This window comes from Crassostrea angulata, chromosome 1, assembly GCF_025612915.1.
Source record: "Crassostrea angulata isolate pt1a10 chromosome 1, ASM2561291v2, whole genome shotgun sequence".
Taxonomy (NCBI): Eukaryota; Metazoa; Mollusca; class Bivalvia; order Ostreida; family Ostreidae; genus Magallana; species Magallana angulata.
In genome coordinates this window covers 44,745,424-44,889,602 of record NC_069111.1, presented here as the reverse complement: position 1 = coordinate 44,889,602, position 144,179 = coordinate 44,745,424, and the positions used below count along the sequence as shown (strand labels likewise).

Here is a 144,179-nt window from a genome sequence, read left to right as displayed (position 1 = left end):
TCTATAGGTTCAGGGAATTTCAAGATTGTTCTTCTTAGATTGGTTTGAGGCCTTCATCATTTTAGGCTTGCGTCCATATTTTCTTGTTTCTTATTATTTAACTTTCGACAATTTAGTTCCGAAAATTAAACGCATTGGTTTCAATTAAGAAGCTATTTTATACGTTAAAGGTAAATTTTACAAGCCAAACCAATCAAGATTTTTATCCAATCAAATACGTAAATTAATGAATTCTATAATGCTGTCAAATAATATGTGGGTTTATACACAGGGATTCTAAGGAATTAAAAAATGATAAACAACATAACAAAGTTTATATTTACAGCCTGGAAGACTCCTATTATTCTAATGACAACCACTGGAATTGGATTTGGAATACTGGGAGAGGGACTAATGATTCTGGCGGCGTTACTGATAAAATGTACAACTAGAGTCGGTGTTCATATATGTGTAAAAATGTTAGCTACAACGTCCATTTTATGTTCATGTGAGTCAATTTTTTAAGAAAAATATATTATCACTTATTACTATAGTTTGAAAACATTTTGCATACAGTTTCCTTTTATATAACTTTTTTAAATTAGAGAATCGGTTATTATTGATTGTCTGTCTTGCTACACCTGTCTTGCTTGATTTTTGGCTTACATATGTTAAATTGTTAGTAAGTGTGACATTTGCAAATGTTGTGGTAACTTTATAGTCAACGACGCTTTATTCTGGTCGACAATGTACGTGTTTAAATGTTAAAAATCTTTCAAACAGCCGTGTCACTGTAGCAGTGTTTATATCTGTATATTATATTTTATTTATATTATACTTGACTTTGACCCGTGCGTGCACGGGTAGACATTGCATATGGGGCATTACCGAAATTGATACATCGACACAGCGTATTGTTGACACTTACATTACAAAGCAATGCTATTAATTTCACTATACTTTCGTTAGTTAGAATAGATCTAATCTAACTGTGTCTTAGGAAAGGCCCTCACCATGGACAGTTAGAATGCCTCCCATATACCCGTAATGTAACAGAAAATTGCAGAATCGCCCCGAAACAATTTTGGAGAAAATTGATGAAGTTGCATTGAAAAAATTAAGTCAAATAATCATAATAAACCATTCTGAGACCGACTGTAAATACCTTTCATCTATGTAAAAATTAAACACTTTTTCAACAACGTAAACGTATTTTCTTTGTTACAGAGACAATACACGGAACGCATTCTATCGTAAAACCGGGTCCGTAAGATATAAATATATTTTTGATCATTTTAACGATGAAACATTTTATATATTATATCTTTACTCTCCTAAGAAATAAATTGTAAATTTAATGCATGAAATCAAATATTTTTTTTTGCCATCAAAAAGACGAAAGGAAGCGCTAAGTAGATATGTATATTTGTTATTTTATAATTTCTCTCATAAGAAATCAAAAATAAATATGAACAGAATATAAAGCAATTCAATTTCCAATGAAAATTTACACGTATTTGTATTATTGTTTCTGAATTTATTAATGCAAATATAATATTGTGGAAACATAAACTAGAGATCCCGCCAGCGTGAATGTATTGCGCACGCGCTAGATTGTAAAATCCAAAAAATCCAGATGATTTCCGTGCCTTTTTAAGGAATTTCACTGATTATTAATAAGCGAAACTTAATTGAGAAAAAATAAATAAAAAATTGATATTTATGATATTTTGTTGGATGTAAACCCTGTAAAGGTAAGAAGCAAACGTTTTTGAGATATGGGGAGATGAAAGGATGTCCAAAGTAAAAAACAGAAGCAAACAGGAGATTAAGTTCACCCTTATTTAATCAAAACAAGCAGCCGTCTGAGCACAATTTCGGGCTATATTTAACGAATTATACCTAGAGAAGAACGCGTTCATAATTCAGAGGAAACTTTGACAAATATCCTCAACATGATTAACCAGGAATCCATTTCATGTTAATCGCTGAAGATACGCTACTACTCTTTTTTAAAATATTGGGGTTAAAATTAGATGTTAACTAGAATTTTCTCTAGAGCAGACTATAAATCGCCAGATCTTAGCAACGTTTCTTTCTCGAAATGAAACTTAAATTTGCCTACAATTATTCTCTAAATGTGTAATTTATGCCACTGGATAAAGAGAATTTATTAAACTACATGTACATGTATATTACTTAATTTTAACACGTTTGTGGTGTGTTTTCCCAAGTAATGGGATATGGAGGGTAATCGTGTTCAAAAATCCAGACATGTAAACTTGTAAACCCGAATACGTAATCGTGTTGGTGTGTGAGCCTGAGTATGAATATGTGTAATTCTGATCGTGTTACCTATAAACCCATGTAAATTGTGACTCAGTTCCTTCGCATGATGCACAATTTGCAGCTTTAATGCTTTCATCAGTTAATTTAACCTTCAACTTTGCACACTTTCAATCCGTAGTTTCTGCATTTGTATCATCAGGCTCGGCAATAGCACATCTGACATAATACAAATTGACAAATGTAAAGTCAAATTTTGTCATGACCTTATATGGCAACTGCCTTGCTGCGGGGAAACGGCTTGCCGTAATCGCCGGAATGGATGAAAAATAAACATAATATTCAGCTTAACTGTAGCATTAAGCTTTTAATGAACGACACTTTTTCTATCGAAAATACCGGTATTATCTTTTAAATTTTTTTTGAAGTATGATTGAAACTGGACCAAACAGGAAGGGGGTCATGCATATAAAAATCGTCGCCTATGTGACGAATGTGCTAATTTCTGTAATATAATTCTCATGGCATTATACGATAAGGGTTAAAAAGAAATACCTAATATCTTATTTCTCTAAAATAATTTGACATGTAATTTAAAATGGAATATATTGATAAGTTAATGCGTACTCTTTTCTACAAATGAGACGGATCAAGAAATTTCCTAAGGGGTTATTTAAGCATTGAATCATTATTTTTTGAAAGATGTGGTCTCATAACTGCAACGGTGTGTGCATACAAATTGAATAAAGCGCGCTAGCGCGTTATGATAATTTGTTTGCACACACCGTTGCAGTTATGAGACCACATCTTTCAAAAAATAATGATTCAATGCTTATATTTACGTTTTTAAACATTTATTTCCTTCCCGAAAATATGCTTTGTTTTTAAAAAGCTCTGACTTATTCAACGAGTAATGCGAAATTAATGGAAGAGCCATTGGAGCAGCCGAATTATGTTGACAAAAATAGTGCGCAGCGTTTTAAATTCTAATAACACAATTTTATTTTTCTTTCTGTGATTTAATGAATTTACTTTTGGTACACTAAGAAACTAATCAATTGAATTCATTTAACCGTCAAAATATATTTACATCAATTAAATATTATATCAGGTCGTGATCCGGTTTGAAGTCGATAGAAGAATCAGTTCATGTTCTTCGAGAAATACTGAAGGAATACTGAATGTATTCCTACGCACCAGATTTGGTGATTGGGTCTTCTGTGTTATGCGTAAATATCACTCAAATCAACCAATGCAATTTAATAGAGGGGAAGAAAGTAAATGTAAATATATATATTTTGAGCGGCATGAGGTTCGGAGACCGCTGCGAGGTCCCATGTAGCTCCATTGCTTCTGAATTCTAAGAGCTTTTCGTGAGAATTTTTAACCGGGTTTTTCGATTATTGAAATAGTGAAATTCGCGGGCGGGCGAATGGCTGCCAAAAAGGTACGTGGGTCATTATCAAAATATGCAGCCTTTTGCGTCAGTGTCAATTTCAAGGGGGAAAATAATGTTCTGGGGAATATATACAGTACCATTGAATTTTAGAAACTTAAACCTATATTGTTGAACAAATAAATTGACAATTTTACTGCTTAAAGTATAAAAAAAAATATTATTTGTTATGAGATTTCAGTGAATTTATGTTGTCATTAAATTTTTCCAACGTCTTTAACCTACAATATCTTCAATAATATTCAATTTGATGTTTTATTCCAAAAATCAACGTTAATTTTCAAAACAACATTCATATATTAATTTCTGCTATGCTCCTTAACAATTTCTCTTTTAAAAACAATGAATTTGATGAGATATATGCTTGTACAAAATTTTTTTGTCATTGGTGTTACAAGGCAAATTAAATAAAAATATCTTAAAATACATCAAGTAAATAATATTGTACTACAATTGGAATCCCTCAGATCATAGTGACATCATTCCCTGCTACTAAAAAGATAAATGTATCAGTGATTAAATCATTGTAATAAAAAATATGGCAGAAAATGTTAGTATGCTCAAAAAAATACAATGTAAACTGTGTCAGTGGGATAACGAGCTTTTTAAGGTTTTCTATTATGAAAGATCAAAAAAGTGTTTCACATAAATGATGAATGTTTATCACATTATAACATAGGCTATGTAGCTTTGTGTAGTATTTGTTCTCTTGGGTCATACTGCTACATTTACTATGGATACATCAGTGGTATAACGGTCAGTGGTGTAACCAAAAATTGTTGTTACACCACTAACAAAACTGTTACACCACATGACATTATTTAATTATTTTACGTTTTCTTCCATTTCATTTATATTTTGAGCATTTTGAACAATTGCTATTTATCAATTTTGCAAGTTAGACACTGCCACAATAAAGAAAGCTTGACTATTTAATTGCAATTGTGTTTTCTTAATCTGGAAAATGAGACCTGTTACACCATTGACATTATTTGAAAAACCATTGACATTTTGTATGCTCTAATTATGTTTTACCCATTTAAATACTTGATTAAAAAATAGAAGTAAAAACAAATTTATTCTAATAAAGAAATGAAATAATCCACATTTTATTTTTTATTAAAAAATCAAATTTTTTATTGACTTATAGTGCATTATAAGATATGTTATTCCACTGACATTTCACGTTCCCTATTATGTTATACTAAAATCTTTCAAATGCTAAAAGGTAACAAATGCTAGCTGAGCTTCAAAAAACACATATAAACAAAGAGGAAGAGTATATGAGTTGTATGCATAGATTTTGGAGAAAATTGGAGAAATTTCAATTTTATAATCCAAAATGTATAATTGATATGAGCTGGTATAGTATTGACGATGTTGATGAGCCAAAGAAAGTTCGAACTCGGTACAAGGTGGATAAAAGTGTGTGGATGCCAATAGTATGAAATATAACATCAAAGAATGAGTGAATTCATTAAAAAAAACATCTACATGCCATTTTTGTGTCAGTGGTGTAACACTGATTATAAGTGGTGTAACAGTGTGTCTATCTTCAGATTATGAAAAAATGAGGTACGAAAACTTTATTTAAGATCAAATTTATCATGTTTTAAATGCAATCAAAAATAGAGGTTAGTTTTTTTTTTACAAAATATAATACACTTATTTCTTATTTATTTTCGCAAGGTCAGTGGTGTAACTTTAAGTCAGTGGTAAAACATAATAATCAGTGGTGTAACATGTACATTTTTCTCCAAATAAAGTTAACTGGCAATGATACATGTATATTTGAAAACACCAGTGCATTTATAGTAATGTCTTTTTTATGCTCCATTAAAAGAAAAATCCAGTTTTGGTTTTTTTTAATGCTCAAATTAAACATTTGTTGACTAACATCAAGACTTTGTCTCAAATGTTATGTTGGTCACTATGTAAATGTGTCAAATATTTTCTGTTATCTAATTCTGATAACTTTAAATGAAGTTTGTTGATATAAACTTTATGTCCATCATTTTAAAAGAATTATTTCATTTTATTTAAGATTTTTTTCCTATACTATATGCCTTTTACACCACTGACAAAATTTTCACAGTTCATTATATTTTAGTCTAATTATCAACTAAATGGTTTTCCATGTTTGCAAATTTTTAGATGTTATACTTTATTGTTCGTTAAATGTGTTTTTTGCAATCAAGGTAATTTTTTCAGCAATAATTTTCTCATGTTTTACATTTTTCAAAAGTCTGCATATTTGGATAATGACCCACCCGTATTGTACCGATAACTCCTCGTACAGTTTTCGAGATAGGAAATTGTTCTTTTGCATATCAATTATAAATATATCAGAGGTATGCAAATTGCTATGATTTTCATTTCTGATAATTAATAAAAAATATATAAGCTGTTGAATTTAGTCATTTTTTGGCCAAAAAAAATGCATATGGAGTACCCCATTTCTTTGGATATGTAGTATTTATCAATTTGATCGTATATGAACTGGTAGAGTTTAAATCATAAACTATTTTAAAATATATACTGTATAGACGATAATTTTACAAAATTAAGTAGCTGCTTTATGGTAAAAAGTACATGTTCACAAGTGGCTGTAAAGCTGTACTTTAATACTTTCCGGACATTTTTTATCAACCAATTTCACATAGTGAGTCTGTATTGAACCGACATTCAGGACGTCATGCTAATACTCCGTAATACTTGCTTGAAATTTTAAAAAAATGTCAATTTTCACAAGCTTGATAAGCTTTTTTCCCTATACATTGCCGACAATGAAAAATGAAACATTTTTAAAAAATAATTTATACACATTTTAATTTCACGACAGTTAACCTTATCTTTGGAATTTTTATTTAGGTGTCGTTTCTCTTGTCTCATATTAATCAAAATCTCAAAACCAATGTCTTATAATTCTTTGTTCTTCTCACGATAACTTTCCAAAAAATAATACTTTCTAAGAAAAGTTGTTATCCAGAGATAATATTATTATAGACCTACCTAATATATTTTTTTATTTATTCCGTCTCTATTCCGGCGATTACGGCATGCCTTTACCTGCAGCTAGCCTTTTTCTATCGATGACGTCACTGTTTCCATATATGGTCATGTCAAAATTCGACAAACTTGTAGACTTTACATTTGTTGATTTGCAACATGTTAGCCGTAATATTTCAGAAAACGGAAGTACAAATGCAGAGACTACAGATGGAAAGTTTGCATTATAGTGGCAGGTTACATGTAAATAACGAACAGCATTCTATAGCTGCAATTGGCATCCGTAGGAAATTTGCGGGGTCAACTCTAAAGTGTTCATCCCTTAGTTTTATAGGTTACACGATCAGAATTACACATATTCATACTCAGACTCACACACCAACACGATTACATGTTCGGATTTACACGTTTACATGTCTGGATTTTTGAACACGATTACCCTCTGCAATGGGAGGAATTGTACAACAACGTAAATTTACCCATCCCACATGAATATACACAGAGCGTACATGGGGATAGAATAAACGAAATATTTTAATTCCCAATGGTTTTTAAAAGTTCAATATTTGGTCTCTTCAATTACATGTTTATTTCTGAATAATGCATTTCCCCGCACAATATTTTCATTTCGCAAGGGAATGCTCCGTTTGGCGGTGCCCTTGTTTTATTTAACTCTTATGCCTGAATGTAAATGGATATTAGGTTAGTCCTATTTTACTCAAAATAACCAGCAGCCGTCTGAGTCGAATTTCAGGCTGTATTTTCCGATCTACTAAGATGATTCTTAAGAACATGACTAGCCTTAATTCAGTTCCGATTTTCCGTACTTATCGTCAACGTTATTTACTGGGGATTATTTTCATGGAAATTATGTGGATTTGTAATAAAAAAAATTGGCTTAAAATTACACGTTCACTCCATTTTTTTTTTTAGAGAGCAACGCTTTCCAACCGCTAAATCTTTTATGTTCATCCTCATGATACAAGTAAAATTGCTTAGTATACTAATTATCTTTTTTTTTCACAGCGTTCGAATGTCTTATGGGGGCCATTTTGTACAGGCATAACTATACTAAACACGAAGCTCCGAAAGATCTGAACTACAATCGGCATCTTCCATACGACGAACATGTTCTTCGAGCAGGGTTTTATCTGGAATGTGCTGCAGGCGGAATATTCCTATTCAACGCATTACTCTTCATTTTGGATGCAATGATGTCGAATAGACAGGAAACGTCGTCAATCAATCCGACTTTAAATGGGGAAAGTGTGTCGTCAACACAAAACAAGTAGTTGAAAAGTAACACTCAAGTACAGTGTTAGCGAGTTGGTATAAGAAAATTACATAATATACACAAACACGTTTCATTCCATCAAGTGTAATTAAATTTTTATCTTTATTTTACATATGATATTGAAATTGTATCAATCCAACTTGTAAACATATTTATTTCTAGTTTTTTCTTCAATACGTAATACATGTACGACATTTCGACGACTTCTTTACTACACTGGAAAATAAAAGATACTAATGTCTCCTAGTTACATGTACACTGTATATCAGTTTAACAATTTACAGTGTAAAGTAAGCAGGTGCCTAATGATGAACATCACAACCAAAAAGTTTTAAGGATGTAATTCTTTTTAGCATTTTTAAACAATGTTATACAATTCATTTATAAAACAATAAAATGCTCGCCTAATTAATCCATCGAGATATTAAAGTGTCAACATTGCAAAAATAACAAGAGGCCCTTGGGTCACATCCCTCACCTGAGCTACATTGGCTTTATTTTGGCGTTCAAAGGATATTGTGCCATACGGCCCGTCGGTAGATTAACAAAAAATGAATATCCGAATTTTACACTTTTTTTGCATATAATCAATCGTTGACATACTTATCTTTATGAAATACCATTTTACCGAAAATAAGATCATATGCAAAGTATATAACTACAAATTTCAATAGGTGTTCACGATAAACTTCCAGTTTTTAACCGGGTTTTCCAACGGAAAAATCCGGTTATTAAAATGGTGAAAATGGCGGGCAGGCGGCTGCCAAAAGGGTACCCTCATTGTACGGATAACTCCTCCTACAGTTTTCAAGATAGGAAGTTGTTCTTTTGCAGAACAATTGTACATATATCAGAGGTGTGCATATTGCTAGGATTTTGATTTCCGATAATTTATGAAAAAAATACCAGCTTTTGAACTTAATCATTTTTTGGCAAAATATTGCATATAGGGTACCCTCATTGTACGGATATATCCTCCTACAGTTTTCAAGATAGGAAGTTGTTCTTTTGCAGATCAATTGAACTTATATCAGAGGTGTGCATATTGCTAGGATTTTGATTTCCGATAATTTATTTTAAAAAAATACCAGCTTTTGAACTTAGTCATTTTTTGGCAAAATATTGCATATAGGGTACCCTCATTGTACGGATAACTCCTCATACAGTTTTCAAGATAGAAAGTTGGTCTTTTGCAGATCAATGGTACATATATCAGAGGTGTGCATATTACTAGGATTTTGAATTCCGATAATTTATGAAAAAAATACCAGCTTTTGAACTTAGTCATTTTTTGGCAAAATATTGCATATAGGGTACTTCATTTCACTGGATTAGGTTGACATGGATTATGGATACAATTCACATAAAAGAAAACCCGGTTTGCTGTCACATTGACAGCTTTTCACTTGTCTTAATTTAACATTGCGATAAACTCTCACTATACTCTGTCCCAAGATATCCTGGATTAACATTTTACTTAATTGCTTGATATTTATAAATGCCTCATGCATCAAACGATGTTCATTCAAAATTATGAACAATTTCCAATACTTCTCAGTCCCTGTTAACTTATCAGGTTCCAATACAATGCTAAAAAATATGATGTCTACTTGGATTCTGTATAGCAGCAAGACCGGATGATAACGTTGAAAAATTGCGAGATGTATTCCGAGTATAATCCGAATGGAGAAATGATGTAAACATTCCCCATTATAAATCCCCATAAGGAATCTGTTTTCGTTCCTGTGAATTTCTCTGAGTGAAAGATGATGATGTGTCAATGAAATTATCTTGGAAATTATCCCTTTCAACTATTTCAATTGCACTTCTTTCACAGGTTTGTGTATTTTTATTAAAGATCGTCCAAATGTGCTGCATAAATATCCTGGGACAGACTAAAGATTCCGTCAGAAACTTGTTGAAACAAACGAAATATTTTGGCCATGTCTCACACGGTTATTTCATGCTTTTATATTCATCTCAACGATCGACAATTTGCTTGTACAAGTACGAATTTACAGTATTTTTCTAGATCATCGAAAAAACTATGTTGAGAGTGTTTTAACACCCTGTGTATATAGACATGTATACACAAGCGAGTGTGTTTCCCTCGGGCTTCACACTTTTATCGATATAGGCTCCACCCCCACCTGAACTTGCCTGAGGTAAACCACCCGGTTAAAAACCTCGGCCTTTAACTGAAAAATGTTGTCAGATGATATGTTAAAGAGCTATAATTCAAATCAATGTATTGGCAGACATGTCGCTCTATTGTGCTAAGACCCACCCATTATTTTTCCTTGGAAGAATTGAGGGCATATTGCTTTGTTGCTTTCCGTCTGGCTGTCGGTAGATCGGTCCACCAACAGTTTCCGTTCATTTTTTTTTCACAGAAATTACACATACGGATAGGAAATTTGTTATACAGATTTATCATACATATCGGTAATATTAAAGTCATTTTAGGTTTTGGGTACGATCGGGCAATTTTTGATAGAGTAATACCTATTGGACTTTTTATCTATCAATAACCTTCTTCATTGCATTTATAAACTGCTCGATTATTTTTTTTATACCCCCGCTCCGAAGGAGAGGGGGTATACTGTTTTACCCTTGTGTGTCCGTCTGTCCGTCCGTCTGTCTGTCCGTCCGTAACAAAAATTTCTGTCGCATTTATCTCAGCAACCATTTGTCGCAAATGAAATTTTAACACAGTGTTTGTTAAGGCATGCCATATCGTGGGATATATTTTTTACCAATCGGACGCCAACTTCCTGGTAAATGACGACTTTGCTTATTTTTTAACCAAAATTTTCAAACAAATTTTCGTCCAAGATTTCTCAGCAGCTATTTATCGCAGATGCTTGAAATTTTTACACAGTGTTTGTTAAGGCATGCCATATTGTGGGATATATTTCTGTACCAATCGGATGCCAGCTTTCTGTTAAATGTTGACTTTGCTTTTTTTGCATATTCACATCAGTGCGGGGGTATCACTAGTGAGCATTGGCTCACAGATATCTTGTTTCACTTGTTCAACTATCATAAATAACTTTGCAACCTTTGTTTGCTTTCTTGAAAATTGCAATAATTATTGTGTGCTTGTATTTTAATTCTTGCATCTTTAATATTAAAAGGACCAAATCTATCTAACCCTGGCTTTTTAAACTTTTCTCAAAGATTTGTTAACATGTAAATTTTAATGGGATTCAAGACTTACGAAATTGCCTTTCAATAGAAAATCTGTTCCTCTAAGCTTTAAATTTTTCACTGTTATATTTAAACTAGTCTTTATCAAATTAACCCATATCATATTTGAATGAGTTAGTTGTCTTATCCAGCTTGACTTCAAATCCAAAATAAAGTCATTATAATCTACCATCTTAAGACTACCAGATCTATATTCTTGTATAATAATAGTTTAGTTTTGAACTTTGTATATTTTGCTTCTCCAAAGATAAAGGTATAATCTTCTCTCAAACGTTTCTAATATATATTTACTTGGATTTGGTAATGTAAGTATTTAATGATTTATTTTTGGAATAATAAGTGATTTTTAAGACTGCTAACCTTGCTATTAAGAAGGTGTACGTAGTTATTAGTTTTTTATATCCTCTAGTTTTGCATTGTAATTGAAATTTATCATACCATCTAAATTTACCTAAAATTTTATCCTTAGCAAGTTAAATTTTTAAAATTGTTTTACTCCCTATCCACATCATCTTGGTTTTAGACAAATTTGAATTATATTTAGTCCTAATACATCAGGAAAAATCTTGTTCTCTAAGAATACTGTCCAATGTACCTGGTGATTCATTAGTAAATAAAGTTGTGTCATCTGCATATTGTGGAATTTTGTATTTAGTATCTCCAATTCTTATGCCTTTAGTATCTTTAATATTTCTAATTATTGTTCCTAATATTTCTGCACAGAGCAAGAATAAATAGACTCATAGTGGATCACCCTGTCTGTACCCTCTTTGTGGATAAAAAAAAAATCCGATATTATTCCATTTTGAATGATTCATGTTTTTATGCCTTAATAAAAGATTTGTATCCAATTTTTTATTATATTTCCAAAATAAAATAGGCCGAGTGTATGACAGACAAATTCGCATGATATAGAATCAAAGGCTATTTCAAAGTCAATTAACATAAATAAACGTGGAATATTATTTCTTTCGGTATAGTTCATTAGATCATATTATATTAATCTGATATTATCACCTATGAATCCACCTTTAATGAATTCAGTTTAATCTCTGCTAATTAATTTATCCATGTAGAACTTGAACATATAAGCAATACAGCGTGAAGCAATTTTGTAATAACATTTAAAATGCATATTTGTCTTCAATTTTTTAGATGATGTTTTACTTTACCACATTTCAGAATGCAGGCTATTATACCTAATTTGTTGGGTTCTGAAAAATGCTTGACTCGTTTTGAAAAGTTATTGGCTCGTGCAAAAAATGAACCCAGTGTAAGAATTCTACCGCAGAAAATCTTCCCGTCTGTACTTGTTATTGACAACGTCAAAAGTCCGGTCAAAAGCTTCACAAGTTTATTTGGATCGTATAGTGGTATCAAAGCTGGTCTAATTCCGTTCTCATCTAATTCAGTTCTGTTCTGAATTGCTAACAATGTACATGCATATATATATACCCTTTCGGCTGGGACAGACAGTTTCGGTAACTCATGACCACCTGCGCTGGTCATGAGTGTAGATTTAGTGAGCAAATTCCTAAACAATATTTTAATCCTAAATTCAGTATCAAAACTGTCAAACTGTCCATCACAGCGTCGGGGGATGCGGGCTTACAATCTCCCGCATCAGTACAAAACATGAGTATAGGTTAAAAGGTTAACAGAAAACATGTACTTCGTGACAATTATACAAAATCAGATCTCCACAGAGTCTGCAAATATGACAAACATAGCATTACTGTCCGACACCTGGACATATGATATCATGCTGCTGCGCAAACAATTTCCAAAATATAATTTCCCAAGGACTTTCTAACATAATTATTGACATTTTAATAATTGCGCAGTTTGCATAAACAGCTTACATGTTTATTTCATAGTACTAAACAAGGTCATCTGTTTACACCAGATCATCCCAGAAAAAGAATTCGCAAGTTAAACCCCATCAGGACCTGTGCTTTTATCATTTTTCAGAAAGGATAAATCTTTTTTTTTTAGTTAGGGGCCCTTCAAGACTATTTGACTCATTTCGCTTAATTTTTGCAAGTTACAAGTATTCAGTTTCTCATGAATGTCACTTTAATCTAATATTGCATTTTGTTTCATTTAATATACTAGTATCAAATTGATCATATAGTATAGATCTGTCATTTTGACAAATTTTGGTTCTTGTTTATCGATATTGTTTATAGATTCTAAGGTAAGGAAATATTTACTGGGTAATTTCCTTTATCACTCCACTTTAAGTTTGAACGAACACATTGACCTTTAAACATTTTTCATTATATTCTCTCTTTCTTTTTAATACTGTAAATTCCTTATTTTACGCGATTACTTAAATCCGCGATTCCGCTTATTTGTATCAAATCGCGAGAATATAAAATCGCGATCACCAATTTTTTGTTATAATTTCCTATATTTCAAAAGTGTATGAAAAATAAAGACGAGAATTTAAAATGTGCGAGTGTTGCCTCTCGCGCTTTTACGCGGATATTAATTCCTTGCGGTTTATTAGGAATCTACAGCACTACAGTCATCCATAATCTGATCTGTTAAATTTAGCTTCAAGTTAAGTACACTCTTTGTCTATTGTTTTTTTCTTTATTTATTTGTAATTTCTTAAATGCGAAAGATATTGATTTAGTTTTTTTTTTCTGTGAACAGAATATCAAGAACGGTTGATCAGTAATTGTAAATTAAAGAAGCTCGTTGTCTGTATTTTCTCTCTTATATATTGGGCATGCATACTAAAGCTTCACGTTGTTCATTTCTTCCTTGATTAAAGTAACATATTCTTTATCTGTGAATTGAGAATTATTTAATTTACAAAATCCTTTGCCTTTTTTAAAATCACTAGGTTTACAAGATATATGACTGGTGAATGATCCGAACGGTAGCTGTTTTCAGGCTTGACTGATGTTATCTTGGGTAGCAAATCTAGCTTATTTAAAAGGGTTTCTTCTTCTTCAAGTAAACTTTCTAGAATCTGGGTTATTCTCTCTCAAACCATTTTTTGAGTTTAATGTATTCATTAGATTATTAACTTTTTGTCTAGATTAAGGGTTATTATGATGTTGGTACTGAATCTAATTCTTTGTTTAAAACCAAATTAAAATCACAACATAATGTGTTGAGAAGATTAAATGTCTTGTAGGGTTTTCAGTAGTTGAGAATAAATTTCTGGTTTGTCAGAATTTGGACCATATATATTTTTAAGCTCATCAGGGTCGACAGGGTCAACAGGTTGAAGTGGTCGGAGGGCCTTGGTGGCCCTTTTTGTATTCTCTCTGGGAGAATCTTCCATGGTGGGGATTCTTTTTGGGACCTTCTTCTTCTTTGGAGGCATTATGTAGCAAGTACTCTGTTGTTTCAAGGTGTCAGCAGGTAGTTGTGTTTTCTGTTGTGTTCGAGTGCTGTATGATCATTTGACGAGCTTTGTACAGACGTAGAGACCGTGTTTGGTCGTACTTGACCATGTATAATTCGTATTTGAACCGTATTGGTCGTATGACGATCGTATGAAACCGTATTGGTCGTATAAAACCGTGTGTACACTCGTGTGAATCGCACGGTGATCGTGTGGCATTCGAGTGTTAATCCGGGTGTTGGATGTAGGACTTGGGAACGGTTTTACACGATTCCATACGATTTATATACGATATTGACACGGTTGAGCTCACTCGTGGAATGGACTTCATGTGCGGTTGTATATACGGTCTCACACGGTCTTGTACGATCGCTAATATGATCATACACGGACATGGCACCCGTGCCAGTTTTTTAAAAGTTTAAAAAATCATACACGGCTTTCACGGATACACTCGAATGGCCCGAGTGTAAGTCGGATAAGGCCACGGTTGGTTCGGTTGTATGTACGGTTTACACGGGTGGCTAACCGTATAAGCCGTGTGTTCTGTGTGAGACAGGCATAAGGGACTATTTTTGGTCGAGTCGTACCTTACGTTAGGGTGTATGGAAGCCTGTAAGTGCTATACTAACTTTATTAAATTTTCTGAGATTTTTATTCCAACTTACTATTATTTTTTCTTCATAATTTTCATATTTCGGGTGGTCTAAATTAAATATTATTTACATTCCCAGCCTGTTATATTATTGGGAATCATATTTGTTATCAATTATTCTAAGGTCATATTTATTTGTTATAATTTTTTTTGCTCAAATAGAATAATTAAATTGAATTAAACTAGAACGAATAAGCTTGCATTATTCTGTTACGAAGCTGTAACATATTGACACTGTGCAATGAGATTCCCTTGTGTGTATTAGACTGGATAGTATGTTTCTAGTTCCAAACGCTGTCGGTAACTGGTTAGATTTGTATGTACAAAGTCACTTGGGTAGGCGATGAAGCTAATGGGCCTCTCGTTAATCATTCAAGGGACAGGGTCACACAGGGAACGAAACGATCCGTTAAAGGGATAATGCATTAGACTTTACAATAAAAATAGATCCAAACTCTCGAGTGTCGTGTCCTTATACATGTAATACAGAGCTTAGTAATATATCCGCATGTGATTTAATAACAATGTGTAGCAAAGCAACCCATTGACACGAAGGATCATTTCAAAAATTCGTAAAAAAAAAATGAAATTATTAAGATTAATATTTTAAAAAGTACATTTAGGTTGTCCGAAACGCACCACATTATGCAATGCTCCAAAGGTATTTACTTGTTATAATATGCCATTACAGTAACTAAACTATCCGAAAATTATGATTACCATTATGACTACAATAATTTGATGAGCAATTAGAGTAATCCATCAATGCACACTAATTAGCGTTAGAGATAACATTATATTTATATTCTTTTTATCCCATGGAATTAAGCTGTTTTTAATAAATACAAATGTTATTGATTGCAGGCCTATGGAGAGTTTTGAGCATGACTCTTATTAAGTTAGATACATTCAAGCACCAAATTCGTGAAAATTTGGAAGTCCTAAAGATAAGACACTCTTTTAACCACTTTTTATATATTGGACTTTAAAGATGAAAATAATGAATATTTTAATGTTTCAAATCAGGACGAAATGTGCATGCCATATTTGACATTCAGCATTGTTCTATACAAGGGACTTAAATTGATTTTTTTTTCGTTCATAATTAGAGGATGGCAATTAATGTATTGTTAGATATAAAAAAAAAATATTAAGCAGAAAATTAAAGACATTTAATTTACAGTAGCAGGTAAGCTCTTAAGATTACTATACACTAAGTCTATTCATGCTCCATGAGAAAAATATAGCAGTTAATAAAGAGTTAGTATTAGACGACAAGTTTAAAGAAATATGATTAAAAGTTTTTTATTTTATAATCACATGTCAAATTAGTTATGTAAGTTAGAACGTTTTATTTAATCCTACAATAAATGCACTCAAAATGCGTGATGACTTCTATAAGGGCAACTGATTTGCTGAAAGTATGAACTTCAATTAAACACAAGACCAGTTCTGGGAGTCGGCGGCTGAACAACCGAGAGTTCATGTAAATTTTTTATAAAGAACTCTAATAGTTCAACCTACCCCAAAACCACTGACCAAGTGGTCATGTATTTAACAGTTCTCTAACTTATTGTAACCATGTACTCTGTTTCCCTTCGAATTAGAATGCAAATTATTACGCAAGCCGGAAGATTTAATACAAATAAATGCATTTTCCCTAAACAGTGGTCACTAAATTCATCCTCAACACAGAAAATCTTAACCAGAGGGTCAATACGTTTAAACTTATAGTTATCCGCCAAAATAATTATTCTTGCTATGTACTCTGTTTGCATCGGCAGATGGCCAGTAGTATATTTTATCCCTTCATACACATTTACAAACCCAAAAGTTTTAAATAATTTCTCAAAAAGACATGTTGAAATCTCGAGTGAAGATAATACATCAGTTTTAAATTTCAAATAGGTCTGTTGATTTCCATAAATAATAATCAAAGACAATGTGCTTTGGTTCATTTGTTTTAAATATGAGATCTTGTTCGCATGGGAGTTAAAGCTTATTGTAGAAGAACAAGCACTCTAAATATTATTAATATGGTCATTTTAGTACGCTTCTGGGCTGTATAAATTATTCAATTAAAATAAAATCTAAAATTCAAGGAAACTTAAAGGGCTATTCAGTTAATAACTCCTTTGAAACTTGGTGAAAGACACATTAATATCAGTTGGGTTGGTTAAGATAGACTTGAAAGGAACATAATTGCTATATTAATTTTAAACCGGAAAATTTCGTTCATTTAAATTCTTAAATTTCTATAGGCAGCTGGCTGTAAAGTTGTATAAAGACTACTATTGAAGATAAGACAGATTCGTTTTATTTAATCTCACGTTATTATATTAATTTCATTTCAATAAGGCATTAAATTGAGGCAGAACGACATGACCTATACATGTATTTCATAAATTTAATTTTGTCACTTTACAAAAGATTGTAATTCCTGATTATCTGTCCACTATAGTAGTTGGTGTTGAACGCATAGGTATTTGGTATTAGAAATTCAAAGCATGAATGTAAACAAAATTATACGTCAACTCCTTTATTGGTTGTAAGAAGGGAAAGGAGGTTAAGAGACATTAGAGATAGTCGGTCATAATTAAATGGCTAATAAATCAATAAGACTTACGAAAGCTATCTAAACATTCCCTAGCCTATTAATATTATTGGTTAAAAAGATCATCATGAGGCGTTTTTTGCATGCAATTTTCTTTTTAACATCCTCTTTTGACGAATATAGTTATGAAAAAAAATGAAGTCATCGACGCTACATATTATTCCGGATCAAAAGACAAGCGTAGAATTTGATATCAAGATGGTAATACAAGTTAATTAAATAATACTTAATTACCACAAATTTTGAAATGAAAGAAAAAATGAAGAAGCTCACATGCCCCACGCTCTCCCATTACTTGACAGTGCTATATGGAATGGCAAGGTCTGCATTAATAACACATATTAAATTATTTGATAAGAGGCATATAACTCGCAAAAAATCATCAGCTCAAAAGTTTCTGCAAATGTGCACATCTATTCCTTTGTCTTTAACAAACAAACATTCTTAATTCAAAAGGGACAAAACTCCCAGAAAAATAATGGAATAGGAATTTCATGGCATAAGTTAATTACATATTGTGTCCTAATACCTCTAACGTTGCAACGGTTTAAGAAGAGTTGCGCCTAAAACTATATATCACTATATATTCAATATAGGGCCAACATTCTCAGTTTAAAAAAGGCGAAAATTCTTACTAAAGTTATTCGAATCGGAATGTCATGGTAAAATGTACATGTACACAGTGTGTGATTTACAATTGCGCTTACAATTTATAAAAAAATAATAAAAAAGGACTTACTGACAGACGGATCAAAAACATTATACCCCTCGCAACTTCGTTGCGAGAGGTAAAATAAGACAGCCTCAGCTTTTACTGTAAATTCTACAATTGTGTTTGTTTTAGATCGCTTGAGCATAAAGCATAATAAATCCTCACTATTCACTTTATTTTCCATTGCACGTTTAACTGTCTGTGCATCTGTAAACATTGCACCTCTTCATCACAATTGTAAGAAGTTTTACTAAACTTCGTTGCTTATAAATGAATAAATTTTGCCAAAAACCCCAAAATGCCTGCATCAGAATTGCTTCCAATATTTAAACAGATATGATATAATTTCCGTAAATTACAATAACGGAAGTTCACATCATTAGCAATTATTCTGACTTTAAAGTAAAACCAACTTAAATATCCGATACACTACTGTGAGAGTAAAACTATTGGCGAGCACGCTTTTTCGAATTTAAGTCTCCGGGAGTTTGAATCAAAATGACAGCTCGATGTAAGATATTAACAAGAGGCGCATGGGCCTTCTCGATTACCTGAGTAACTGCAGTGTGGCTTTTGAAATGTATATTCATGTCCATTATAATTATAGGGCTAATGAAATCATTTTTCATATTCCGGGATTGTGTAATCCAATACACTTTACGAATTCTAGAAAAATTATTTTTAAAAATTGTAGCATCACATACAGTGATTTAATTTAATAAATCTTAAGTACCAAAAATAATCGATTGAATTACACCACTCTACCCAATATAATCATTAAAGCCATGTCCTAACACCAGAAACCCTGACCCAGGGGCCATGAAGTTAATATTTTGGAAGCGGCATTCTTCCTCATCATAACTTTGTACTTAATTTATCGGATTAATACCCAGGAGCACAGGAGAAGATATTCAAAGAATTATTGCATTCTTTTAAAGTCCCACTTTAACACCAGAACCCCTGACCCAGGGGCCATGAAATTCTCAATTTTGGAAGAGGTATTCTTTCTCATCATAACTATGTACTTAGTTCATCTGCGTAATGTCCTGTGGCCCGTTTCTCTGAAAGGCTTACATCCAGGCGTAAGCTAAGTCCGGACTAAATCAAGGACTAAACCGCAAAACCAGACTAAGTTGCGTTCCACAAAAAGGCGGAAAATCTACGCCTGCTATTGGGTAGGGGTTATTCCCTTGTCTGTACGCAAAAATAACGAGTGTTTTGTTTCTCAGGCAACGTAAGCAAAGACTTTAAATATTGGGTTTGTTTAACGTGATATTCAATCGAACATTTACATTTACCGAAATATTTATACATGTACGAATAATTTTTTATTTTAAATACATACTGTTTTTTAAATAAATTAAATCGATTTGATAAATAATCGACTTTACTCATTAAACGTATGATCTTGAAGTCTTAAAACACCGAAAAGGAAAATTAAAGGCGGCGACTGTATCAACAAATCGAACAGCAACTGAAAAGGGGACAGTTGGTGTGATGTGTAAAAAGACACACGACTTAATCAATCAAAACTTCTAAAAACTACAAGGATGGGCTAAAACTGATTTCGTGTAGAAAGGGCAATACAATGCTGAGGTTTCATCAATATCCGTCGAATACCAATTTTCGTGGATTTCATTGTTAAGTTGATCCACGAAATAAAATGTTCATCGAAGTGCAATTTCTGAAATTTTTGAAATCTAACAAGTGTTTCAAATGTAAAATAAAATGCAAAACAAAATAACTTACTATCCTGAATGTTTGTGTCAAATAAAAAGATTTATTTTATCCTCAGTTTTATTGCACTTTCATGTGTCTACTAAGATTTGGACCATAGCGAGCTTTCTCCTACGGGTACTGCAGATGTCTTTTATCTCCGGTGTGAAACCCTTTATGGTCTTGCAGATCAATGTATGCAGCATCTTTAAATTTTGCGCCGCAGGCTTTACACCGAAAATGAAGGCCTCCAGCTTCTCTCTTTTGGTGGTGATCGAGATCTGTTTCAGAAAGAAACGTCTCCTGACACTTGTAACATTAAAGGAAGTGAACATAAAAAAATTATCAAGGGCTCAAATTTGTCTGTTTGATGTGTATAATGATATCTGAAAACCGTTTAGACAGAACTTTCCTCAGTAAGAAGATATGCCACTTAGAATAACTAATTCTTGCAATCCATGAGCGCTGCCATATTGTTAAAATCATTACCTCCCTGCTGGGTTATCTCTAAGCATCTAAGAGAGGGCAGCACTGATGCTGACGCCAGTGAGACACATTGCATTTTTACACACGTTTAGTAATAGAGATAAAATGCCATCATCAAAATGTGAATTGAAACTTGCAATGGATGTAAAGAGTTGTCATTTTTAAACAGTGTTTATGGAGGAAGATTTTGGATCTCAGAATGATGCATTCCCACCAGCAGTTAATGTGACATGTAACTAGAATGGAATGTCCGTGGATCAGTGTTATTGTGACCTAGTTTTTCTTGCACTCGGGAATTTCTTGTTTATGAGTTTGAACATTATGTGTGCTACATAAATGAGCACACAAGGTGCATTGCTCAGCATCCTGACTTTTAAAAAGTGTCTCAGTCCTGTTATTCTTCTGACAGCAAAAACAGAACCGGTGTACATATATCATCAAGATCTAAGATGAAAACAAATCAGAAAAATTTCCAGGGCATTTAGGTCTAAATAAAAAGTAACGGTAAGAGACCATGGCCACAAAGAAAATGAAATTACATTTTTATATTAATTTAAATTGAAATCTACAAACAGCATGGAATGCCATGGTCTCATATTTCACAAATTAATTTATCTATTCATTTTTTGCACAAATCATATATATTTATCTGAGGTTCATTTATAGAAATGTACTATATCCTTGTCTTCTCATGACAGTACACAAAATTTTTCTTCACATCAAGGCATATTTTTTCTTGTAACTTTTATCAACTCTGTACATAAACACTGGCCTAGTTCCAACATTGACCCAGTCACCAGCAGCAATGTGGCTTATCTACGTCAGAGAACAGATGCATGCTGGGGAATAATGGATTACCTCCATAAACCTTTCACTGAGTGTGTTAAATTGATAAAATCTCTTGATAGAAATAAACAAAAAGGTAACTGACCTCATTTTTAAGCTTCAAAAGGCTTTTAAAATTAATTAAGCAACAATTAATTTTTTCATGTTCACTTCCTTTAAAAAAGGTCTGGCGGAATCTCTGTGTAAACCACCGTTATCATAAAAATAAGAATGTGTGTCTGATATCTAAATGATACGTATATAAGCTTTACAAGAGAGGTTCTGATATGTAAAAATTGTATGTATAATGCATATATGACATACTACTGCAATTATCATGAATAGTAATTACATAAAAAGAGTTATTTTATAATCAAACAACACAGAAAAATAGCCGCCGAACATTCGAGGCATGTACTGTGTGATTGATTTCATCAGTATTGTCAAAGTTTGTGTTGAAGTGTTTACAATAATGACAGCGTTTTTCACGAATATAAAAACACATACAATTGCAGAATTAAGGCATTTATTTGACAAAGTGTATCTTTCAATAAACAGCATCACGAAAATTAATTAAGGAATACACAACTGTTGCCCACGTTTTCGCAATTCGTAAAGTGTGTGTGCGTTACTACTTCAGGTGACGTAGGTTGAAAGCATAGTTATTGGCGTACAATTATTTTTTTCTGAATGAATGTTATTAAAAATACACTTTTTACCATTAATAAAATTATTAGTTTTACATATATAATATTAATGTTATCAAGGGTTTTGTGGGGGACATTGTCCCAATGTCTGTGGCGGGACTGGGGAGTCCGCAGTGGTATGTGTTGACACTTTCTGCTCCAAAACCTGGGTGTCTCCCCCCACTTGCTTTCAAAGCTAGGGGATAGTATATAAATTAAATCATTCAATATGGTTTATAAAAGGCAAAGTTATTACAGTTAACTGTGCCATGTGGTTACAATGTAAAATTGGGATTTTTTGTATAGTGGGGCCTACACTGGGTATAGGTGGGGCCACATCCACCTCACTCCAGTGAGGGGATGCTACAGGCTGGTGCATGTAATAATTGGTTGATAAAGTAGCCTTTGTCATGCAAAGTTCTAAACCAGGTAGCACTGCAGGAGACAGGGTGAGAAGGGCAGGTCTCACTACCCTCCTTAGAACGCTGGGGATCGTTCAGGTTCGGGCACTGATGTTTCATACTCGGGCCCTCAGTGTGTCCCTACATGGGTAGTTAAACTGGCACACTGGTCGGCTCCCCAGTTACCCCACAAAAATCATTATGCGGCCAACATCCACCAATTGTTTGTTATAGCGGAGTAATAAATATTTCTCATACTATTTATTGTTAAGTTCTATTTCATAATTCCTGAATGTTGCCAGGCTCTGTATCTTTCAAGCAATATAATGTATAGTGCTGGGTTAGCTTGGTGAATTCAATAATTAATCAGGATTATTTGTTTTTATATCAAATAGTCTGTATTAATTTTGAGACACTCTGTATATTCCGAAAAAACTCTGTACGAGCTAACCATTGGCCTATCCGGAAGCCCCTGCAAAAAACCCCACAGTTTTCATCGAATTTTAGCACCCACCCACCCAGCCCCCATTTTTATTAATTACTTTATACTTAGATATTTATTAACATATATTTGTGCTTTTGGTTTCTTTCTCGTTTTTCTTTTCTTTATTTTGACAGGTCATTGAATAGCAAAGTAGGATGCAGACTGAAAATCTGCTAGAAAACCAGAAAAAACAGCCAGACAGGATGACAAGCAGCTCGGTGTCATCTGGACTTGTGTTCAACAGTTATCTTTTTTCAATAGACTTTCATATTTTGGACTTGTACATGTAACTTTTTCTTGTCGCATCACATTTTTAGGGGGGATGGGGACTGGGGAGTCCGCAGTGGTATGTGTTGACACTTTCTGCTCCAAAACCTGGGTGTCTCCCCCCACTTGCTTTCAAAGCTAGGGGATAGTATATAAATTAAATCATTCAATATGGTTTATAAAAGGCAAAGTTATTACAGTTAACTGTGCCATGTGGTTACAATGTAAAATTGGGATTTTTTGTATAGTGGGGCCTACACTGGGTATAGGTGGGGCCACATCCACCTCACTCCAGTGAGGGGATGCTACAGGCTGGTGCATGTAATAATTGGTTGATAAAGTAGCCTTTGTCATGCAAAGTTCTAAACCAGGTAGCACTGCAGGAGACAGGGTGAGAAGGGCAGGTCTCACTACCCTCCTTAGAACGCTGGGGATCGTTCAGGTTCGGGCACTGATGTTTCATACTCGGGCCCTCAGTGTGTCCCTACATGGGTAGTTAAACTGGCACACTGGTCGGCTCCCCAGTTACCCCACAAAAATCATTATGCGGCCAACATCCACCAATTGTTTGTTATAGCGGAGTAATAAATATTTCTCATACTATTTATTGTTAAGTTCTATTTCATAATTCCTGAATGTTGCCAGGCTCTGTATCTTTCAAGCAATATAATGTATAGTGCTGGGTTAGCTTGGTGAATTCAATAATTAATCAAACAACACAGAAAAATAGCCGCCGAACATTCGAGGCATGTACTGTGTGATTGATTTCATCAGTATTGTCAAAGTTTGTGTTGAAGTGTTTACAATAATGACAGCGTTTTTCACGAATATAAAAACACATACAATTGCAGAATTAAGGCATTTATTTGACAAAGTGTATCTTTCAATAAACAGCATCACGAAAATTAATTAAGGAATACACAACTGTTGCCCACGTTTTCGCAATTCGTAAAGTGTGTGTGCGTTACTACTTCAGGTGACGTAGGTTGAAAGCATAGTTATTGGCGTACAATTATTTTTTTCTGAATGAATGTTATTAAAAATACACTTTTTACCATTAATAAAATTATTGAATTGTGTGTTCTCTATGTATCCGTCTTTTGATTGGCTCAGGTTTTCAATTGTAACACGGGTTAAACTATAATTGTAGCCTTTGCTGAAGTTATGATAAGACTTAAATATCCAATAAATTTCTGAACAAGTTCATAAACACGTTATAGATTGGACAGTATTTCGATGTGCACTCGTCTTGAAAGGTAACTGATTTTAGATTTCTCAGTCAGTAAATTATCGATTTAAAAGTATATATGCCGTTTGAAATGAAAATTTTAAAATAAAGAAATGTTTACGTTTTCCAATTAAGCTACAAAAGTTATTTGCCGAAAGTTATACTTTCTGCAAATTATACAGTTTAAATCAAACGCAGCTAAAATTATTAAATATAACTGCCAATTAATTTTTTTTCTGACCGGGTCTTTGAAAAATTCATAAGCACGTGATGTTACAATCTAATTTAAGAACGTACACAAAATGTCAACGCGAAATACGTGGTCGGTCCGTTGGAAGTGGAGTAACGCGTTCTGAGAGAAAAGAAAGAAAAAAACAGTTTGACAGAGAACGTTTTAATTTATATTGGATACCACTTTAAGCGGTGGACACGTGTTAAGGTGCCTCACTACGCCTTTAAATAGTGTTTCAAATCAGCAAACAATTACTTGATTATGATAGAAAGCATGATTGATAAGAAGTATATAATGTCAAATAGGCGAAAAAATGTTCAATTTTAGATTTAAAAAAATGATATATTCAAAAATTTCATTCAGTAAACATAATTTATACAAAAAAACCAAGGTGGAATCGAACTCATGACCTGCGGTTTAAAAGCCTGATACTGTAACCACTGAGCTATGACAATATACATCTGAATCATTTGATACAAACAGTTTAACAAAACATTTGAATCGCCATCTTGTGACGTAATGTCTTAAAAAGTACAATGTAAAATCGTATGTCTTTATCTTTTATGTGCATTCTTTAGTACGAGTTTCGTAAACAACAGTAAAACTGATAGTGGGGTGATGTAAGATATGATTAAAATTATTATTATGTATATTATTATTATAAACTAATTCAGAAAACCTCTCCTTTAGAGAAAAATGAGTCCAAACAGAACAGGATTTACGCCTTTGGTAGTTACTTCTCTGGTTTTTGGTGGAATAGCGATATCACAGCAGTGGCGTATCCGGAGTGGGACGGAATAGATACTAAGTGGCATCCTGTACCAAATGTATCATTATCTCTACCTATACAGGCTCACGGTTCTTTGTGGGATTTCGCAGTAGTAATAGACAGATCCAACAAATTCTTTCACCCTATTCAAAAATACACCGACACAGGCAAGTTACACTCGAATCATCGGGATTCGTCTTCAGTTTATTTAATTTATGTGTCCTTACTCTCGATCTATAAAATATGCAGCTTTATTTAGTATTCCAAACGCAACGAAGTTGTGAGGGATGTATTGTTTTGACGAGACAGTCAGTCCGTAAGTCTTGTTTTGTTGTAAGCGCAAATCCTCTTACACTGTAAATCGCTGCACAGAATTTTGTAAAACTGTGTGGGTAATTATGATACAATTTTGTTGTTGATGTGCCCATTACACGGGAAATCTGTTTCTACTATTTTTTTAGAAATTTGTCCCTTTTGAACTTAGAATTATGGGAATATATTGAATATCGTAATGCAATTACGCGTAAGCGCAATTCTTCTTAAACCGTTGCATGAATTTGTAGACATCTAGGACACAATATGCAAATGTGCATATTACCACGAAATTCCGATTCCATTATATTTCTCAAAACTTCGGCCTTTTTGGGCGCTAACTGTATTCGGCGCGTCCGCGCGCTCGCGCAACAGATTTTGTTTGTAAATTAGATTATCGATTAAACGATTTTATTATCATCGGGCACGATGTTTCACTCTGCCAGATTGAGTAGTGAACAACGATGGTAATATTGATGCACAAAGTAATAAATAAATGAGGCATTTGGTGTCTTTTTCAATAGAAATATATTAGAAACATTTAGTATGTGAGAATGTAGAGATGATAAATGAATGAGAGAAAAATCTAAAAATGTTTTAATATACCGTGAATTCTGTTTGTTTGATGTGTTCGTTAGAATACAATTTTACGTTTTTTGTCATGAAATTCATGTTACTTTCATATGAAGCTAAGTACCACTAGAAATCAGCTTTATTTTTTCTCGAGGGCATTGGGGAAAGGGAAGCACAAGCAGCTTGATGATGTTAAAAATATTTCTTGCGTTAAGAGATAATTCTCTGTACTATCTGCATTCTCCGTCTAAATATTGTCAAGTAATGGGGGAGCGTGGAGTATATGAGCTTGCTCACTTTTCCTTCCATTGCTTCCATCAGTTAATCATTTAATACATTTACGATATACATGAAACAAATGCTAATTGCTTATGCAAGATTTTTCCGATATTTTTAATTAAACGTATCTATGTATGTAAGATTACAAGCGAAGAAAGTAAGTTAAGAAAAATTAGCGTCTACCAATAGCGTCTACCAATTTTCAGAAGTTCATTAATAAGGAGATTGTTCTAAGATAAATTAAAATAAAGAAATATCAACTAACTCAACTAACAATGAACTTAATTTCATTGATATAATATTGCAATAAATTAATATAACTTTATAAGTTTATTTTTACAGCCTGGAAGAAACCTATCATATTGATGGCAACCACCGGAATCGGAGTAGGGTTAGTGGGAGAGGGACTAATAGTTTTAACAGCATTATTGAGAAAATGTACAAAGAAAGTTTATGTACATTTGTGTGCAAAGATGATAGCTACTACGTCTCTTTTATGTGCAAGTGAGTAAACTATAAACTAAAAAAGTAACACGTTTGAAATTATCGTCTGAAGCAATTTACATACAGTTGACGCGGATTTTTTTGCAACTGGAGTCTAAAAATCTGTAAATTTCGCCATTGCCAGTGGCTTACCTAGTCTCAAAATAAGGCGCATGCTCAGAATAGATAGGATCGAGGGCGAATACCTGGTAAGGGCCTAGGAAGCGAAGCCCCTTGAAGATTTTGCATTCTGACGATTTTAACCCTGAAAAATCATTCAAAAGAAATTGAAAAAATACGTATTATTTTGACTCCGTTTTGATATTTTAAATAAAATGGACATTATAATCATGTATTTATTTTTTTAACAAATATATATGGGAGTAGAGAAGAAGTTTTTCTAAGATTTAATACATTTTTACTAAATGGCAATATTGTCCCTACCCTAGAGCTTGAACACCTGACCCAGGGGTCATGAATTTTACAATTTTGGTAGAGGGCCTCATTGACATTTTAACCATGCATTAGTTTTTAACAAATATATATGGGAGTAGTGAAGAAGATTTTCTTAGTCTAGATTTAATACATTTTACAATATGGCCATATTGGCCCCACCCTAAGCCTGAACCCGTGACACAGGGGTCATGGATTTCACAATTTTGGTAGAGGGCTTCATGGATATCATAAGTATGCAATAAGTTTTTTCCTCACATGTGTGGGAGTAGAGAAGATTTTTGAAAATGTAGCTTTTTTCATAGTTGGCCCCACTTGTGGCGCCCCGGAGGTGGTAGAGACATGAATTTCGCAATTAAGATTTAGTTTTTGACTATTAAAGTTTTAGTGTAATCGTCATTCAGTTTTTGTTAAATCGAATTAAAAATCGGTAGAAATTTAAAACCTGGTGTAGGAAATTCGGACTGGAATAATTTATAATTTTTTAAATGTGAAGTCATTTGTCATATATATATTCACTACTAAGAAATTATAGTGTAAAAATTTGACAGATTTTTCTTTATTAAAAAAAATCAAAACGCCTACAACTCTAAAAATAGGTCATTGACCTACTTTTAAAAAAAATGAAAAATAACCCTTCAATCAAAGGTATAAAATAAATGATAAATGGTTTTTCATCATCACCAGTGGCATTTATTTTTTCATTTTGATGAGTAAACGCCATCCTTAAGGTGGTATGGGACATCTGTCGATAATAATGTGGATTAAAGTACTATATAATTGAAAAATTTTCACCGGTTTAAAATTTTCAAATTTTACAATATTTAACCAAAAATGGTTTTTAAAAATATTTGAAAAGGTAAAAATTGTAAAACACCCAGCGGGATTCGAACTCATGACTTACAGGTTCGTAGTTAACCCTCTAACCCATCGCGCTACGGAGTTAGGTGACTATTTTTGGAAAGAAACTACTAAGTAGTAATGTTACACTTTATTTTATTGTTTATTTCGATAAACAATACGTCACAACATGGAAGTGTCTTATACCACCTTAACGCAGGTTGAATAACTGGACTTATTAGTCGTAGACTTTCTCTTCATGGCATCTTCATATAGGTGTGATAATTTAATTACGTTGCTGTTTTATTTCTAATTTTATCAACGCATGAGTTACCCTTTAGACTTTACAGGATAATTACCAATGATTATCAAAAGACATTGCATATTTTTTTAATTTAATAAACATATTGAAGAATATTTTTCATTATTGTTACAGCATTTGAGTCGTTTATGGGAGCTCTTTTATACATGCATAGTTATACTAAAGTACAAACTCCAAAGGATTTAAATCTTGACTGGCATCTTCCATACAAGCAACATACTCTCCGGGCGGGGTTTTTCCTGGAAATTGCTGCCGGTGGACTATTCCTAATTACCTCATTACTCTTCATCTTGGATGTCATGATATCCAATAGACAGGATACATCTTCTGTCAATCCAGCTAAAAATGAGAGAAGTGTATCGTCTACTCAGAGCAGAACCCATGAGTGCAGATGTTAGCAAGATGAACTTCGAAAGTAAAACAATTTCTTGTTAATAGTACACTTATCATTTGATTTTACGATCAAATAGTACGCCATCAGCCGAGATAATAACTTTCAAGGAAGCTAAAATTAAAGAGATATCGTTTTATTTTCTTAAAATCAGAACAGCTGATGTTTTCTTGTGTCGATGTTTTCGCACATGCAGCGTAAAATGGTTGTCAAGTAATCTCTGCTTGATTGATATAATATAATATAGTGCAAAGTGGTTGATTTTCGTTAAAAATCGAATAAATTATTACACAAAAAAATATGTGTAAAATGGTTGTCAAGTGATTTCTGCTTGATTGATATATTAATAAAAAGTGCAAAATGGTTGAATTTTGTTAAAAATTGAATAAATTATTACACAAAAGAATGTATGTGTATTATGTATAATTCTTAGACTGCAATATACATTTAAATACAATTATAAATGAGCATCTCTTATTCCACACGGCATTATGCAAGCTGGATCATTTTTGTTAGTTGCTTGTAATACATGTAACTGCTACCAATCACTTTTCACTCATTGAATAACACCAATATGTAGCAAGCTGGCAAATGACGTTCTGTTATTCGTGTAGTAATGCTACATTGTAAAACAAAAATATGGCCGTTTTCGTTAACCCGACATAACTTAATTTTACACGCCAACTCTAGCACTATATCACAAATCCAGATTGCGTGAAAACATTGTCTTTATTATACTGAGCAATATGGTGTCTAAAGCCATCCCTGTCTGTCTTTTTGTACAGATAGACATTGCTGGGATAATATTGCTTACCAGGGGTTTTATATTTGCCTCAGTATACACAATATCATGGTCACCTATACCAGGTAAGGGAGGGGGACTACTTTACTTACCAGGGTTGGGAGATATATCAAGTAAAGTTTGGACTATGACATAACTATTCTTAAATTTAAATTACATTTACATAAATTTAAATGAAATGGGGTTTGCCCCCCTCTTTTTTATGGACCAAGTAAAAAATAAGGAAATAAACAGTGAAATTGAAGTTAAAGGTAGATTTGCCCCCCCCCCCCAACACAGATTAGGATTTCCAGGATTTTGTAAAGCATTTTTTCTCTCTCTACTATTACAGAAATATTGGTTTAGTATACATCTAAAAAAGAATATAATTTAAAGGTAGAAGTAAAAATTCCTCCGCTGATATGACATTGTTGTCCTCTATTTTTCAATTTTGCTGCACAAACTGTGCAGGCGATATGTCCACACGGGATAAATAAATGTGTCGGAGAATCTTTCTGTGCATACGGGCATCAGAGGGTTTCTAATAGTCTACAAGTAAAAACTAAATGTAGTATTTTTTATTAATTTTCATAAAATACCATATTTGATTTAATTGTTACCAACACAATCCAAATCAAAAAAGGAAAATCAAAATTCCTTTTTTTTGACCCTCTTTTTTCATATCTGCATCCATTTATACCCCTTTTTGCCAAAAATAAGCCTTTACAAGTCAAAGTTCATGGAATTTTCCTGAATCATTGACATTTAAATGCATTACACAGATATTTAAAATGAGTAACGTTCCTCTTATTCTTATAAAAACTTATGAACAGAGGAACGTTCCTCTTTACCTAAACTAAAATCTCTACATTTCATATGAGGAACGTTCCTCTTTTCACTTCAACAGAAATCTTCACAAAGAATCTGAGGAACGTTCCTCTTTTCACTTTAACAGAGATCTTTACAAGGAATCTGAGGAACGTTCCTCTTTTCACTTCAACAGAAATTCTGACAATTCATCTGAGGAACGTTCCTCTTTTCACTTCTTTATATAAACTGAAATCCTGACAAAGCATCTGAGGAACGTTCCTCGGACTTGAAATCTTTACACTGTATCTTAGGAACGTTTCTCATTTCACTTCATCTGAAATCTACATAAAGCATCTGAGGAACGTACAATCTTTCACAAGTTGATTGTTTACTTTTTACATGAAATCTGTATAAAGCATCCGAGGAACGTTCCTCTTTTTCCTTAAATTGAAATCTTTACAATGCATTCGAGGAAAGTTCCTCATTTCATTTAACAAAATGTTTAGTTCTCACCCGAGGACTTCAAAACATTTCCTTTTTTAGTATTTTAATTATTACGCAAACTGTGATTAGCAACAATCATCTTTGTAAAACTAATAAAAGACAAATTGAAACAGCGATTTTGACAAACCAAAAGTAAACTAATTAATCATTCTTAAAGAGACTCAGAGTCTCAACTGACGTCATCGTAAGACGTTGACTTCGAGGTAGATTACATCGATTTTGAAGATCTAGAAGAGGCGAAATGATTAAGATACTTCTGAACATTTTTCTAAGGATTCACTTTTCTAAAAATAATTTTTATGATAAATAAATTTTAAAAATATAAAAACGTTACATGATAACCTGAATATTTGAACATTTTACTCTGCATTTGTGTTTTACGACATTGAAACTATTTCCTTTAAGTATTGTGCAATACCTTGTGCAGAGGGCGCAAAATTGTAAACCTGCGACTGACCTTAAGTTTATTGTTTCTATACCCCCCGCAAACAAAGTATAGGGGGTATATATGAATCACCTTGTTCGTCAGTCCGACTATCTGTCTGTTCGTCTTCTGTGCAATTGGACTTAAGTTTTGCTTAAATTAATTGTAAATAATTGATGTGCGATTGTCAACATTTTCCTGGAAAACCCTGATTTTATGTTTAATATCTATCATGATGTAAATTGATATGATACATTGCGGTGATTACTTTTGCAGGGATGATTTTCACTAAAACCCCTATTGCACTTGTAGCTAATAAGCACAACTGAAATTTAGAAGACATGCTAATTATGTCACTTATCAAATAACTTGTTTAACAAGTGTGCAAAATTACTCCTGATGATAGCGGGTTTGCAGCTCATAATTTAACAATTTTAAATACAAAATCAAAAACTTTGTGTCAAGCCGCTGAAACAGTAATATGATGTTGGTTAAGTAATTATATAAGGACTGATGAAAAAGGGTGCACACACACACACACACACACACACACACCGTAAACTCGAGATCACAACTCTAAGCACACTATGAGCACTCAGTTGGAGCACAGTCATTTGTTAGTAAAAGTTTGTAGGAATGCAGTTTCACGCTGCAGGAGCTGAGTAGAAATCTCTTGGTCAACTGTCACATTTTCACCTTGTAAAAATTTAAAATACAACTGTACAATGTTTTTGAATTTCCCTGCGAACCCACAGCAATTCCAGAAATATAACAGTATCGTGAAACTCTGGGGGAATGCAATCTGGTGTGACAGGACCTAAGCTTTGGGAAAACAATCAGGTTACCAGAAATTTGCATTTGTCAAATTCTTTGAGCTGGATGATAGTAACAAACATTATTAGGATGTAAAATTTGAATTACAGTTCTCATATGAAATGCAATCATTATATTAATATACATATAAATTATATTTTCTTACACTAGCTAACAAATACCCCCACCCCCTTCCTTATAAAATCACAACATACACGAGCTATAATTTAATAGTGTTCTCGTAGTTTTGAAAAATCTACAAATCTACCTCAGGTATTAAGTAGGATATTTTAGGTAAAAAAAAAACCAACTCACTTTTTGGCTTTCTTGGAGTACCTCATGTTTATCAATTAGAAAATATCTAATATCAAAATACTCCAGTACCGGGTATATTCTGTAAATAACTTCTCAGCATGCATGGTCAATAGAAATGTCATGACCTAAAGCCCATATTCCTCTGCTTCATTTGGTTTGCTAATGTCACAGCCGGCCATTTCAAGCTGAGTAACAACTTGTTGTTACATGCACATGCTAAGGTCCTCTATCAGATGTCAATCACTAACTGGATGCTGATAAGATGTTCGGGGTGTGCTAATTATAGTAACTGTGTGAAATTTGAGAGCTTTCAACAGCAGATCACTGCTTTAGGAACAGATGCAAAATGTGGTCGCAAATTTAATTTAAGATCAACGCTGCATTTGTACTTTATGAAGCAGAACAGAAATATTGTTTGGAAATTGCAGTTGCAAACTTTGCAGGATGCATGCATCAAGGTAATAAATACTTTTATTATATCCAAACGTTTAAAATACATAACTGAGTTTCTTTGCTCTTCTGCTATTATATAATTTACTACAATCAAGGTAATTGCAAATCTAAAGCATTTAAATTAAATTGATACAAAATTCTTGATTATATGATTTTAAAAAAAATTATTGTAATCATCAAATTTTGAAAATGATGTGCAAAATTAAAATGTAACCATAATACAATGTAATGTTATAGGTAATGATGATTGGCAGTGACAAAATATTTTGCCTGGTGGATTTTGATTTGAAATCACTGCATTTGAATTGTTTGCTGGTCTAGAGGATGGGGAGCATTAATTTGGACAGAGCTTGATCGGGATGGAAGATGCTTGAAGATTAAGGTTTGTTATTCTTGATTTAAAATTAATCTCACACTATAGCTGTCCTTCTGGGACTACTCCCACAAGGCTCTTTTGAAACAGCGTAATCTGCTGGCCACTTCTCATTTTACAGGTTATCAATTTCCCCTACAAATGCTTATCAACAGACAACGCTATTGCTAGGAAAATGGCCCTCTTGGGACAAATGAATTCAGTAACACTATAAACTCCATTTACATGATGTGAGTTTTAGATCTTACAAATCAGACTTTGTAAAACAGATATTAGGTCATATGGAATAGGAACATGCTCTATTTAAGAAAAAGTTGAATATTAAATATATGATTAATCTGCCAAAATGAATTATCACACAATTGTAACCTGTACAAATGTGAAAGGATTAATCTAATGAGTGCACAGGGGCCCATTTCACAAAGCAAACTTAAGACTAAGTCATATCTTAGGGAAGAACTTTTTCCTAAGTTCATCACTTATCCGTTTCACTATTCCAGTTGTATATTATGAATTTTAACTTTAAGACACTCAGGCAGGTAAATTGATGTTTTAGGAACAAACTTAACATGGTGACAGTTTATATTATATTGAAATGAATTATATGCACATTTAAGTTGAACAAAAATACTAGATAACGGGTATCGATCATTAAGTTTTTTTCACTTTACTTCTAATTTATTTAAACATGTTTTATTGAATAAATTCAATAGGATTGGACAACAGGCATAGCCTATGTACCGGGTATGTTCTCTCCTTGTAATATATCCACTTTACTTTTAAACTGAAAACATTAGAACTATCAAATTATTCATATATTTCTTCAATTAATTTCTTTGGTGTAGACTTTTAATTTTTACAATCTTTTTTAGATTATCTGGTTGCACTCGCAGATGGATAGCGGGTATATAGTTATAGCTAGTGCACTGATGATAATTAAGTTATTCATGCTTGAGAATTACTGATATCTTAAAAAGGAATAAATACTACATAAATACTCAATAAAAGAATGACTGGATGATTTGTCCTATCCCTCCACGAAATTAGCTTTAATTTTCTTTTAGGGGAGAAATGTTAGGTGTTTTCTTCATCTTATTTTTTTTTAGGGGGGAAGGGGGGTAGGGGGTAGGAATTACTGCAAATTAAGTGATTTGGGAATATTGATGCTAAATCATCCATAATAATGTTGTTTCATTCAGAATTTTTTGCTTTTTATCCTCACTTCTTCTATCAGCCAAGATGCATTTATTTGCAGTGTTTTCTTTAAAAAAAACCCACCCTATTTTTAAATCAAATTTACCCTTTCAAGCAGGCACGTAGCATCATGATGTAGGGGGGGGGACCACCCCCCCCCCCTTCACTTTTTCTCACAGTAAACAATTTTCTTAAATTTACATATCAAGAAGTGAATAAACATGGCGTTCCCCCCCCCCCCCATTTTTTGGGGAGCATGTAAAAAATTGAAGAGAATTTTGATGAAACAAACATAAAGTCCTTAGTATAACAAGTCAGAATTTATGATTAGCAAATATTCTGAATAATTTAAGCTTCTAAATTTCAAACAAAAATAAGTTTGACCAAGCTCATCAAGCTTATTTACTGAATTCTAGTATTCCCTTGCTGCAACATTAAATTGTTAGGATGAACAGAATCTGAATTATACAGCTTTCTTGTTTGACGTGGTTAATAATTCCTGCTTTATTTAAGTTATTCAAATTCCATCTGCTCAGCTGTCTGGCTTAAAACAAATAATTTAGAGCTGTGAACCATTCTCATACTCACAAGAATGTTTGGCCCCGATAACAGTAGCTTTGGGATTTGATGTGAAGTGTTAAGATCTGTCGCCATCCAAAAAAAATAATGCAATAATACCAATGTGTTTTAAGATAAGAGCAGAAATTCAAGAGTATATTGATGTTTGGTAGATTCAAATCAAATTCATGCTTACCGGGTAATTATCCTGCTTGGATTCTGCAAATGTTTAAACGTATTTAGGTATATATATCTGAAGAGAAATATCTGTTGTACAAATCTCTCTCTCTCTCTCTCTCTCTCTCTCTCTCTCTCTCGTGCTACATCTCTCTAATTTCTCTCTCTCTTTCAAGTTAAGCAGGGAAAAACTTATGTGACCTTTAATATACTTGGTATTTCTTCTTAAAGAATGTCTGTTTGAGAATTTGTATGTTATTAACAAAAATAAGCATTACAACCAGATCTTCATTTATATGAAATGAAATAACAGGAAGTTATTTAGCGATGATGAGTTTTATTGCAAATATGTATTATACATAGATTCTATAGAAGATCTGGACATCCCCCTGGGAGGAAATCAATGAGGCCACAGAAAAGTTCAAAAGCCATCCAGCTAGTCATACAGTATGAACAGAAGATAAACAGAACAGAAGATAAACCTTGATTCATGTCAACCATGTATCAAAGACCGAATTAAGTGAAAGTGGTTTCTGGAATATGCAGCTCTACTTGGGAACTCCATCCTGAATTGGATGGATGCGAGCTTTATGATTTTAGTAATTATAAAATCATATGCACTGAGACAATTATTGATATAGTTAAATTTTTAATTATATAAACATCTAATCCAATTACAAACTAAACTTGATATTTAATATAAAAAGAAATATTAAATTGGTATTCTTAATTACATGCCTATGTATTTTTATTGAAAACAATTAGTTATAGTTTGATCTACAATACAAGATCAATTTTTGACACCAATTATACATGTATTTGCCGCTTAAAAAATACACAAGGGGCATCCAAAAATGCCGCGATATAAAATATCAAAAATTCAAACTCTTTTTTACTTTATATCGAGTAATCAACTTAGAAAATTTTAGCTGATCATCATCGGGAATGAGCGATAGTCAAGTACTCGAGTACTTGTTAACATCCTTAATATTTACGTAAAGTGTAACATGTTTAAATGCCTATTTAATTTAAGATTACCGGTATTTTGCTTATTGCTGTTTTTACATTCAAATGTAGGAAATTGGAACATTCTTAAGGTACCATGTAAAGGTTTCAGTTAAAGAGAAAAGAGGAACGTTCCTCAAGATTCCTAGTGAAGATTTCAGTTGTAGTGAAAAGAGGAACGTTCCTCGGATGACTTGTCAAGATTTCAGTTGTAGTGAAAAGAGGAACGTTCCTCAGATGACTTGTCAAGATTTCTGTTAAAGTGAAAAGAGGAACGTTCCTCAGATTCTTTGTGAAGATTTCTGTTGAAGTGAAAAGAGGAACGTTCCCCAGATGAAATGTAGAGATTTTAGTTTAGGTAAAGAGGAACGTTCCTCTGTTCATAAGTTTTTATAAGAATAAGAGGAACGTTACTCATTTTAAATATCTGTGTAATGCATTTAAATGTCAATGATTCAGGAAAATTCCATGAACTTTGACTTGTAAAGGCTTATTTTGGCAAAAAGGGGTATAAATGGATGCAGATATGAAAAACAGGGTCAAAAAAAGGAATTTTGATTTTCCTTTTTTGATTTGGATTGTGTTTACCGTAATACAGCAACCAAGGGTCATATCCCTCAACAGAGCAACAATAGCCAGAATCTTCAGCACATTATTATAGTAACTTTATGTCATCAAATACAAATTATCTTGAAAAATAAGTAGAGTATTTCTTGTTTAAAAAGAACTCTAAATTTTTTCTCCACATATTCCTTGTAAACATCAAGCATTCTTTTTCAGTTATGAGACAAAAGTTTTAACAGATTTATCTCTTATTTTTCTATGTGAACATTTTCCACTACAACCAGTCATCATAATAGCCACTTTCTTCTCCTATAGATTATAATTTGAACTAGACACTACTGAGATGTTGCCATCTCAAAGGGCTGCTCTTATATGATGGAAAATAGGATGAAGGCATATCAGATGATTTGACATTGACCTATGGCTTAGAAATATTCGGGTTGGCAAAGAACTTTAAGTCAAGCTCATTATCCCTTACCTACAGGCTTTTTGAGGTTTAATATAAGAAAGATTAAGCCAATGGAAAATAATGTGTGGTCTAAAACTAGATCTTAAAGAGATCTGCTATTACCTTAACATTTGACCTTGAAACGTGGTTTAAGGTGGATCTCTACACCAACTAAGTGTAAGAGATTTTTGTTGCATGCATTTGTTACCAATACTAGGCACAGTATTCAACAATAATATACCTCAAAATACAATACACTATTTTCTAGAGAATTTTTAAAATATCAGTCTGGTTCCCGATAACCCCTTATTAATCAAATTTTTAAACATTCCTGTTTTATTAAAATTCTTATGAAAGTGAAATGTTATTAAGTTTAGAAATGAAAAACAAAAAAATTCATGAATGAAGTTTGTATGATTTTTATTGGAATCCACATAAATATAAAACTAAAATATAAAAAAAATCTTTTAAGGCAAACTGCTGGACAAAATCCCACAAAAACCTGAAAATATAAACAATATTCGTTGGTGAATGGGATGAAGAAAAGAAATTGAATGAAATTGAAAAATTAAAGGAAATACTTAATTATTGCAAAAATCTTGGTATGAAAGATCCTGTTTAAGAGTTGTCTTTCTTTATTTTACATGGTCTCAAATATCTTGGGATCAATTTTGTAATTAATAAAAATCACGAAGAAAAATTAAAAAAGGAACAAGTTTATGCTAAATATGTAGATATAAGATAAGTAGTGCTTATGATAATGTTTGAAGCTAAAAAATCATATTATTGATATATGCATTTATATATATATTTAACTCTTCAGAACAAAATATACGTAGTTAATTAGGGTCTTCCGTTTCCAACGGAAGACCCTCTTGTTATTCTATTGTTTCTTTTTATTATTATTAAGGTCTTCCGTTTCCAACGGAAGACCTTATTGTTTTTCTTCGGTTTTTTTTTCTCATTCTTCTCCTTTTTTTTTCTTACCGATTTTGTGTCAGCGATTACTCGGAAACTGTTCGATCGATTTTAATAAAATTTGCAGATCTTATTGACATTAGTTTAAACTTGATCGGAAATTTTTTTGGTTGATGACGTCATTTCCGTTTTTGAAATATCGACGTTTTCTTGATTTTCAGAGTGTCGGCTTGTCCAAGAGAGTTATCAAAAACTATAAAAGATATTAAGTTCAAAATTTCAGGAATGATAGACAAAAGATTGTAGATATGTAATAAGGCATTAATAAATTTTAGGCACAAAAGGCGCTAAAGCTCGGTAGGGCTCGAAAAATGAGATTAAAAAAGCGTTGTGATTTTGCCTGGTTTTCTTAGATTATCTTTTTTCTCACAAATATTTTGTTAAGACATGTAGAAGAACAAAAATTTAAATTTACAAGATCTTTTGTTTGACACCTAGAAAAAGGGGCTGGCCCCTCAAATTAAGGACCAAGAACCCTTCAAAGTTTTCACTTTATAACTCAAAAGCGGTTAAGATTTCGATATGGCTGTCGCTGCAAAAGTTGTTCATTATGATCTTATTAATGTCGTAACAATAATATTTTGTTCGGGCATTGCGTAATATGAGTGTAAAAAGCCAGACTTGTTACCATGTATTTGTGTTTTATTTGGCAAATAAACGGGGTATTTGTGCGTATAACTGACATAAAGGGTACCGGTTTACACACGGAAAGTGTTTAAACATTATAGTTATTTTCTAGTGAAACACATTATGGATAAAAGAACTGTTTCTATACAATAAATTTGAGTCGCATTTAAAATCTAGCTGTATACCGAACTGTGTATGTGAACAATTACGTATCCGATCCCTTGCCGCAGCCGAGAAAATAGGTCACGAATGGACTAGCGAGCGGTCTGCCGTTATCTAATACACAAGATTTGCGTCTTGCTGTAATGCACACATGGTTTTTTTATGTAGCTGCAAACACAAAACTTCCTATTTTAATGATTTTAATAATAAATAAAAAAGATTATACCATTACCTACTACCATAGACAGTGTACTACTTGCATTCGGAAAGTGTTTAAATAGTTTAATTCTTTTCTAGGGAAATATATTATGTGTATAAGAATTGCTTCTATGCTATGTATTTGAGTCGCATTTAAAATCTTGCTAGCTGTATTCCGAGCTTCATGTATGTAAACAATTATACGTATCCGATCCTTGCCCGCGGCCGAGAAAATGGGTCGCGGCTGGACTAGCGAGCGATCTGCCGTTATCCAATACACAAGATATGCGCCTTGTTGTAATGCACACACGGGTTTATTTATGTAGCTGCAAACACAATGAATTCAGATTTTAACGATATTAAAGAGTGAATGAAAAAAGACTAAATTATTACCTACGAAGTATTGCTGTTTTGCTCTCGTAATTAAAAAAAAATAGATAGTATGGCTGTCATTGAAAAAAAGGCGTTCTTTGCGATCTTGTCTATGTCATGAAATAGTTTTATTGTTGGAAAATAAACTTCAGTTATCAAAATGCAAACGTTAACATTTCAAACCCACCACGTTGAGTGTACATTTTCATAAAACGGGCCGAGGAGATGCCGCGCTAGTGGACAGCCGATTCAATGCAGGACACATGCTTCTCGTGTTTATACGTTATCACACATTCCAATGCCCATTGATTTGTTGTTATTTTCATTTACAATTATATTGGTTAACGATGCATCAAACCATTGATTTAAATCATAGTTCCTATAATAAAGGGAAAAAAAGTTGCCATCAATGAATATAATACGTTTTACAGTCGTATGATTTGAAATGTAAATAAATTCACTTGTGTCCGTTTGTGACATTTTGCACCTGAGAATTAAATGCATTACACTACCAATTTCAACAAAATATAGGCGATATTCACATAAGTATCTGTAATATATGATATAGTGATACTTCATTTGGCTAACAAAATATTAGAATTTTTATGAGTTATGAGAGAGAGAGAGAACGAGAGAGAGAGAGAGTTAAGCAGGATGTAGTAAGTAAAAGTTGAAATATATTTAAAAAGCGTTCGAGATAAGGCAGCTTACGAAGTACAATGTTACATGCTTGCGGTAGGTACGGGGACGATAAAACAAACCATTTTCAAAAAAGTTGAAGTTTTATTAACATTCAGGCAGTAAAATAATAAGGGTCACAATATTGGTATAACCTCTTCTCAATGGTAGTCATTAAAAAGCAAACTCATTGCTGATTTTATTCATTTATAAATAAAAAAAAATTTATTCTGAAAGAATATGTGAGTTTTAAGAATTTAATGTACATGTACATTGATTGTAAAAGTTTTGATTGTATTCGGACAATTGAAGATCGAGTAGCGAACACTTAGTAGATTAATTGTCTAATACAAATCGAATTGGCTTTAAAATTTGCATATTCAAGCAAATTTAAATAGTTTATTCATAAATTATATACAATTATATTAATAAAAACGTCTGTATGCTGTATTATGTATTTGCTGTCTGATTAGGACTGTTCTTCCCCAAAAAGAAGCGCTCGGCGATCGCATAAAAAACGTTCTGTAAAGTACAACACCTGATTGGAGTACATGTTTATATACATTTTTTTTAAAATGTGTACGTTTAACTAAGCGAAATTGTAGATGTCATGGAGTCAAAAGGCAAATCAAATTCGCCAATCAGGCAATATCAGCTATCTAATGCCTATGACTATGGTGTTCCGATGGGGCCACTTCGACCTTCGCCTTTAGGTCGAAGATGCAAGAGTGCGAAGTTGCGAAGGCGAGAGTGCGACGGCGAAGATGCGAAGGCGAAGTGCGAAGGCAAAGAGCGATACTACTATCGCTCCCTCGCCTTCGCAACTTCGCACTTTCGCCTTCGCCTTTTTTGATAGCATTCAGAAAGTCTCGGTCGATTACAAAGAATTTGATGCAGGCAACGTACTCGCCAAGGTTTTCCGATTAATCCATGATGTCATTGGTACGCATGCGCTAAGCCATTGTGCTTACTATGAATGTTTATAAATATTTTAATGTGTATATGTGACATTTATGTTTACCAGTGCTGGCTATGCCTAATCGTTATATACTTCATATAAAATGTAATGTCCGCCATAATGTATACATATGCCTGTCATTTACCAGCTGTCTGTTTACCGTAGATCAAACACAGTAACATTCTAATTTCATTATGCGACACTCCTTGCTGATGAATGGGTCTAGAGGTGGAGAGGGGGTCCCCCCCCCGGAAAATTCAATACTAATAACTTCACACATGCAGTAAAGGGGGAGAGAGGGTCCGGATCTCATCCTCCCGGAAAATTTAATTTTATCAATTATATATAATAAAATCTCCAAAATATGTCTCGGAATCCTCCCCCAACCCCGACAAATATAATTATTTATCCACCCCACCCCCTAGAAAAAATTATTGATCTGCGCAGGCTGTTGAAAATAAATTCTAGAAAGTTCATCGTCTGCCTCAGGTGTCCTTTTATACAGCTAACATTGTCTTTAAACGATAGAGAGCTCCACAACTATAAAAAGGCGAAGGCGAAAGTGCGAAGATGCGAAGGCGAGAATGCGAAGATGCGAAGGCGAGAGTGCGATAGTAGTATCGCTTCTTCGCCTTCGCAACTTCGCACTTTCGCCTTCGCATCTTCGCGCTTCGCCGTCGCATCTTCGCACTTTAGCTCCTTCGCCGTCGCACCTTCGCACTTTCGCCGTCGCAACTTCGCACTCTCGCACCTCGACCTAAAGGCGAAAGTGCGAAGGTCGAAGTGGCCCCATCGGAACACCATATATGACTGATAATTTTACAAGGTAAAATTAATACATGTAAATATGAGTTTTAAAGCACTCCCTGCTCCCGTGTTAAAAGCTCCCGTTACCTGCATTCTTTTATTAACGATTTTGTGCACACATTTATTCGGCAATGGCTCAAATTTGTTACACGGGCCCGATAAGAAGATGAAAGGATGACCCCTAAAATTTCTTTCCCAAATATTTCAAAAACGGTCTCAAATTTCAAACACTGGTTGAATAACTTATAACTTATTTTGTACAAATTTTATGTGCGTGAATGACAATGTTCCTGTAACTTAACAAAAAATGACACTTTTTGAAATGTAAAAGTTTCTGAATTCATCATTAAAGTTAATAATGTTAGACGGCCCATGCAGCAAGTTTTTCTAGTCGAGTATTTCGTTCATCAGCGCATCGATTGTGAACATTTCAGCGGGGTTTACAACAAGAGGGTGAAACGACCACGAATTTTGACAGATTTGGCTACAAAGAGTTTAAAAGAGATGGATACAAAACACAGGTGCGATTATATCTTGTAAGAGATAAAAAATGATTAATCTGTTTGCTATAAATACCAATTTTTATCATAAGAATATTTTAACATTTGGATCCGCCGAATATTTCCATTTCCCTTCATTGATTGGTGCCTTATTTGAAATAACGTTTCGAGGTATAATAAGTTGAGAAATTTCTTCAAGCTGCATGTTCCGATTTGTCGGCCATTATAGTATCAAATAATTTTCCTTGCAAACCAAATGAATGATCTTACAAAGTTATAGACGTATTTAAACGGAAGTATCCTTTCAACGTTAGAAATATTCAAAGTAAATAAAAATAAATTTTAGGCATACAACAAAAACCCCCAAAATACATCATTGGAATGTTTAAAAAAGGAAACCGTTGGGTTTCATCCTCCGAATGATTGGGTTTATTCATCCTGCATGTTTTGCAATGATTATAAACAACGTAAACATCGAAACTATTAATGAACAAATGTACACTGCTTAATTTTTGTTTAAATAGTCATGCTGTATATTTTATATGTTATAATAGATTATATAAAAAAAACAGATTTCAAAGTCGTAATACAATCATACTAGCTTCGACGTGAGGGGCCACTTTAAACACGCGGCGAAATAACGCAAAACCCTTTTATGTCGATTTTTTTGCGAATACACAACAAAACTTGTCTAATCCGGCGGAGGGTGGTTCTGAAAAAAAAAATTGCCGGATTAGGCAACATCCGGTTCAAATGATGTTGTTGCAAATATACTTTTTGAATTAAATCATCCTTATTGATAATTTTTCGAACATCCAATTTACCTGAAAAGTGCATGCTTAACCGTAAATTGTTAAACAAAACATTAACAAGTCAACAGGTGGCTGAAATACCTGATGGCGAGAACTGTTTTGATGCAGGGAAACAATAGATAAATATTAATATAAATGAGAATTTTATATAAAAAAAATTGAGCATTTTGACAGAATAATATGCAACTCTGTACGTGTAGCCATCCAACGGGGATAACAAACGATATCGGCAGTCTTAATCCCGCAGTATCCTGAATCACGGTCTGAAAAAAAAGTGGGTGAACTATAATCTAATTATCTAATTGCAATTCATAACAAGACTTTACGGTATTAACTGAAATAAGTTGCTACTTTAGATCTATATTCACAGTTGTTTAAATCAATAGCAACGGCAGAAAAATTGGTCGATAATTGAGCATTAATATCTCGCAGAAGGCCGATCGATCGATAAGTGGACGGACTACGGGAGATAACTCTCACTAATGATAAGCAGTAGGCTTTTTCATTGCGCCGGTTAACAGAATAGATAGGATCCGGATTGCACAAATTTTTTTTAAACAAAAATGATGGGAAAATGTCAAGGGGCTGAATAATGTCGCCGGATTGGGCAGCATGCCGTAATACACAACACCCGGATTCAACGAGTTTCAACATGTACATAATTTTTTCATTGAAATATGGCTTAATTGACCGGGAAAACTACTGCAACGTATATTATTGCACACATACTTAGCATAACCATCGTTAGTAGTATCGCTTCTTCGCCTTCGCAACTTCGCACTTTCGCCTTCGCATCTTCGCGCTTCGCCGTCGCATCTTCGCACTTTAGCTCCTTCGCCGTCGCACCTTCGCACTTTCGCCGTCGCAACTTCGCACTCTCGCACCTCGACCTAAAGGCGAAAGTGCGAAGGTCGAAGTGGCCCCATCGGAACACCATATATGACTGATAATTTTACAAGGTAAATTAATACATGTAAATATGAGTTTTAAAGCACTCCCTGCTCCCGTGTTAAAAGCTCCCGTTACCTGCATTCTTTTATTAACGATTTTGTGCACACATTTATTCGGCAATGGCTCAAATTTGTTACACGGGCCCGATAAGAAGATGAAAGGATGACCCCTAAAATTTCTTTCCCAAATATTTCAAAAACGGTGGCTTAATTGACCGGGAAAACTACTGCAACGTATATTATTGCACACATACTTAGCATAACCATCGTTTAAAAGTGTACAATTATTATATTGAAAATCGGACCAAGCAGCTTTAACATTAATATTTACATGTGTAAGACACTTTATTTGTCATGTGCATGATCATGTGCACTAATTATTTTCAATACCTGCTAATTCTCCAGATATCTCGAGAACAATACAAAATTTGTAAACACTTGTTGAACAAAATGTGTTTGAATTGACAAGAACATTCTTATAAAATCAAGAAAAAGGGGCTAGCCCTTCAAATAAGGGGCTGAGGGGGCTCTTAAGTCTTTTAATGATAACTTTTTACATGAAATATTTTGTGATACGTTATAGGGTCAATTAAGTTCATTCTAGGGTTATTTACCTATACATGGTAATCATTTACTCCTATGTTATGTAATTAGGGATTTTAAGGGGCCAGAAGTCAAACACTTTGATCCTCAATATCTCGAAATAGAGGAAAATTCTGGAAAGCAGTTTTCATCAAAAGTTGCTCAAAATAATGTGCTTAACAATGTACAACCATATATTGTTTGTTATTTGGACCCTAAAGGGAGTTTTAGGACCGGATATAAAAACGATTTTTCCCAGATATTTCAAAAACGGTAACCAATTTCTAAACACTTATTAGCAGTACACAAAAATACCTTTTAACTAAAATGAATTAAAAAAGGAGCTGATCCCTCAAATAAGGGACACCAAAGGGATAGATAGTCTTCCACCCATTACACTCATAGATTCCGCCTCCTTTTCCGGATACGTTCGTTGACGAAGATCAAGAGTAAGGTCATTCCTTATTATAAAAATCGGACGGAAGACCTCCTCGTTGCTCGCAACGAGATCGTGTCTAGTTAAGGTCTTCCGTTTCCAACGGAAGACCTTATTGTTTTCGTTCGGTTTCTTTTTCCCTATTCTTCTTATTATTAAGGTCTTCCGTTTCCAACGGAAGACCTTATTGTTTTCGTTCGGTTTCTTTTTCCCTATTATTATTATTTTTTTTCTTTTTTTTTCCAACCAATTTTGTGTACGCGATTTCTCTGAATCTACCCGACCGATTTACATGAAACTTTCAGGTCTGATAGATAATGATCTGAACCTTATTGGAAATTTTTTTTAATGATGACGTCACTTCCCGTTTTGAGTTATTAACAATTTAACGATTTTCAGAGGGTCGGCTTGTCCAGGGGTAAACTCCTAAACGATTTAAGATATTGAGTTCAAAATTTCAGGGATTGTAGACAAAAGGTTGTAGATCTGACATGTGGTATATATATTTTCCTGTGACCAAAAGCGCCGAAGCTCGCCCGAGCTCGAAAATTACAGTTAAAAAAGCGTCGTGATTTTTCGTGGTTTTCTTTCAATATCTCTTTCCTCGATAGTATTTTGTTATAACATGTAGAACAAAAAATCTTTATAAAGTCATGAGCTTTGATGTGACATCAGGAAAAAGGGGCTGACCCTTCAAATAAGGGGCTGAGGGGGCTCTAAAGTCTTTAAATGATAACTTGTTACCGTGAAATATTTTGTGATACGTTATAGAAGCAATTATGTTCATTCTAACGTTATCAACCTACACATGGCAATTATTTACTCCTATGTTACGTAATTAGGGATTTTAAGGGGCCAAAAGTCCAAAACTTTCATGCTAAATATCTCAAAATGGAGGAACATTTTGAAAAGCAATATTGAACAAAAGATGCTCAAAATATTAGGCTTAACAATAATTAACCATTATTTCTTTGTTATGCGGTCCCTAAAAGGAGTTACAGGGTCGGCCCCTAAAACGACCCTCTTAAAATATCTCGAGAACGGTACAAAATTTGTAAACACATGTTGAACAAAATGTGTTTGAATTGATTAGAGCTTTCATTTAAAATCATGAAAAAGAGGCTGGCCCTTCAAATAAGGGGCTGAGGGGGCTTTAAAGTCTTTTAATGATAACTTTTTACTGTGAAATATTTTGTGATACGTTATAGAAGCAATTATGTTCATTCTAACGTTATCCACATATACATGGTAATCATTCCCTCCTATGTTACGTAATTAGGGATTCTAAGGGGCCAGAAGTCCAAAACTTTGATGCTCAATATCTCAAAATGGAGGAAAATTTTGAAAAGCAATATTGAACAAAAGATGCTCAAAATACTGAGCTTAACAATAATCAACCATTATTTCTTTGTTATGTGGTCCTTTAAGGGAGTTAAGGATCGGCTTCTAAAACGACCCTCTCAAGATATCTCAAGAATGGTACAAAATTTGTAATTACTTATTGAACAAAAAATGTTTTAATTGATTAGAGTTTTTATTTGAAATCTTGAAACAGAGGCTGGCCCTTTAAATAAGGGGCTGAGGGGGCCTAAAGTCTTTTAATGATAACTTTTTACTGAGAGATATTTTGTGAAAGGTTATAGAAGCAAATATGTTTATCCCACAGTTATAATATATCCAAGCAATGTAATGATTTTTTCATGTGTTACGTAATTAAGGGTTTTTAGGGACCAAAATTTTGGACACCCATATCTCAGAAAGGAAAAATATTTTGAAATGCAGTACAGAAGAATAGTTGTTCAGAATGATGTTCTTAACAATATGTAACATTTAAAATTTCGTTAAAGGGCCCCTTTAAGGAGAAATGGGATCGGCCCCTAAAACCTCCTTTCTTATATATCTCCAAAACAGTAACGAATTTTTGAACATTTGTTGACAAAATGTGTTTAGATTTAAATGTCCTTTCATTTAATATCAAGAAAAAGGGGCTGGTCCCTTAAATTAGCGGATCAAAGGGCTCTAAAATCGTTTATCTGTAACCCTTTCAAGAGAGCCATTTTGTGAAAGGTTATTAAAGATAGATTAGGTATAAAACGTTATTATATACGTTATAATATAACAATTTTCTCTTGTGTTACCCAAATAGGGTTTTTGAGGGACCAGAGGTAAAGAAGTTTAATCTTTTTTATCTTAATTGGAAGAAATGCTAGTATTTAATAAAGCTATGTAAGAGAACTTATAAAAAGCGGTACAAAAAGCATTAGTACTTCACTCTTTTTTACCATATCATGTTTTGTTGTCGAAATTCAAAGTCGATGATGACATATTTCCTTCTTAAAAATCGGACGGAAGACCTCCTCGTTGCTCGCAACGAGATCGTGTCTAGTTATTTTTCTTTTTTTTTCTTACAAATTTTGTGTACGCGATTTCTCGGAAACTGCTCGACCGATTTACACGAAACTTTCAGATTTGATAGATAGTGATCTGAACCTTATTGGAAATTTTTTTTACCGATGACGGCACTTCCGGTTTTGATTTATTCACACTTTAACGATTTTCAGAGGGTCGGCTTGTCCAGGGGTAAACTCCTAAACGGTTTAAGATATTGAGTTCAAAATTTCAGGGATTGTAGACAAAAGGTTGTAGATCTGACATGTGGTATATTTATTTTCCTGTGACCAAAAGCGCCGAAGCTCGCCCGAGCTCGAAAATTACGGTTAAAAAAGCGTCGTGATTTTTCGTGGTTTTTTTTCCAATATCTCTTTCCTCGATAGTATTTTGTAATAACATGTAGAACAAAAAATTTTTATAATGTCAAGAGCTTTCATTTGAAATCATGAAAAAGGGGCTGGCCCTTCAAATAAGGGGCTGAAGGGGCTCTAAAGTATTTTAATGATAACTTTTTACTGTGAAATATTTTGTGATACGTTATAGAAGCAATTATTTTCATTCTAACGTAATTCACCTATACATGGCAATTATTTACTCCTATGTTACGTAATTAGGGGTTTTAAGGGGCCAGAAGTCCAAAACTTTGATGCTCAATATCTCAAAATGGAGGAAAATTCTGGAAAGCAATATTGAACAAAAGATGCTCAAAATATTGAGCTTAACAATATGCAACCATAATTTCTTTGCTTTGCAGTCCCTTAAAGGAGTTACAGGGTCGGCCCCTAAAATGACCCTCTCAAGATATCTCGTGAACGGTACAAAATTAATTTGTAAACACTTGTTGAACAAAATGTGTTTGAATTGATTAAAGCTTTCATTTGAAATGTTGAAAAAGGGGCTGGCCCTTCAAATAGGGGCTGAGGGAGCTCTAAAGTCCTATAATGATAACTTTTTACTGTGAAATATTTTGTGATACGTTATAGAAGCAATTATGTTCATTTTAACGTTATCCACCTACACATGGCAATCATTTACTCTTATGTTACATAATTAGGGGATTTAAGGGGCCAGAAGTCCAAAAATTTGATGCTCAATATCTCAAAATGGAGGAAAATTTTGAAAAGCAATATAGAACAAAAGATGCTCAAAGTATTGAGCTTAACAATCTGCAACCATAATTTCTTTGTTATGCGGTCCCTTAAAGGAGTTACAGGGTCGGCCCCTAAAACGACCCTCTCAAGATATCTCGAGAACGGTACAAAATTTGTAAACACTTGTTGAACAAAATGTGTTTGAATTGACCAAAACATTCTTATGAAATCAAGAAAAAGGGGCTGGCTCTTCAAATAAGGGGCTAAGGGGGCTGTAAAGTCTTTTGATGATAACTTATAACTGTGAAATATTTTGTGATACGTTATAGAGCCAATTATGTTCATTCTAAGGTTATTTGCCTATACATGGTAATCATTTCCTCCTATGTTATGTAATTAGGGATTTTAAGGGGCCAGAAGTCCAACACTTTGATCTTCAATATCTCGAAATAGAGGAAAGCTCAGGAAAGCAGTATTTAACAAAAGATGCTCAAAATATTGAGCTTAACAATGTACAACCATATATTGTTTGTTATCTGGACCCTAAAAAGAGTTTTAGGACCGGATATCAAAACGATTTTTCCCAGATATCTCAAAAACGGTAACCAATTTCTAAACACTTATTAGCGGTAGACAAAAATACCTTTTAACTAAAATGAATGAAAAGGAGCTGATCCCTCAAATAAGGGACACCAAAGGGATAGATAGTCTTTCACCCATTACACTCATAGATTCCGCATCCTTTTCCGGATAAGTTTCGTTGACGAAGATCAAGAATAAGGTCATTCCTTATTCTACAAAACAGACGGAAGACCTCCTCGTTGCTCGCAACGAGATCGTGTCTAGTTAGGGTCTTCCGTTTTCAACGGAAGACCCTCTTGTTATTCTTCGGTTTCTTTTTATTATTATTATACTTTTTCTTTTTTTTTCTGACTCCTTCTCGGCTTTATAACTCAAAAAGTTTCCAACCGATTTTGATGAAACTTTCAGAGATAATGTGAAACTATTATCCCTCAAAGATGTTAAAGTTTTCTTGACAACGTCAATTCCGTTTTGACGTAACGTCATTTTTAAAATTTTCAAAAAGTCATTTTGTCCGCGGCGTTTCTCAAAAACGTTTTGAGATAGAGGCTTGAAATTTTCAATGGTTATGATTTAATCGATTTACCTCTGTAATAAGGCTCGAAATGAAAATCTGTCACTTCCGCTCGAAACCGGAAGTGAAACAAATTTTTCGAAAAAATGAATTTTCTGATCAAATCAAAAACGAATATGTGTTTTGTAGAGCTTATTAAACTGAATCTAACACTGAAAGCCGTTTTAAAATCGGACGATGCATTACAGAGATATTGGGATTTAAAAATCGATTTTTCCGGAAATTTTGATTCCGCGTCCTTGGTTTAAAAAATAGCATAACGTTAATAGTAAAGTTAACTCGTACCAAAAATAATTATTAAGTCGTACTTAAACACATTCGGATTTTTTTTGTTAAGTCGTTCTTAAAATCAAAAAGGTTTTTGTTAATTCGTACTTAAAATCATTCGGATTTTGTTAAGTCGTACCAGGAATAATTCGATTTTTTTTCATCTTTTTATTTTAGTTACTCTTGTTATTGGTTTAAGAGCTCTGCTTCTTACAGGAGTTTCCAGCTTTACTTCCGGTTTGCTTTGCAACGAGCTTTGCTCTAGTTATTATTATACTTTTTCTTTTTTTTCTGACTCCTTTTTTGCCTCATAACTCAAAAAGTTTTAAACAGATTTCAATGAAACTTTCAGAGATATTAGCACGTTGGCGTCCCTCAAAGATGTTAAAGTTTTAAAGACAACGTCACTTCCATTTTGACGTTACGTCATTTATAAAATTTTAAAAATGTCATTTTGTCCGGGACTTTTCTCAAAAATGCTTAAAGATACGGGCTTGAAATTTTAAACGATTTTACATTTGTCATTTTACTTATGTAATAAGGCCGAGAAATGAAAATCTGTCACTTCCGGTGGAAACCGGAAGTGATTCAAATTTTTCGAAAAATTAAATTTTTTGATCAAATAAAAAAAATGTATGTATTTTGTAGAGCTTAATAATCTGAATCTAACACTGAAATCTGTTTGAAAATCGGACGATGCATTACAGAGTTATTGGGGTTTAAAAATTGATTTTTCCGGAAATTTTGATTCCGCGACCTTGGTTTAAAAAATAGCGTAATGTTTAAAGTAAAATTAACTCGTACCAAAAAATAATTGCTAAGTCGTACTTGAACACAATCGGATTGTTTTTGTTAAGTCGTTCTTGAAATCGGAAAGGTTTTTGTTAAAACGCACTTAAAATCATTCGTATTTTGTTAAGTCGTACCAGGAATAATTCGATTTTTTCATCTTTTTATTTTAGCTACATTTGTCATTGGTTTAAGAGCTCTGCTTCTTACAGGAACTTCCAGCTTTACTTCCGACATTAACGGAAGACCCACTCGTTGCTTTGCAACGAGCTTTGCTCTAGTTATTATTCTTTTTCTTTTCTTCTGACTCCTTTTTTGCTTCATAACTCAAAAAATTTTTAACCGATTTTGATGAAATTTTCAGAGATGTTTGCAAGTTGGCGTCCCTCAAAAATGTTAAAGGTTTATAAAGAACGTCACCTCCGTTTTGACGTGACGTCATTTTTAAAAATTTCAAAAAGTAATTTTGTCCCGGACTTTTCTCAAAAACGCTTAAAGAAAGAGGCTTGAAAATTTCAATGGTGATGATTTGGTCGATTTACCTCTGTAATAAGGCTGGAAATGAGAATCTGTCACTTCCGGTCGAAACCGGAAGTGAAACAAATTTTTCGAAAAAATGAATTTTCTGATCAAATGAAAAATGAATATGTGTTTTGTAGAGCTTAATGAGCTGAATCAAACACTGAAAGCCGTTTTAAAATCGGACGATGCATTACAGAGATATCGGGGTTTAAAAATTGATTTTTCCGGAAATTTTGATTCCGCGTCCTTGGTTTAAAAAATAGCGTAATGTTCAAAGTAATATTAACTCGTACCAAAAATAATTGTTAAGTCGTACTTTGACACATTCGGATTTTTTTTGTTAAGTCGTTCTTGAAATCAGAAAGGTTTTTGTTAAGTCGTTCTTAAAATCATTCGGATTTTGTGAAGTCGTACCAGGAATAATTCGATTTTTCATCTTTTTATTTTAGTTACTCTTGTTATTGGTTTAAGAGCTATGCTTCTTACAGGAACTTCCAGCTTTACTTCCGACATTAACGGAAGACCCACTCGTTGCTTTGCAACGAGCTTTGCTCTAGTTATATTATATTATTTAAATTGCCTTTTACTTTTTTTATATACAATAGCAATTATAAACAACAACCATACGCATATCAATACATACATTAGATGTCCATAGTGATACACATGCATGTGTGGAAATGAAAAACATGCTCCTTTTCAGAATTATGTCTTTCCCTCATTTGGCTTGCAAATCCGGGCTTCCACTGCTATTGCTACCTAGTTGTATCTATTTTAATCAAAATACATTAGTTTAATGTCAAAGTTTCAGTGAAAGTCTTTTACTGCAAATGTTTTTTTTTAATTTGGGAAGTTAGGATCAATTCAAGAGATCGTACTACGGTACTTTCGTTTTATATTCATCATACATATATAGTTTAAATGAAAATTTGACATCTGCTTACCTATATCGATAATCCGCCACATATGTATGATCGTCTGTTGCAGATGACATGACAAAAATGTGTTGCCAATAGCAGCAGAGCAGGGAAATGGTATATTATTTAGATTCCACGTTTTCCGTACAAAACAGCTGATAATCAATGTTAGTTAAAAGCTTTAAACAGGAAGAAAATTGACATATTTTCTAAGCGTTTTGGTGATTTCATTCCTATCTCACCTCCTTAGTTAGAAGAGTTCAAATAAACGGTGTATAGCTATTTTGTACCACGACATAATGTTATCAATCCGGAACACAATGGCGTTTCGAACGGAGGTCAGACATGTTTTGACGATGTAGCCTTCCACCTTAAGGTGGTGTGGGACACCGTTGGTATTAATGTGGATAAAATTACATAAAAATTTAAATACTTTCACCAGTTTTGAATTTTTAAAATTTTTCAATATTTGAGCAAAAATAAGTTTTAATATAATTTTGAAAATGTAAAAACTGTAAAACGCCCAGCGGGATTCGAACTCGTTACTTACAGACCTGTCGTTAACGCTCGAACACATTGCGTTTGCTGTTAGGTAACAACATAGGACAAGAAAACTGTTATCAAAATAATATTTAATTTCATTGTCTAGTCTGATAGGAAGTACGTCACAGTATGAAGGTGTCCCATACCACCTAAAGTAACTGCACACGCTATCTGAAGTATGAGCCAAATAGGGCTAAGGCAAGAGATGTGCTTGTCTTGTGTAGTTCAATATGACCTCGACCCTTGATCTAGAATCGTCATTCAAGGTCACTGCACACCTTGTGACAAAAGGCGCTCTCTATGTGAAGTATGGACCAGATTGGACCAAGGCGAGAGAATATTTGATCTGGACAAGTATTTTTCAGATTATTCTTTTATGACCTTACCTTTAACCATGAAATTTGGTTTAAGATCACTGTACACCTTCCACGTAAAAGCACTCTGTAGGTGAAGTATGAGCCATGTGCCAAGGGAGAGAAGATATGCCCTGGACAAGTGATCTCCGATGGACAGTTGGAAGGAAAGACATACAGACTGATCACTATAGGGGCCTACAAAGTAGGATCCTAAAAATCTATGGATGCTTCCACACAAGTTTCAGCATTTCTGGCCAATGAATTTTGAGAAGAAGACTTTTAAAAAAAAACATTTTAATGGCAATTCTAACTGTTCTTTCCTCGAAAAGAGTGTGGTGCTTCATTCATTGCAATGTCTTCATAACAAACTAAAAATTCTTTGAGGTTGATTGTAACAATTATGTGTCAGAGAAAAAAAATAGGTGTTCTACCAAATTTTATGGACGGACGCAGAATAAAGAACTAATGCAGATCTAGTTTATTTGGCTTTGATGTTGTTTTTTGCAATTTTTCTTCTGACAGTAATCTTAATTGATTCCGTTAATCCACTTTTTAGTATCAAATTGCACAATATAAAATTAGCATGCATTTTTAGTGTGTGAGGGTCTTCTTGAGAGTTTCCGCAGATATTATTTCTTCACCTTTAATTTTAAGGTCACCTGAGTCACTCAGGTGACCTATTGCAATTGTCTTCGTCCGTCGTCGTGCGTTAACAATTTTACATTTTTAACTTCTTCTCGAAAACTACCTGGCCAATTGTTACCATTTTTGGTGTGATGCATCTCTATGGGAAGAAGAATCTAAATTGTGAAATTTATGGCTCCACCAACCCTGGGGTGCCACGGGCGGGGCCAAATATGCAAAAAAGCCAACTTTTCACAAATCTACTTCTCTACTCCCACGCATGTGAGGAATAAACTGGTTGCATGGTTATGATGTCCATGAGGCCCTCTACCAAAATTGTGAAATTTATGGCCCCTGGGTCAGGGGTTCTGGCTCTAGGGTGGGCCAATATGGCTATATAGTAAAAATGTTTTAAATCTTAGAAAATCTTCTTCTCTACTACCATATATATTTTTTAAAAACTAAATGCATGATTATGATGTCCATGACGCCCTCTACCTAAATTGTGAAATACATGACCCATGGGTCAGGGGTTCAGGCTCTAGGGTGGGGCCAATATGACCAAATAGTAAAAATGTATTAAATCTTTGAAAATCTTCTTCTCTACTATCATATATATTTGTTAAAAACTAAATGCATGATTATGATGTCCATGAGGCCCTCTATCAAAATTGTGAAATTCATGACCCCTTTGTTAGGTGTTCAGGCTTTAGGGTGGGGCCAATATGGCCATATTGTACTTTAAAAAATCTTCTTCTGTACTCCCACACATCTTGGCAAAAAACTGAATACATGGTTACGATATCCACAATCTCCTTTACATAAATTGTGAAATTCATGGTCCCTGGGTCAGGGGTTCAGGACATGAGGTGGGGAGGGGGGGGGGGGGCATTTTGGCAATATAGTGTTAATGCATATAATGTTTAAAAATCTTCTTCTCTATTCTCACACATCTGTATAAAAAAACTGACTAATAATTATGATTACCAGGAAGTCCTCTACTGAAATTTTAATTTTCATGTCCCCTGGAGAATGGGTTTTGTCTCTGGGACAGGGGCAAAATGGATGTGTAGATGTTAATGCATATAACGTTAAAAAATTATCTTCTTTACTCCCACACACCTGAAAGGAAAACTGAATTCATGATTTTGTAGACCAGATCTTTTAGTTTTTCACCAAAATTATAGGTTTCACAGTTCTTTTTGAATTAAATGTGGTCGTCATTACAAATTTATAATTGTTCTTCTCCAGTATGAAACCTAATTAATTAGATGCATATATGAGACCCCATGACAAGTTTGTGTATGGGATATATGCTACTCAGGTGACCGTTAAGGTCAGTTGGCTTCTTGTTATTTTACAATACCGAATTTAGGTTGAATTAATAAAACGATTTTAGGAAGTTGTAAATAGTGTAAAAAGTTAACAACAACAAACGAAAGACAAATTTTGTCATAAATATATCACTTATCAAAATATCTAGGACTTCATTTCTTATTATATGACAATTAGTGAATAAGTGCTTTACATGTAATAAGCAATTGAATCATGCTTTATTATAACAAGTTTAAAACTTACAATTACACCGTAGATGCTTCTTAATGCATCACTTGATCCCAAATTACATTATTTACAGAAAGTAACATTTAGTCAGAATGTGTCCTCATAGCTTTTTATAATGAGATAAATTTCATTACAATGACTAAGGGTAATAATTTTAAAAAATGATATTTTTGTTTCAATATTGTTTGAAACCATTTCAATTTATTGAATTGAATTTGTTTTAAAATGACCAGTGTAATTGCTAAATGTAATCAAGCATACTAACTGAAGTTTGTTTATTTCTTATGCGTTGTCCTAGGTGCAAGAGATGGCTTGAATTACCACCTGTAACAATGTAAAATTAAGAAAATTAAGCACAGCAAAGTAAATTTTCGACATGATAGATGTTTCAAGATACGTATCAGTCTTAAGAGAAAAAAAAACGTTAACACTTCCACAATGGGTTAAAAAAATATTGATGAGCTAAACTGTCCTTACTTTTAAACAAATAAATGCATTAGCTTTACATAACAAGAGTCCTAGGAGTCAGTTAAAACTATTTTTGAAAAACATTAGACATTTATTCAGACCATCATTACACAATAAATCTTACCATACGGGGAAGACTGAGTGGATGGTCCTGCAATGGATCTTTGAGGCGAAACACTTCACTAATGCTACCCTGAGACATTTGGAAGGCCTCTTCATTATCAATTATACACCCATCTTCTAATACTAACTTAATGCTGATGCTAATGTCAAATTTTCTCCTTGCTGCAATCACAGTGTAAAAATATTGATGGTAAACTATGTAGTCATTGCATGAACATTTTAATTACCTGGCTTCTACAAAAACCTACGCCCGCCAACCCCCCCCCCCCCTAATTCTGAATAGGTAGATCACATCATTTTGTATCGGTTAGAGTGAGTTTCCGTTGACTCTAGTAATGGATGAAAAGACGCCGGTCTATAGATACAATTTTGCGTATGCATTTATAAGTTCATATTGATATATCCTACTATCAAATGTAACATTCCACTAATCGACAGAAAAAATACCTTGCATAGCGTTTCTATGCCTATAACGAATTAACTGTTTTAATATTTGTAAAATATAACAAAAAGTCAACTATTTTGAGCTCAATGACTACAACCATTAGCCTACCATTCAGTTGCAGTTTCTCCAGCTTTGATGCAGCTATTATTCTGTCCACAGCTTTTGAGGACAGGGTGGATCGCTTGCCATATGAAAGAATGATGATGTGTTATTTTTCTAATTTCGATTTTCAACCATTATTAATCTGTTATTCTTTGCCGTTAACGGAAGTCGGCTGTATTTCAGGCAGAAGTTCCTGTGTATTCCTAGCCCGTTCGAAATTCGTTTTCAAAAGCTTATGATTTCGTTTTTCTTTCTAATGAATGCGACAATGAGACAGTTACTGACTTATAATTAAAGTTAATATTTATTTTATATTATTTGAGTTAGAGTAACTAATGATGAATTCAAATCAATAAAAAGACTAGTAGACTAATTGTTCTTGAACAGATAGAGGTCTTTCCACCTTCATATTTTTTTAATTAATTGCTAGATTGCTCAATAAGGTATTTAAAAAAATAATTATACCTGTAAAATTTGTTGCACTAGAAAATGGGAAAACAACAAAGCCATAAATCATTTTAAAGAGATTTTTGTGTATTGCAAGTCATTGATTTAAAAATTCTCTGTTGTTTATCGTAAATTTCTTTTAAATTACTTTTTTGAATATTTTTTCCGATGTGCTTGCCAAGTGAATATTCTTTACACAAACATATAAATAGAAAACCTAACAATAGTACACTATGCGCATGTTAAATAATGTTGAAAAGCGTATTTTAGCATATTAAATAACATTATGATAGCAAGCCCAGCCAATAATTGCACTACATAAAGTGTGTATTGATGACGTTGAACAACGATATTTGTTTTCCCTCGGACTGAAATGTCACACTTTCATTCGATTAAACATGACACGTGATTGCTTCATATATCTCTATGTAGGTTCTTTGATGATTAATATTAGGCAATATGGCCGTCATTGGCCGCCGCCTCACCTACTCATCTCGATATTTCATATCATTTAACACAGAAATTGTGTTCAGTAAGTCCTTAAAATATTTAGAGTAGTTGCCCTTTGGAATTATTTTTAAATCAGAGTAGTTGCCCTTTGAATATTGACGTCACATTGTTGTGTCTGGAGCAGAACAAAATGGAAGGGTCGAAGCTCAAAACTCTGCAGAGGTTTAAAATTGAATAGCAACAAAACATTGTAAGTACTATGGGTGAAGCGATGATTTTTAAAGCGTATTTGAACGGTGGTATTGATAATTTTGAAGAGTTTAAATGAGTTTCATTGGACGAGATGTAAGGCATCTTGTACATGGCTTTTCGTAGATCACCGCTTTTTGTGAATAAATATGTCGCTTGATAGTCCTTGGGAAAACAAAACACTTATAAGGTTAGTTACTGACTCACTACGGAAATATATTGGGTTGATCAATCTCATATCAGAGGATATTCGAACTTATTTTTTTTTTTAGATTTTACTTTTAACTGAACTACTTTTGGTAGTACTTGGTATTCTTTAGGTCAATTAGATACTTTTTAAAGTGAATTATAATACTACCATGAAAGGTTAATAACACACAATATTTGTTGTTCATTATTATAATCATTGGATTTTATTTTTCATTTTGAGTAAATGAAATCTTTAAGAAAGCAATTAAGAAAAGATTCTGACACAGTATATACAAAAATAATCAAACAAACAATGGTTCAACATATTTAGCATTGTATCAAATTAATATGTCAAGTGTTTAGCGCGCGGGATATCATCTGCATGTACATGTAGTTTCATTGATTAAGATAAGTGTTAATAAATACGCATAACTATGTTCAAATGTGGCCCAGTGTTCAACTTAAAACTATTTGAAGAAAATTTATGAACCTTTTAATATCTTTATTCGAATTAATTGTCCAGATATTTTGTAGATGACCCAAAACAGCTTATTTTAAAATAGTGACGTACATGCGAGAGGACACGAATCTTACCTGCTCCGTATATTGACCGAATATTTTTTTTTTAAAAAAGATTTTGCAAATAATTTTGTGTATGTTGGATTTGGTAACATTTTATGCTTTTCAAACTGTTAAAATTACCCCCAAACTTGTGTATATATATGTTATATATATGTTGTGGACATGTTAAGCCCCGGACCCACCGGGGTTGCGTCTTAAGGTGATTCTTCTGCGTCCATGAAAAACAATACGGGTGCATCTTAATTTTTCGCCGTAGGGTGACCAAGAACGCCATTCGCTGGCAAGTACTTTGAGCAGCATAAAAAGCGCTTTGGTTCTACGTTCTGATAAACACGCAGTATAAACGAAGTGTGGTAGCCGTGGCAGCACGGTAAGGTCTCCAGCAGCGCCACTGGAGCTCCGTCGGCGCTCTAAGGTAGCGCACATAATCGCAGTATACGAGGGGCGTTTAATAAATAATATCACCAATTCGATTCCTTAAATTACAGTGTTCAATTGACATTTTCTTTTCATTAATAATTCGGTTCATATCTCTTTATGGCCGTTTATCTGATCATGTTGCATCATCGAATACTAGTACTCCTTTGAAAAGCCTATTTATAACGCCTACTAGAGACACTGTATGAAAATATGACTGATAATTCCTCATCCAATTCGGCTGAATTTGAGGCTACATAAAAGCATAGGCTAAAGACTGAAAAGAGATTTCAAAAATTGTGTGATGTGTACGGAAACAAGTGTATGTCATTAAGTAAAGTTTACAGGTGTGTCAGCAAATTAAAAAAAATGGCCAAACACACCTTAAGATTAAGTAACGTCCTTGAGCACCTCGTATGGCTTCATCGGATTCAATACTTAACACTGTGCCGGATAATTATGCCAGTGCCAAGGTGGCATTTTTGCACCCGCTTAAGCTGCATATATCGAAAAATTCCAATATGCCATATGATAGATCATTGCTTAGAGAGTTTACAACCACCTTTGTTATCAGTGTATCTCACCTGTCAGGTGAGATATTTACCTATCAAAAATAAATTCCTATAGGAAATTAATTTTTCCCATAGAAAAACAATATTCCTATAGGTAATTTGAAATTTCCTATCGGAATACAAGAACTTCCTATAGGAATTTCAATTCCGATAGGATTTGATAAAATCCGATAGGAAAACCTAATATCCTATAGGAAAACTACATGTCTAAATTAAATTCCTACAGGAAATACCATTCTCCTATAGGAAATATAATTTCTATAGGACTTTTAAAAATTCTGATAGGATTGTCAATATTTCCTGTAGGAGAATCAATTCTCCTATGGGAATTATCATTTTCCGATGGGATATTAATTTTTAAGGGTAAACATCTCACCTGTCAGGTGAAACACACTAAAAAAAAGTGGTTATATACTCTCTACATAGTGGTCTATCATTTGGTATACATGGATTTTTCCGAATCTGCATCTTAAGCGGGTGCAAAAATGCCACCTTGGCACTGGCATAATTATCCGGCACAGTGTTACTTATAAAAATAACCGTTACCATTACTTATGATAATTAATCTGAAAGTAGATTAACTATTAAACAAATAGCAAATTTAGTAGGCATTTCATTTGGGACAATATTAACAATTTTAAAAAAACACCTTGGCCTCTTCATCGCTCCAGCACATAAATCTCAGATTTTGAGATCATTTTTGGAAAAAGAAAAGGTTTAAGTTTTGCCCCATTCTTTTTCCTACTTTAAAAAAGCACTTTTCAGTAGGAAAATATGTTTCAAGAAATGCTTTGGGTTCTTCCATTTTTGGGAGTTAATATTAATGAACACTCCTATGCAGTTACTCTGGCAAACCGAAAGTGAAACAATGTTTGGACCTAAGCACAAATAATCACCTCTGACAAGACTAAGTTCTTGAAAATAATAGAAAACTAGAGACGAACTCGTTGCAAAGCAACGAATAGGTCTTCCGTTGCAGCTTCCTCTCAGAAAAGGATTGTCAGTCAGTCTGATTAAAAGCACCATCTTCTCCTTACAGGGTCTGACAGGTATTGATAGGGGGTCATCTTCACCCGACCTAAAATTCTGACCAATCATGGCTTTAGAAAAGGTATTGGGATTTTTTAAATGGAGACAGGCAAATTATTTTTATCCTGCTTTCTATGTAACCCCCAGACTGAGTATAGAAGAGTTGCACCTCTCATTAACATATAAAGTCATGTATTTGGTAAATGAGATATATATTTAGGTTGTGTGCAAATATAGAGGTCATGTGTAGATGAATTGTTATCGATACCTATCAGACTCTTATGAGTGTAAGCAGAAGGGTGGTAATTCTAATCAGACAGGATTGTCAATATGATAAAGTAAGTTCAGAAAATCAAAAATAAACGATGACGGCTTCTCCAACCAGAGGGTGCGCTGTACGAGAGGTGCTCAGTGGGAGGGACAACTCTCCGTATAACGTTTGGCCATGCAAGCACTCAGCATCGTTTTTGCTTCGGGGAACAAATTTATCCGAAATGTATTAACAAGCCAATAAAAGAAAAAAATAATCTTCAAAATCTAATCAATGGTAGGGTAGGGGAGGGGGGAGTTGTGAGACAGCTATAACTTATTTGTTTTAATATAATTTGTTCTCAATTTGCCATAAAAATTTATATTGCCCTCTACTAAAATGTGTGTTGGGGGAGGGGGGAACAATGCCCCAAAATTCAATCTCCTTTATTAAATTAATTTAAGGTGAATTTTGGTTGCCAGAAAGGGGGAGAGTGCTCTCAGTGGACTAACTGGTGGTTCTGTGAGCAACCTCACAAATAATTCCTCCTCTCCCCACTAAGAAAAACAAAATCATAACTAAAGTATTTATCTATTAGAAAGTAATGGATGCTTCTTTTTTATAGTGACACTGAACTTGCACAGATGATCAAAGTTCAAGTCGGGACATATTTAAGTACATGTCAGAAGCAATCTTTGTGTCAAATTTTAGCTTCTAATCATTTCCATGTATATTACATGTAGATATGACGGACAAGAAACAAGCATTTATTTTTCAAACGACCTTGAAATTGCACAACTGACCCTGGGTCAAGTTCATGACACATCCTCAAGTCATCAGCAGTGTAAAGCAGACACAACTTATGAAATTTAATCCAATGTCCTTGAACTTCACAAAATAGCCTTGAAACAAAATCATAACACACACTTAGGTCATAGGCAATCTTTGTGTAAAGTAAGATCTTTCAGTGTTAGGAGGGCGCCTTGTTTAGAACGCTACATTACAGAAATAATTTGTTCACTTAAGGTCTACTCCGCGCCCTGCCGCCGGAAATCGGTGTCACTAGTGCTTAATTTGGCACCGGAATCCTCAAGAGATTACCTGTCCCCCGAGAAATCCGGGCTCACCTAATGAGCACAAGTCAACACTTAAGTCATAAGCAATCTTTGTGTGAAATACGAACTTTCAATGTTTGGAGGGCGTTTTGTTTAGAACGCTACATTACAGAAATAATTTTTTTCACTTAAGGTCTACTCCGCGCCCTGGCGCCGGAAATCGGTGTCACTAGTGCCAAATTTGGCGCCGGAATTCTCAAGGGATTACCCGTCCACCAAGGAATCCGGGTTCATCTAATGAGCACGTCCTAGTTTGGGCGCAGGGCACCTTGTTTAGAACGCTACATTACAGAAATAATTTGTTCACTTAAGGTCTACTCCGAGCCCTGCCGCCGGAAATCAGTGTCACTAGTGCCTAATTTGGCGCAGGAAGCCTCAAGGCATTACCTGTCCTCCGAGGAATCCGGGCTCACCTAATGTGCACAAGTCCTAGTTTGGGCGCATGGCGCCTTGTTTAGAACGCTACATTACAGAAATAATTTGTTCACTTAAGGTCTACTCCGCGCCCTGACGCCGGAAATCGTTGTCAGTAGTGCCTAATTTGGCGCCGGAACCCCCGAGGTTACACCCGTCCCCGAGGAATCCGGGCTCACCTTATGAGCACAAGTCCTAGTTTGGGTGCAAGGCGGCTTAATAATTTTAGTTGTTTAACATCGGGATCGGAAAACGCTTGAAAAATAGTCGATAATTTTAACTAATTTTTTGTTCGTGCATTGGAGTTAGTGCTGGCTAGCTTGACTCTGGTAGTGAACTATCATGGTACATGTATTTCAAAGAAATAAGAAATCTGTTGACACTTGCAGTACTTTGATGATTTCTATGGCGACCGACTGCGTTGCATAATGTAGTCGTATTTATGTATTTATCATGGGTACTGAACATTATTTGTACATGTGGGGAAAGTAGGCGGGTTTGTTTTGGTACGGGTGATTGGTTTTACAATGAGTGGCTATTTATATAGTAACAAGTACGCATGAGTGGAGATGTTATATAAGGGTGTGTATTTGGTAAATGAGCCATTCGAAGGCTCAGATTCTTAACTTAGTTCACGTTTTGTCCATGCCACTATGTCCGAGCATGAGGACGCAGAGTTAAATCTTCTTTACGACACATCAAATCAAGGCCGCTCTCAACGGGTTTCAAGGGCACCCGAGGTTCAGTCGACACGAAGTACTAACGGCAACGTAAGTGACTTGGCGGATGCAGTAAGTTTGTTCAAAAGCGTAATCGATTCTCAGTTTGCATCATTATCTGAAAAACTTTTGACTGAACAGAAAGCTAATGCAAAAAGTCTCTCTAAGAAGATAAAAGAAAGCAAAAGCACGCGAATTCAAGGGGAAGGAAATCGCATTCAATACATTTTTAACGAAGAAATTATTGAAGACTTAGACAATCTTTCCATTGTTGTTAACGACAGTTCGGCTGTTTCTGTAATAAATGATATTAAAGAAAAATTGCAGAAGCGCAATAAGCTTATCAGAATTGCAGACAGCAGTCCAGCAGGATGGAAGACTGTTAGGGAATACGAGCAGAATGACTACGCAGATGACTCGGACGACGACAAAAAGATTCGCAGCGCGGAGTCACGGGCTATGCGGCAGAAATTCCGGGGGAGGGAACGGCCCACACCGTACAGCCGTTCGGTGCCAGCAGCAGCAGGGTCTCAGGCGCAGCTTTCCTCTGGCAGTTTTGGTGGCTACCCTCTACTTAATCAGCCCTTTCGTGCCTTTGGGGGTTCAAGGAGAACCCCCCAGCTTTCAGACGTGTGTCACAGGTGCTTCAAGACGGGACACTGGAAAAGTCGATGCCCCCTCAACTACACACAATCCGCCACAGGGTCTGCAGGGGCAAGCTCTTCAGCCGGTCAATGATGATGAGTATTACTATAGTTCCAGCTGGTCCGGTATTCTCAATATTTCGAAAAGCATTAAAGAAAATTTGATTTCTTATGATAGAAAATGTAATTTGATAACAGGTAGAGTCAAGAAAAGTTTATTTCATAATCTTCATTTTTGGAAAGAAATAGATGTTTATGATTCGGTTTTTTCTATGATCAAAAATGGATATTCCCTTGATTTTGAAATTCACCCCCCTTCAAAACACTTTGAGAATAATAAATCAGCTATGTAAAATGACAATTTTGTTTCAGATGCAGTTCAAGATCTGGTAGAATCAGGTAGAGTAATTCAGGTACATGAAAAACCATATATGGTTAATCCGCTGACTGTAGCAGAAAATCACGAAAAGAAAAGGCTAATTTTAGATCTCAGTTTTTTGAATAATTTCATACGGAAAGAAAAAGTAAAATTCGAAGATTGGAAAATCGCATTACAATATTTCAAAAGAAATTGTTTTATGACAAAATTTGACTTGCAGTCGGGATATCACCATATAGATATTGACCCTTGTTTTCAGCAGTATTTAGGTTTTTCATGGAAGGGAAATTATTTTTGTTTCACTGTATTACCTTTTGGTCTTACTTCAGCCCCATATGTTTTTACAAAGTGTTTGAGGCCGTTGGTAAAATATTGGAGAAAAAACAATTTAAAAGTAGTTCTATATTTGGACGATGGTCTTATTATGGCTATGTCTGAGGCCCAATGTAATTCAGCTACAGGAATTATTAAACAGTCGTTAATTTCTGCAGGTTTTTTCATTAATGAGAAGAAATCTATTTTCAGCCCTGTACAAGAGATTGAATGGCTTGGATTGCTATGGAGATCTTTAGATTTTAGTTTACGAATACCGCAACGAAGAATCATGGACTTGGAAAACTGTTTAGATAGAGTTTTGAATACTTTACCTAATGTTTCTGCGAGAATTGTTGCACAATTTACAGGGAAAATTATTTCAATGTTACCGGTTATGGGAAATGTTGTAAGACTTATGAGTCGTGCTTGCCACATGGCAATAGAGAGTAGAACTTCTTGGGATCGAAAGTTAGATCATGTTATTGTAGATTCTATATTACCTGAAATTTATTTTTGGAAAAAGAACGCAAGATCGTATAACTGTAAAAACATTCAGAATTATTCAAGAAAGCATGTCATGATTTTTTCAGACGCAAGTGATGTTGCAGGGGCAGCATATACTGTAGAGTTGGATCAAAAGGTTTTTCACATTGGATGGAGTGAATTTGAAAAAGGAAAGAGTTCTACATGGAGAGAACTAAAGGCTATAGAGCTTGGTTTATTATCGTTTCATAGTTATTGAAGGAAAAACAGTGAAATGGTTTACTGATAATCAAAACTGTGTAAAAATCATTGAAAGTGGGAGTATGAAAAGTGATTTACAAGAAATTGCACTGGGCATTTTTCAAATTTGTCTGTCTAAAGGTATTTCTATAGACGCTCAATGGATACCCAGAAATGAAAATCTTAGAGCAGATTATTTAAGTAAAATAATTGACTACGAAGACTGGAGTGTAACGGATGAGTTTTTTGAATTTATGAGCAAAATTTGGGGTCCATATGACATTGATCGATTTGCAAATTTCAAAAATGCAAAGTTAGAAAGATTCAATTCGTTATTTTGGAATCCTGGTACAGAGGGCGTAGACTGTTTTAGTCTCTCATGGGAAGGGGATAACAATTGGCTAGTGCCACCCATTTCAATAATTGGTAAATGCATTTTACATTTGATTGGGACCGAATCAAGGGGTACTATCATTGTTCCACATTGGCCCTCTTCTTATTTTTGGCCTTTAATTTTTGACGACCATAATGAAACAATGCCCGCTGTAAAAGAAGTTTTAGAATTCCGGGAAGCTTACCGAATTTTTAAGCAAGGAAATAATGAGAATTCTATTTTTGGTTCTCGTGAGTTTTATTCTAAAGTACTGGCAATCAAATTAGATGCAAGGATGCAAAAGAGGTCCTGATGTGCAAGGGCACATTGCAGATGTTTTACCTTATTAATGGGGGTGCATTGCAGATGTTTTTATGCATGTATATATTGTATGATAAGTTTTCAAGAGAGATACAAATCAAGATTCTTTATCTTGTTGTTTTGGTTGGTCCTGATATGCTAGAGGCATATTGCAGACGTTAGAGTGAATAACATGAGGGACGTCACGAATAATCAAAATGTATTTACATTGTACATATTTTGTATGCATATATGAATTCATAATTATAAATGCTTTTAATTATACGTTTTACAGATATATTCCGCAAGGGACGATGGGCAGAAGCTAAAGCTTACAACAATCCCGAGCTGGATAGACTATCTGCTCTATTACCGGAGTACTGTGTGAAAGGAAAGGCAGAGAATACGAGAAGGAAATATAAGTATGCATTTAATAACTTTTGTAAATGGTGTACTTCTCAGTGTTCGAATTTGTCCTTTTTACCTTCAACCGATATGACGGTGTCTATGTATTTAGTTCACATTTGCCAGGTTTTTTGCTCGTCAGCCGAAATAGAGGAAGCTGTAAGTGCTATTTCATGGGCTCATAATTTAGCAGGTTATCCAAACCCATGCCATTCTTCTTTAGTTACACAGGTCAAAGAAGGCGTGTTGAGAGAATGCAGGAAACCAGTCACAAAAAAGGAACCTATTTCACCTTTCCATTTATTTCTTCTTGCAGAAAAATATGGCAATGAAAACAGCTGTCTTACAGATTTAAGAATAATAACAATTTGTCTTTTAGGATATGCTGGTTTTCTTAGATTTTCGGGAATTGTTAACATCAGACGATCTGATATTTCATTCCAAGATCAACATGTCTCCATATTTATTCAGAAAAGTAAAACAGACAAATATAATGAAGGATCTCGTGTTTGTATTGCAGAGACGGGTACCAAAACATGTCCAGTGTATTTTTTGAGAAGATATTTGAAATTAGCTGGAATAGAGAGTTCTTCAGACGAATATATTTTTAGACAAATAACATACTTGAAAAAAGCTGCTTCCTTTAAGTTAAGACATACAAACAAACCTCTGTCATATACTAGAACAAGAGAAATTATTCTTTCTGCCTTAGAGGATATTGGTTTAGATAAGAAAAAGTTCGGATTACACAGTTTAAGGTCAGAATTTTCAAAAAACATGGCAGGTGGAAAAGTGAAACAGCAAAAGACGGTTATGTCAGGGAAATATTGTCAGAAAAATTGAGTGTTTCAAGTAATCTGGGTATATAATAATATATCCTTTTTTAAACTCAACTCTACTTTATTTTGTCGAAATCTGAGCGCTTCGCCTCCTATCCTATAATAATGTGTTGTTTTATATGGTAAATGATTTATGTTCGTTTGAGTGTAACGAACTAAGAACATAACATAACTTCTTAATTTGAGAACAATTTTCCTTTGACTTAAGACTTTTAAGTATAATATATTATTCCGTTCACATCTGTAGAAGTTTAGCTAGCTGCAATAATGTAGCCCTCTCCCGATTTTTATTTTTTTTTGGGAGAGGGCTACAACTCCATAGGATCTCCGTAATGGTGCAAGTGCGGGAGTGATTCACTTCCGCAACGATTTCGTCTCAAATCGTTTACATGTATAAATGACAATAACATTTGCATTTCTTACTTGAACTCAAACGTTGTAGATGTCTATGGCATAAATTAATCCAAAAATATCAAGTATAGTCCATATATCGGTTATTTTTCGTGTTTGTCAACAACGAAAGTTTAATTTGTCCGCCATGTTTACTGACCTTGACCGGTTTTATTTTGGGACAGCCAATGAGAATTTAGGAGCGGATCTTGAACTGAATATAGGAATTCCCCTATTTTAAACACAATTAACGCGGTAAATATGAATGTTCCATTATATGCCATTTCCTTTAATGATATTTAAGTGATATAACGAGGTAAGATCGATTGTTTACACTGACATTCACGTTATCAAGCCCATCAAAACTCCAAGCGTACATCCCATAAAATCACGCGAGAACTGTCATGGCTGCTGAAAAAGACGACTGGTAAACATGCTTATGTGTTTTATCTGGTTTTGATTTATATACGGTTAATTTGTTCAACCTGAATTTAAAAATTATTTTATTTAAAGGAAGTCAAATATAAGACCGATCTTTTCGGACCGAAGTCAGCCGCATTAAAATATTAATTTTGCACCAAATGTTACGGAGATCCTGTGGAATTGTAGCCCTGTCCAGTAAACATCAGATATAAAAAATCGGAGAGGGCTACATTATTGCAGCTAAAGTTTAGCGTGTTAAACAGGTTGATTTATTAGCAACATTATCCGATTACGATTTCGCACCCCTAAATGTATAATGTGAAGATGATTGACTTCGAATAATAGCCTTATTGTTTAACAATTGACCACTGTAGTGAAAGCACACTTGGATACTCAATAATATTCGATAACCTTCGATACATTGTTACTCAGTTACATAACAATTGATGATCTGCAGCCATAAACAGAACCCGGCTGGGGCTATAGCTGAAGCGACACAAGATTTTCGGTCGCACGCTGCGGTTAAATTAACACACATTGATCGAATAAACAAACGGGTGGGAAAGTGAAAATGTTACACATAAGAAGAAGTCGCCATAAAATGATATTCGTCAAATCTGATTATCTTTATGCCAGTTAAAAAAAAATCCGAAAGCCTCAATTCAGGACGTCCTTTTATCGTATTAATCATTGCTAAATCAACTGTACATGTAAAATAAATTTATCTTTTCATCTTAAACCAATATCATAGTTCAAATCATAATAAAAGAAAATAGTTGTGTTCGTACAAAAGTCTGAAACATGCACGCGTGATAAGGTACATGTAGAAGAACACAAACCTGTCCACTCGCGCGGGATCTGCTCGGCCATGTGCGAGGGATGATCATCATATAAAAGTTTTAATATGTATGGGTTGTTTGTTGATTTAAAAAAATATTTGTACAGATTTAAAAACATTTTAGACCTACAAACCAACCATTAATTTAAGTCTGACGAAGTTTCCGATTTGTAGTAATATCGCCTTTATAAATTTACACTCTAATGTTTAATTAAATAAAAACAAGATAGACAAACTCTTATAACATGAAGAAATTAAACCATATCTTGTTTTTTTTATTTACAGGTATATAAACTGAAACAATTCTAGAATTCGCGGCTAAATAAACTCATATATGAGAGACGCGACTCTTTTTTTTCCGATTCTCGTTTTAGGGATTGTGCACTATAAGAACTTAAAGGGATTTGGACACGATTTGACTTAAAATTTTCAAATTTTATTTTCCCATTTTCAATGTTTATATTTATAAATATAGAAGTTTATAATGCTTTGTCAAAATTTGAAAGTCAAATATCACGTTATAAGCAAGATACGGAGTTAATAATTCTTTGTTTTGTAAACAAAGCTCGATTATTGTCATTTTTACATATGTGTTGTATCGGTGCAAGATTCAATCAAATGTATCTTTTTTGTTGATAATAGTATTAATAAAGATACTGAATTAGTTTAAATTGTTTTTACATGTCATTTTGTCAAAGAAAAGGTAATTCCCTACATTACATTTTTTTGGTAAACAACTATAAGACTCGAGCTTTGTTTACCTACATGTAACAACCAATTCTGACCTCTTTATCTCGCTTGTAACTTGACTTAAACATTCAATATTTTGGTCCATCATTTAAAATGCACTAGTAAACCATTTTATACATAAAAAGTGAAAATAAAATTTTGGATCTTAAATCGTGTCCAAGTCCCTTTAACAAATCTGACATAAACTCCTAAAATAAAAAATCAATTCTAAGAAAAAAAATTCTGCATAAACCAGCATACTTTCTATGGTAACTTTATGCCAGTTGCACGCACATAGACTTTTTTTAACTTGTCAAATTAAACGAGGTACATGTTAACATGTAAAGCTTTTTACACTCATACAACACAATTCACCAACAAAATAACATTGTAACGACCTTTATGAACCCAACAAACAACTTTTCCAGCGACAGCCATATCGAAATCCTAACCGTTTTTGAGTTATTAAGCAAAAACTTTCTAGCGCTATTGGCCCTTAATTTTAGGGGCCAGCCCTTTTTTATTGGTGTCAAATGAAAGCCCTTAACATTCAGCACAACTTTTATTCTACATGTCTTAACAAAATATATCGCACTTTTTGGAATCTTATTTTTTGACCCCCTACCTTTTTCTAAATAAAAAACGTAATCCAAAAACAACAAGTGAAAAGCTGTCAATTTGACAGCAAACCGGGTTTTCTTTTATGTAAACTGTATCCATAATCCATGTCAACCCTTATCCAGTGAAATAGAGTACCCTACATGTATATGCAACATTTTGCCAAAAAATGACTAAGTTCAAAAGCTAGTATTTTTTTCATAAATTATCGGAAATCAAAATCCTAGCAATATGCACACCTCTGATATATGTACAATTGATCTGCAAAAGAACAACTTCCTATCTTGAGAACTGTAGGAGGAGTTAACCGTACAATGAGGGTACCCTATATGCAACATTTTGCCAAAAAATGATAATTTATCGCAAAAATACCAGCTTTTGAAAGTTCAAAAGCTGGTATTTTTTCGATAAATTATCGGAAATCAAAATCCTAGCAATATGCTCACCTCTGATATATAAACAATTGATCTGCAAAAGAACAACTCCCTATCTTGAGAACTGTTGGAGGAGTTATCCGTACAATGAGGGTACCCTATATGCAATATTTTGTCAAAAAATGATTTCCGATAATTTATCGCAAAAATACCAGCTTTTGAACTTTCAAAAGCTGGTATTTTTGCGATAAATTATCGGAAATCAAAATCCTAGCAATATGCACACCTCTGATATATGTACAATTGATCTGCAAAAGAACAACTTCCTATCTTGAATACTAGGAGTTATCCGTACAATGAGGGTACCTTTTTGGCAGCCGCCCGCCCGCTGGATTCCCATTCCCTGCTTTCATAGTCTCGGATCCTTTGTCTGGAAGCCAAAGGCCCTAAAAAAATTTAAAAGGGGAATAACTCGTTAACGGAAGAGGAATTTTGAAGTTTATGAAATGTTATCGATAGTGTTTTGTAATGTCAATAAGCCCTGAATATTTGACCAAAAAACCATTCAGAAATGAGCAAGATATGAAGCCTCAAAGTTCGCGTCTAGGAAGACGATCTCGGTGCGAGCAACGAGGAGGTCTTCCGTCTGATTATAGAATTTGAGATGTGTATGTTCGATCTTGATTTTGCTATTCAACAGCTAAATATGATTTAGAATAGAATAAAAGGGTCTACATATTAAGGGCCATTTTGTGTAAGAGCTTTGGTTGAAAACATTTAGACCCCTCTTGGTGTCTAGTTTGAGAGACCAGCCCCTTCTTCTTGCTATCAAATGAAAGGTTTTTTACAGTTTTTATGACATTTTGTTTAAAGCTGCTTGGTCCGATTTTATATCAAATTTTATGCACGCTTTTAAACGATGGCTATGTTTAGTATATGTATAATAATAGACATTGCAGTAGTTTTACCCGTCAATTATGCCAAATTTCAATGAAGAAAAATACGTACAAAATTTGCTAACAAAACAAACGACATTAAAAGGTACCTCGTTATTTCGCCTCATGTTAAATTTCTCCCCTGACGACGAGACGGGTATAGTTGTATTACGAATTTGAAATCGCCTTAAATATAGGTCGAAATGATCAGACAAATTACAAATAAACATGTGTACACTTTGTTCGCTAATATTTCTAAAGTCGGCTTTCTTTACAATCGATGCATAGCATGCGGGTTGAATAACACCAATCATTCGGGGGACGAAACAAAGCGGTTTCCTTTTCTAAACATTCCCGTGATGCACTTTGGTTTGTTTTTTAGTTTGCCCAAAGAGAAATTATTTTTATTTACACTGAATATTTCTAACTTTTGAAAGAAGACTGATTCTGCTGGTGTAAATAGGAGAAAACCCATAACTTTCTAAGATAAATGATTTGTATGAAAAAAATATTGATACTGTAATAACAAAAAAATCGGACCAAGCAGCTTTAAGAAGTGTTTAGAAATTCGTCACCATTCTTGAGATATCTGAGAAAAAACGTTTGAGGGGCCGGTCCCTTATCCCTTATTGGGGCCACTGAACCAAATTTGAAGGTTGCATGTTGTTAAACATATCATATTGAGCATCGTTTCTTCTATACCGAATTTCAAAATATTTTTCCTTTCTGAGATATGGGTAATCAAATTTTGGATTGTTGGCCCCTAAATAACCCCTAATTACGTAACGCATGATAAAATTATTACATGGCTTGAATACACAATTGTAAAACAAACATATTTGCTTCTATAACCTGTCACAAAATATCCCTCAGTAAAGGGCTATAGATAAAATCTTTTAGAGCCCTTTGTTCCCCTAATTTGATGGGGGCCAGCCCCTTTTTCTTGAAATCAAATAAAAGGTCATTTAATTCTTAACAGATTTTGCTCAACAAGTGTATAGAAATTCGTTACCGTTCTTGAGATAAATGGGAAAGAACGTTTTAGGGTCCGATCCCTTATCCCCTTATAAGGACCGTTTAACGAAATTTTGAAGATTGCATATTTTTAGTATTTTTAGTACATCATTGTGATAATCTTTTCTTCTATACTGCATTTCAAAATATTTTTCCTTTCTGAGATATGGGAGATCAAAATTTTAGACTTTTGGTCCCTAAAAACCCCTAATTACGTAACACATGATAAAATCATTACATTGCATGGATATAATTGTAAAATAAACATATTTGCTTCTATAACCTTTCACAAAATATCCCTCAGTAAAGGGCTACAGATGGAAGACCTTAGAGTCCTTTGGTTCCCTAATTTGAGGAACCAGCCCCTTTTTCTGGATATCAAATGAAAGGTCATTTAATTCGAAACACATTTTACATAACATGTCTTAAAAAAAATTTTTTCAGAAAAGAGATAAACAAAGGAAACCATGAAAAATAACGAATAATAATATCTCAATTTTCGGGTCCAGGCGAGCTTTAGCTCCCTTGAGTCAGACAAAAATGAATGCATAAAGACACATCTACAATCTTTCGACTACAATCCCTAAAAGTTTGAACTCAATATCTCCACTCGTTAAGGAGAAGATACCAGGACAAGCCGACCCTCTGAAAATTGCTATAACGTCAATATCTCAAAAACGGAAATGATGTCATCAAAATAAGAAATTACGTATAAAGTTTAGATCAGTATCTATCATATCTAAAAGTTTAATGAAAATCGGTTGAGTCGTTTAAGAGAAATCGCGTGCACAAAATTTGTTGGAAAAAAAGAAAAATAGCGAAGAAAAAGAAACAGAACGAAAACAAGGTCTTCCATCGGAAGACCTTAATAAGAATAATAATACAAGCACAATAATAGTAAGGTCTTCCGTTGGAAACGGAAGACCTTAAAAATTCGATGTAATGTATGCTGAAGCATTGTTTTTCAAAGAAACTTATATATAAACACTTTGAAAATAGTCAAAATTTTCAAAGTGTTTATATATAAGTTTCTTTAAAAAAAAATTCTTCAGCATACTACGAACAATTAAGATATTTTTGTAGCCTCGTGTATTCCTACGCCAGAGTTAATATTCATGTAGTATCGTTCAACCAGACGCTCGGCTGTCTCCGTAAATCTGCGACAAGCAGAAAGGGTGCTGTCTTGCTTGTCGGATATTAACGGAGACAGCCGAACGTCTAGTTAAACGAGACTAAAGTTTGATATCAATAGTGCTTTGATCCATACAATTTTTAGAATTGTTTCGTTATCTAATACGTACTAGTAGTTGAAATCTATTTTTAAAATATTACACAACATGAATAATATGGGGTTTCTCGAAATTCCTGTCGGAAAAGTCTAAAAATTCATATTATAAAAAAGTGCATAATTCAAATACAAACTATAGAAACTAATTGCCATGCAAAATTAATCGATTTTAAAATAAATGATAATCGATAAAATCAACTTCCGTCAGTACTTCAGTTCTTTCATTCAGTATATGAAACCATTCCCCATAATACATTATACAGATGCATTCAAAGCTTGGATAAATCGGTTGAAAATATGTGTCTGTTAAAGGAGAGTATTTTGAAGGTAACTATGAATAAAATAACAAAAAATATCTTCTTGTGTTAATTTTTTAACGACGTTGACATTATTTATTGAAAGCTCATCGTAGACGCAGTGATCAGTCACTTGCAGCAATCGCAGCTTTATATAAAATATTGCCAAAACTGGTTAATCAATACTCTTAGAAAATTTTCCATCATTTTGAATAATACAAATATCATTTTTACATTGAATGGTAGAATTATAACGAAAGATGACAAGATTTCATATTTAAAAAAAAAATAATATACTCATGATCACATGCACATAATATTGATGTGACTGATATCATATTCGCACAACAACCCCTGCTGCAATGCCAGTGATCACCATTGTAGTAATTGGTTTTTTTCCAGGCTGTAAACATATTATACTGTCTTGTTAATTTGAGAAGAAAAAAGGTACAGGGACCGCATTGTACACTTGGGCAACAAAAGCCATATCTTTTGATAAAATCAGTTTTTTGCATCCAATACAAAGAACTAGAAACAGTTTCAGTCATAGTTTGTCCTGTTTTAGAGTGAATATAAAAAATGTCGCAAGAAAATTGAATGTAACATTTATTTACAGAAGAATTCTTATAAACCAAGAATCTGTTACCTGATTAGACTTTAACTAAGGTAAATGTGACACCATATTCAGCGCATTTTCCCGTAATTTTTATAAAACTGAGTATAAGACGTCATTTTGTAAGTGGTTTTTTAAATAGAAAACTATGCCTGCAGCTGTCGCCTACGATGAAACTCGTATTAAAACTTTATGGTGATATCACTTGAAATATATTAATTTCGTTGTGGGCGACGACTTTGGGCACATTCTCCTCTTCCAAAAACTAATAGTATGGCAAAATGTCGCATTTTCAATCATTTTGACTAAATTTTAGAAATTAACTCAAAATGTTGACGTCATAATACGGTCGGTCGGTCTGTCGGTCCACCAACAGTTTCCGTTCATTTTCTTCGCAGAGGATGAACATATTGAAATGAAATTTGATATACAGGTTTATCATGATAACATCTAGGTCAAGTTTGATATTTGGTACGATCGAGCAATTTTTGACAGAGTTATGGCCCTTGGACGAAGAAAAATTCTAGTTTTTTGCAGTTTCCGCTCATTTTCTTCGCAGAGAATAAACATATTGAAATGAAATTTGGTATACAGGGTTATCATGATAATATCTAGATCAAGTTTGATTTTCGGTACGATCAAGCAATTTTGACAGTTATGGCCCTTGGACGTAGAAAAATTCTAGTTTTTTGCAGTTTCCGCTCATTTTCTTCGCAGAGGATGAACATATTGAAATGAAATTTGGTATACAGGTTTATCATGATAATATCTAAGTCAAGTTTGATATTGGGTACGATCAAGCAATTTTCGACAGAGTTATGGCCCTTGGACGTAGGAAAATTATAGTTTTTTGCAGTTTCTGTTCATTTTCTTCGCAGAGGATGAACATATTGAAATAAAATTTGGTATACATGTTTATCATGATAATATCTAGGTCAAATTTGATTTTGGGTGTGATAGAGCAATTTTCGACAGAGTTATGGCCCTTGGACTTAGAAAAATTCCAGTTATTTGAAGTATACGTTCATTTTTAACCGGGTTTTCCAACGGAAAAATCCGGTTATTAAAATGGTGAAAATGGCGGGCGGCTGCCAAAAGGGTACCCTCATTGTACGGATAACTCCTCCTACAGTTTTCAAGATAGGAAATTGTTCTTTTGCAGATCAATTGTACATATATCAGAAGTGTGCATATTGCTAGGATTTTGATTTTCGATAATTTATCGAAAAAATACCAGCTTTTGAACTTAGTCATTTTTTGGCAAAATATTGCATATAGGGTACCCTCATTGTACGGATAACTCCTCCTACAGTTCTCAAGATAGGAAGTTGTTCTTTTGCAGATCAATTGTACATATATCAGAGGTGTGCATATTGCTAGGATTTTGATTTCCGATAATTTATCGAAAAAATACCACCTTTTGAACTTAGTCATTTTTTGGCAAAATATTGCATATAGGGTACCCTCATTGTACGGATAACTCCTCCTACAGTTCTCAAGATAGGAAATTGTTCTTTTGCAGATCAATTGTACATATATCAGAGGTGTGCATATTGCTAGGATTTTGATTTTCGATAATTTATCGAAAAAATACCAGCTTTTGAACTTAGTCATTTTTTGGCAAAATATTGCATATAGGGTATCCTCATTGTACGGATAACTCCTCCTAAAGTTCTCAAGATAGGAAGTTGTTCTTTTGCAAATCAATTGTACATATATCAGTGGTGTGCATATTGCTAGGATTTTGATTTCCGATAATTTATCGAAAAAATACCAGCTTTTGAACTTAGTCATTTTTTGGCAAAATATTGCATATAGGGTACCCTCATTGTACGGATAACTCCTCCTACAGTTCTCAAGATAAGGAGTTGTTCTTTTGTGGATCAATTGTACATATATCAGTGGTGTGCATATTGCTAGGATTTTGATTTCCGATAATTTATCGAAAAAATACCAGCTTTTGAACTTAGTCATTTTTTGGCAAAATATTGCATATAGGGTACCCTCATTGTACGGATAACTCCTCCTACAGTTCTCAAGATAGGAAGTTGTTCTTTTGCAGATCAATTGTACATATATCAGAGGTGTGCATATTGCTAGGATTTTGATTTCCGATAATTTATGAAAAAATTACTAGCTTTTGAACTTAGTCATTTTTTGGCAAAATGTTTTATATGCATGTAGGGTACTCCATTTCACTGGATAAGGGTTGACATGGATTATGGATACAGTTTACATAAAAGAAAACCCGGTTTGCTGTCACATTGACAGCTTTTCACTTGTCTTTGTGAATGTTTCCAAGGGAGGGGGGCATAAGTGATTCACAAACATCTTTTGTTGTGTTAGATTTGGGTTAAAAAATCAAAAACATTTCTCTTTTGAATCATATGTATAAATCCAACATCCCATTGTGCCACAACCTTATTACCGGAGACCATGATTTAAACAACATTCAGCAGACAAACTATTCGTTATGATAAGCAAGAAGTCTCATTACTAAAATTGTGAAATGTATTGCCTTAGGATCAGAGGCTCTGGAAGAAAAGCAGTCACGTTATCTTTCAGAAGTTGGTTGTGTTTAAAATCGATGCATACATTTTTTTATTATTATTTACTTCAAATATTTTTATAAAAGAATGTATTTGTGCTGTCTTCAGTAACAGTGAAGTCCCATATCGATCCATAAGCCTGTATTTGCTCCGATTTGCTTCTCATGAGCATCTATTTTGTCCCATTCCGGATACACCACAAATATGAATACATTGAACGCGATGACACTTATCCGACTGCATCCAGGGATTTATATTTTATTTCAAAAGACACCGCAGCAGATCTTGGCGAATAAATATTTATATGTCTGAATATTTAAAAACTTCTCTTGCCGAATTGAATGAAAGAGGTCAATATCTGACAGCTTTTTTTGACGAGCAAACTAAGTAGTTACATCCCACCGAAAGTCTAAGCTCTTGTTAAAACAGCTTTGATTATATGCCTGATTTATGTTTTCTAATCAATACAATATTGCCCTTATCAAAGTTTTACGATTGAAAACTTTTCGATCGGGACCTTCATGTACCATAGACTGAAAACCAAAAAATATTTATAATAATTTCACTTAGAAATGCGATATACCATTTCGGTAAACAAGCTTCTAGTAGGGTCAGTATTTTTTACGAACTCTACGATTGACAGATTGTAACTGATCGTGGAACTTCTATGTAATTTTAGGGTTAGGTTCTGTAACTGATTGTGGGGCTTTTCTATGATTTTAGGGTTAGGTACGAGGTGTTGCGAGTCGATACGTCATAATGATATTCCTTGAGCTTTGATAGGATGAGGTCAGGATAAAAAACATATTTCATGTGATGCGATTCATCATGATTTCATTGCCCGTTATGATACGATGAAAAACGGTTCGATGAGGTTTTTGGATATAGAATTCCTGATTAGATCTCGATCCGATTCGAACATCATAATATAAGTCCCCGATTTGTGATGCTTGTGTGAGTGCAGATACGCTTATACGTTAAGTTTTTTTTTTATCATAAATCGAGGAGTTCTAATGCGATAAGAAACGATAATGTTGCCGATTCTTTTCATGGTCAAGATGGAAAATGATAATGGTTTGAGCTGCAATTTGATTCAAACAAGATGCATGTCATTTTTGCACATTCAGTTATTGTTTTTTAATTATCATGTTTTGATTATAACATTCTAAAATAACAAATATTTCAAACTTAATTTGATATTTTTTTTACAGTTGTCCATATTTATTAACTAGTTGTCTGATTTTTATTATTGTTCAGTTAGTCTCTATGTTACTAAATATCTTGATTTACGAACTTTATATGATATAATTACAAGTAGAGACGCCCAACAAATGATAGTTAAAACAACAATCATAACACACAAAAACGATTTCATTGAAATGGCTAAAAAAAGTAAAAGGTAAATTATGTAAGTATTCCACAATACATCATTAATTGCTAAGCAGGTCTTGATCAAATTTGATTTTTCCTTGAGTCCTTTGAAATGATTTTAAAACGTAAATTATGACTATTATATATCACATAACTACTTTCTCAATTCAACGGATGATGTTTACAAGCAATTTTTTTAACATATACTTTAAAACGAAGGTATTGCATGCAAAAATATCACGTTATTAATCTATTATTACAATTATTATTCAATCTAATTTGAAAGGCTACGACGTTATTATTTTTTCTTTTCCGTTTTTTCTTCGGTCACATCTTCAAGAACGAGTTGGTCTCCTTTCTTTTTGTTCTCGTTGACTGTCTTATCCTTCCCGACACTCGGTTTTTCCCCATTTATCATTGGGCCAATTGAAGATGTTTCCTTTTTCTCGTAATACATGATATCTAAAACGGTAAGTAATGATGTAAGTATAAATAGGCCACCAGCAGCGCATTCCAAGTAAAAACCAGCTCGTAAGTCGTGATCGTTGTATGGGAAATCTACTTTGGCATTCAAGTCCTTTGGCGCTTGATGTTTGGTAAAGTTATACTTGTAAAGAATTGCACCCATCAGGCATTCAAATGCTGAAATGGACAAGAAAAGTTATTGCAACACGTTTTATAAATTTTAGATTTAACTCTGATTTTTTTATTTTTGATATTAGAAATCTAGATGATTATAATTATACATACATAGTACCCAGTAATAAATATCAATAAGTTAATTACTGTTGTGTTATTTCTGTTTCAATTTAAATTAAAAAAAACCTGAGATATATTTTTTATCATTTTCTAAATACACGAATTATTCACAAGAATAATGAAGCAAATGAAGTGCGGCGATTGGCAAAATTTCATAATTTATATTACCTTTTAAGATATATGATAATTTTATCTATGTTTGCAATTATTATATTAACTAGATACGACCTCGTTACGAGAAAAGAGTAGGTCTTCCGTCAGCTTTTTAACGATAAGATGAAATGCCGATAAAAATATACCATCCCCAACATCCAGATAATTTATAGGTTCACCAATATCTATTAAAATGCTTTTCATTTTTAACGGCATATTAAGAGAGCCCGAAATACCCCAAATTACGTAATAAATGGGCGTTGCAATGATTCATCCAGATTGTTATTGATACAATACACAACTTTGCTTCTACAATCTAAATCTTGATCGTTTTAAGTTATTCGTTATTAGACATTACGAGTTTCTTGGTCCCTAATTAAAGGAAAGGGGCAGGTTTTGTAGGAAAGAACTTTTATTTCTTTGCCACTTTTGTTATATGCCTTAACAAAATATCAATTAATCAAAAGAGACAAATCAAACAAACAAAAATTTTTATTTAAAAGTTCGTACCCAATTTTCGTGCAACAGCGAGGTCCAAGAAATAGCACCACTAGCATAACAAACACTTAATTGTGCACAACATCAAACTAAAGTTTACCTATCCTGAAAATTTCATAGTCCTATCTCAGATAGTTATTAGTTTGTCTCTGCACAAAATGTGTCAAAATTACAAAAATAGCAACAAATCGGTTCCAGAAGAGATGTGAACAAAAATTTAAATTCTAACACATAATAGTACACTAATTGTTCTCAAACAATAAAAGGTCTTTCCACCTTATAATTGTTTTGTTTAAAACATTTTTGTTTCGATACAAAGGATGAAATGTCGTGAAAAAATATTGTCATAAAATGTTGACTGATTTTGCTTTAATTGACCTTGACATTTGACCTCTATGTCTTTGACATTCTCTGCCAAATCTGAGAAAAGAGGGGTTTTTGTCTCGGGACCGGAAATGGACAAACGGAATGAAATTATTAATTTATTATTCTTGTATATTTATCTTATGTACATTATTGTATGTCAGGCTTACTGAAACATTCAAGTATAAGCAATAAAACGTATTTAAACTTCATTTGTTTCAACGAATTTGGTTAGAACCGAAAGTAACGGTTGACAAAACGAAATAGTTAAATCTTCAATCAAATGTCTATCATCCATAAAAGTTTATCTCCTTGATCACTTACAGATCTCGCGGGTACGATATTTAAAAAAAATGATTGATTTGTTCGAAAAACTCAACGAAAGTAAATTGTTTATTTACATCGCACAAATGACATATTAAAAACTTTAAACTGAAATGATGATGCAATGTAAAAGTACAACAATGAAATTCTTTTTTATTGTCCTTCCTGTGACGATCGGAAGATACGACGAATTGAGCAAAACAGCTTAAGCACAACTGAATGCAATGGTCTATCATCCAACAAAGTTGTGTTGTTCAAGTCATTACAATTTTTGTAACAGTAAACATGATTTAATTTAGGAGTTGATTTGTTTTAACGATTCCGGTGAAAACCGGAAGTGACGGCTGACAAAATGAAATTTGTTACACACGTCTTCATTCAATAATCAATTGAAGTTGCGGTTCCAGATCATTCACAGTTTCTGAGATCGCGCAAACTTTGCATGAAGTAGGCTACTTGAGATATTTGAGATCTCACCGGAAGTCGAATCTGTTTGTTGCTTCTATAGTGCATACGCGACATATGTAATCTTTTATGCTGAAATGATAATTCCATGTAAAAAAAAAAAAGAAAAAAAGAAATGAAAAAAGATAATATTTTTAAGTACTTCCTGTGAAGACCCGAAGTTATGACGACTCACACAAAACAGTTTAAACTCGTTTACATATATAGGTATTAATTCCACAGATTTGGTTGCTTAAGTCCTTACCGTTTCTGAAATTTCATTGAGACAATGTTTTCTGACTTGGGACAGGAAACGGACAATCGTAAACAGATTTTGAAAAAAGAGGTGGGGGGGGGGGGGGAGATATTAATAAATAATAATAATAACCAGATACGACCTCGTTACGAGTAACTAGCAGGTCCTCCGTCCGATTTTAAATGATACCATGAAAGATCGATACAATTTCAGAAATACCCCCCCCCCTTTTTAAATTATGAAAAAATCCCTAATTACGTCAGAAATGGGCTTGATTTTTTCAAACAGATACTGTAGCGATCAACAACTTTGCTTTTATAATGCATAACAAAATCTTTATCGTTTTCAAGTTATTAGTCCCCCACCGGTTTTCACCGGAGGGGACTATAGCTTTCCTCTGCGTCCGTCAGTCTGTCCGTCTGTCTGTCCCATTTCAGTTTTCCACATTTTTTTACTTTATGCGTTTGAGGAAGAATATGAAATTTGCTTAACAGCTTCAAAATGTCAAACTACAGATCAAGTTTACACTTTTTGTTGCGTCTGGTTGACATATTATCGAGAAAATTAATATTTTATATTCCAGTTTTTTAATGTTCGGGTTCGATATTCTGCATAACAGTGCATTGTTTTCACAATTTCCACAAACCGGTAGGGGACGTGTATTGCTTATGCAATACTCTCAGAATGCTTGTTTGTAATAGACATTACCAGTCTTTTGGCCCCTAATTACATGTAAAGGGGCCAGCCTCTTTTTTTCCCCTTTGGTGGAAAGAACTTTTGCTACTCTTCTACTTTTATCAAAATATCAACTGATAAAAAGATGCAGATCAAAACGTTTGAAAATTTTGATACACAATGTGTACCGCATTTTCGTGCCAAATCGAGCGTCACTTTTTTTTGTGATCAGCACTGCACAAAAAGGTCGGTAAAAATTACAGACTAGGCCGTAAATCAGACCGGAAGTGACGACAACAAAAAATCAAACACATTTCAGATAAATCTCATCATTTGTGAAAAAAATATTAAGATCAATAGAATAGTCTTTGAAAAAATTGTTACCAACGGCAAGTTTGGTCACCAATGTCTACAAATGGTTCCCAATGGTAGCAATTGGTTACCAATGTTGACCATTGGTGTACTTTCAATTTCAAATGAGGTCACCAAATCTACCAGCAGCCTAGAGCTTAGGCAAGTTTGGTAGGTGACGTCATTATGCTAATTCAACATGGCGGGTTATAAAATGCCTATAGATACTGATGTAAAAAAAACTTTAGAATAGGATATATGCCTCTTATTGAATAAATATTTTGAAGACAATCTAATACAACTGAGGGCTTCTAAAACCCGCTTCTATACCCAGAAACATAAATTATTATAGAAAGTATCTGATAGAGAACCAGCATTTGATAATCGAGCTTGGACTTTCAGTAGGACGTTACTATTTCTTGCATCAAATCAAGTTAAAAGAATGTTGATTTCGAGTGAAATTAAATATACACCGATTGCGTAGAAATTGCTTTATATATAAACCAGAAAAATCTTGTTGATTTCAAATTTAAGATCAATGGCTGAGTGGCCAACAAAGAAATTATTGATAGGCCTATGTCACATTGCTATTCAATACAACTACCCAAAGTCCAAGCTCTTGTTAAAATTGATTCTAATTTATATACTTTTTTACTGCGTAAAATTTTTATTATCAATTTTGCAATTAATCTTTACTTTCTCTATATTGATGATGGATTGGTAATCATTTTGTAGACTTCTTTATATACATGTAATTGGGAATTTAACAAAATTGTCATCAAAGTTTTGTACTATAATGACTTTTTAAGAATAACAAATCACTCAATGAAGCTGTATTAAAGGAAACCAGTCAAATTTGTCAGAGGAAAGGTATTTTGTTTTGTTTTCAACTGTTTTATATGTTCAGATGGTTACAATTGGAAACCAAAGGCTACCATTTGTTTGAATTTGACAAAAAATCGTTCAAGGTATTACCTATACAAATTGCTACAAATGGCAGCACTTGGTGACCATTGGCTACCATAGGTCACGGATGGCAACCAAGTACAGCAAGCGATAATTCTCAATTTCACTAACGGTACAACTCCGAACGCACCTTGTATTGGTACATAACAGTAAGATAAACATTTTTGCTTCTATGATCTATTACAAAATATTTCCCGGTAAAGAGCTATAGATAAAAGACTTGATATCCCCTGGTTCCCTAACTATAGGGGCCAGCCCCTTTTTCCTAGGATTGAGGAGAGGGTCATTTAAAACTTAATACATTTTGTTCAACAAATGTTTGAACTATGCTGCATTTCAAAATATTTTCCTTTCCGAGATATAGGTGATTAAAAATTTGGCCCCTAAAATCCCCTAATTACGTAACACTTGATAAAATTATCACATTGCTTGGATACATTACTGTAAGATAAACATAGTTGCTTCTATAACCTTTCACAAAATATCCCTTAGTAAAGGGCTACAGATCAAAGACTTCAGAGCCCTTTGGTCCCCTAATTTGAGGAGCCTGCCCCTTTTTTCCTGATATCAAATAAAGTCTTTTTAATCTCAACACATTTTGTTCAACAAGTGTTTAGGAATTTGTTACCGTTCTTAAGATATATGGGAAAGAACATTTTAGGGGCTGATCTTTTATCTCCTTATAGGGGTCGTTTAACGAAATGTTTAAGATTGAATATTATTAGGTACATCATTTTGAGCATATTTTCTTCTATACTGCATTTCAAAATATGTTTCCTTTCTGAGGTATGGGAGATCAAAGTTTTGGACTTTTGACCATTAAAAACCCCGAAATACGTAACACATGATAAAATCATTAAATTATTTTTTAAAAGTAAATATCTCACTTGCCTGGTGAGATACAATGATAACAAAGGTGGTTGTTAACTCTTAAAGCAATGGGCTATCATATGGCATATTTGAATTTTTCGATATATGCAGCTTAAGCGGGTGCAAAAATACCACTTTGGCACTGGCATAATTATCCGGCACAGTGTCAAACATTTTCTCTTCTACAATGCTTAACAATATATGCCTTCTTCTACACTGATATTACGTCAAAGTTCTTTGGCCCCTTAAGGTGGAAGGCTACATCGTCACAACATGTCTGACTTCCGTTCGAAACGCCATTGTGTTCCGGATTGATAACATTATGTCGTGGTACAAAATAGCTATACACCGTTTAATTGAACTCTTCTAACTAAGGAGATGAAATAGGAATGAAATCACCAAAACGCTTAGAAAATATGTCAATTTTCTTCCTGTTTAAAGCTTTTAACTAACATTGATTATCAGCTGTTTTGTACGGAAAACGTGGAATCTAAATAATATACCGTTTCCTTTCTCTGCTGCTATTGGCAATATATTTTTGTCATGTCATCTGCAACAGACGATCATACATATGTGGCGGATTATCGATATAGGTAAGCAGATGTCAAATTTTCATTTAAACTATATATATATATATATATATATATATATATATATATATATATATATATATATATATATGATGAATATAAAACGAAAGTACCGTAGTACGATCTCTTGAATTGATCCTAACTTCCCAAATAAAAATCAAAGTACTGAAGAACTGACGGGAGTTAATTTCATCGATGTTTATATTTTTTAAAATCAATGATATGATATTTTGCATGACAAGTACATGTAGTTTCTAATTTGAATTACGCATATTTTTATAATATTAATTTTTGGACTTTTTCGACAAGAATGTCGAGAAACCCCCATATGAATCATGTTAAATAATATTTAAAGATAAAATTAATTCAATCAAACTATGTATCAGTAATAGAAATATTTCTCGAAAATTGTATGGATCCAAGCAATATTGAACTCTAGTCTCGTTCAACGAAACGCTCGGCTGACACCGTAAATCTCCGACAAGGATTTACGGAGACAGCCGAGCGTCGAGTTGAACGAGACTATCTTGAACTCTGGTTTAGGAATACATACGACTACAAAAAATATTTAAATTGTTCGTACCGTATAAAATATGACTATTTTCAAGGTATTTATAAATACGTTTTCTTTTAGCATAAATTACATCGAATTTATCAATTATTTTCAAGAACTAAGTCTTGTCAGCAGCAATGATTTGTGCTGAGGTCCAAACACTGTTTCACTTTCGGTTTGTCTGAGTAACTTCATAGGAGAGTTGATTAAAATCAACTCCCAAAAACCATTTGCAGTAAAAGACTTTCACTGAAACTTTGACATTAAACTATAATGTATTTTGATTAAAATAGATACAGCTAGGTAGCAATAGCAGTGGAAGCCCGGATTTGCAAGCCAAAATGAGGGAAAGACAGAATTCTGAAAAGGAGCATGTTTTTCATTTCCACACATGCATGTGTATCACTATGGACATCTAATGTATGTATTAATATGCGTATGGTTGTTGTTTATAATTGCTATTGTATATAAAAAAGTAAAAGGCAATTTATAATATAATTAACTACTAATATTTTGTTCTGAAGAGTTAAATATATATAATGCATTCATCAATAAAATAATTGTTCAGCTTCAAACATTATCATAAGTACTACTTATCTTATATCTACATATTTAGCATAGACTTGTTCCTTTTTTAATTTTTCTTCGTGATTTTTATTAATTAAAAAATTGTTCCCCAGATATTTGAGACCATGTAAAATAAAAAAAGACAACTCTTAAACAGGATCTTTCATACCAAGATGTTTGCAATAATTAAGTATTTCCTTTAATTTTTCAATTTCATTCAATTTCTTTTCTTCATCCCATTCACCAACGAATATTGTTTATATTTTCAGGTTTTTGTGGGATTTTGTCCAGCAGTTTGCCTTAAAAGAATTTTTTTATATTTTAGTTTCATATTTATGTGGATTCCAATAAAAATCATACAAACTTCATTCATGATTTTTTTGTTTTTCATTTCTTAACTTAATAACATTTCACTTTCATAAGAATTTTAAAACAGAAATGTTTAAAAATTTGATAAATAAGGGGTTATCTGGAACCAGGCTGATATTTTAAAAATTCTCTAGAAAATAGTGTATTGTATTTTGAGGTCTATTATTGTTGAATACTGTGCCTAGTATTGGTAACAAATGCATGCAACAAAAATCTCCTACACTTATTTGGTGTAGAGATCCACCTTAAAATCTTAAATTACGCAATAAATAGGTGTGACGATAATTTTTCAGATAGGTATTGTTACAATCAACATCTTTGCGTCTATAATGCATTCCAAAACCTTGATCGTTTAAATTATTTGTAACAGACTCTTGTAGTCTCTTGGTCCTCACATTAACGGATCAGCCTCTTTGTCCTTGATATCATACGAAAGGACTCAAGAATACTGATATTTTTTATTTTTACACCTATCTTAATTTGTTGTTCATTTTTTGAGATACAAGAGATTGAATATTTAAGAAAAATCGAGAACATTGATGGGGACAATCATTGGTGTTCGATTAGTGGAATCAATTAAAGTCATCAATACAAACCTTTTTCTTCTAAAATGCTTAACAATTAAATGTCTCCTTCTCTATTTATATTGCTTCAAAGTCTGCGGACTTTGGTCCCCAAAAATCCTTTAGTCATTGTCACAATTAGCATCTTTGCTACTATAATGCATCCCAAAATCTTTATCGTTTGGAGTTATTTGTAATAGACTTTGCTAATCGTTTGTCCCTAATTAATTAAAGGGTCGGTTCCTTTTTTCTTTATTTCGCAGGAGGAAGCTTTTATTTTTCCGCCACTTTTTTAAATGCCTTTACAAAATATTAAATGATTAAAAAGCATCAGATTACATGTGTAATACGTACACATAATTCTGATTCAAAATTTGTACCCATTTTCGTGCCACAGCGGGCTCCAAGAAATGACGCCACTGGTATAAAACAACTAAATAGTGCACCACTTAAAACTATAGTCTATATACATGTAATGTGAGAAATTAATAGTCATATTTTCTGATAATTTTTTTTAGATCAGCTCTGCACAAAATACGTCGTAAAAAATAACAAAATCAGCAATAAATCGGTACCGGAAGTGAGGTCATCAGAAATTTCACAAACATAAAATTTAGATCACGTCTAATTATCAGTGAAAAAATGATTGAGATCAGCCCAATAGTTTCCGAGAAATGCGTGCTCAAATCTTTTGTGGGGAAAAAATAATAACTAGATACGTTGTAATTGTGCAGAACAAGCAGGTCCTCCGTCACATTTTCAATATCAATTTGTCGATATCTGTCATCACTGCGAACCAATATGTGCAAGGTCGAAAATGAAATTTTTAATATCTAGAAAACAAAATATTTTGTCATTTTAAACAGTTCTTTCACGTCAATATAATTTGATTAAAAACGTTTTAAAAATTTAAATTGTTTTTGAGTTAAGAAAATGACACTGACACCTTTACATCAATACTGTAAAAGGCTGGCCACTTTTTATTGATATCTTTGAACCTGTCTAGGCATAAGCAACATTTTTTCTGTTCGTGAAGGCGAACAAATTGTTCCTTCGTCTTGAGATAAATGAGACAATCAGTTTTAGGGGCCAGTCAATATCAACTCTGATAGATGCCTCAATGACAATTTTGAAAATCGCATATTGTTTAGAATTAAATTCTGACTTAACTTCTAGTTCTATTGAATGATTTACAAAATAGGCCATAAATCGGGATTTAAAAAATTCAAAATACTTCTCGAAATATGACCTCTGGCAATCATCTGTGAACAAATGAAAGAAATCGGTCCAATAGTTAAAGAGAAGTCGCATGCACAAAATTTCTGGAAAAAATAACAAGATTATGGTCCCTTAAGACCTCTTATTACGTAACCTATAGAAAGGTGTTTAGCATTTTAAAGGATTAAACAGTTGTTAAACATCACGATGAACAACTTTGCATCAACAAAATCCCAATAGTTTTTTTTTTTAGATATTTAAAGATACCTTTAGCCCCTAAAGTACCTTTAGCCCCTAAAAGTCCCTAATTTAAGGGCCTAGTCCTTATTTCTTGATATCATTAAAAAGGTATTGGTATTTGCTACATTTGTGGTCTTCAAGTCATGACGAATTGTTCCTTAATCTTGAGATAAATGAGACAATCAATTACAGGGGCCAGTAAAATAACTTCCTAATAAGAGTCGCTATGGCAGTTCTGAAGATGTTGTTGAGAATTAGATTTGAACGACAAAATATTTTTCAAAAATTATGTTATATCAAATTTTCACGATAATGGCCCTTTAAGATCCCTTATTACGTAACATATCAACATTTCCAAGAGTTAAACAGTTGCAAAACGTAATGATTAATAACTTTGCTTCAATGATGCTTAACAAAATCCGATCGTTTTTGAGATATTTAGAAAATACTTTTAGCCCCTAAAGGTAACTCATTTTAGGGGCTAGTTTCTAGTTACTGATATCGCCAAAAGGGTATCGGCTTTGCAACATGTTTTGTTCTTCAATTTTTAACGAATTTTTTTTTTAGTCATGAGGTAATAGAGACAAACAGTTTTACTATCTAAATAGCTACGAATATGAGTCGCTATGACAGTTTTGAAGATACCGTGTTGTTGAGAATTGAACTCTGAACGACTTTAACTCTTGAATGATTAACAAAATATTTTATCGTTTAAAAATTATGTAACATCATATGTTCAAGATTTACGGCCCCTTAAATGAAATACCGCATGTTTTTCAATTTTCGGTATTTTAAATGAAATCATTCTCTACTCATTAAAAATGAATTTCATCATCTTTTATACAAGATGATATGGCTAATTCATAAGTTTTAAAGCGATGAAATTTAATTCTTGTGATATACATATTTTCATTTTCGATCGACTCCCCATTTTCTGTGACGTCTAATGCGACCATGAGCGAGAATGTGCTGATAGCTATCTTTGTAATTGAGTTAGATTTAAACGATAATTAAGAAGGACAATTAATCTAACTAGAGGTACTGTGAGCAAGCTCACAATTGATACCCCCCGCTAAGAAAAAAATCATAACGCGTGTATTTTTGCTATTATAGAAAATATTGGATGAATCTATTTCACTGTCCATTTTCTATAAATAACAACTGCTTTATTTTTGAAAACTGTTAATTTTTAGCTTCTAATATTTCCATTAATACAAGACATGACACAGACAGAATTTAGCTTTTTTGAAACAATGACCTTGAACTTTCTCAATTGACCTTGGGTCAAGGTCATGACACACCCTTTAATCATAAGCAATCTTTGTGTGAAGTATGAACTTCCAATATTTCCCCATAAAAAAGATATGGACCGGACACGAATTTTGCACTTTTTCTGCCAGTGACCTTGACCTTGCCTAAATGACCTTGGGTCAAGGTCATGACACACCCTTAGGTCATAAGCAATCTTTGTGTGAAGTAAGAACTTCCAATGTTTCCCCATAAGAAAGATATGGACCGGACACGAATTTTGCACTTTTTCTGCCAGTGACCTTGACCTTGCCCGAATGACCTTGGGTCAAGGTCATGACACACCCTTAGGTCATAAGCAATCTTTGTGTGAAGTAAGAACTTCCAATGTTTCCCCATAAGAAAGATATGGACCGGACACGAATTTTGCACTTTTTCTGCCAGTGACCTTGACCTTGCCCGAATGACCTTGGGTCAAGGTCATGACACACCCTTTGGTCATAAGCAATCTTTGTGTGAAGTAAGAACTTCCAATGTTTCTCCATAAAAAAGATATGGACCGGACACGATTGCACAGACAGACGGACGGACAGACAGACGGACGGACGGACGGACGGACGGACAAGGTGATTCCTATATACCCCCCCCCAAACTTTGTTTGCGGGGGGTATAATTATAGCTTTATAATTGCCGATAACGGGATATGATGGTGTTTTGTGTCGCCTACGGGTGTTTTAGGTATCAGAAATGGGGATGTGGACTGTTGGGTTTTTTTTTAAGTTTCCCAAACAAAAGTGTACAGAAACCTTAGGGCAAATTCCTGTTGCGAGAGGATTATAAATAAACTTTCAATATAAATGATATATTTTTGTAATTTAAGTTTTATTAAAATCGTATTTACTTTTTAAAGAGGAAAATAGAAGTTAATGCACAGGGGCTTATATACCAAAAGTAAGTTGCTCGGAGAAAAAATAACAAGGAAGCCATTTTTGATACCGCCTCGCTTCACAAGCTATTTTCTCCCTTTAATTGTTATACTTTAAAGACATGTATGTGTCGGTTTTGTATAAATGATTTTTCCTTTCAGAGCTCATCTTTGCATGCAGAAAACATTAGTACGGTATGTGAGAACTATGACAGTTTGATATTATTGCGGGAGAATCCAAGGAGTTGTGGATCTTGAATGTTTACGCGAGAAAGTTTGTTGATATACATGTCGACAACAAATGGCTACAAACCAAGATCATTTTGTGCAGCAATATTTTTAAATTTGTAAAATAATGATAATGCAGATATCCTCAAAATTACAGTATAATGTGTCAGAACTGTTTAAAAGACGTTGAAATTTACTCGTTTGAAAATTATCAAAATTGGTGCAAATTTTTTATAATTCATAATTTTTCTGTGAAGTATTTAATGTTTATTGAGACAATTCTAATGATCAACAAACATTTCAGCGCCAGTCGTAGAGTCATAGGCAACTTTTAAAAACTTATCCAATTTGTTTAAATTAATTTTTTTAATGTATTCATAAAGTATATAAAGATTAAAACGGTTTTTTAAGTGACACCAAATCATTAGTCTTACCCTTTGACCCAATTACAACCTTTAGGTAGAGGATCTTTTTAATTTTGAATATAACTGTAAACAAACGGTTTTACAGTTATTTAAGCATTTGGCAGCGTTATCAACTAACTACAAGTTACCAACTAATTGTAACATCAACACGATATGTAATAAATATCGGTTGTAATTATGTGGTTGCATAATTATTTATTCATTATTTATAACTTCTAAAGACAAGATAGTCGCCGATGAATAATCAGAACAGAGTTTAACTGAGGCTGTGAATACGTCTTTCAATTACATAAACACGATTTTGTTGTCTTTGGAGGTAATTTACACGATTATAAACTCAAAATACATGACGACTTCTAATTCTCTTTCGGAGGAAATTCTAGCGAAATTACCGATCAAAAATTGATTGTTTCAAGCAAAGTCACCCCCTTGTTTGGTCCTTGTTGACACTCCAATAGAAACTAGTGGGTATTGTTTTTTTATACAAAAAAACACATGTCTCCCCTTCTCCCCAAGGATTGTAATATGGGGCAAATTTAAAAAGTGAAAAAGAATGAAGTCAGCTATATGTTAGATATCATCCATATATGATACAGTTTAGAAAATGAATTAACTTGAGACACAAGATTGGTCAAGGTCAAAAATTATGGAGGCGTGCACTCCTTCTCAATACCATCTACCTATGTTCCAAGTTTGAAGTCTTAATGTCAAAAGGTATCTAAGTTACCACCCAGACAAAATTTAATTATTATTTCTCAAGTTGACCTTGAGTAAAACAAGGTCAAGGTCAAATATTTATCAAAAGTACACCTCAGTGTATTATAATTGTTCTTTGAGTAAAGTTTGAAGTCCTTCTGTCAAAGAATATTTAGGAGGTGAACAATGAAGTTTTTTCTAATTTGACCTTGAAATAAAAATTTTAGGTCAAGGTCAAAAATTTTGGTAAGGTTAAACTGGACTATATACTATCTATGTATGATACAAGTTAAAGATTGTATGATTAAGGAGTCTTGTGTTATTGTCCGGACTATATTTTTTATAAAACGCTTGACCTTGAAGAAAATAATAGGTCAAGGTCAAAAATTTTGATGGCGTGCACTTCTTCTCAATACCATCTACCTATATTCAAAGTTTGAAGTCTTAATGTCAAAAGGTATCTAAGTTACCACCCAGACAAAACTTTATTATTTTTTCTCAAGTTGACCTTGAGTAAAACAGGGTCAAGGTCAAATATTTATCAATAGTACACCTCAGTGTATTATAATTGTTCTTTGTGTAAAGTTTGAAGTCCTTCTGTCAAAGAATATTTAGGAGGTGAACAATGAAGTTTTTTCTGATTTGACCTTGAAATAAAATTTTAAGGTCAAGGTCAAAATTTTTGGTAAGGTTCAACTGGACTATATACCATCTATGTATGATACAAGTTAAAAGTTTGTAAGTTTAAGGAATCTTGTGTTATATTCCAAACTCTATTTTTTATAAAACGCTTGATCTTGAAAAAGAAAATAGGTCAAGGTCAAACATTTTGGTGGCGTGCACTCTTTCTCAATACCATCTACCTATGTTCCAAGTTTGAAGTCTTAATGTCAAAGGGTATTTAAGTTACGGCTTGGACAAATTTGGATGAAGAAGAATAAGAAGAACTAGATACGATCTCGTTGCGAGCAACGAGGAGGTCTTCCGTCCGATTTTTAGAAGGAAATATGACATCATCGACTTTGATTTTCGACAAGAAAACATGATATGGAAAAAGGAGTGAAGTACAAATGCTTATTGTATCACTTTTTATAATTTCTCTTGCATTGCTTTTTTAAAATACTTGCATTTCTTCTGATTAAGATAAAAAAGATTAAACTTGTTTACATCTGGTCCCTATAAACCCTAATTGGGTAACGCAAGAGAAAATCATTATATTGTTAGGATATATAAACGTATTATACCGAATCTAGCTTTAATAACCTCTCACAAAATGGCTCTCATTAAAAGGCTTTAGAAAAAAGATTTTAGAGCCCTTTGATCCCCTAATTTAAGGGGCCAGCCCCTTTTTCTTAAAATCAAATGAAAGGACATTTAATTCTGAACACATTTTGTCAACAAGTGTTTAGAAATTCGTTACCGTTTTTGAGATATATGAGAAAGAGGGTTTTTAGGGGCCGATCCCTAACCTTCTTAAAGGGGCCGTTTAACGACATTTTGAAGGTTGCATACTGTTAAGAACATCATTTTGAAAAAACTTTCTTCTGTACTACTTTTCAAAATATTTTTCCTTTCTGGGATATGTGTAATCAAAATTTTGGATGTTTTGTCCCTATAAACCCTTTATTACGTAACACATTATAAAATCATTACATTGCTTGGATACATAACTGTAAGATAGACATATTTGCTTCTATAACTTTTCAAAAAATATCTCTCAGTAAAGGGCTACAGATAAAAAAAGTTAGAACCTTTTGATCCCACAATTTAAGGGTCCAGCCCCTTTTTCTTGATATCAAATGAAAGGACATTTAATTCTGAACATATTTTGTCAACAAATGTTTAGAAATTCGTTACCGTTCTGGAGATATATAAGAAAGAATGTTTTAGGGGTTATTCCCTTATCTCCCTTAAGGGGCCATTTATCAAAATTTTAAAGGTTGCATATCGTAAAGAACATCATTTTGAACAACTCTTCTGTATTGCATTTCAGATATGTTTCCTTTCTTATAAAGATAAAAATGATCAAAATTTTGGACTTTTGGCCCCTAAAAACCCCTTATTATATAACACATGATAAAATCATTAAATTGCTTGAATACATAACTGTAATTTAAACACATTTGCTTCTATAACATTTCACAAAATATATGTAAGTAAAGGGCTACAAATTAAAGACTTTACAGCCCTTTGGTTCCCTTATTTGAGGGGCCAGCCCCTTTTTCTTGATATTCAATGAAAGGTCATTTAATTCAAAACAAATTTTGTTCAACAAGTGTTTAGGAATTCGTTACCGTTTTTTTTAGATGTATGAGAAAGAAGAATTTAGGGGCCGATCCCTATGTCCTTATAGGGGCCGTTTAACGAAATTTTGAAGGTTGCATATTGTTAAGAACATCATTTTAAACAACTTTTCTTCTGAACTGCATTTCAAAATATTTTTCCTTTCTGAGATATGGGTGATCGAAATTTTGGACTTTTGGCCCCTAAAAACCCTTAGTTACGTAACACACAATAAAATCATACCATTGCTTGGATACATAAATGTGAGATAAACATATTTGCTTTTATAACATTTCACAAAATATCTCTCAGTAAAAGGCTACAGATTAAAGTCTTTAGAGCCCTTTGGTCCCCTTATTTGAGGGGCCAGCCCCTTTTTCCTGATTTCAAAGAAAAGGTCCTGTAAATCGAAATTTTTTTTATCTTACATGTCTTCACAAAATATTTTTCAGAAAAGAGATAATCAAGGAAAACCACAAAAAATTACAACGTTTTTTCAATATCAAATTTCGGGTTCAGGCGAGCTTCGGCGTCTTTTTATCCAGACAGATACTATTGACATTATACACAACTACAATCTTTTGTCTACCATTCCTGAAAATTTGAACTCAATATCTTTTATAGTTTAGGAGGAGTTGCATGGACAATCTAACCCTTAAAAAATCGCTAAAACGGTAATATATCGGAAACGGAAATGACGTCATCAATATAAAAAATTTCCAATAAGGTTCAGAACAATATCTATCAGATCTGAAAGATTCACGAAAATCGGCTGAGCCATTTCTGAGAACTCGCGCGGACAAAATTTGTAAGAAAAAAAAAGAAAAATAATAATAGGGAAAAAGAAACAAAGCAAAAACAATAAGGTCTTCCGTTGGAAACGGAAGACCTTAATAAGAAGAAGAAGAATAAGAAAGTCGACAAAAACAATATGTCTCCCCTTTGAAAGGGGAGACATAATTATGAAACAATAAAAACAGAGGGGAAATGCACTTAATCAGAAAAGGCACAATTTATTTTTAAATTCATAGTATAATCATACATATACCTACATATCTCCATCAACGAAAATAATGTCTGTTTAAAATGAATGGGTTCGAGAAAATGCTGAGCATTTTAACAAAACACATTGAATTAATTGCCATTGCGACCCCAACGATTGTTCAGAGATCATGAATGAAATGTCTTTTAGTACGTTGATAATGCATCAGATTTTATCATTTTCGCAGGTAAACAATCAACTGCCTATTCACCGAAGTTTCTACTAAGATTGATTCGATACGTAAAAACTCCAAATACCAGATAAACTAAATACAGACAATCGTTCCCAAAGTTGAAAAGCAAAATGAAATGAAGATCATAACAAGTTAAAACCACTATCACAAGTAAAATGAAAACCTGCTGAAATTTTTAACCTTAATTTACTTCACAATATCGTTTCGGCACCAATATATCTTCCATGTTTCATAGTTTACATTCGCACTTAAATTGTTGCACAGCAAACATATTGATCTTCGTAGGATTGACAACATGCACCCAAAATGGGGCTGCTTGAAAGAAAGCTCTTAATTTTTGCAATTTATATTAATTTTTCCTCTCTGCAAGTATTTCTTATGCTAAATTACGTTTATTTTGACTCAGTAGTTCTTGAGAAGATTTATTATGAATGCACCCCCTTTTTTACAGTTTCGAGGTTTTCTCTGCTTTGAATAAACTCTTGCCTTCTTTTTGCAATTTATATTCACCTTCTTATAAAGTTGCTGTGTGCCAAATTTGGCCGACTTGTTATAGTGAAGAAGTTCGTAATGTAAATGTTTACAGAGGGACAGACATACGGACGGACGGACAACGAGTGATCAGAAAAGCTCATTTGAGCTTTTAGCTCAGGTGAGCGAAAAAGTATGTAATTCTTGTAAATTTATCTCATATATATCATTTTTTTATCAGTCTAACTAAAACAGTCAAAGAAAAAGAGTTAAATTGATTAAAAAATTGATTTGTTTTTACCCTTTCGGGGAGTACCGGAAGTGATAATTGACAAAATGACATATGTTTACCTCATCTGTCAAACATAAACGTTTCGTGTTTTGATCACTTATCGTTTCTGAGATCTCACGAGTTCAAAACTTGAAAAAAGAAAGTTACCGGAGATATTTAAGATATCTTTTCGGAACTAGAATTTTAATTATTTATTTAACATTGCATATAGGACATATGAAAGGTTTTATACTGAAATATTTGTTTCATATACAGTAAAATATGGAAAAAAAGTTTTGAAGTAATTCCTACGACGACCGGATATTGGACGATTCAAACAAAATAGTTTGGACATATTTACATACATAAGTCTATCATCCCACAAAGTTTGGATGTTCATGTGTTTACTGTTTCTGAAATCTCGTTGAGACATAGCTTTTTGTAATCAATATCATGAATTTAAAATAGCTGTATTATTGTTAAGGACTTCATTTTTAATGGTTATAAGTGAATAAACCAAGCATTGTGAAAGGAAACAAATCAATCGTGAAACGCGTTCTGCTTGGACCCAACCAACTGATCTTGAAGGTTCTTTGCGTCGAATTTTACTCAATTGGTTTTATAATCAGCTTAAGGAATGAAACCGATCAAATCGAGTCGTTTTAAAAGACACAACCGAAAAACATTTCGAACATGCGCTCCACGCTTTTCAACAAATACGGTTATTGTCCAATATTTTGACATTAACAGTTGATTTTTAACAGCAGACGATGATGGCAGCGACTTAAAACTAATGTTTTTGTATTTTTTAAATAAATTAATTATAGAATTGGGGCGTTAGAAATTTTGACCAGTATTTATTTAACATAGGGCCAAAATTTTAAAGCTGCTTGGTCCGATTTTACATGTATATCAAATTTTATGCACGCTTTTAAACGATGGTTATGCTAAGTATATGTATAATAATAGACATTGCAGTAGTTTTCCCAGTCAATTAAGCCAAATGTCAAGGAAGAAAAATACGTACAAAATTTGCTAACAAAACAAACGACATAAAAGGGTACCGCGTTATTTCGCCTGATGTTAAAGTTCACCCCTGACGACGAGACGGGTATGGTTGTATTCCGACTTTGACATCGCTTTAAATAAAGGTCGAAATGATCAGACAAAATACAAATAAACATGTGTATGTTTTGTTCGCTAATATTTCTGAGGTTTGCCTCCTTTACAATCGATGCATAGCATGCGGGTTGAATAACCCCAATTATTCAGGGGACGAAACCAAACGGTTTCCTTTTCTAAATATTCCAGTGATGCATTTCGGTTTGTTTTTTCGTTTGCCCAAAAAGAAACAAGAAATCATATTGACGCAAGCGTCAAATGGGCCGCAAAAATATAATTGTTGTATGATATACTTTCAGCAACTTGTTTTGAAGTTTAACATTTTACTATTATCATAAAGAATCGATTTCGTTACTGTAAGCATTTCTAACGGAAATTGTATGATCATTGCCAAAGTATGAAGTAATGAAGAACACATTGATTTGTACATTACTCCAATACAAGGTTCAACTCATCATTTGAAATTTCTCTTGGAGATTAAGTATTTCAAACCATTTTGGTGTTTTTTTTTCTGTTGCATTGTATTGAATGAAAACTTGGTGCATTAGTTTAATATACGATTTCAAGGGACCTCATAATAAAATAAAAATGGATAAGTTCAAATTTTCCAGTCAATTCAAATTTTCAATTCTGTCATTTTCTAGCATAAATAATTGATATAATGTCATTTCATGAATTTTTCTACCACATTTTACATGGAAATATAATAAATACAAACGCAAAGTCAATTTATTTGACACGGCACATAGAAATTCAAATATATCATTTATCTAAAATTTAATGACATTCAGGTCTTTAGTTTTTCAGGTCTTTAGTATGTCCCGCATACCGTTTTGAAAAGAATGAAGAACTCCAAAATTTTCCAAATAGATTATAGTCTCGATAAAAACACGCCAAATACGACTATCTACTAAGTATGACCTACTTTTCATTACGAGTAAAACAAAAAATATGTGATATTTCTAAAAGGCATTAAACATATTTCTACATGCAAATTTACTTTTAATTCATAAAAATAAGCATAGTTTTAATTCTACTAAAAAGAACTATCCCGCAGAAACGCAGTAACAATATTTAAATGTGTATCAAATAACGGACCGCCTTCCGGCGGCCCGTAATTATTTTTATTTATTTTGATTATTTCTAATTTTGAAAAGAGACTGATTCCGCTGATGTAAATATGAGAAAGTCGTGAACTTTCTAAGATAAATGGTTTGTATAGGAAAAACATTTATACTGTAATATCAAAAAATCGGACCAAGCAGCTTTAGGTTCAAAAGGGCCGAAATTCCGAGAAAAACAATGAAATCGGAATTTTCTGTAAATATGCACATCTGCTCGTTGTCCTAATTTCATGCCTACAAAGTTGCACTCAATTCCATGTTCAAGAAGAGTTGCGCTTTACAAACTTTGCATTATCATATTAAACATATGGCCAAAATTCTAAGTTAAAAATAAAATAAATTGCACTTTTCAAGGTAAATTAAAAAATGTAAAATTGATAACGCACGACGACGGACGATGACCGATTAAACAAGCATTCTGAGAGTATTGCATAAGCAATACACGTCCCCTACTGGTTTGTAGAAATTTGTGGAAACAATGCACTGTTATCAAGAATATCATTCCTACCGTCTTCTGTACCCCGAATCAACAGACCAACCTGGTAACGAACCCGATTGTAGTTATACCAAAAACCCTTTCGATTAAATTAACAACACAATGCTTGAAACTATTTTGGAGAACTTATTTGTTTTGTTAGAAACAATAAAAGGAATGGTCCAAGTAATGCACAATATTATTACTGACGACATACTTTCCTCGTTTATTCATTACACACCGAACCCGAACATTAAAAAATTGGATTATAAAAAATTAATTTTCTCGAAAATATGTCAACCAGACGCTACAAAAATGTAAACTTGATCTGTAGTTTGACATTTTGAAGCTGTTCAGCAAATGTTATTCCTCAAACGCATAAAAAAAAAAGCGTGGAAAACTGAAGTGGGACAGACAGACGGACGGACGAACAGACAGACAGACGGACGCAGAGGAAAGCTATAGTCTCCTCCGGTGAAACCGGTAGGGGACTAATAAGTGACTTGGGTAACCTAAAAAAAATTTGGCAAAACTTCTCTGAACCGGAAGGCTGCCGGACAGGACAAATGGCCGGTTTACAAGGGTGTTAGTTTTCCGAGGTTTGATAAAATCCGGCCAACCTTAAGGAAATTACACCGCTGCTTAACCCATTAATTTATATAAATACAAAATGGATATAAAATGCATCAGATTTAAAGTGCAAAGTAGAAACGGTTTACTGTGATCATGAGAGTAAACAAGCGTCTCGTTAATAGTCATATTTTCAAACTATTGAAGGTACAGAAAAATAATAACTGATAAAACATACATCGTATTTAATTTTATTAATCACGTTAGCAACTGCATGGAATGCCATGTTCGTCGAACTGCCATTAAAAGGCCGCTTATATAAACTAACGTTTACATTGACAATTTATATAAAATTTTAGTTTTTGAAACATTCATCTAAATAAGGAATAAGGAATCATTCTTTGAGTATTATGAGGTGATAATTTTGGTCGGGGCGTGATCAAATCCAATAAAGCCCGAAGGGCCTTATGATAGATTTGATCACGCCCCGACCGAAATAATAATATTCAAAGAATGATTCCTTATTACTTATATTTATACAATTTTAAACCATCATACGATTATATATTTAAATATAAATAAGCAAACCCCGCTGGCGCCTCAATTTGGCTTTATGGGTTATATAGTACAAAATCGATACGTAGTGTTATCACAGGCAAAGACACTGGAAAATGTAAGTATACTGAAATGAAAATAATTTTTTGTGTGCATGTACATGTAGAATATAAAAACACAGTAGACTACGCATTTTAAAGGGGCTTTCACTTTCATTTATGACATTTGTATCATGATTACAGTGTAACTATCATAATTTCATTGATTTTTGAAGTAATAACGAAACGGTACAAAATATCATACATTCAATCATCGTTTTTACTCACATGCGCATAAAATAGTTGTGACTGACATCATTTTCGCACAAAGATGGACATAGAAATTCTTCGTACATCTTTCCAGTAAAGCCGTTAAAACAATAAGTCCTTCTCCAACAACCCCAACTGCAATACCAGTGGTGGCCATCAGAATAATAGGACCTTTCCAGGCTGCAATGATATTATACGGAATAATTATGTGTTGATCGCTTTTTAACAATATTTTTCATAAAATATATACTTTGGAAAGAATTAACAGTAATTAACAACTAGACTCTTGTTGCAATTGCTACAGCAACAAAAAGGTCTTCTTCTGTTCTTATAAACATGTCTTTTTTTTTTCTTCTCTTTTTTTTATTTACAGTTTTTCATTTTATAATACATATAACACATTTATACACACATACATACAAGTCATGATCTCATAAATCTAGAAAACTATTCAAGTTGATACATTATGTTTATCATAAGAAGAGTTTCTTATAGCAACATATTTTTCAATTTCATATCTAAGGTTTAAGTGACATAGTAGACCTGCAAATATTGGAACTTTTTGTTGTACAGACATTGAAAAATATATTGTTTTGTATACAGGATCAAAAAGTTGATGACTAAGTTGGAATTAGAAGGAGGAGTCTCTCCAAATAATATGTTATACTCATTAAAGCCAATTCTTTTTGAAACAGCACGATATATATGCATACTTAAACTACTCCATAAATCTAAAGCAAAGGAACAGGATGTGAAAACATATTCAATAGTTTCAACTTCATTATTACAAAAAGAACATGTATCATTATCAACTATTTTTTATCTTTTTAGATACGATTTTACAGAAAGAATTCTATGTAGAGTTCTATATTGTAGCCACTGTACAGTAGTATCTGTTGTAACTTTGAAACATACTTTGAAAATATCCTGTAAAATTAGTTCGGAGTAGCCTCGAATGACATTTTTTGAATTCCATCGAATGATTGAGTTTGGAAAAATACATTGGACATTTGTATTGATTAAGTTATAAATAGGTTTAGTGCATTTCTTGTACAAAAGTAATTCAACACAGTAAAAGGGTAGAAAAGGACCAACAATATTGACATGGTTCTCCTTTGAAAAATTTGAGTCTTTAACAAACTTTCGAATAGCACTAATTATGCTGTTATATTGCATAAAACATACTTTGTTCAAATGAAATCTTTTTTCAAATTCAGATTTTGATAAAAATGACCCATCATCATGTAAAAAGTCTTTAACAATTTTTACACCTTTTTTATACCATTCTTTATAAAACATAGACTTCTTCTCTACTTAAATGTTTGAGTTATGCCATTTTGGAGAAAATATTATATAATTGTTAGAATCAGAAATTTGGTTAGAGTGTATGTTCATAACATTAAGCCAAGCATCAAAAACATTTTTCCAAAATATATTATTGCATTGTTGTATAAGTTTTTTAATACAATTTTCACCAAACTCTAAAAAAACAAACCCCTATGTCACCAAAGACGGCTTTAAAAATGCTCATCCATGATTGTCCCCCTAGCATCACTCTTTTGATCCAAGAACATTTAAGCAAATTTTTTTTTTTTAAATTTAACATTAATTTTTCAAACCTCCAGTGCAAAAGTTTTGGATCACTTTTGAACGTTTGACTTTGTCACACTCTAGATTTCCAAACAAATCCAAAAAACTCATTATTCAAAAATGAAATTGTATCTTTCTTAGGATTCGGTAGGGAAATGAGTAAATGGTTTAATTTAGGTACAATAAGACTCTTAAGTACTGTAATTCTTCCAATGGGAGTAAGAATTCTTCTTTCCCATTGTTAAATCAAAGCAACAATTTTGGGAATTTGAATGTCATAATTTAAGTCTGGAATTTTTTCTCAGTCCACTGAGAAATGAATACCTAATAGTACAAATTCAGTGCCCCCCCCCCCCTAATCTAGTTTCCATCTAGAATGATGGACAACTTCAGAAGAGAGTTGTTTTGATCCAAACCATACAATTTTAGTTTTTGAGCTAATACCTTGCAGACCAGATATTTTTGAGAATAATTCTAAAGTTTCAAGAGCATTAAACAAGGATGAAGCTGAACCATCCATGATAAGTGACGTATCATCAGCGTATTGGGAAATTTTGTGTTCCCTATCATAGACAAAAATACTTCATATCCTTATTTTGTTTTATAAGTATAGCTAGGATTTCTGTACAGAGAATAAACAGATATGGGGCTACGGGATCACCCTGACGACAACCTCTCTGTATTTCAAACTGCTGCGATAGAAAGCCGCTTTGAAGGATTGAAGATTTAAAATTTGTATTTAAAATTTTAACCCATTTTATAATATTGTTTCCAAATCCAAAAAAGTGCAGCACCTTATAAAGAAAAGGCCATGATACAGAGTCAAAAGCTTTTTCAAAATCAATAAGCATAAGTAAACCAGGCAAATTATTAATTTCTGTGCAAGACATTAGATCATATATAAATCTAGTGTTTTCTCCAATATGTCTGCCCTGTATGAAACCTGTTTGTGTATTTTAAATAAGTAGGTCTAAGGTGGAATTTATTCTATAACTGATGCATCCAGATATTAGCTTGTATAAAACATTAGGTAAAGTAATAAGTCTCCAGTTTTTTAAAAATTGCCTGGGTTTATCCCCTTTTGGCAGACATGATATGATTCCTAGTGTATAGGACACTGGCAACTGTCCATGCACAAAGATATGATTAATAGCGTTTGTAATGTATATTTTTAGATCATTCCAGAAAAAATTATAAAATTCAGCTGTACAACCATCACTTCCTGGAGACTTGTGTTTTTTTTTCATACCCTTTAAAACATTTAAAATTTCTCTCTCACTAATATCTCTATCTAGAAAGTCAGCAGTTATATTGTCTAATGTTGGTATGTCTAAAGGCTGGACAACAGACTGTATATCTATATCTACAAGCTCTGAGTCTGAATTTTTAAACAACCTTTCATAGAAGGACTTAACCTCTTCCATAACATTTGATTGTTTATATAAAATCTTTTCTTCTTAAACAAACACTTTTTAAATAATTTTATTGAGAAAATTCCGGGATTCTAAATGACAAAAATATTTTGTGGGTTTCTCACCCACGTCAATCCACTTCGCCCGAGAACGTATGAAATATCCTCGTAATTTTTTTTTTCTTAAAGTTTCTAGAGTTGCTTATTTTTCTTCTAACATTGAAAAGTCAAAATCAGTGCTTTTTTCTAATTCATTAATACCAGAAATTAAATGTTTTTTCAATTTTATCATTTTTTTCTCTTTCTGTATGATGAATAGGAAATAGTTATTCCTCTGATTTCTATGAGAAGGATGTCTAAAAAGGCAGACTAATCAATAGAGTTATTGATCTCAGACTGAATAAGTTTTTTTTAACTTTTTTAACATATATTTTATCATCGAGTAAAGTATTATTAAATTTCCATCAGCCTTTTCCTCGCACAAAAGTATTAAATTTAAGTTCATACACAACAACAGAATGATCTGATCTATAGCCTGATTTAATTGAAACAGTTTCAGTAATATTTGAAAGATTTTCTGAAATAAGGATGTTATCAAGACGCCCTTGTTTAAATGGGGTTTTTCTTCTCCATGTAAAAATTGTCTTGTCGGGATTAAAGCAATATGAGCTGTATTTTTTAGAATTTTATTTTGCTGCTAAAACCTGCTAGTATGATAAGTCTGCATATAACTTAAACTTTTATGATAAATAAGATTTGAAAACATCATTAATTTTTGTCAAAGGAAATATTTCTCTTCTAAGGAATATATAGCAAATCAATTTTTTTACAGGACGACAATAATTCAATTTTGCTCCAAATAAGGCTTCTTAACGGCCTTTTCCACAAACATATTTCTTACAGAAATTTAAGAACCATGATTTTTTGTCATTTTAGTAGAAAAGAACAATTAAGTAAAAAAAAATTCAACATGAAAAATGCAGCTTATATTGCTTTAAGGATTCTATAATAGTCAATCAAACCCAAGTCACTCATAATTTCTAGTAGCTTTTCTCTTGCTTTGGGATTATTTTCATGAGAGTAATTATGGGTGTCAAGAGTTTCATTGAGGGCTATGTTAAAATCACCACATAAAATTAAAAAAAATCATTATCAAGTTCCAAAAAACATTCTCGTACTTTATCATAAAAATCTGGACAATTCTGAGATAGGCCCATAGATATTGACTAAAGTGATTCTATTATTATCGATACTCAAAACCAATGCTAACAAGTTGCCTTCATCTTTTTTTTTCTTTATGTAATCGAAGTTCAAAATTTTTATTGAAAAGAACAGCAACCCCTCTTGAACTAGAGCAGAAAGAATTAAAAACACATTTATATCCCCATGGAGTTTCAAGTTCTGGAGTGAAATGTGTGTCCTGAAGACATATAATTGAGTAGCCCTTAGATTTATAAAAGTTTAAAACATCCCGTCTCTTAGATGGAGTGCCAAGACCTTGACAATTTACATTTGCGATCTTAATTGTATCAACCAAGGTCAAAAATCAAATCTAGGTTTACATTCATTCTACTCATTCATACAAAACAGAAACTAAAGAGAAAAAAAGCGTAAATAAAACAGAAAATGATCTTAAATGACATTAACTTAGTATAAAACTACCAAAATGTACCAAATACTGAAGTAGATTCGTTACTCATGCAAATAACACGACATCGGAAGTCCATTAGGAAACATGTATAGGAAAGTTTATGGACGAACGGCACACGAAATTCCGTAAAAAGTTTGTAGAACCCGAACGGCTTCAAGAAGTTCCGGAAATATATGAACATACACATTTACTGAATTCGGAAAAAAGAAAAACGCCAAACACAAGTAGAAGACACTGGTATATGAATCACTTCATGAAAAATTTCACTTTTTCATCAATTTCATCGAAGATGTCGAATTTCCCACGACGTTCATTGCTCTTCAACTTCCCAAATACCGATCCGTTAAAATACCAGGTGGACGCTATATCATCGTTGTTGATTAGAGTGGTGATGATCCATGAGCTCCGAGTTTTGTCTGGTAACATCGTCCACAAATTTGATTCCGTGTCCTTTTTTTCTAATCTCTTATCTTTTTCTCATGACTTTTGACTTGGAGTTTGTATTTAGCACTTTGACTATTTTTGGTCGCGGCTTTTTTGTTTTGCCTGGGATTCTAAGAGCGGTTGTAATGTGTTCTGTTTTTTGCAAGACTTGTTTCAATTCACGCACTTTTTTGTTTTAATCAACCAGTCTTAATATTTGAAAAAAACAGAATGCTTCTTCCAAGTAAAAAATACATTCAATATCCAGGACTTACCATGTTAAACATAGAAAATGAATAAAAAAAAAACACTTTTTAAAAGGATTTTCTGTGACGACCGAAAGTTACGTTGATTTAAGAAGAAAATGTTTAGCATATCTACATACATATGTACATGTATATCATCCAACAAAGTTTGATTGTTCTCGTCTTTGATTAGAGATCTCATAAATACTAGGTCTATTATCTCGGGGCAGGAAATGGACGACGGGAAGTGATCAATGAAACTAAAAAGAAGTATTTTTCGAGTATTTGACTATCAAACATTGTTTATAATGCTAACTAAAACTCTTCAAGACAAAATGTTAAACTTATAAACACCGTGATTTGTTTGAACCCTTTCAGTGAGAACCGGAAGTGACGGTTGACAAAATGAAACACGTTTAACACATTTTTCATCAAATGTCTATTAGTCATGAACGTTTCACTTGAAGTTTCTGGTATCTGGCGGGTACAAAATTTGGTTTTAAAAGGCTTTGAGACATTTGAGATATCTCACTGGAAGTAGAATGTTTTTGTTAAACATCGCTTTAACGACTTATGTTAGGAATAATACTATAATTATATTCATTGTATGTGAAACAACTTAAAAAAGGTAAAAGAAAATTTGAAGTGCTTCCGGTGACGACCAGAATTTACGCTAAACAAAACAGAATAGTTTCAACCTCTACAAACATAGGTCTATCATCCCACAAAATTTAGTTATTTAAGTCGTTACCACTTTTGAGATCTTGTGTAGTCAAGATTTTTTGTCTCGGGACAGGAAACGGACAAACGGAAGTGCTCAATGGAATAAAAGGGTAATATCTTTTAAATATTAGACAACGTTCTTTATTGATTATTAATTCAACTAAAATTGTCAAAGAAAATCAGTTTAACTTAAAAACAACTTAATTTGTTTGAACTCTTCCAGTGAGGACCGGAAGTGATGGTCAACAGAATAAACAACAAGTTAAACACATCTTCTATCAAACGTCTATCATCCATATAAGTTTCGTGTCTTCATCACTCAAAGTTTCTGAGATCTCGGTGGTACAAAATTTATTAAAAGCCACCTAAGGTATTTGAATGCGTAAATTAAATGCGTAAAAAAAATATTGTTTGAAGTGCTTCCAGTTACGACCGGAAGTCACTAGAACAGTTTAAACACATCTACAACTATAGGTCTATCATCCTGCAAAGTCTGAATGCTTACGTTTTTGTCGTTTTTGAGATCTCGATGTGACAAGCATTATGGTCGCGGGACAGGAAACGGACGACAGGAAATGATTTTTGAAGAAAAAAAACAGCATCGAGATATAATCTTTTTCTATCATAGCTGAAAGTTTAAAACAAACTGTCCAGGCGTCTCTGAGAAATATTGTGGACAAAAAGGGGAAAACAAATAATAATAACGACTCATGTTGCTATAACAGAAAGGTCTTCCGTTCCTCATGTATTATATGATGTGTAAACCATGCATTTTTCTTGTAAAAGAAAAAAAAGAAAAAAAAGATACTGTGATGGAATTTTCCAGTAACTATTTCTATGAGACAGAAGACAAATAGTCATTTTTGAGTACTTGCTCTGACGATAGTAAGTTACGACGGATCAAACAGTACATGGTTAACGTATCTTCATATATTGTTCTTTCTTTCCTCAAAGCATTTATGTTCAAGTTTTTGTTAGTTATGAGATCTCGCTGATAAAGGGTTTTTGTCTAAGGACCGGAAAATGACAAACGGAAGTGATTAAAAAATTAAAAGAAGATATTTTAGTACATTTACCTACGGTACGTTAATTTTCCTCACAAGGAGTAAATTGTTTTTTCAAAAATCTTAAATTATAAAAGAATTCTTTTGCTTGAACGCTTCCAATTAGAACCGGAAGTGACGGACGACCAAATGAAACCCGTTAAACACATGTTCCAATCAAGTGTCTATCATCCATAAAAGTTTTGTATCTCGATCTCTTACAGTTTCTGAGATTTCACAGGTACAAAACATTTTTATAAAAGAAAACTCCCTTAAATATTTGAGATGTCTCACCTGAAATAGAATTTTATCATTTATTCAATCATGTGTTCAAGACCTTTCGTATTTTTATTGCTAAAATTGTGTTTCCATGCAAAAAAACAGAAATATTTTTTTTTAAATCAAATTTTGGTGTACTTCCTGTGACGACCGTAAGTTACGCCGGATAAAGCAAAAAATTGTAAACACATGTACATACATAGGTCTATCTCCTCACGAAGTTTGGTTGTTCAAATCGTTACCGTTTCTGAGATTTCGTCGAAATAAGGTTTATTTTGTCTCGGGACAGGAAACGGACAAACGGAAGTGCTCAATGAAATTTAAATTTAATATTTCTTGTATACTTGCCTACCTAAAATTCAAGCTATGTAACTCTCTTATAACTCAACAAATGAGACTCAAATTTCGGTTGCCTATTAAAATGCCTTTCTGAAACATTGTTAATATTAAAATCAAAAAAATAATTTTTGACCAAAATCGTGACCATGCCCCTTAAAGCTCTGCTGACCTAATAGTTTTTAAAAAGAAGATTTTTAAAGCTTTTCTCTATACATTCCTATGTATTAATCTTTTTCTGGATAAATATTTCTGTTTTGTATTAGCTTAATTTCAATATCAATCAAATCAGTCTCTACTTCCGTGTATTTGGGGTATTTGTCCAACCCTTTGACCAACTTACTACCGTAGATTATGTAGAGGATCTATTTAATTTTCAAGATACTATAGACAGGTTTTATAATAATATTAAAAAATTTATTGCAGTTATTACAGTTAGTTAATAACCTGTTTTTAACGAACTGTAATATCAGGATTCAAAGTAATAAACATCGTTATTGTTATTTCCAATGCACAGTATGTTGTTGCATCACCCGTATTTATAACCCCTGAAAATAAGAGAGTTGCAAGTCATTAACTACAGTACTTTTACTTCAAGTTAACTGTTAATGCATGAGGACATTTGCATACTTATGTTAACAAACATGACTCGAATCAAACAAAATTCCACATGTCAAGCAGCCATTTAATATAAACATTTTAAATTATTGGTATACTGAGCCCGATTCATTTCCAAAATTTTTTTTCCCACATTTTTCTTTTAAAAATAAATACATCGGGGCAGACCATTTTCAGAGAGACGGGGATGAGAATCTTTAAAAAAAATTATGTGGCCTGAAACAGGCAAGCTTTGTGTCAAATTTAAGCTTCTAGTTATTTCCATAAATACAAGACATGACACAGACAGAAATTAAGCATTTTTTAAACAATGACCTTGAACTTCCTCAATTGACCTTTGGTCAAGGTCTTGACACACCCTCAGGTCATAAGCATTCTTGATGTGAATTAAGAACTTCCAATATTTGTCCATTAGAAAGATATGGACTGGACATGAATTTTGCACTTTTCTGCCAGTGACCTTGGCCTTGCCCAAATGACCTTGGGTCAAGGTCATGACACACCCTTAGGATATTAGCAAGCGTTGTGTGAATTGAGAACTTCCAATGTTTCTCCATAAGAAAGATATGGACCGGACACGAATTTGCACTTTTTCTGCCCCTGACCTTGCCCAAATGACCTTGGATCAAGGTCATGACAGACCCTTAGGTCATAAGCAATCTTTGTGTGATGTAAGAACTTCCAATGTTTCTCCATAAGAAATATATGCACCGGACACGAATTTTGAACAGACAGACGGACGAACGGACAAGGTGATTCCTATATACCCCCCAAACTTCGTTTTCGGGGGGTATAATAAGCAAAATCTATCACTTCAAATATAAAATCATAAATTATAATGCTTCTTTACCGAAAATTGGCTGACATTGTTGAACATCTACTATACTTTAACTGCATCTCAGTGTACTTTCACTGACTGCCACTGTACCTCATTGTACATTTCTACTGACCAGCACTGTACGCCACTGTACAGTCTACAAACTTCCACTTAACCCTACTGAACGTCACTGTACATGGTACTGACCAGCAATGTACCCAATTTTATGGTACTATACAGAACACTGACCAGCACAGTGTCCCACTGTTCGCCACTGTACCACTGATTTGAAAAATTAAATCTTTCTTAATATCTTTAGTATGATCTTTTTTTGATATTCATTTTTACTTTAATCTATATAGCATTAACATTAAGTACATAGAGAAGAATGCAACGGGTCGTGAAATTTTTATAACGTGTTTATCATTTACTAATTTTCATCGTTTTTGAATGTTTCGATCACAATTAATGATATATTCTTTAATGTATTCAAATTATTGAGACAACTCGGATTTCTCCCCATCTAAGCGACAAATTAGGGTGAAAATTGTCACGAACAATGAAGAAACCTTAACAAATAATTAAGCAAAGTAATATTTAAAAATACTCAATATTTTATTTACAACGATAGATAAATAAATCAGTGGTCGGGGTATCCGGCGCAAGCATAAACTCGGAGAATAAGAAAACTAAAACATCGTCTATCTAAGCGTCTGCAAACTTACATTTTATAATAAAAGAAATCAAATTATGTATGTTCATTTTGCTATTTATTATAAGTTTCATTAGTGTTCGAGTTAAAATACGGCTATGGTACAAATACATTTACCAAGCAAAAAGGTAATAAAGGTAAAAAGACCTTTAAGGACATCCAATTGCTTTAACCAAAAAATACGATGGCAAGGGATAAAGAACTTCAGTTTATCGTCTTGCTTCACTAATTCTTTCGCTAGAATCCAGCCAAAATTACTAAATATCAAATACTTTTTACACACTTACTGATGTCAACAATTTTAAAATATTTACACAAAATCACTGTAGGATACCTTTGACGGTAATTTGACTTTCGGTTAGAAATGACCCGATTTTTTCTTCAACAAAATCAAGAATGGAGAGAATATGCGAATGTTGACATCTTGAAATATAAACAAAAAATGAGAAATGAAGAATTAATTCTAACTTTCCTTTGTTGGTCAGTTTCCAGGAATTATCTTATCATGCTATGGGCGAGAAATTTCTTACATTGATAAACTCTAGCTTGGTATACGTTTGGTGAAATTTCAAGGGTTTATATTTCCCCCCAATGAAATAAGAGTAAATGTCTCAATAATTTCCGAACAACCCTCGTATAATTAAGGGAATTTATTATTTAATTTTGAAACTTTTTAAACTAATTAAAAATGTATTGCTAGATAACAATAAGAGTGAAATGAACCCAATTCACATGACTCACAAACTATAAAAAACCAGTCATTTTGGACCTTAACATTTTTTAAAGAGTTTACTTCCCTTGATGAAAAAAAAGAAAAATTTAATATCGTCAAAATATATGCAGTAAATGATTCATTTTATACTCTTTCGCCGATTGATGTTTATATCTGTTTATTCTTAGGTTATAACACACATACACGGTTGGTCAGTTTTCACATCTTATCGCATTCACCCGGTCGTTTGTATAGTTTCGTGTGTAAACTTCGAAGGTTTTTCTTAATCGCTGACAGACAAAAAATTAAATTTTGTATCTGTTTATCTGTATATAGACATACATAAAGAAAGGAAAGGTACATTGTCTTTTTTTAATCGTTGACTTCCAATCAGTTAGAAGACAATCATAAAGTGACGAATTTCAAATTATTTAGATCCATAGGCATTAAACCGAGAAATAAATACATGAGTAATTTTTAGACGCTTGGTGTACATTTAGCTTCTAGCTGCGTGTTAACTATAGTAGTTCGTATTCGAATACTAAAATATTCGTACGTTAGAGAGAGAGCGGGAGAGAGATGGAGCGAGATTTCATAGTGTGTTCAGTGTTCAGGAAATCATTATATAAGCAACATATGCAATAAACGCATGTATACATGCATGCGTGTATTTATAAATTCATTCTATATAATTTTGCATATTTTTTTGTTGGTTTTACTTTACTTATTCATTAAATCAATCGAATGACACAAATTGCAACTAGAGGTACTGTGAGCAAGCTCACAAATGATACCCCCCCCCCCCCCGCTAAGAAAAATTTAATATTTAAACATTTTGAATTATTTGTATACTGAGCCGGATTTTTTCCGAAATTTTTTTTCCACACATTTTTTTCCCTAAAAAATAAATCATCGGGGCAGGCCATTTTCAGAGAAAAAGGGATGAGAGTCTAAGAAAAGTTTTATGAGACAGGCAAGCTTTGTGTCAAATTTTAGCTTCTAATATTTCCATTAATACAAGACATAACACAGACATAATTTAGCATTTTTTAAACAATGACCTAGAACTTCCTCAATTGACCTTGGGTCAAGGTCATGACACACCCGTACGTCATAAGCAATCCTTGTGTGAAGTAAAAACTTCCAATGTTTCCCCATAAGAAATATATGGACTGGACACGAATTTTGCATTTTTTCTGCCAGTGACCTTGACCTTTCCCTAATGACCTTGGGTCAAGGTAATGACACACCCTTAGGTCATAAGCAATCTTTGTGTGAAGTAAGAACATTTAATGCTTCTCCATAATGAAGATAATTGACCGGAATCTAATTTTGCATTTTTTCTGCCAGTGACCTTGACCTTGTTTTCTTTCCCTAGTTTAGTTAATTTACATAGAATGAATATATAAGAAGAAATGCTTACATATTTCAAAGCTTATTTTATAACCTGATAACAAAATAAATTAACTGTATATGAAAATAATATTTAGTTATAAACATTGCCAATTCATATTAGAAAACATAATGAAGCGCTGATTTTAGTTCAGAATAGCACTTTGTTGTTTAGGTTTGTAACAAAATTATTAAAATTGCTTCAATCAGCAAAAGTTATCTTTTTTTATCATTGAAGGTTTTACATACAGTACATAATAAATTGCCAGTTTCTAATTTTTCAGAAAAGGTTTTCTATGTTTAAATTTGGATAAAATAATAGTAAAAAAATCCATATTTTTTAGATATGCTACAAATGTAAACCAGAACATTTTATTAAAACACAAAAACGGGATCAAATGAATGATCTTCCAGTTACTGATATGTTCTCAGTATAGGGATATATTGTCTGGAAGAAAATGTGACACTGTTTTTTTTTTAATTTCTGTTGTTCCATATCTGCTCTCTCAGAAAAGAGAATCCTTATTCAATTTTGAAAATTTTAAATGTTGTAAGTTTCAAGCTAGTACATAAAATTTAGTTTTATTTTTAAAAAAAATTAATCCATTTCGGGGAAAGGAGAGGGATATTCATGCAGATATTGCCCCATAAAAATTTGATCAAAATGATTCGCTTCGTGCAGTTTTTGGTAAAAGTTCTTTAATTTTTCCCCCTGAAAGTTGGTGTTCACTTTGTTCTGTTCAAATGTTCTTTTTCTATATTTGAATATAAATAAATGGGGCCCAGGACCGCCTCCCTTGTTGCTACATGCCTTAATAATTGTAAGTTAACAGAAACGAAGTGATATTATTTTCTATAGAAGCTATGTCTCTTATCAGAGGGATATTCCACCTTAACAATGTAATGGTCTTAATCACGGTCACATTTTACGAAATATATTTTTTTCAGAAATTGAAGCTTGGTTTGTGGGTTCTTTTAAAGTCAAAAAAATCATTGTTAGAGCCAGAGATATAGGTAGGCCAGGTGGAGTGTCCTTGGGTCTTCAGAAACAAGGGATAAATATGTGGTGGCAAGGAAAAGGTGGTATGATTTGGACAGACATGTATAATGATGTTAAACTTTGTTGAAAGTTAATGACAACCCCCATACTACATGTGATACTACATTGTGCTGCTAATGACATAGGCAAAACAAAGTTGAAAGAGTTAATTGAGAATGTCAAAACTATTTTAGGGAAAATTCAGCTACTTTTCCTGATAAAAAAAAAATATATGGTCACAATTAGTACCTGGAAGGAAACTGACATACTCTGAAGGTGTCAATGCCATGAATAAATCTTTCAAAAGGTTAAACAGCTCAATTGCAGCTGAGCTTGTTAGAAATGGGGGCGGCTACATTAAATACCCATATACATTTAACACAATGATGAGTTGTTGTTTGACATGGATGTTCATTTGTCTGAAAAAGGAACTGAAATATTTAAGGTCTTCCGTTTCCAACGGAAGACCTTGTACTGATTCTGATGGTAATTCTTCATTATTAGGGTCTTCCGTTGAAAACGGAAGACCCTAATAATGAAGAATTACCATCAGAATCTCTTGTTTTTCTTCGGTTTCTTTTTAGGGTCTTCCGTTTCCAACGAAAGACCCTCTTGTTATTCTATTGTTAGGGTCTTCCGTTTCCAACGGAAGACCCTCTTGTTATTCTATTGTTTCTTTTTATTAGGGTCTTCCGTTTTCAACGGAAGACCCTCTTGTTATTCTTTGGTTTCTTTTTATTATTATCATACTTTTTTTTTTTTTCTGACTCCTTCTCGGCTTTATAACTCAAAAAGTTTCGAACTGATTTTAATGAAACTTTCAGAGATCATGTGAAACTATTATCCCTCAAAGATGTTAAAGTTTTCTTGACAACGTCACTTCCGTTTTGACGTAACGTCATTTTTAAAAATTTTAAAAAGTCATTTTATCCGCGGCTTTTCTCAAAAACGTTTTAAGATAGAGACTTGAAATTTTCAATGGTTATGACTTGGTTAATTTACCTCTGTAATAAGGCTGAAAAAGAAAATCTGTCACTTCCGGTCGAAACCGGAAGTGAAACAAATTTTTCGAAAAAATAAATTTTCTGATCAAATCAAAAATGAATATGTGTTTTGTAGAACTTATTAAACTGAATCTAATACTGAAAACCGTTTTAAAATCGGACGATGCATTACAGAGATATCGGGGTTTAAAAATTGATTTTTCCGGAAATTTTGATTCCGCGTCCTTGGTTTAAAAAATAGCGTAACTTTCAGGGATTATGAAGCATCACCGTGCCCCAAAGATGTTACATTTTCAACTACAACGTCACGTCCGTTTTTACGTTACGTCAATTTTTAAATTTTAAAAAAGTGATTTTGCCCAGGGCGTTTATCAAAAACGCTTCAAGATAGAGACTTGGAATTTTCTGTGTTGAAGCATTGATCGTTTTTATTTGGACATAAGGCTTGAATTAGTTTCCGTCACTTGCGGTCCAAACCGGAAGTGTTTTTAAATTTTTGAATTTTTCGTTTCAATTTTAAATGTTTACGAGTTTTGTAGAGTTGGTTATGCTGAATACGAAACTGAAATCCGTTTGAAAATCGAACGATGCATTATAGAGATATCGGGGTTTAAAAATGGATTTTTCCGGAAATTTTGATTCCGCGTCCTTGGTTAAAAAAATAGCGTAATGTTCAAAGTAAAATTAACTCGTACCAAAAATAATTGTTAAGTCGTACTTGAACACATTCGGATTTTTTTGTTAAGTCGTTCTTGAAATCAGGAAGGTTTTTGTTAAGTCGTACTTTAAATCATTCAGATTTTGTTAAGTCGTACCAGGAATAATTCGATTTTTTTTTTAATTTTAGTTACTCTTGTCATTGGTTTAAGAGCTCTGCTTCTTACAGTAACTTCAAGCTTTACTTCCGACATTAACGGAAGACCCACTCGTTGCTTTGCAACGAGCTTTGCTCTAGTTGTTATTCTTCTTCTAGGCGTTTTTAAAACCTTAATAACTAATTTGTTTGTCATTCGATTTCATTTAAACTTTCATGGTATATTGTAAATAAAATTAAGTTTTGTAGAGCACAAAAAATTGAAATTGCATCTTTTGGTTTTGAGTTATTCTCCTTTTTCTAAAATTTTAGGGGCATTCGTTTCCAGACAAAGGTTCCGAAATGGTCTGTAGCAAATAATTTAAAGTTTAAAATCTTTAATATTGACATTTTGAATATTGTCCTCAGATTTTTGTATTATTATATCACTCGAATTATTAAATCGAAATATATGCTTAAAAAAAAGCTAAATTTTACTCATGTTTTAGCTTCGTCACTATTTGAAATATGTTTTGAAATATGTCTTAAATACATAATGATCAAACGTTGTGCAAAATGTTAAGGGCTTTCATTTGAGACCATATAAAAGTGACTGGCCCTATAAAAAACGGATCTAGGTACCTGAAAAGTCTTTGGTTTATAACTAAAAAACGGTAAATATTTCGATAATGCTGTCGCTGGAAAAGTTGTTCTTCATTATCTTATCAATCCAATTGTAATTTTTGTATTGTTTGGATATTGCATAATATGAGAGTTTAAAGCTTCACATGAAAACATGTATATCCGCCTTCATTTTGCAAATAGACAATAACTCCCTGAGCATAATAGTGTTTTAAAGTCGCAATCAATACTTTTCTTGTTTACATTGAAATCTACAAATTTATCAAAATACGTTAATAGTGCCATGTGCTTTTTTCTTAACTCGTTTGGAGATATGTCGTGTTCATTTAACACAAGAAGTAAAAACAAAACCATTGAGTATTTGATTACATTATAATTAGCATACAATTACTGAAACATTTTAGAACATAAGCTTTGTGTAATGTATTTACGTAACCCATTCCCCGCACTTGGTCGTGGAGAGTTATCACGTCTTCAATGATTAGTGTTTATTTTGAACAGACGCTTCGCACGCTTAGACTACATTTAGGTAGAAGCATGCGAAGTCCATGTGTGTCGCCGTCATACGTCAATAATTAAGCACTGTTACATTATATGAATTTTCCTCCTTTGTTTTATTAATCAAATCCTTAAAGATCTTTATATTTCAGTATTTTCACTTAGTTAATATTTTACATTTACCTGCGATGCTCCTACGTGCGACAACAGGCTTTAGCATGATCTTTGTTAATGCAGAAAATGTTAATTTCGATATTATTAAAATTATTGTACATGTATCTCTACTACTTTATTAAAATAATAGACTCGAATTTTGGGGCTTTAATACCGAGAAATCGGAACAGTGCTGTCTTTTGTTTTATATATTTAGGTCTTTCCACCTTTCAGGTGAAAGACCTTTTGTATTTCTTATGTTTTTTATTATTAGGTCTTTCCACCTTTCAGGTGAAAGACCTTTTGTATTTCTTATGTTTTTTATTTTTTTTCTTCTCTTTTTTTCCAGGGACAGCTTTTTTATTTCAAGAGATATTGAAACAATTTTTTCTTTATGTTATTGGCCATTAAAAGTTATGGTACCAAACGACCCTTTGCTCGATAACTCCCAGAACTTACAAAGTTATTGCCCTTGTGTACAAAAAGCGTGTTATCGCTACTCCTCTGAAACCATAAGAGATAGAAACTTGGAACTTTTACCAATGTCTTCAGTACACTTAGAGGGTTCTTCAATCTCTTCATACCGAATGGATCTGAGCCACCCTTTAAGTAGTTATTGCCCCTGAAAGTATTTACATATCTATAAAATCACTTCCAACTTTTTTATTATTTGTCATAGAAACTTCGGACCACTTGGGATGGAAGCGTGTATCTTGGCCGCACAAAATGACATAAAGGTCAAAGGTCAAGGTCATCTGAAAATCTGTTAATTAATGCGTTTTTAGATCTCTTTTGTTTAGGGTGGTAGAGAAAAACTTTTTCATGGATGTAATAGGACATCTTAAGACATTTTGAAATATATCCCCTTGGCTCCTTTTTTTAAATAGTTACAGAGTTATTGCCCCTTTTGACTAAAAAGCTTGTTATCGCTACTCCTCTGAAACCATAAGAGAAAGAAACTTGAAACTTTTACCAATGCCTTCAGTACACTTAGAGGGTTCTTCAGTCTATTCATACCGAAGGGATCTGAGCCCCCCTTCTAGTAGTTATTGCCCCTGAAAGTATTTACATATCTTTAAAATCACTTACAACTTTTTCATTATTTGTCATAGAAACTTCGGACCACTTGGGATAGAAGCGTCCATCTTGGCCGAACAAAATGACATAAAAGTCAAAGGTCAAGGTCACTTGGAAATTTCTTTATTGATGCGTTTTTGTATCGCTTTTGTTTAGGATGGAAGAGAAAAACTTTTTCATGGATGTAGTAGGACATCATAAGACATTTCAAAATATAACCCTTTGACCCTTACCATGTAACAATTATAGAGTTATTGCCCCTATTGTACAAAATGTTTGTTATCGCTACTCCTCATTAACCGTTAGAGATAGAGACTTGAAACTTTTACTAATGTATTCAGTATACTTAGACGCTTCTTCAATCTATTCATACCGACGGGGTCCAAAGTCCCTTTCTAGCAGTTATTGCCCCTGAAAGTTTCGAACATTCAATAAAAAATACAAATAACTTTAAATCAATAATCATAGATACATCGAACCACTTGGTATTGAAGCGACTACCTTGTCAGATGAAAATGACATAAAGGTCAAAGGTCAAGGTCAAGCAATAAAAAATTGCAAACTTAATCGTTTGACATTTTTTTTATGAAGTAACGCAGTAAAATTACTTTATTCTATTGAATCAATCTTATTTCAAACATAAAAAACAATGAGGTGGAAAGACCTCTAATTGTTCGAGAACAATTAGTCTACTAGTTAGGTCTTTCCACCTTTCAGGTGAAAGACCTATTGTATTTCTTATGTTTTTTATTATTCTTATTTTTTTTCTTCTCTTTTTTTCCAGGGACAGCTTTTTTATTTCAAGAGATATTGAAACATTTTTTTCTTTATGTTATTGGCCATTAAAAGTTATGGTACCAAATGACCCTTTGCTTGATAACTCCCAGAACTTACAAAGTTATTGACCTTGTGTACGAAAAGCTTGTTATCGCTACTCCTTTGAAACCATAAGAGATAGATACTTAAAACTTTTACCAATGTCTTCAGTACACTTAGAGGGTTCTTCAATCTACTAATTCCGAATGGATCCGAGACCCCCTTCTATCAGTTATTGCCCCTGAAAGTATTTGAATTTCCATAAAACCACTTCCAACTTTTTTATTATTTATCATAGAGACTTCGGACCTCTTGGGATGGAAGCGTCTACCTTGGCCGAACAAAATAACGTAAAGGTCAAAGGTCAAGGTCATTTAGAAATCTGTTTATTAATGAGTTTTTAGATCTCTTTTGTTAAGGGTGGTAGAGAAAAACTTGTTCATGGATGTATTAGGACATCTTAAGACATTTTATAATATAGCCCCTCGGCTCATACGTTTGAATAAACACAAAGTTATTGCCCCTATTGTACGAAATGTTTGTTATCGCTACTCCTCTGAAGCCATAAGAGATAGAGACTTGAAACTTTTAACAATGTCATCAGTACACAAAGACGGTTCTTCGGTCTATTCATACCGAAAAGATCTGAGGTCCACATCTAGAAGTTATTGCCCCTGAAAGTATTTACATTTCCATAAAATCACTTCAAACTTTTTTATTACTTATCATAGAGACTACGGACCACTTGGGATGGAAGCATCTACCTTGGCCAAACAAAATAACATAAAGGTCAAAGGTCAAGGTCATTTGAAAATCTCTTAATTAATGAGTTTTTGTATCTCTTTTGTTTAGGATGGTAGAGAAAAACTTTTTCATGGTCGAGTAGGACATCTTAAGACTTTTCAAAATATAACCCTTTGACCCTTACCATGTAACAATTATAGAGTTATTGCCCTTATTGTACAAAATGCTTGTTATTGCAACTCCCCATTAACCATTAGAGATAGAGACTTGAAACTTTTACTAATGTATTCAGTATACTTAGACTCTTCTCCAATTTATTCATACCGACAGGGTCCAAAGTCCTTTTCTAGCAGTTATTGCCCCTGAAGGTTTCGAACATTCAATAAAGAAACACAAAAAACTTTTGAATCAATAATCATAGATACATCGGACCATTTGGTATTGAAGCGTCTACCTTGTCAGATGAAAATGACATGAAGGTCAAAGGACAAGGTCAAGCATTAAAAAATTGCAAACTTAACCGTTTGACACTTTTTTTATGAAGTAACACATAAAAAATACGTTATTCTATTGAAGCAATCTTATTTCAAACATAAAAAACAATAAGGTGGAAAGACCTCTAATTGTTCGAGAACAATTAGTCTACTAGTTATTATTATTTTTCTTCTCTTTTTTTCCAGGGACAGCTTTTTTATTTCAAGAGATATTGAAACAATTTTTTCTTTATGTTTTTGGCAATTAAAAGTTATGGTACCAAATGACCCTTTGCTCGATAACTCCCAGAACTTACAAAGTTATTGCCCTTGTGTACGAAAAGCTTGTTATCGCTACTCCTCTGAAATCATAAGAGATAGAAACTTGGAACTTTTACCAATGTCTTCAGTACACTTAGAGGGTTCTTCAATCTATTCATAACGAAAGGATCTGAGCCCCCCTTCTAGTAGTTATTGCCCCTGAAAGTATTTACATTTCTATAAAATCACTTCCAACTTTTTTATTACTTATCATAGAGACTTCGGACCACTTGGGATGGAAACGTCTACCTTGGCCGAACAAAATGACATAAAGGTCAAAGGTCAAGGTCATTTGGAAATCTCTTAATTAATGAAATTTTGTATCTCCTTTGTTTAGGATGGTAGAGAAAAAGTTTTTCATGGATGTAGTAGGACATCTTAAGACATTTAAAAATATAACCCTTTAACCCTTACCTTTTAACAATTATAGAGTTATTGCCCCTATTGTACAAAATGCTTGTTATCGCTACTTATCATTAACCGTTAGAGATAGAGACATGAAACTTTTACTAATGTATTCAGTACACTTAGGTGCTTCTTCAATATATTCATACCAACAGGGTCCAAAGTCCCTTTCTAGCAGTTATTGCCCCTGAAAGTTTCGAACATTCAATAAAAACACAAATAACTTTTGAATCAATAATCATAGATACATCGGATCACTTGGTATTGAAGCGTCTACCTTGTCAGATGAGAATGACATAAAGGTCAAAGGTCAAGGTCGTCAAGCAATAAAAAATTGCAAACTTAATCGTTTGACACTTTTTTAAATGGAGTAACGCAGAAAAAAATAGTTAATTCTATTGAAGCAATCTTATTTCAAACATAAAAAAACAATGAGGTGGAAAGACCTCTAATTGTTCGAGAACAATTAGTCTACTAGTTTAAACAACATTGGTACTTGAAGATAACCAATCTGTTTGTATTTTTTCTCAATCAAGCTTCGCTAATTAATAATAAAAGAAAATTCCTTTAAAAATCCGGAAACCATCTGGATTTTTTTGGATTTTACAATCTTGCGCATTACATTCGCGCTAAATCACGGGAGTCTCTTTAGTTTATATTTCCACAATATCACATTTGCATAAATAAACTCAGAAACGAAATTACAAATACGTGTAAATTTGTCATATATTCTGTTCATCAACGGAAATACGGGAGATAGTTCCAACTCTTTCAATATTGCGTTTTAGATGAAAAATTCCGAGAGTTCCGAATGTCAACATGGTGTGTACATTAGAAGCGAGTAAAAACATTGGTGAAAAAGTGTTGAATTCTTCATGAATAAGAGTTAAATTTTTAGATGAAAGCCTCAAAATGGTTTGTTATGAACAATTTTAGCTGTTTTCAATGCAGCTTTATAAATTTTCTTGAAAATCGTTCAAAGCGATTCTGCAATTTTCTGCAACATTACGGGTATAGCATCGTCGGATACCCATGGGTGATCGCGTCTGTTAAGTAAAAGACGCGATCATTCGTGGGTATCCGACGATGCGGGTATATGGGAGGCATTTTAACTGTGGTGAAAGCCTGCCCCGAGATACAGTTAGACTATACTAACTAAGCAGAGTGTAGTGAAATTAATAGCATTATTCAGAGACATATATTAACAAGTGTATATATGCGTCCCTGCATTATTGTAGGCTTAAAGCTTAGTTTATATGTAAATGTCACCAATACGGTGTGTCGATGTATCTTTTTTGTAAATGCCCGATATCATATGCAATTTGTCAACCCGTGCACGCACGGGTCAAAGTCTAGTTAGGGTTTTCCGTTTTTCAACGGAAAACCCTTCTGTTATTCTACTGTTTCTTCTTCTTATTTTTTTTTCCCGCAAATTTTGTGCACGAGATTTCTCGAACATTTTTTGTCTGATTGCTATGAAACTTTCAGGGTATGTAGATGATATTAACATCTCTAGACGTTTTTTTCAAATTTTTAAATATCACTTCCGGTTATGAGTTATTGCCCTTTAATTGAAAATTGGGGGGTCTTTTGTCCAGAGTTGATCTCGGGAAATACAGATGATAGATGCATGAAATTTGGCGAAATTGTCGGTAACATTTTATAGTTTTGCTGGCATGAAAATTTTGGTAATTTCTTTGTTAGTTTTTGAGCTATTTGTCGCCAAAGTTTAAGATTTTTTCGGGGCTGAAATTTTGTTGCTTTTTGTATTATAACCTTTAAACTAAAAATATTTTGTTAATACATATAGAACAAAAGTTGTTTAGAATAACGTGAGCTTTCATTTAAAATTAAGAAAAAAGGGCTGGCCCCTATAATTAGGGGTCAGCAGCTCATACACGTATTTTTCTGATAGCAAAAATCGTTATCATTTTATGAAAAAAAATGAATTCAGTTATTGTTAATATATTAAATAATGTCATTTGGTATCAAATTAAACAAGTTCTGTGCTATATTTTTTTTCAAATTTCATAAAACAAATATGTGAGAATCGTACATGAACGAGTTAATATGTCTACATAGACACACAAGCGAACAAATGCCACATTAAGGCCCAGGCATTTACTGCATTACGTTGTGTTGCGTCTTAGATAAATTGTTGTGATTCAATTTCATTTTTTTCATCTATATCATTTATGAATTCAATGAACACACATTATTTAAACGTTCTATGTGCAACTATTTGTCGGGGCGCCCCTGTTTGTAACCCCCGCGCGCGCGCCGAATGTAAACAGTAACGAACGGCATTGTAGAAAATGAGAGAGCCGTAATGCAGAAGAGAAGTTGTGTATTCTTTCGGTGTACACATGCATTTTCAATTTGCTGTGAAACATATGAACATGCACAGGGAACAGTACTACATATTTGTTTAAGGAGGATATTTTTCTCGTGTGAATCGTTTACGAGGAAATTCTGACAGCCACACTTCTGTCGACGATCAGCCGTTGATAAGCTACGAGTAATAAAGGAGAAAAGATGGACATTAAAGTGTGTGATTTATGTGGATGTTACTGAAGAAGGTGAGGCTTTTACTCCTTTTAAAGTTTCTTGTTAACTGGTTAAAATTTAGTATATAGTATAGATGTACATGTAAGTACGTGCACACTGTTAGATGTTTTTGTTATGGTGTGGGTGTTTGTTTACTAACGTGTAATTTTTACATGTTTCATGGATGTTTAGACTCGCTCGAGGTTCATGGAAAGGGTAACTGAATTTATCTATTTAAAAAAATAACAGATTGTGAATTTTCAACTCAAAATTCAAAGCAGGGTCTAATTAGAAACATATAAATTCTTGTGCAGAAGACTCCAGATGTAGTCATGAATACCCTGTAGACATAACTTCAAGTAAATAAAATTGTATACTTCAGACTTCAGAGTTAAAACATAACTTTAATATCTTTATGATGCCGATCATTGTATCATTAAAGAGGTTTAGCAGACCAACGGGTACCCGGTACATGTACTTGTACATGTAGGTTACAAGTTAGAACTATGCCTACCATTCTACCAGTTGACATAATTTTTCTTGTTTAGCAGTTATGATGTGTACTTAAATTGTCCTTGTTAATGTTTTAAATGTAATTTTTTATTCTCTTTTTTTAATCTGACTACTGGCAGTACTGGCGTGCGAGCAGTTCTCGCCGAGGACCATTTCTCGCTGGTGCACTGTTACATCATATTTTCGTATATAATTTTATGTGTTGATAAAATGACGTAACAATGCACTGGTGAGAAATGGTACTCTGCGAGAACTGAGCGCACGCCACTATTGATTAATTACAGACAAAAACTGAAGGTTGCGAGTGTTATTTTTTATTGAACAACATTGTTTATAATAATTCTTCATATATATGTGACAATCAGACCGGTTTGAATACCAGTACCAGATAGCTCAGTTAGTAGAGCACCTGATTAGAGATTCAGGGGGCCCAGGTTCAAATCCCGGTTTGGTCCTTCATTATTTCTCCCATCCTGTTACAATATTGGTGTTGTGACCAACCCCTGGAACTAACAGGTTAACTCGATCCTGCCAGGGATGATCTTCGAGGGTGAAGATCATTTAAGGGGGAGGAATGTGACGGTCAGACTGGTTTGAATACCGGTGCCAGATACATGTAGCTCAGTTGGTAGAGCACTTGACTAGAGATTCAGAGGGCCAGGTTCGAATCCCAGTTTGTTCCGTCGTTATTTCTCCCATCTTTTACATAAACATGTATATCAGATATATGTCAGATGATTAAGGTCATCACATGTTTTGCAAGATGCAATAAGTGTTAAAGACTTTTACTTTACAACAGAATACATTTAAGTGAATATTTATGTTTCTTGTTATTATTTGGTGTGGTTTTCTTGACAGTGTCGCATAAACAATTTACCCGCTCCTAAAACACAAACTTTCTTTTTGTGGATTCAGCTTACCGCTGATTGGCTGCTGTTGCAGCAGACAAATAAGATATGCACGCACAAAACACAATGAACTTATCAGAGAATGAGTTGAGTTTATTTAAACTGTTGGAATTTGGGTATTTTTTTTTAAAAATGTATACTTGTGACAAAACATATATGTGGTACATACAGCTGTAGCTTTATGAAGAAAATTTTGGTTAGACCATATATACCTGTCATGCAAGTAAATGATATTTACAAAAAACTTGCAATTTATGGCGCATGAAATATACGCTAGTTTTATAAAGATTGACATACATGTAATGTACCACATTCTTTGAAAAATAATCTATTAAAAATTCTTCATTAAGTTTACTCATACCTGTTTTATGCTTATTACACGTAGTATTGTTTTTAAAACATGTAATTTATAAGAAAATAAACAAAAACCCTCGCTAAATTTATTTGCCAAAAAAAAAAACACAGTAGAATTGATAAAAAATGGTATACCAGAAGCTAATACCAGTACATGTACTTTGACGCTGTTCGATGGGTAATATTCGTTTGTAATTTACGAATTGAAATATTGACTGTTGCACTACAAGAACGGTAATAAACTCTCTCTCTCTCTCTCAAACTATCCCTCTTTCTCAATTTGATAAGTGTTTATACCTATGAAAATTTTTTAATATTATATTATGACTTGATATGCAAATTTTTTATCTTGTACTGCCGAAATGTTATGTCATGTATTGGGATATGTCATACTTATTACACTGCATGGTCAGTGTATTTTTTACAGAAATACTATGCATATGTTAATGTAAACACAGGTATTACTAGTACATGTATGTAAACACAGCTAATTATTTTTTTTTATTTATTTCAGCTCAAAACACTCTTGTTACCACATGGCTTTTACCGGTACCTGTTGATTCTTGTGGGTCAGCTCCTGAGATTAACCTGTTACCTCTATCCACATGCATATTCCTTGTGTTCTACAGACTATTTACCGGTAATTCAAATTAAATCCGATAATGCATGAACAATAATGGAACTTGAAGAAAGCATCATGCCATGTTGTGGTTTGTGTTTGATAAGAAATTATGAAAGCAAAATTAAGGCTGTTTAAAGAAATTCATAATTGCTGTGAAAATTTGTTTTTCAATAAAAGTATACAATTATGTTTCCTTTATTTTTTATTTCATAAAGATATTTAGATGTGTTTACATAATTGAACCCCCCCCCCCCCTCTATTTAATTGTCTGCATTAAGATTACATGTAGGATATGTAAATGTACATTTGACTTTGAAATAACATCTGCTATGATAATTACTTTTGAAATGAACAAGAAACAACCTATTTCTACCTTTCTAAGGTATATATGCAGAAAAAAGTAGAAAAACATGTCAAATTTGAACATTTTTCATTGAAATCAACTCTGTCTCCAGCTACCTGGGTGTGTTTGAACTTAATTCTAATTTAAGGCAGATGTCTAACTTGTAGGTTGTAACTTACTGTTTTAGCATGGTTAGAAGAAGACTAGAAATCAGAATAGATTAGATATTCACTAAATATGATTGTTAGCTTACTTTTTTCATGAAAACAAGAAATCACAAGCAGGACAGCTGTCTATTTGTTAATTAAAATGGTACAAATCATACAATAAACAAATAAAGATCAAATTTTAGAATCATTGATGATTGTTTTCAAATATGTGTGAGAAATGACTCAAGGAAACTGCCACACGTTTCATAAAATTAGGTAAAACATTTCAAACCATGACTTTTTATGAAAATCAAAAGATTGGGGGGTGGGGGGTATACATGTAAGGGTATTTCTAAGTGATGTGAAGCTTTTATCATGATTATATCATGTTGGCATATGTTGTATTGAATAAGGTTTCTTTTTAAAGGTGGTTGAACAAAAGTTGACCTCTAAAAGGTCAGGTAAAGATGTTTTACTATGGAGAACCCTGTAAATCTGTGTTTACTAAAGGAAATTGGAAATGGTGGGTTCACTTAAATGGCCATATTTTTATTAAACCTCAATGGAATTGGCAATATGAGGTATCCTTTTTCTCAGAATTGCATTAGCTTTCTTATTCTAAGACAAACCGTCTTTTCATAAAAATGTTAGTGTACTAAGTTAAAGATACAAGGAACAGTTTCGGACAAAGTACCGTCAATATTTTTGTAAAATTGAGAGTGACTGTACTTGAAGGTTTATCATTGTTGCGTAGATTCATGAAATGAATTTTAATGATTATCAATAGTTAAAGGGATGTCTCTTGTTGGAATTGGTAAGCAATATTAAGGCCCCTAATTTTAAGTACATGAGAAGCAGAAATAAATTGTGAAACTTGCGGCTATGACAGATATGTTGACTTTACAGTGAAATTGAAGGTTACAAACGGGAGGTTATATAACATGAAATGTAGGTGGATGGGATATTATATGCCTATTTTGTATTTACTGGGTATGAGGACAATAGCAAGTTTATTGTCCTCCAAGACAGCAACTATTTAATGAGGCAAAGACAAGGGAAATAGTTGCTGTGGAATGGGACAATAAACTTGCTATTGTACGAATAGTCAGTTAATTGGTATTTCATTATACAGAAGAAAACTTTATTTGTCAGCGATGCAGAATTTCTTGATGATAAACAAATTAGAGTTAAATCAAACTTTGTATTTAATGCGGCGATCTTATTAGGTCAGAGGTGTTCCGAGTTTAAGGTGATATGGGACACTTCCATGTTGTGACGTATTGTTTATCGAAATAAACAGTAAAAAAAAGTGTATTTATATAAGTACATGTAGTTTCTTTTCAAAAATGGTCACCTAACTCCTTAGCACAGTGGGTTAGAGGGTTTACTAGGAACCTGTAAGTCATGAGTTCGCATCCCGCTGGGGTTTTTTACAATTTTTACCTTTTCAAATATTTTTAAAAGCTATTTTTTGGTTAAATATTGTAAAATTTATAAATTCTAAACCGGTGAAAAGTTTTCAATTATATAGTACTTTAATCCACATTAATATCGACAGAAGTCCCATACCACCTTAAAAAGGAGGGAAATTAAATTCTGCTGATGAATGGTTTTGATGACTATTCACTATGGGCAGATAGCATGGATACTATTTTAAATTAGATAAAAAGGCATGTTTATGCGGGCGCCTTCTAGTGATCAATTTGTCCGTCTGTCCATCCGAGATGGCTTGACAGGAGCATTGCTTCTCTCCCCTTGGCCCAATCTGGCTCATACCTCATCCACAGGGTTCATTTGGTTGAAGGATGTGCAGTGACCTTGAACCATGTTTTTAGGTATAAGGTTAAGGTTATAGCAGAATTATATATATATAATCCTTGTCTGGGGCATATCTTTTTTCCCTTTGGTCCAATCTGGCTAATACTCACAGAGTGTCTCTATGGTTAAACGATGTGCAGTGACCTTGCATGAAATTTCTAGGTAACGGGTGAAGATCATATCGGATCATGCAAAAATCCTTTTTTGAGAGCATATATAATTTCTACTAACCCCTATTTGGCTCAGACTTCACATAAGCAGAGCTTTTGAGTAAAGGGTGAAAGGGTGTGTAGTGACCTTGAACCTATTTTCAGTGAAAAGAAACTGTGAAGGTCATACCAGAATTATATTTTTAAAAATCCTTGTCCGGAGTATATCTTCTCTCCCTTTGCTCCATTCAGCCTCATACTTCACCCACATGATGCCTTTGTTCAAAATATATGCAATGACCTCGAATGATATTTGTAGATGAAGAGTCAAGGTCATATCAGATCACACAAAAATCCATATTTTAAGAGCATAGATATCCTCTCCTTTTAGCCCCTATTTGGCTAATATTTTACCTTTACAGAGTTTATTGGTTAATGGCGTGCAGTGACCTTGAACCAAGTCTGTCAATGTGAAGGTCATAGCAGATCTTTTTAAAATTAGTTTTAAATAGTAGATTATTTTCCAAATATGCTTAATCTTGGTCAGATTGAACAAAAATGCATGTATGCTAGGGGGAATGAAATTGAATTAAAAGTTCTATGCCGGCTGGAAAAATTTCAAGTTATAGGTCAAGGTCAAAGCAGAATTCTCTGAAATAACATAAGCGGGGCCCTTTGAAATGTTCACCATTTCAATGTTGTCTGGTTCATAGTAATTTTACATAGAAAATATTCACAGAAGTACAGTAAAGTAAACTTTACATCGATAAGTTTCAGACAATTAATGACGCAACGAGCACACAGTACGAAAGGTCAAGCTTTTGAAAAGCAGTGAAGAGGAAAAGTTGCTCAGAATTATGTTTTAAACAAAATTGATTTTTTACATAAATTTTAATTTTGCATTCTGGGTTAAGAAAAAAGATGTTAGTTCAAGGTAAAGTAAACTTGTACCTAAAATGAAGTCAAATTTGTTAAGTCGTACTTAAACACGTTGTTTTTTTTTTGTTAAGTCGTTCTTGAAATGGTTAAGGGTTTTTGGTTAAGTCGTACTTAAAAACATTCGGATCATGTTAAGTTGTACCAAGAATCATTCGATTTTTTTTTCTTTTTGTACTTAGGTTTCTTTGTTACTAGATTAAGAACTCTGCTTCTTAGACGTACTTCTACCGTTGCTTTCGACATTAGCGGAAAACCCACTCGTTGCTTTGCAACGAGCTTTGCTCTAGTATAATTAATAATTAAATATGAATAAAGACTATCAAGCATACATGTATATATATTCTGTTACAATCGACCTACAGACCCCTGACTTTTGTGTTCACAATTACGTAACTCATTCTTCGAACATTGACCAAGGAGATCCATCGCGTGGGAACTGGCCATCTGCGGTCATCTAAATTACATAATCATAAACAATGCAAAACCCAATGATACAAACATGTACCGGTATTCATGTAACAAATCCCTACTCCTCTAAATCTGCACATTTTAGACATTTACGGACTGTAGTTTCTTGATATATATTTATGAGAAAACAGAAGAAAGCACAAAACAACGTGCGTCGAATTTCCTTTTAGTACATATAACCCCAAAAATCCGACTTGCCCGTTTGTCACATTTATTTCAATTAAAATGAAAATAAAAATCTTAACACCATGATCTTACGCATATTTATAAAAGTTTCTCCTGTTTTTTTCCCCCGAGAGAATTACTTTTGATCTGATAAAGAAGAAAAAACTGATATAAAAATAAGATAATTGTGTATTATTGTATCATCGAGAGAAGTAATATTCATTTCTGTAAATAAAGTTATTTAGTACCAAGTTACTTAGCGGTGTCCCTATGAAATAGCACTGTAGCAACCTCTAATGATACACCGTCCACTAATGATATAATGTTGCATTAGTGGTCAGGATGTGATCTGGTGTAAAATTTAGACGCCTACTTTTGCATAAATTACCCCGCTGATCTTTGATAGCTAATTATTATTTTGAATGTCAAAGTCTACTCGTATCATTAAAAAATTATATCAGCCCTATAGAAATGCAAGAGATGCCATCGGTTTTGACAAATTACCAAATATTAACACCACGCAACAATTTCAAGCTTGTACATAGTCTTCCAGAAATTTAGAAAGATTTAAATACAGAAGTTATCTTTAAAAAACAGTTACGTGTTTTTAGGCGGGTTCGATCTCTTTTAAAATACAATTCCTCTTTTGCAGCTATATGCATTCAGCTTAATTCTATTGTTAAATTAATTGCGATTCAATAAAACACCAAATTTATTATATCTGTTGCAATAAACAGGTTTCCCTAATATTTGACTTTATCAATAGTCTTTACTTCTTGTAATAATAAACAAAACACTTTTCAAAATTTAGCATACTTTTCTTCCCGGTTGCTATAAACTTGTTTACCAATTATAAAATTATGAAAGGCAACAATCGGAGCAAAATAATATATTGTCTGGTTTGAAGTTGTATGATAAAATCATATTGATTTGAAATAGATAAGGAGCAATGGCTAATAACGAAATTGAAATACAACACAGCAATAATAAACACGGACTGTTAAATCAAAGAATGCATAACTTACTTGTGACTTCCGGGGGTTGTACAGCAGGATTGTAAAACATCTTATGTGTTGAGTCTCCAACTACAGTGAAATCCCACAAGGAACCATAAGCCTTTACAGGCTTCTTTTTAAACTGTGGTAAAGGACTCCACATAACATCTATCCCGTCCCACACCGGATACGCCACAGCTGTGATGTGGATAATAATTGCCATCCCTCCAACGACAAGAGACGCTATTTTCAGTGCAGTAAATCCTGTTTTAGGACACCTCATTGTGATCAAATAAGAACATAGGAAAACATTTACTCCCAAATAAACTCAGACTGATAAAGACCATGCCTTATATACCTATTCAAATCAATAAATTTAAAGATGCCACCCATGGTAAACGTTTGTATTAATAGTAAAGGTGATTTTGTTCCGTTGTCAGTATTAACTACTATTATTATTCTGAATCCATTGAAGCAGACAAAGAAGCAATAATTGAATTGCCTCAGTTGCATTGATGGAATTTTTTTTTTTAATTTTCATGATCATTAAAAAAGCAAGAGTTGTTCATCGAACTTTTAAGTGGAATTGACCTTTACATATTATTTTTACATTTAAGACTTAAACTAAAGACGTCCGGTTATCGGTTTAGTTAATAAAATCGTTTACTTGCACATGCCATACATTGTAGCAATCATGATTAAATCGGAAAAATTAAAATAAATCGATAACGAAAACCTTTGTCCCCAAAAAAATTGCGGTCATGACGCCAGTCCATCGCATTTTATGTCCCCATGGGCATCGAGTCTCTCTATGTGCATTACTAAATATGCACAATTCCCATATCACTTTTGCTATATTTTTTTTTAACTTTGTATGAATGATGCGTCCCTTTTAATTTTCATCTCCCGAGTTGGCGGAGTTATGATTTTAAAAAAAATTAACAAGACACATTTTTATGATGCCTAGTCATTCAGTTTCCTAGTCCTTGATGCAGTTCTTCCAGTCAATTTTTACATGTTTTACATTTTGCTTTTAACTGTGCGTCTTTACAATAAAGGTCAATGTTTCACTTTCTAACTTAAAATACGTAAAAGATAATTGAAAGAGCATTGTTACAATATTTTTTCTTCAAAGTTTGCTTTTTACAATGCACAAGTTAGGTATATTAAATGATCAGCAAAATGTATCGTCAGTTGACAAGTTATAGATGAGTTTTAGAGCTCATAACGCTTCATTATGTAGATAGGGTTCTTGGCATGTTTATATTTAAATCTACGTACGGTGTTTGATTGTTTTATTTACATCTAGGATGCTGAGTAGAAATACATTATTTTTTAACCAGATTTGAAGTGCCATAGATTATCTTCATAATTAATGAAAACAATTAGAAAAGAAGCTTATATAAACAAAAGCAGTGTTCGAACTTTTTTTTCAAAACAGAGCTTGGCAACTGACGGTAAAATTTTAGATGACAATTCGAAATATCTTGGTTAAGCAATGCTAAGATAAGCATTGTAAGCATCAAAATTGAAAAAGTTAATTTTGACATTCGTGACCATGCCTGTTAAAGCGTCACAAAGTGTTAAATTAATGAGAACTATAAGAAAACGTTCAGTACAAACGTCACTGATTGCCGTGTTACACAGAAGGATCTCTAGCACCCGTTTCCTCTCTACCGAGGAATTAACGTGGATATTGATACAGATTTTTCATACGGATCACCCATCTTATCAACAATCTATCAAAACAGATCATCTCAAGACAAGATTGTTGACCAAATACATAGATCAGTCATGGCCTTTGTCGATACTTACAACTCTTTAAATACCTTTAAATACATAGGCATAGGAATGTCATGTCGTAAAATCTCCAGTCAGGATCGACAATGGTCGGATATATCCGGGATTGACCATGATATCGCGATCAGAGTTGTCGTCTGGCATTTGTACCTTTTATATTTACGATAAATGTGTTCATTTTATAAACCCACTCTTTTATATTTCTAAATTTATGTTTTTAATAAGATATCATAGTAATTTAATAGAGTCAAATCTCTCTGTTTGATTTCTTTTCACACTTGTTTGTCCAAATTTCCCTCTAAGATAAACTCGTAATATGCAGAGCAATAACTGAAGATGCTCTTGTCAATGAGTAAAATTACAATATTGTAATTCTAATAAACCAGAAGAGACAGTCTCTAAAAGATATTTACGTTGCTTAAATATTTTGATATTAAGTTTGGATGCTTGAAATAACGGGAAGGCTTTCAGTCCATTGTTCGAAACCCCTGTTTATCTCGCATAAACTTACCGCCCGTGAAGCCACTCAATAAATATATCTAGGCTTCATTTTTGTGATCGCCTCGGCCGATCACAATTGTTTTCATTTAAGCATCCGCCAAATTTTACTTATTGCGCACGCTTTGCGCGTTGCACTACTTTATTGCTATGCAATGACAATCTCAATAAAATTTGTAATTACACGTAGATTACTAAAAAGGTTACTTTTATCCGCTTGCCTTGAAAATAAAACATTTATACAGATTCATATCACGTTTTTCTTCACAGATGTGTAAGAATATTTATCGGAATTATAATTAGCCCTCTAAAAGTTAAAATTATTCATGTCTTGCTATTTCTGAAATCACCAAACGGTGAAATATTTATTTGCTTGTAGCGTAATGCTTTCGTATTACATTGACAGAGTTGACCAATGATATTTCATGTCCAACATTCCTTTAAAAGGAATACTTGTCATAACCACGTATTCTAAATCAAACATTAAAATTTTTTTTTAGTAGATACGAATCAACGAAACATTGTATATTATAATTTTTTAACCATCTTTCAATATTGTACACAAACTTTTATTCGCATACAAGAATAACTGTCGTCCGAATAAGTTCTACAGTTCCTCTTGAATATAATTTTCAAAACATTCTAGATCCTGATCACAAAATTAAGTCGCCGCAAACCAGTTTATCTTCTGCAAATCGCGATATAAATTTGTCGTGCTTAAAATTTGGTTTACATTGTTAGTTCTTACATTCTTTGTATGTATTTGTAGTATTTTACATTATTATCATTGTTATTAGCACTATGTCAGCAGTGATGCCTTGTTCAATGTCTGAGTTAGCCTAATACCACTAAATCTGCGTAGGATTGTGGACGTAGACATCGTGCATGTATGAATAGAAAATTATAAAGGCGAGGTCTGGTGTTCTTATGTTCAAGGAAGACCCCATTCATGTCAACGGTACTTGCATGAGTATGTTCAACCAGTTTAAAACTTGTGAAATATGATATAATGTTCATGCATAAGGCTATTGATATTCATAAATTACTTATGATAACGTGTTTGTGAAAAGAAGCACTACAGAACTACTTGTACATAATTAGATAGATGTTGTAATTGCTGCAATAGTGTAGCCCTCTCCCGATTTTTTTAGATGGCTACAACTCCATAGGATATCCGAAATGGTGGAAGTGATTAACTCCCGGAAGATTTCGGCTCAAATCGTATATGAATGACAATAATTTTTGCTTTTCTTGCCTGAACTTGAAACATTGTAATTGTGAATGGCATAAATAATTTTAAAAAATCAAGTTTATTCAATGTATCGGTTATTTTTAGGAGTTGATTTTAATCAATTCTCCTATGCAGTTACTCTGGCAAACAGAAAGTGAAACAGTGTTTTGTTCTAAGCACAAATCATCACCGCTGACAAGACTTAGTTCTCGAAAATATTCGATAAATTCGCTATAATGAATTCTGAAGCATTGTTTTTCAAGGAAACTTATTTATTGATACCTTGAAAATAGCAAGATTTTAAATGGTAAAAAACACTTTAGACATTTTTTGTAGTGGTATGTATTCCTACGCTATAATATCGTTCAACTAGACGGTCGGTGGTTTCCGTAAATCTTCGACAAGCAGATAATTTCTCTTGCTTATTGGAGATAAGCGGAGATAGCCGAGCGTCTGCTTGAACGAAGCTAGAGTTCAATATTGCTTGGATCCATACAATTTTTCAGAAATATTCTGATTACTGATACATGTACGTACGTTGATGAAATTAATAGTATCTTTATATATTACACGACATGATTCATATGGGGTTTTCTCGAAATTCTTATCGGAAGATATTATAAATCAAAGTACTGAAAGTATTGATAGACGGAGGCATCATTTCGGAGGAAACTAAATTAATGACAATATATGGTTTTTTATATGTAAGGAAAAACAGCGAGCTTACCGCTTATCATGTTAGAATATACGCGAAGCGGTTTAGAATTATGGCAATATAAGTCGCGAGGATATTTCTCAGGTTGACATCAGAGTTAGGTAGATAATATCAAAGGAACTTGGACACGATTTTAGATCGAAAATTTCTTTTTCTTTTTTTTATTTATAAAATGGTTTACTTGCTCATTTTGAATGATTGACCCAAATTTGTTATGTAAACAAAACTCGAGTCTTATATTTGTTTACAAATATTGTTAAGTATGGAATAACCATTTCTTTGACCAAATGACTCGTTGCAAACAAGGAAAACTGATTCAATGTGTTCATAGATAGTATGATAACAGAAAAAAGCAACATTTGCTTGAGACTTAAACCAATTAAAACACATATGTAAACCATAACAAAGCTTGAGCTTTGATTACAATACAAAGATTTTCAAACTGTATCTTGCTCATAACTCAGTATTTGACTTTCAAATTTTGATAAAGCATTAAAAGTACCCATATTAACCATAAAAAACATTAAAATTGGAAAAATAAAATTTTAAATTTTAAGCTCAGATCGTGTCCAAGTCCCTTTAAAATAATTAGTTTTGTTCTTTTGTTTTAGTCTTATAAGCTTGTTATATTACTACTTAAATGTGTTAATTATTTACAAAAAAAAGAAGGAAAAAATAACTTTGCATCACAAAACAACATGTGAAACTGTACATGCTATTAAATGCATACACTCGAAATAATCGAAAAATAAAAGGGGTTTAATTTCTTGATTAATGAGTGTCGTCGATCCAGATAATTATTCTCTTATTATGATCGTTATGCGAATGAGAGAGAGAGCGTTTTAGGCATACCTTTACGTACATTCATTTGAAATATACTAAAATTATACATTTATACGATTAGTTTCCACAAAAGAATATACATGTAGTACATTGTGATTGAATCCAGCATGCAGTTTCAGTCCGAATCCACGTGTTACCCCTGTTAATCAATCAACGCACAAGGTGCACCACGTGTTCCTTCCAAGATAAGGGGGAAAAAGTTTCTTATAGTTTTCATATCAAGTAAGGAGAAAAGAAGTACATGTATGCCTAACAAAAAAGCATTGTACACTGTTTGTGATGTTTGATTTCAAGCAAAGAGAAAGAAAGCATGCCTAACAATTAAGTCATGTATTCTACACTGTTTGTGATGTTTGATTTCAAGCAAAGAAAAAAGAAGTATGTCTAAAAATGAATTACATGTATTCTTTACTGTATGTGAAGTTTGATTTCTAGCAAAGGGAAAGAAGTATGCCTTACAATAAAGTATTCTACACGGTTTGTGATGTTTGATATAAGATTGATACATTGTGTATACTGTGTTTGTGAAGTTTAATTCGTATACTCCTTTTTTCTTAACAGAAATTCATTCTCTCTCTCTCTCTCTCTCTCTCTCTCTCTCTCTCTCTCTCTCTCTCTCTCTCTCTCGTTAAGACTTAATGGAGACAATAAACACATGAACTAAATTTTGCTATTTAATTTGAATTTGCAGAGAACTCAAGTTCAGTTATATGGTACCAGTTTGTATGATATATATAATGGCTATTGTTTGCATCATATAAAAGATTTTTTGTCAATTCTATTTTTTCCCGCGCGACACTTATCAGCTTGTAGGACATACTGAATTCCCAAATCACTTGCGGAGGAGGTGGGGGGGGGGGGGGGGGGGGGGGGAGGTTGCAGCTGTAAAGAAAGATACCTCTCCGCGGGAGATTGATTGATAATACGCAAACGATATACGACAGAGACAAAGATGCATGTCATGTTTAATCATTGAATCCCATAATTATTCATTATTTCGTCCACCGCTAGATGGTGCATGCTTAAGGAATCCTCATTATTTGACGTCACGGGCAAAACAATCACCATATACGGAGACTGTAAAACAGCCTCCGTCTAAAAATGTGCGTAAATCAAATACATATAAGAAACCACTTGCCATGCAAAATAACATTATCGTTGATTCTTAAATAAATACCGGTAATAATCGATTAAATCAACCTCTGTCAGTACTTCAGTACTTTGATTAGTGTATGTCAACAACGCAAATTGAATTTGTCCGCCATTGTTACTGACCTTGATTGGTTTTACATTGGGACAAGCCAATGAGAATTCAGGAGCGGATCTTGAACTGAATACATGTATAGGAATTCCATTTTGAAAATACAAAACGCGGTAAATATGATTTTTCTTTGACATACTCTTTCCTTGCATAACGTTTTAGTGACAGAACGAGGTAAGATTGCATATTTACACTGACATTCATGTTATCAATCCCATCAAAAATCCAAGCATAAATCCCATCAAATCACGCGAGACTGAAATCGCTGCTTAAGAAGACAACTGGTAAACATGCTGGTGTATTTTATCTGGTCTTGGTTTCTATACGATTAGTTTGTTCAAACCGAATTAAAAATTCATTTTATCTAAATAAAGTGTAAGATAAAAACGACCTCTTCAGACCAAAGTTTGCTGCATTAATAAAATAATTTTGCACCATTGCGCAGATGCTATGGGTTGTAGCCCTCTTAACGATGTTGGATCCTGCAATCAAAAGTCTTAACGTTTTTTTTCTAAAGTACTTTTTAAAAATCTACACACATAGCTTAACCAAAATTCAAAACCAAATTTTGGGGTCTATTTGCTTAATTTGACGCTACGGTGTATTCAATATGACCTTTCTGCACTGAAAGTGCAGATTGCACATAAATCGCTTTTCCCTCTACAATTTATCATCGGAATTAATCATGGCATCTAATACAAATTTATACTACTTAAAATAAATAGAATTAAAATTACCATAAAGAAAAATGTTACAATTTCTTCACCTAATTGATAATTTGACCTTTTTGCACTGATAAAACGCTTTTTTTAATCCATTACCAATTCAACATGTAATGAAATTATTGAAAAGTCTCAAACTTCTTCTCAAATTAAGATAAACTTGTCAGAAAAATCTTAAAATTTCAGAAAATAAAACAAAAAGTATGGGTCTATTATGTAAAATTTGAGATATGGCATGAAATAAGCTGAATTTAGGCAAAAATTGGGATTTGTTTTACTTGGCTTTTGTGAAATATAAGTTAAATTTGCCAATATGTGCCGTTAGAAATATTGAAAAATTATGTTTTTCGTAACAAAGTGAAGATATCAAAATGCACAAACTATCTGGAAATTTTGTTTGCACTGAAAATAAGGAAGCTAAAGTGACGGTACTCTAAAGCAAATGAGTTATGAAAAATGTTTATTTTCTTCTTAAAAACCTTCCGCCACAAAATATAGTCTCATACTAAACTCTGTAAATATGTAATTTTTCCTTTACTATAATTTCATTTAAGATTATAGTTTAATTGGCATTATAAAATTTGAATTTATGAGTAGAACTAATATTTGATGCATAATTTCTAGGATAGAGGTGACCCAAAATGGCTACCCAAACACAGAGGAACGAATTCTCTTTAAGTAAACATCAGATTTAAGAAATCTAAGAGGACTACATTATTGCAGCTAAGGTTGTAAATACAGTCATTTTGACAATCGGTGATAAAGTCATTACTATTGTATACCTTTTGATATGGTAAGTCTGTTATTCTATTGCTGGGGTTGTAATAAAAATATTTGAGTTATTCTTTGAATGAAGATATATTATAGATTAATTTATTAACTAATAAATATAACATCACAGGTTTTTCGTAGGTTAAAAACTATTTATTTATATTTGAAAGTTATCATGAATTTTAAAATCTTACTTGTTGGGTAGAGAACATCCTCTTTACTTGAATGCTATGCTGTAATAATAGTTTAATGTCTAAGTAGTGAAAGTTAATTTGAACTTTAGCCACACTGCTATCAGTTAGAATGAGACAATACTTACCACTAATGAAGGATGGGATTACAAAATCTTCTAAAATTGGCAAAATTAGATATGGATATCTCATTCGGCATCACTTTTATCTGGAAGACAATTTATAAGGAAAATCAGCAATGAAGTCTACAATTCACTACCTTCGATTCTGCACGATTAGTACAACTTGAATGTAGAAAGAAAAAATTATCTTAATTGATATCGTTAATTCTTTCGACGAGAATGTCGACAATGTTCACAAAACAAGGACTCTCCGTAATTAGGATTGTTTCTATTTTTCTCATTTCTGTTGCACTTGTCCTTCAAGTTACTGCCGTTGCAGCTGACAAATGGAGCGAAATAGACTCGGACTACAGGGGTCTACCAATCAAGGCGTACCAGAGCCTCTGGACAGAGCGTGTACTTCTGGATAAACCTCATGCTTATCCTCGACCAAAAAACATGGAGAACGGTAAGATGAATACAAAAAAGGATAAGACTTGTCTGTTTTATGGGTCGTTCCTTTTTTATCATTTAGTCATGATAGTGTTACCGCGACCGAGCCGAGCGGTTGGGGGGGGGGGGGGGGGTATTTTTCATACCGTGTACAACCTCCTTGTAGCACCGGCTATATATCGCAGTTAAATCTTAAATACCGTGTTGCTAGAATGAGAAAATTATAGTATTTAGCTGTTTGTTTTTATTAAATACAGATTTTGAAAGCGCAAAGTTAACCAAATTTAACTATAGTTGTAAAACTAATGCATATTTAAACATCCACTAAAGAATTATATTTAAACGCAGTATTTTACTCTTTTCAAGTATATTCCAGAGCTTGAATTCCTATGGACCTAATACAAAATTACAAGAAACCATCTCATTTTATAACTTATACCTTAACTATACATGTTATTCAAATTAAATAAGTTTAACACTTTGGTTTATGGGTGGGTTTTTTTTTCAAATAGAAAAGATACATAATCAGCTAGCTAAGAATTCTCATACTGTGTCAAAGCTCAAAATTTGAGTGTTGAATTGTGCGAGAGCCTTCATTTAAATCCACGCATGTTGTATTGATTTAAACAGAAAATGCTAGTTCTTTGGTGGCACTTTTTACTGTTTAAAAAATATTACAAACCTAATTTATTCAATAAAAACAATCAGTTCAACTCATTTACATGTATGATATGTATTCGAACCAAATTATTTAACACTGCATTAAACAATACCGTTTTCTTTCAACATCAATATTTTACCCAATAGTGGGTAATATCTGCAAAATCTAATTTGAGTTAAGGACGTTGTTTACTCTGGGTTTGAGTTCTCAAATTCGGATTGTTATAAAGTTCAATGTCATGAGTAAAATTTGTTCTAAACGCTAAAATTATTTATGAAATGAATTATTATTGACATTCGATATTTTTACTAAATTATGGAATTAGGGTCAAACAAAGTTGGACTTTAAGCAAAACAGAGGAAATTTGGACTAACATTTTCTGATTTTGATTTTCACTGAAATATTTTTGGTAGTACTGTAATATTCAAAGTTAAGATTTTATTTGTTACTCAACATAATTTTGCATATTTAATGTTGTTTTCATCTCACTTTTTCGTTTAGATATTCGAATGGCAACCACTACAAAAATATTGAAAAATGCTCAAAAACGATAAAAGACACCATATCTTAAAATTTTGATCATTGATCTCATATAACTTTTATTCCTGCAGAGTAAGGTCAATAGACCAACATGTAGTTTAATGCAAAAAATGTTTTAGTATAACCATCATTCAGTTTTTTTCAACATTGAATCAAAAAAAGGTTAGGAATTTGAAAATTGATAGAGGAAATTCCGACTGGAAAATTCATAAAAATTGTGAATGAAAACTTAATGCTTTGTGTCTATTTAGTGTCACTGCCATTCATAAACTGTATTTCATTTTTAAAGAGTTTAAAAATTTGGGGTTTTTTCACAATTAAGAAAATTTCAGTCATTTTGTAAAATTTTTAGGGACATTTCTTAAATTTTCAAAAAATATTCAATGGCCATTATTTCGAAAAACAGGTCATTGACCTACTTTTTCAAAAGTGAAAAATAGCACTACCATGACAGGACTTTAACACATAATATAGATGGTTTTTCATTATCATCAGTGGATTTTATTTCATTCTGATTAAACGTATACCTTAAAACTCTGACCAATACCTCGCCATCGTAAGAGCAATTTGGTAACATATTAGGAAAAATATAAGGTTATTCAATGTAAATTATATATTCAAACAAATTAAATATCTAAAGTCGTTGTTTTCAAGGTTTTAAAAAAATCACTAAGTCTTGAATTAATTTATTTGAGAGATTTAAATTTATTCCGGAACGATTGAGACAGGTACTCAAAAGTCAGGGCAATATGTCACCCACCGTTTAACGTCTTGTTTAAATTCTGGTGTATTTATCGGGATTAATTAAAATTTATCAGTATAGATTTAGGAGAATAACGATTTAGGAGAATAACAAGATAAACCTGATCTTGGATTACCCGTGGTATTTGATTAAAGCCAATTACAGCCGAAGAGTCTGGTACCGACCTCAAACTGTTTGTTAAAAAGAGCAGGGGATATTCAAGATTTAACAAGGACTTTGGTATAAAATCAAAGCTGGAGATATTAATTGCACATGACCTACACAGTGGTTTTTACTTAACCGTTAGTATGTACATAATAGCGAGAACAGATTGTTCAAGTTCAGGTTCACTGCTTGGACTTTGTCTTCTACAGATGTTCGTGCTTCTCACCCCTGTGTCCTAGGATTAGGATAATCCCATAGATAAAAACTTTAAAGAACTATGCAAAACTTTACATGCCTCAATAATTAATTAAATTGTATTCTTGAACCGATGTCAGTTAAGTTATCTTAAAATTGGTTAACCCTTATCGATGTGCACAGAGGGAGAAAAAGAGGGTCAATGCAGGAAAGATTATGTTTGACCTTGATGTACGTTAAGTGTCTGTTTAATATAAGAGAACTTTTTCATTAATTATAATGTTATCTGATTATATAAAAGATACAAAAAAACGCATAGTTTTTATGTGAGATTTTTAAAGGTTGCGATGTGTTTGGTTTTGTTTTGTTTTGGTTTTTTTAGTTTCAAATAAAATTGATAGAACTAACAAATACTTTCAGATTGGAAGAAGAATCTGCAGATCATAGAGATCGTTTGCATATTTGTTGGAATCGTGCCTTTGTCTTTACTTCTGGTTGTTTCGTTCGTAACCATAATCACACGAAAGATTGTCTTAGCAGCTGTCTTCCGAGCTCTAGCGATCATAATGACGATTATTGCAAGTGAGTATGTTCGATGTGAAAAAAAAACTTTTAAAAACATCGGCGTGGGGGGGATGTAACCTAAAATTATAACTTCAAATCTTCCCTATTAAATGGTACTATAATTCAAATTACTTCAAGTCTGATTAAATGTGCCAGGTCTTATTTCGATAAACACAAATATTCATACAGAATAATAAGGAATCATATCACGCTTACGTATGCTATGATAGTTGCATGTAACTTTAAGGTCTTTTAAAATTTATGACAGTTTTATTAAATTTAAAGTGAAACCTCAATTTTCGTGCTAAAGACATGATTCCAAATATATAGTCTCTATAGAAGGCCAGTTGTTTGTCTTAGTTAATTATAATGAATTGTTTACTTACTGCAGGCTTGTTAATAGTAGTCGGGGCCTTACTTTATAACTATCAGAAAGTGAAAATGTTTTCGTACAACGCCCGAAACCCGGCCAGTAGCTACCCCGTGTATGACGAGAAGGTATCCTATGGGTTTCTCCTGTCCGTCATCAGCGGGGTTCTCTTGTCCCTAGGAGCTGTGTTAGAGATCAGTCAGCTGGTCATCGCAGACGCCAGGAGGTCGGCCCTATCGCAAGTGCAGCCGTCAGATGAAAGCGCCAAAGAGAAAAGTGATGATAAATGTTAATGTTGTAAAATTATTGACTGTGCGATACAGTTTCCTCACAGATTCCTACATTTATACTCAGTCTGATATTCAGTAATAGACTGTCTTTTTGTATTAAAACACAGTCAAACAAAATTATCAGATTCTGGGTTTTTCTTTATTCTTTAATTTTAGGGAAACTTATGAGTTCAAATTTCTGTTAAATTGTCAAGTGATTCAAGCTCTTTTAGGACCTTAATCGATGGATTTTAAAGATATCTATAAACAAGCACATGAGAATTTCTAGCCTTATCTACGAGCAGTTTACCATCATTGATTTGTAACGCTACATGGCAGTATTTTATAAAGTACCTATATCCAAAAGTCAATAGGCTTGGACCCACGGGAAATTAATCGCCGCATGAAAGCTTTGTCGGTGTCATTACAATTTAATACATATATCAAACATCATGTTGGTCACCGCCTTATCTATGTGGTCTCTGCTGGGAATGTCCGATATCCAACAAAATTCAATTCGGGTCGATTTAAACAATTTGAAGATAGATCATTTGTATCCTCTCTGTCGCTAAAACAAATTTGTATTCTTGTTGTCAATAAAGCAAACGGGAGTGTGTCATTATTCTTATCGCACAAGTTTTTGTCAAATTCGCCGCATTTTCAATGATATACTTTTGTTTTATTTTTTTTCTATTAAAAGCTTCTCAATTTATAAAATAAATTTCTTTTTCAGTTCTGAATGTTCATAGAATAGATGTAATTAAAATCAACATAATAATAATTAATAAAATTTCTTTTTTTTTGACATCAATAAAAACATCTATTTTGGAAATAAAACGATAACTTTATTTTGCAAACCGTCGTGAACCAACAGCACTCATGCAGTTTATACTTGTTCATTTTACTTCCCTAAAATTTGGTGAAAATTGATTTTAGTAAACTGGAGTGGTGATATGTAAACTATCTTGTGTGCAATAAATCTTCTCTGTGTGAATAGACCAAAATGAAACTTTTACGTAAAATTGAAAGCAATATGTCTGCAAGATCTTGGCCCCAAACCTTATACTGAAGACACTTCGTAATGACTTCAATGTAAACATATCGATCATAATACTTACTAAGGTATGGATTGATGCTATTTTCTAGATTAAGTCACGCCACCCGTCGATGAATTTTTTTATTTTTTTTATTGGTAATTTTTTTTTTTACAATTAACTAAAAATAGATGAAAATGCGATAAATATTTTGCATTTTGTTTCCTGATTTAAATATGTAAATAAATACATTTGGAGAAGGAATTAGTTTTTTTAATAAATGAAACGTGTATTGTTAAAAATAAATACATTTTATTGTAAAAAAAAAAAAATAAGAAACATGTCTTTAAGCTCAGTTGCAACCTTTTCTATTGTCGCCCATTTCCGCAAAGTGAAGTTTTCCACTACATCATTTTGTAATTATATTTTTATGTTATATGATATTTTTCTATAAGGATAT

General features: G+C 33.2%; 3 protein-coding genes, 3 long non-coding RNA genes and 2 pseudogenes across 6 annotated transcripts; 5 read left to right on the top strand and 3 right to left on the bottom strand.

Moving 5' to 3' along the window:
• The first annotated feature begins 25,600 nt into the window (after nucleotides 1–25,600).
• On the top strand, nucleotides 25,601–29,619 carry LOC128184093 (uncharacterized; annotated as a pseudogene).
• An 850-nt stretch (nucleotides 29,620–30,469) lies between these two features.
• Nucleotides 30,470–61,135, bottom strand: LOC128192663 (uncharacterized; annotated as a pseudogene).
• LOC128168054 (uncharacterized) lies at nucleotides 32,408–36,495 on the top strand. Its single transcript, XR_008241292.1, has 3 exons — nucleotides 32,408–33,431; nucleotides 33,664–33,808; nucleotides 36,092–36,495. It is a non-coding gene; the product is annotated as an uncharacterized LOC128168054 (long non-coding RNA).
• On the bottom strand, nucleotides 38,227–53,215 carry LOC128168011 (uncharacterized). The gene is made up of 3 exons (XR_008241286.1): nucleotides 52,966–53,215; nucleotides 52,665–52,790; nucleotides 38,227–38,247 (listed from the first exon to the last, which is right to left on the bottom strand). It is a non-coding gene; the product is annotated as an uncharacterized LOC128168011 (long non-coding RNA).
• A 2,391-nt stretch (nucleotides 61,136–63,526) lies between the features above and the next one.
• LOC128190382 (uncharacterized) lies at nucleotides 63,527–64,608 on the top strand. Its single transcript, XM_052862422.1, has one exon. The coding sequence runs from the start codon at nucleotides 63,530–63,532 to the stop codon at nucleotides 64,331–64,333; it is 804 nt and encodes a 267-aa protein (XP_052718382.1). The 5' UTR covers nucleotides 63,527–63,529; the 3' UTR covers nucleotides 64,334–64,608.
• A 14,387-nt stretch (nucleotides 64,609–78,995) lies between these two features.
• On the bottom strand, nucleotides 78,996–130,908 carry LOC128163968 (uncharacterized). The gene is made up of 3 exons (XM_052827673.1): nucleotides 130,624–130,908; nucleotides 100,725–100,886; nucleotides 78,996–79,653 (listed from the first exon to the last, which is right to left on the bottom strand). The coding sequence occupies exons 1-3, from the start codon at nucleotides 130,874–130,876 to the stop codon at nucleotides 79,310–79,312; spliced, it is 759 nt and encodes a 252-aa protein (XP_052683633.1). The 5' UTR covers nucleotides 130,877–130,908; the 3' UTR covers nucleotides 78,996–79,309.
• Nucleotides 84,921–86,748, top strand: LOC128163975 (uncharacterized). Its single transcript, XR_008240886.1, has 3 exons — nucleotides 84,921–85,263; nucleotides 86,107–86,233; nucleotides 86,650–86,748. It is a non-coding gene; the product is annotated as an uncharacterized LOC128163975 (long non-coding RNA).
• A 7,956-nt stretch (nucleotides 130,909–138,864) lies between the features above and the next one.
• LOC128157518 (uncharacterized) lies at nucleotides 138,865–143,374 on the top strand. The gene is made up of 3 exons (XM_052820106.1): nucleotides 138,865–139,195; nucleotides 141,903–142,064; nucleotides 142,438–143,374. The coding sequence occupies exons 1-3, from the start codon at nucleotides 138,967–138,969 to the stop codon at nucleotides 142,707–142,709; spliced, it is 663 nt and encodes a 220-aa protein (XP_052676066.1). The 5' UTR covers nucleotides 138,865–138,966; the 3' UTR covers nucleotides 142,710–143,374.
• Nucleotides 143,375–144,179: the final 805 nt, after the last annotated feature.

Excerpts from the sequence above, each read along its gene's own strand:
- LOC128190382 (XM_052862422.1), top strand. The coding sequence starts at position 63,530 with ATGTCCGAGCATGAGGACGCAGAGTTAAATCTTCTTTACGACACATCA.
- LOC128163968 (XM_052827673.1), bottom strand. The coding sequence starts at position 130,876 with ATGAGGTGTCCTAAAACAGGATTTACTGCACTGAAAATAGCGTCTCTT. Across the intron at positions 100,887-130,623 it reads ACAACCCCCGGAAGTCACAA|CCTGGAAAGGTCCTATTATT; the intron begins GTAAGTTATGCA and ends ATATCATTGCAG. Across the intron at positions 79,654-100,724 it reads CACAACTATTTTATGCGCAT|CATTTGAATGCCTGATGGGT; the intron begins GTGAGTAAAAAC and ends TGTCCATTTCAG.
- LOC128157518 (XM_052820106.1), top strand. The coding sequence starts at position 138,967 with ATGTCGACAATGTTCACAAAACAAGGACTCTCCGTAATTAGGATTGTT. Across the intron at positions 139,196-141,902 it reads ACCAAAAAACATGGAGAACG|ATTGGAAGAAGAATCTGCAG; the intron begins GTAAGATGAATA and ends AAATACTTTCAG. Across the intron at positions 142,065-142,437 it reads CATAATGACGATTATTGCAA|GCTTGTTAATAGTAGTCGGG; the intron begins GTGAGTATGTTC and ends TACTTACTGCAG.